This window comes from Vidua macroura, chromosome 9 (genome assembly GCF_024509145.1).
Source record: "Vidua macroura isolate BioBank_ID:100142 chromosome 9, ASM2450914v1, whole genome shotgun sequence".
NCBI classification, from domain to species: Eukaryota; Metazoa; Chordata; class Aves; order Passeriformes; family Viduidae; genus Vidua; species Vidua macroura.
This window is the reverse complement of record NC_071579.1, coordinates 28,694,251-28,813,084: the sequence shown is the minus strand read 5'-3', so window position 1 is coordinate 28,813,084 and position 118,834 is coordinate 28,694,251. Positions and strand designations below refer to the sequence as shown.

General features: G+C 47.0%; 4 protein-coding genes across 8 annotated transcripts in view; 2 read left to right on the top strand and 2 right to left on the bottom strand.

Moving 5' to 3' along the window:
- Nucleotides 1-257: 257 nt before the first annotated feature.
- On the bottom strand, nt 258-19,486 carry C8A (complement C8 alpha chain). 3 transcript variants are annotated; one of them, XM_053985760.1, is made up of 12 exons: nt 19,288-19,486; nt 17,142-17,238; nt 16,063-16,207; nt 14,832-14,976; nt 13,074-13,263; nt 11,629-11,829; nt 10,099-10,339; nt 5,645-5,773; nt 4,849-5,006; nt 2,616-2,838; nt 599-759; nt 258-408 (listed from the first exon to the last, which is right to left on the bottom strand). In XM_053985760.1, the coding sequence occupies exons 1-11, from the start codon at nt 19,398-19,400 to the stop codon at nt 608-610; spliced, it is 1,794 nt and encodes a 597-aa protein (XP_053841735.1). In that variant the 5' UTR covers nt 19,401-19,486; the 3' UTR covers nt 258-408; nt 599-607. The 3 variants fall into 3 exon arrangements, with proteins under 3 accessions (XP_053841735.1, XP_053841734.1, XP_053841736.1); XM_053985759.1 differs by having other exon boundaries at nt 258-759; XM_053985761.1 differs by lacking the exon at nt 19,288-19,486 and adding an exon at nt 16,446-16,585 and having other exon boundaries at nt 258-759; nt 17,142-17,231.
- A 7,098-nt stretch (nt 19,487-26,584) lies between these two features.
- Nucleotides 26,585-51,016, top strand: FYB2 (FYN binding protein 2). Of its 3 annotated transcripts, none has more exons than XM_053985758.1 (20): nt 26,585-26,659; nt 30,397-31,111; nt 32,035-32,229; nt 33,281-33,314; nt 36,424-36,512; nt 37,363-37,391; nt 38,534-38,565; nt 39,363-39,447; nt 39,749-39,902; nt 41,751-41,871; nt 41,973-42,013; nt 42,304-42,373; nt 44,203-44,286; nt 45,535-45,563; nt 46,333-46,393; nt 46,923-47,015; nt 48,651-48,735; nt 50,118-50,274; nt 50,383-50,416; nt 50,845-51,016. In XM_053985758.1, exons 1-20 carry the CDS (start codon nt 26,651-26,653, stop codon nt 50,852-50,854), a joined length of 2,127 nt encoding a protein of 708 aa, XP_053841733.1. In that variant the 5' UTR covers nt 26,585-26,650; the 3' UTR covers nt 50,855-51,016. The 3 variants fall into 3 exon arrangements, with proteins under 3 accessions (XP_053841733.1, XP_053841732.1, XP_053841731.1); XM_053985757.1 differs by having other exon boundaries at nt 41,970-42,013; nt 46,336-46,393; XM_053985756.1 differs by having other exon boundaries at nt 41,970-42,013.
- A 5,702-nt stretch (nt 51,017-56,718) lies between these two features.
- PRKAA2 (protein kinase AMP-activated catalytic subunit alpha 2) lies at nt 56,719-70,387 on the bottom strand (the record flags this gene model as incomplete). Its single annotated transcript, XM_053985763.1, has 8 exons — nt 56,719-59,222; nt 59,458-59,584; nt 61,272-61,776; nt 62,725-62,949; nt 65,376-65,463; nt 66,306-66,450; nt 68,141-68,234; nt 70,233-70,387. Coding segments are annotated over 8 exons (1,578 nt in total), but the record flags the coding sequence as incomplete, so codon positions are not given.
- A 31,582-nt stretch (nt 70,388-101,969) lies between these two features.
- The window catches only part of PLPP3 (phospholipid phosphatase 3), a 44,556-nt gene continuing 27,691 nt past the window's right edge, over nt 101,970-118,834 (top strand). The window contains exon 1 of the mRNA XM_053985764.1: nt 101,970-102,717. Coding sequence (XP_053841739.1) covers nt 102,579-102,717 — 139 coding nt within the window. The 5' untranslated portion in view covers nt 101,970-102,578. The remainder of the gene's footprint in view (nt 102,718-118,834) is intronic.

The following is a 118,834-nucleotide window of genomic DNA, read 5'->3' as shown; positions in this document are numbered from 1 at the left end:
TTTATTTAAAATTCCTCATCGGCTTGGGCTTACATTCTGCAAAGGATGCCTCGGCATCTTTAGGCTGAAGCCTTCTCCGTGCAGAGCAGCATATGGCTTTGCTGCAAAGGCAGCCCTGGCCAATATGCTGGACTCACAAATCTGACAGTGCCAACTTACAAAAGTTTCGTGGTACATATGTCAATACCAACTGCATAGATCGTGAGCTCTTCCTCTGCTTCCCAAAGGAAAATATATAAATGCCCTGAGAGTCAAGCTCAGTTGTGTAAACACTCGCAGTGAATTTATTTCATGACACGCTGTAGCCCCGTGGTCACCCAGCAGCTCCACCTCCTTTTGGGTGTGGATTTTGTGCCACCTCCTGTGCTGCTGCAGCCGTGCTGGGCACCGATGGGGCTCCCATCACATCTGGTGGGGCAAAACCATGGGAGCACTTGGTCAGGTTTGACACAGTGAATCCAGCACATGTAGCACATGTAGGTTTGACACAATGAGTCCAGCACATCACCGGTCAATTATTCCTCCCAGCGGTAATTCCATCGCACGCCTGGAGTATTTACAGCCCAGCCCAGGTTCCAAACCACCCCGTCCCAGGCACCTTGTGCTTTCAGCAGGCTCTGCTCTGGAGGTCTCTCCCAGCACAGGGCTGCCCGCCGTGCTGCGGGGCAGGGTTGGAGCACTGCCGGCTGCGCCGCGCCGTCCCCGCCTGGCACGGGGACCAGCCCGACCAGCAGCTCCAGCGCCCGTCCGTCTCACCACCTGGGCACACGCAGAAAAGAAAGGGAAACACAAACAAAAAAAAGGGATTTCAGGTCTGCTTGAAACTTCTGTGGCACTTGGAAGCCAAGGCAGAAAATCAGCATCACCCCAAACACCAACAGCTGTTTCTTGCCCATCTCATCTGAAACCCTCTGCCTTGGTTTTCCTTTCCCAAAGCGCAGCTCACACCTCTCTCTGCAGCAACTTGCTTGCCTCTGACCAAGGCAGAGGGACAGAAGTTCCCTAAGGCTGTGGGGATGTTGTGAAAAGTCCTTTTGGAGATGGGTCATTTCAAAGCTTTTTCATTACAGTACAGACTGAGTTGTCAGGAGCGGTCGATACTATGGATTACGGCGGTGCTCCTGAATGATGGGAATGCTTGATGGCTGTCATTTACTGTCGTTTTTTATTTACTCATCTGGCCTTCATGCCTGGCTTGGGCACTTTATTAATCTAGACAGTGCAAATGGATGTGTGTGCTCTTACTTAGTGCTGGCTGGGAAGCTGCATTTTCCATCTGCTGGGACATTGTGTTTAAAAAAAAAAAAAAAACATTAGTTTGGTCTTAAATGAGTTTTGCAAGTGAAAACTTGAAAATAAAAATTGCCGATGAGTTTAGAAGTGTGCCTGTCCCCACTGTTGCTAAAATCAAGGAGCACAGGGCTGGCTGGTCCAGTGCTCTGCTTTGGTCCTGGCAGGTCCTGGGCTTCCCAAGCAAATTCCTGAGACTTGGAGACAATTTAAAGAACCTGAGCTTTTTAAAGAAACCCACTTCATAGTCACTGAAGCAAAGCTTTGGCATTCAGCCTCACAAACCATCTCCCCAGCTCTGCTCCAACTCCTTGTCTCATCACAGCTTTGATTTCCTGCTGGTGAGACCCCAGTGACGAGCCCACAGTTGAAGGCCTGGAGCTCTGCCTGGTGGAACTGCTCTGAAGATGGATTTTTCTGCCAGCTTCATGTGCTGAGATTTAGATATTTTTTTTTTCCTTTTTAGTCATCATGAATCAGGACAAAAATATCCAGAGAGAACTGCAAATTTTTTTTGGAAATTAAAGAGCCTGTTCCGACCCTGGCTTTTTTTGCTACCCACTTAACTTTTTAGGATAGTATAGAAAGTGACAAAGAAAACATAAATATAAGCCTGTCACTTTGGAAAAACATATTTTTTCACCCCAAAATAGACACTCTAGTCAAAATGCATCCCAGGAGGGGGTGGGAAATCTGGCAGTGTAGCAATTTTTTACTAAAACAGCTTTTTTGGTGGCACGTTGTGTGAGCAGTTGCTTCACCTGAGCCTTTCCCCTTCCCTCCCCTCCCTGCCTGCTGAGGTTTGTGCTCTCCCCCATGGAGCAGCCATCCGTAGTGGGATGCCACAAGCCCTCCAGAGGATTTCCTGGATTTAATCCAGCAGTTACACAGCCTCATTTCCACTACTCTATTTATAGAATAGTAAATTATAGAATGGTTTGGGTTGGAAGGGAACATCTCATTCCAACCCCTCTGCCATGGGCAGGGACACCTTCCACTATCCCAGGCTGCTCCAAGCCCTGTCCAGCCTCACCTTGGACACTGCCTGGGATGGGACAACCTGTGCCAAGGCCTCGTCACTCACACAGGGAAGATTTTCTTCTTCATATCTAACCTAACCCTGCTCTTTTTCAATTTAAAGCCATTCCCCCATCTCCTGAGCTGCTCATCTCAGTCCCGTGCGGGGCTGCTCGGCATAAGGCAGCCACAAAATACAGAAGGGATTGATGCGTGGATGCCAGGAGCTGTCGGTTTAGCCGCGTGGAGGGGGAAATCCATCCCCTTTGGTGCCTTTCCCCCCACCCTGCTGCAGGCTGGGCTCTCACCTGGGCGCTCAGTGTGCTGGCAGGCGGGTCCTCTGTAGCCAGGGCGGCACTGGCAGGAGCAGGTGTCACCCACCAGCACGGGCTCCCCGTTGTTGAGGCACGGCCCACAGCGGCAGGGGCTGAATTCCAGCAGGAACTCATCCAGAGCCCTCTTCAGGTGCTGCCCTTTGCTCTCCACGCGGCCGAGGTTGCTCCTGCGGAGGATTTCGTGGATGGGCTGCAGCTGCGGGGGATGGAGATGGATGGCATGGAAACAATTTCAGCTGGGCATCGACTGGGATGCTGTGACAGTGCTGGATGCATTCAGGACTTGGGGAAAAACTCATTTGTCTTCCTCGACAGCTGCATGTACATCATGCAAATGTGTTGCTGCCCCAGTGAGGAGCCACCGTTCCAAAACCTTCCTCATCTTGGAGGTTTGTGTGGGATTGGCTTTTCTGGACATGCTTTGGGGTTTTAGTAGGGATTCAAATGATAAATTAAAACACCCCAGTAAGCCCATTTTTTTGACTGATTTCTTAGTGCTGTCACAATCCCTGAGATTCTTGCATGCTCTTTGCCTTTTTGAAGAAAATGTTTTGGTAAGAGCTTTGGACAGAGGGTATCATCAAAATTTATTGCCACCCTATCCCTTGCAGTGGCCAGATTGTGAAATATCCAGTAAATGCTGAGAATGAGGAATTTTGCCTATATATCTTTTGCCCTTTGATGTAGTGAAATAATACCGTCATCCACAGCTTTGGGAATGTAACTCGCTCATCATATTTTCCAGCAGCACAATCCAGTTCCCATATACCAGTCAGCAAAAACAGTCCAGTTTGGGCAGCACTTATAACTTGCCCAACTGAATATTAATATTCAATGAGTACTAAAGCTAAAAACTTGGGACTGTGTGAGGACACTTATTTACATTTGTCCATCGATGCACCCGTGCAAACGTTCCCTGTCTAGGCCAGGAAATTGTTCCAGGGAAGAGCTGGGTGTCAGCTCACAGTGCAAGGCAGTGTGAGAGTGATTTCTGGGGAGGATCAGGATCAGCTGAGCTTTGGGAAGAGCTCTTAGGCAAATTTGCACAAGCCTGTTTGACAAACCGAGGGGACTGCAGATAAGAGCTGCTGAAGTGGCCCCTCTGGTTGCAGGGTCACTGCTCAGCTCTGGAGCAGAGAGGTCAGTGCATGGTTTACTGGAAAATAGAGAGGTCAGAGAGGTTTACTGGAAAACTGCAAGAAATCCTGCCCAGAATTAATGGGAACTTGTGCAAAAAGGTGAATAACCTGCAGCTGGAACTGAAAGCTCTTCAGTGTTATCAGATCTTTCTGCCACCAGCTGCTGCCCAGGAAGGCTTGCACAGTCCTTCTTGCCCTGCCAATAATACAGATAATTCCCAAATCCATTTTCCCTTCTCCCACTCTCTGTCAGAGCTTTCAGACCTGCTTTCAAATGAAGACAAGAGGGATAGAAATGGCAGCATGTCCCTGCCACAACAGAGATCCTTCCCTCCCACTCCACAGCTTCTGCTGGAGCAGACTGGTGATCCTGCCACTTTGGGGTCCCTGTGGTCCTGCTGCCCACAGCTGCGGAGTTGTGGCCACCCCCTCATGCCTCTGCCAGTTCTACCCTGGATTATTTGTTTGTAGGATTGCCCTTATCTGTCCCTTTCCATCCCCTCTGCTTGCACTCATCTCCTCCCACCCCAGAAGCCCTATAAGATGCTTCAGTGATCTTCCCATTTTATGGAGCATCCAGTGAAACAAAAGGGACACTAGAGCCTGGCTGATTTTTATGGCCACAGGCCTTCTTTTTGGAGTGTGGAGAAATACAAGACCCACCTGACAAAGTAGCCAGGAGCTCCCTGCTCAGAGAACTCCTGGAGGGGGGCTGTCTTTGCAGAGCTTTTGCTGGGTAACAAAACACCTTCCCCAGCTCCCCGTGAGTCCCCTGCTTATACTAGGGATGAATACAACTGCAATTCATTGTGAAGCTGTTGGGGAACACATCAGAAACTTAACCTGGCACTAATCCAGCATTAAGCTCCTTGTCTGTCTCCCTGTGGATGCAGTCAGTGGGAGATGTACTCCCCATTGTGAAATGAATAAGAGGTTACCAGATCAGTGGCCCATTACATTTAATCTTGTTCTGTGATGGGATCACAATAAAAATACGAAATGATCTGCTCGACTACACTTTCATTCCTTAGAGCAGCAGAGTTTCTTCAACTGCAGAAAAGCCTTACCTGGAAATCAATAACAGCAGGATTATATTTTAATGACCTGCCCCAGTGACGATACATTTTGCCATCCCAACTCTTCAGGAGCCCTCCGCTGTAACTGGTATCTCCCCCTCTAATCCGGGGAATAATATCTTCCACAACTGCACTGTGGCTCTCAGCATCTGCAGAGTTGAATTGCACACGTGTTATTCAGCTGCTGTTTCCACACAGGCTCCAGAAGCTGCTCAAGGGAGGTGAGATCAATCGTGCAGGGGGCTATCAGGGGGCTGCCTCCCGGGATCGATGTGAGCTCAGTGCTCCCTGCTTGTGGGGTGAGCCCTGCCACCTCATCACAAGGTGACAAGTTGAGCATCCCAAATCCTCTAAGCTGAGAAGAGCTGAAGAGCCTGCACTCCTCCAGCCTTGGTTTCTGGGTAGGACATGGGCAAGAGATCACACTGTCTATAGCTCATTATGAAATGTATAAATCTGGGGGCTCCTACCTTCTTTGAGTACTTCTTAGAGTCAATTTTGACTTTTTTTAGTTGCCAGTCTGTCACTGCTGTGGACTGCAGCCTCCAAGCCACCCCACGGCCTCTGTTTCTAATCCAGATACTGCTACATTAATTCCTGCTCTTTTAAGAGGGATCAGTATTCCTGGAGATGTGGACCCAAAGTTTCTGTGCTCCCACCTTGTCTGGGGGACAGCACCAGAGCTCCCTTCCTCACACCTTGTGCGACCCTACACAAACCTCTGTGCCCAAGTGACCAAAACAAGTGACCCAAGGAGCCTCAGGAGACCCCTGCCCTGCTGCTGTACCAGTATTCAGGAGTCCTTTCTGTTTGCAGTCAGAGTGTGTCAGAGTTACACCCAGATCCAGGTTCTCCTTGCTGGCTGTAATGCCAAGGGACAGGCCAACACAGGCACTTATCTCCTCGATGCTGATGGCTGCAAACCAGAAAGTAGACAGGTAAATTCAGTGACTCGTGGTGTTCGTTTTCCTACTTCTCTTTTCTGTCATTGAAGAAAAGATTCAGTTACATTCATGGCTTGTATTTTGAAGTCAAAAGCTATTCTGGGCAGAGGACAGTGGAAAACCCCAATATTTTATTGGGGTATATTGGGCCTATCATATAATAGGTGTAAAAATTGTTTCCTTAGAAAATATTAGAAGACAGTAAAAATCTTAAGGCTTCAGGCACAAATGTCCCTGTTTGATCTATATATTTAACAACAAACTTTGTTTTTTTTTTCACAGACTAACTCATAGCTACAGTAAAGCCAGGAAGAGCAGCTGAAATCAATAGAGCCTCACTGATTTTCCTAAATTCAGGATCTGACCCACCCATTAATGGCTTGAGCATCACCTTAAGGAGTAGCTTAGAAAAGGTGTGTGTGCTGAGAGCTGCCAGAGCTTTCCTGCCTGCTGCTGCCAGCACCACCACATAGATCATGAAAATATGTAACTGGAGAGCCATGAAGCGACTGCAGAGGGGAGAAGGGAGCTAATGAGGTGCTTTCCCCAAGGTAAGCAATGTGCATATTTCATACAGCCTGGCTTTATGTAAGCACTTCAGTGTACTGCAAATATGAGGCCGTCCTCTTCAGTAGTTAAAAAGCCCATTGATTTCAGTAAATGCGGGTATTGTAAGTAATAGGTAACTTTTATATTGCTCTTTTTTTTGTCAAGAGGACCTTAAAGTGTTTTCCGAAGAAGCCTGGTGATGCATAGCATGGTTTTGAAAGGAGGCACAGAGGTCAGTGGGGTTTGTGTGTTGGGGTTTAATGGTCTGAAGTTTAAACCTCTGTCCAAATCCCACCCTGGAGCACTGTCTGCTGAACAGCCTCACCTCAGCACTGGAGAGCAGGGCCTTGCTTGTGTTTAAAATATTGCTCAAACACTCATGGCTCTGGTTTTGTGGAGTTATGGAATGGCCTGGGTTAAAAGGGACCTTTAAGGGCCATCTGGTCCAGCCCCTCTCCCTCATGGGCAGGGACATCTTCAACTACACAAGTTTGTTCAGAGCCCAGCCCAACCTGGCCTTGAATGTGTCCAGGGATGGGACATCCACCACTTCTCCAGGCAGCTTGTGCCAGTGTTTCACCAACCTCATTGTAAAATATGTCTTCTTTAATCTACATTGACCCTCTTTTAGTGGAAAACCATCACCCCTTGTCCTGTCACAAGAGGCCCTGATTAAAACCTGTCTTTCTAATGTCTTTTAAGCACTGGAAGGTTGCCATGAGGTTTCACTGAAGACTTTTCTTGTCCAGGCTGAACAACCTAAATTCACTCAGCCTTTTCTCATAGGAGAGGTTCTCCACTGCTCTAATCTAAGCTTTGTGGCCTCCTCTGGACCTACCCCACCAGTTCCACGTCTTTCCTGTGCTGGGGACCCCGGAGCTGGATGCAACACTGCACGTGGGGCCTCACCAGAGGGGCAGAATGCCCTTCCATCACCTGCACGTGGCCTTGTTGGACCTCATGATGTTCCCAAGGGCCCAGAGCTTGTCTAGATCCCCCTGGGATGTCACCTGCAAACTTGCTCCCTTCTGCACAGGAGAGGCTCTCTGGAGCCAGCTGGGGCACAGATCTGCTTCTTGGCCTGGTGGATCCATACCCTGCTTAGGTACTCAGCATCCCTGAGAAAGGGGCTGCAGGTCCTGGCTTCAAAGTGGTGAGAGCTGAAACACGCTCCAGACTTGAGTTGGGAACTGCATCCCACTGCAAAACTGGGCCCTTGAGAAAGATTAAACGTGTAGCACTCAATTACTTGTACTAAACTGTTCAACAGTTGTAAACACAGTGGGTAAAGCTCACTCACCCAAAGCAACATGAGTGATTGCTTATCTTGGTGCTGGAGTGCCATAAAATTAAACTTGAGGAACACCCTGATTAATTGATTTGCCATGGTTCCCGTTGAGTAATTACGTTCAGCGAGGGGCTGTCGATACCATTCGCTATTGGTCGCGGCAAGATCGGGTCTTGATAAATGAAAAGTGGTTATCACTGCAAAAGGGTGGCCTCAGTAAATATTAGTGCTCGAGGGGGGGAGCCCTGATAGGTTTGTTTTTTTTTTTTTGTTTTATATGATATAATTTGCGATAGTTAAATGTGCTTGAGTGATAAGATTTACTGCTGCATTTTGAATTAATCAGAATATATGAAGACTCTTTCTAATTTACTCCGTGCATAATGTTCCTCCCATAAATGTTCTTGTAATGTGTGAACACATTATACTGTTTTCTGCTAAATAATAGAACCATAACAATCTATTTTAAAAACAAGTAATGAAAAATATTGATGGCAGAGCAACGAGGGACCTCGCTCTGACATATGTATTTATTTCACTCATGACCACATCCATATAAGCCCTCGCAGCCTGAAAGCTGGGAATGGGTCTGGCAGCAAAACTGCAGCCCTAAGCTCTGCAGTGAGCTGTGGATATCTAAACACAGGAGGTGGTTTCATTTTCAAAATTCAGGTTTCCTAAATGCTCAAATGCCAGATGCTCAGTGACCACCTAAGCTGTGTCTCATTTAAGGAGGGCTCAGCCAAGGGATCTTTTTCCTGAGTTTGTGCGTTAGTCACTGATCTAAAAATAAATTAATATTCTCTGTTCCAGAGCATTTAGCCAACAGCCTCGTGGGCTGTGTGGGCCCTCAGGGTGCAGTGGCTGACCTGAAGCAGTGCCATGCTCAGCCCCGTGGGGACTCAGTGATGCATCTGCAGAGCTTCAGACTCATCTTAGGAAGCTCTAATTTTAAGACTTGAGCACTTATATCCTGATCCTAACCATTCCTCAGGGAAGGAGGATAATCCTCTTGCAAACACAGCCTCCAAGCATGGCTGTGATCAACATTAGAGAAATCAGGGTTTTTTTTTTTTTAACTAAATGCTTTCAGACAGTGGCATATCAGACACTGCAGGTGGGTCCTTCTGGGTCAGCACTGTGTGACACAGAGCACTGCTGGCTTTGTGAGGGTGGACTTTCTGGCCGAGCCTGGATTAGATGAAAATTACAGAATGGTGCTGCATTAGAATGAAAATTGCATCTCTACTGGGGTGCATTTTTGTCTTTTGCTGGACTTCAGTATCCTTCTCTCCTAAGATAAGGCATCTCGTAGCAGTAAATCTTCTTATATACACAGCAAGCACAAGATAAAGCAAAATAATAGCCTCCCTCCACATGCTCTTGATTAATTCTTCCTCTGAAATTGGCAGTCTGCTTCCTGAAGACTTGCTTGCCAAGACCTTGTTCACTTCTATATCACTCACCCTTCAAAGTGAAGGAGGAATTTGAAGAGACATCATGTTTCCAAACATTAGAGGTTCAGGAACTTGCTGAAAATTCTCTCAATCAGTAATTTCTCGTGGAAAAATTGACATGGTTAATGTGCAGTATGGAGTGCATAGTTATCCTAATGCTGATGGGACCAAACCATTTCAGACCAGGCACAGAATCTGAGGCAGAACCATGAAAATTATTGAAATTACTGAAATTACAGCAATTTGCACCTGTTGTCTGAGATCTCAATTTCCTTCTTCATCAGTGTCTGGCCTGGAGTTACCAAGGCAGTGGTACCCTCAGCACAGCAGAGTGATGGCCCTTAGGGGAAATGGGATGTATTGCATTGTTGACACCTTTACAAAAGTTGACAACCTGGTTATTGAGCCATATTACTGTTCTGTATCCCATGTTTTTGATTAGGAAAAATGTTACATTTTTGACTTGCTAGCAATGGCAATTCTCACGTTCTCGGCCTTTGCAGTGGGTGTTTTATCTAAATGAGATTTAGAGGTAGGGCCTTCCAGCCTCATACACTCCAATTTGTTGAGAACTGGAGCTAACAGGGGTCTGTTAGTCTCCAGATGTGACAGTAAGCAGAGTGAAGTGGCAGAGGTATTGCTGAGTGCAGTGCAGTGTTTCCATTTACAGAAAATTGTGGCCCTCGCTGCGAACGGGCTGAAATGTGAGAGGGCTGATTTGCTGAGCTCTGGGTGGAGCTCAGCCTTCAAGCATTCATGGTGAACAAAGATGACAAGAAATAGGAGAAGATTAGCAAGTGACACTGAAGAAATGGAGAAAATGCTCAGGTTCCTTCCTTAATGACCAAACCCTCACCCAGGTACTTCTGAAATCAGAGCAGGAAGCACATTTGGTGACACTCAAGCTAATCCCAAGCCACGTGGCCAGTAGTGCCACCAGGTTAGAAATACCAGTTTTAGAGCAGAAAGCTTAGAACAGAGGATATATTTTGATTTTTCTGACCTTTTCTTCGCATTTCCTCCTTATTGATGACAAGGATGTACTCAAAGACACCCCCCATGGTGCCGGACGTCATGAAGTGGGTGCCGTAGTCGTTGATGAATTTGGCATACATGCCATAGTTGTAGGTGTCTGGGAGGTCCTGCAGGGAGAGCAGCACATCTTCATCCAAAACAATGTTGTCCCTTCTCATCTTGAAGCGGGCTGTCTGCACCTTGGTCACAGCTCTAATGAATCCAACCTCCTGCAGGTAAAGGAAAGAGGAGCTGCAGTCAACATTAATTTAAAGAAATGAATTTCTAGTCTTTAGGCTTGCAGGGGAAAGCCTGAGTCTCTGACTCTCAGTGCATTTATGGAAACACGCCTGATTTTAAATGAAATAACGGTAATTCTTTTTTTAAAATCTCTTTCTGATGTGCTGTGGAGGTGGAGGGCCTTGGGGGGTTGGATACTATGGGGGCTTTATTGATGTGTGAATATGATCAGAGTTGGGCTCCACATAATTCCCCTCCATTCTCCATTTCTGCAATTTCTTTTTCCAGTTTCCTTTCCATATTGTTTACCTCCTTTTTGCTTTTTTCACAAACTCAGTGAGTGGCAAAGCACAAGGGTCAAGCCCAGATGAGCAGAGGGAGATTCCCTGGCCAGGAGGATGCTGATGGAGGTAGAATTTCCTGGATATGCCACCAGGTGCAAGGCTCCATCTCTGTATTTGCCATTGCTTTGGACAAGTATCCGCTGCAACATGAGCAGCCCTTTAAATGATTCCTCCAATAACTGATCATCATTTAGCTGCAAACATCATGTGAGTCTGGACAAGGGCACAGTAAATACTATAATGGTACTCATTTCAAACAGCTTTTAAGGGCATTTTAACTCGGAGAACCATCAAAGTAATTCTTCTTTATTGTTTTCTGTCAGCAGCCTGGAGAGAAGTGGGGATGGGGCACGGTAAATGTGGGAAACACCAGCACTCATGTTATTAGATTGGAAAGAGGTCATCACTGCCAGTCCATGATGCAAACCCTCTGTGAGAAGTACACCCTATTATCAGGTGCTATTTTTTCAGCGTGGTATTTTAACCTCCTGTAAAAAGTAGCCCATTTCCCCGTCACGAGGCAGCTCGTATTAATTTGAGCAAGATATATTTGCTACTAGAGATCGTTCCTTGAGGATAATTGTTTTGATCAGCATCTTGATATTCCTTCCTCCCTCATCGTCACTTTCAAGCATTTTTTATTTATGTGCTAAATGTAGCCATGAAACAGGATGGGGTGAGATGACATGTGCCGTGGCACTCCGTAATTCAATTTTATTCCTACTCCCTGTTTGCTAAAACATACCAAGAACTGCAAACAGGATTCCTAATGATCATACATTTGCAATTACATGAACAAATTAAGGTACAATTACCCTGTGTTAAAAAATGCAATTGAGAGGATAAACTGACATAAGTTACAGCCAGACCATGCGATGCACAGATGATGCGACTGGAGCAGATGCATCGCTGATTTGGCTGGGTCTTTTTTTTACCTTTGCATCATACTGTGTGAAATTCTTCAGGGATCCTTTGCCACCTGATAAAGTGAGGCCCAGGTTTAACATGAGAGTTGCACCTCCAGGCCCAATTCCAATGGTGAAGCCCGTTGTTTTGGATTTATCACTTTTAAGGGCGTCAAGCAGGTCCTTTGAATCGTCGTAAAACTCAAAAGAAAATCCAGAATCAGCATGAGCCTAAAATGAAAGGAGCAGACATTAATTTTTCAGGTGCTTCCCTTCCTTTTTAATCTCTTTTTCTTGAAGGAATACCACTGTTAAAGCCCATGATGCTCCTGACAGCACCAGCGCTGACTTCAGTGAATGTGGAATAAGGAATTAATTCCCGAGCTTTATCATTTGGAAATATGTGATAAATGTGGATAAAGCCAAGCATTTTGCTTCTCCCATCTCCAAGCAGGGGAAAGGTTTGTGTTTAGCCACTCAAAGCCAGAGCTGGTAATGGTACCTATTAAGACAGCCTGACACTTCCCATTATAAAACCCTCCTTCCAGTTCCTTACAGCCCTGCCAAATCCTAATGATCTGGACTGATTTTTTTTTTTTTTTTTCTCACCAGCCTGCTTCTGGATGAATTTATTTAGGAAAAGAAAAATTCAACATCTATTTACAATGGCAAGGCTAGAAAACAAACATTGTTTTGCCTGTGTTTTAGAGAAGTGACCTTTTCCTTGACAGCTCTACTTTGCTGGCACGTGGAATCGAGCAGCTCTGCTGAGTCTGAGCTGTGTCATTTGCCAGCTCTGTAAAAAGCCAGCCCCAGTGTTCAAACTGGGGACTAAGGGATTCTGCCTGCTGGGAGGGCATGAAAGCTACTTGCATTGAGCAGTATTTCCCAGGAATAATGTGTTTTCATTCATTCATGTCAGAAAACACGTTAAATGTTTAACACTGTTGCCAAGGCACCCACTTAGGATGTGGGAGACCCAAATTGAATCCTTGCTCTGCTTGGATCAGTGTCCAGCATCAGACGTGACTTTATGGACTATAGGTGTTGTGATCCCTGGTGATGGGTTTCAGGATCTCTGTCTCGCTCAGAATTCAGATTTATGCCCCCTGTAGCCATGCCATAAGACTTAAAATGCTTTCAAAGATTGAACCAGCAGCACTGTTACCATTTTACACATGGCCAGCTCCATCCCTAGAGAGGGCAAAAGGCCTGTGCAAGCTCTACAGCTCATTAATAGCAGAATTTAGAGAAAACACCTCTCTCTTGGCTCTGCCTGGGCCAGAGGAAGCAGTGGGGATGCCTGGGTGATGCAGCACGTGCGTTCCTTGACGCGCCTTAAACCAGCATTTACAACATCGAGTGCCTGTTGAGGTACTCTTAACTACAGAGAGAATGCACCTGATATCTCTGTGGGAAGTTTGTCTTTTTTTGCTGGGGAATTGCTGCCAAATTCGGCCTCCTGCAGCACTCACCAGGAACTGGTACACGTGGAAGTTGTAAGGCTTGCGGAAATACTTCTCGTCGTCCCCGTAGTGCAGGCGCTCGCAGGCGGCGTCGTACCGCAGCTCCCGCCACTCCCCGTTGTACACGTACTCACAGAGCCCCCCAAAAAACCCGGGGTCGTAAATGTTCTGCCGCCCTTCCTGTGTCAGGATGTTGTATCTTGGAGAGAGGTAGCATTCAGGAGTTTATCCATCACTCCCGTTTCAATTCCTCGGTCTCTGTCACAGGCTCTCCTGATGCTACGGGTTATCTATCCTCAGGCCTCCTGAGGAACTGGAATAGAACTTAAAGCTGGGTTGGGTTTGTTATCTCCCTGCTGTCTGCTTCCCAAAGCTACCAGGAGGCAAACAGCCATTTTGTTTCCAAGGCATTAGTTTGGGCTCGCATGCAAGAAATGGAAGAAATCAGTGAAGTTGCCCAGCCCCTCCCAGCAAGTACAGCTATGAAAGTCCCAAAGTCCTGGAATTCCTCCAGGTTCCTCTTGAGCCCAATGCATCTCATTGTCACAAAGTGCTTCCTGGCATTCTCTGCAATTATTTTCTGTCTTAATTTAATCTCTTTCTTTTTAATAATGGTCCCGTTTCTCAGGGTAGTTAACACCCTCCCTAGACATGAAGCCTGTGCTTTGCCAAGTCTGTCACTTATTATTTCCTTATTCCTCCTTCTTCCTGCTCTCCAGCCCTCACAGCTGCTGCCCTCTGAAATCCCTCCTATTACTTAGTATTCCATGTAATTCCGTGGCCCAAAATGAAAGCTTTATTCAAACTAGACAGCAGCACCGCTCTTCTCAACAGGGAACCATCTTTAGGACTAAGATAGCAAATGCCGTTGCTTTTGTGTGTTCTGCAGGAGAAACACTTCAGAGAGCAGAATTAAACAGGGTTCTCAGTGGAAATTAATGCATGCCTTGTAAAACTTTTGATAGACCCTCCCAGGCCCTGGGCCAGGGAGACATTTATCTCATGGACTCCAGAGAGTGTTGGATTGAGCTGATGGGAAAGTTGCACAATGGCTGGCTCCATTTTCATCCTGTAGCCCACGTTCATAAAATCCTAGACTGGTTTGGGCTGGGAGGGACCTTAAAGATCATCTCATTCCAATCCCTCTGCCACAGACGGGCCAGTATTCTCCAAGGGAAACTGAGCAGTAGGTTGGTTAAAATACAAGGTTTTCAACAGGAGTGTCACAGTGACAATTTGCCTTTCAGTTTCATTTTATTCCAGATTTCTCTTTTGCCTGTATTACCCAATCAAACTTTGAAACTGAGCAGGGAAACACTCTTCATGGATAGGAGTATTTACATATACTCGTGTGGAGCTCAGGCTCTCTGCCTAGAATCTGTGCTCTGAAGTCCTAAATCCTGGAGTTAAATCTCCTTAAGGATGAATGCCAGCAGGGTGCTGCATCTCCCAAGTCTGCTGTTTGCTTTAGTCTCTTACTTTTAACAACTGGACAAAGCAGTGAGATAACCGGGATCTAGTTTTTCAGGAGTATAAAAAGGGTGTCACAAGTACTGTGGTCAGGTAATAGATCTGAGGCAGAATTTGAACTAAAAGGTGAAATGAGACCTCATTGCTACCCATGGTCACATGGGACAGCACCTCCCCTTTGGGTTTTGTACAGCGCCCTATCAATTCATGGATCACTGCTATTACTAAGGAAGAGCAATATAAGAAACATAATCCTGTTTTGATTGCGAGAGGAGCAGCTATTGATTAATTACTCACCCTTGGACTATTTTTTCCACCCCTGGGATTGGGAACAGATGTTCACAAGGGCTTTCAATATCTTCATCCTCACAATTATCCTCATCAGACCCATCTCTGCAGTCTCTGTCTCCGTTGCACACGAGATGCCGTTGAATGCAGCGCCCTAAAGTGCACAGATGCAGGCGGTGGCTTATCCACCCTCCAGAAATCCTGGCTGGCAGCTTGCATTGACTGTGCTGCTTTTCACCCACATCTCAAGGCCACAAGAAGTCATGCTGCGTGTTAAGCACGGCGTTATTCCATGAGGAATTGGCTTTTCCAAGCTTCTGGGACCTAAACACAGCACAGAGTCCAAGCTGGCCCCTCCCATGGGCTTCTATCAGGTGGGAATCAAGGAGAGATCACCTCGCTGCCCTGACTTTATTTTCTAAAATCACACTCTTGGAAAGTTGTGTAGGAATAGCTTCACCCTTTGGCTTAAGGAATTAAACTCCATCTTATTCAAGTACAAGGTTTCCTCTTCCCATCGCAGGAGGCATTTAGGGAGTTTATTGCAATAATTAATTGCAAGAATGGATATTTGCAGGAAAGGCAATGTGGAAGGACTTTTGCTTCTGGGAGCGTGGAGAAAGCCTTGAGGAGGGAAGTGGCACTGGTTAATTTACCCCAGTGAAGTGATGATAACCTGCTCCAGCTGATGAGCTGGTCATGGAGCTGGCCTGTGGCTCCAAATTTCAACAGAATTTTCATTAAATGCTCAGGAAGGAAGTTTGAGCCACTTGTGTAGAAACAAAAAATCTGTCAAGGCTAGTCAAAGTTTCAGAGAACAGCAGTTTTATATCCTAATCCTCAGAGCTGGAGGTGGCTAAAAATAACTAAATCACCCCAACAGATTGCTGGTTGGATTGATGATTGAACTCTGTCTCTAGCAGGGGAGAACGTGGTGAGTTGTGGAGCGTTGTGCCCACAGAGGGGAGTGTGAGCACACAGCACAGCAGTTAGAGCAGAATATTCCTACTCTCTTTGTTCCACTGAAAAAATCACATTCTCCATGTCACACAGCCTTCTTTTCTACCCAAATCTGAGTGCAGCATGGATGGATTTCTGTAAAAGTGAGGGGGGAAACACTGAAGAGGGGAAATTCCCTGCTTTCTCTTGTACTGGTTCACCCTCCTGCTGCCCGGGGCAGGGGACTGATACCCCCAGGACCAAAACCTCTCTGGCAGGGGTTTGTGCCTGGGTCACTCACCTGTTTCCTCGCACTGGAAGTCCTGCCCACACCCTGGTGGCCCTGAGCACGTTGTCTCAGCTCGACAGGCTTGCTCATCCCAGAGGTGCCCCGCGCAGCGTTGCCCTCCAAACTCTGCTGGCTGCACCAGCCGCCGGTACCGGTGCTGCACAGAGACACAGCCACGTGTGTCCCCCACAGACACCCCCTCCACAGGCCAGAAAGCAATCAAAACTATCATTTTAATAGGTATTCCTATTTTTATGTGTGTGTGTGTGGCTTGAAGACTTTGTGCACGATAGGAGAGTCAGCAGAGAGTTGGGAGCGCAGATTTGCCTGGAGTTCATACATGTGAACTTAGAGGGGGCTGGAATGGCTGTTAAAAGAATATCTCTATTTTATACCTTGGAAAAATATGGCATTTTTCCAGCTGTGTGTGCTTTGTCCTGTGGTGCACCAGGCTCAGATGGACACAGACACTAATTACAACACTGATCCTGCAACGTTTCTGATGGATTATTAATGAGAATTGCTGCTCTTTAAGCTAGGAAGGAGGAAAAAAAAGAAAGGGAGAAAAGCCATATTATTTACTGATAATATACTGTCTATATGCACAGGAACAAAAAAGGCAGGGATAAGATAAACTCAGTAGAAAGCAGAATTATGTCAGGTATGTGAAAATAAATTCTCAAACTATGAAGACATACGTGAAATGATATAAAAATATGAGAGCAGGAGCTGATGTATGAAGGCTGCTTCTAATTTCTTTTCACTGGACTATTTCCATTAAGAATCAGGGTATACTTAATTAAATCAGAGACAGAAAAGGAAGAAAGTCTCAGGCAACTATTCTGGCCTGATTCTTCCACCATTTGCCTTGATTTTGCTTTTCCTGTTTTGCTGCCTCCAATGAATTTATTCCCCAGTTTACACCAGGGTAAATAAGAGCCTCTCTGGCAGAGGAGCATTTCCATCATATTTGGATGAGTTTACTGGATGCTTCAGAATGATGAATATGTATAATATATATAATTAATGTGTGTACATCCTCATCACAGACACATCTGAAGAGAAATGAATACATTACAGTGGATCCTTACTTTTTTCTCTTGGCAAGGGAAGCAATCAGTCCATCCTGACCACTGGCTCAGCTGACAGTCAACAGGAGCTGGAGAATTAACATCTCTGCTGCTCCTTCTAGGGAGGGGAAGAAAGAGTGGTCTAAGGTCTTTGAAGCTGTGTTTTGAGAGGGGCTGAAGGCTGAAAGGGGGAAAATTATCTCTGTGTGTGTGTTTTTCCACCAGGAAGCTGGTTTGTAGGAAATGGGAAGCATCCCAAGATGTCCCATCCAAGTATTCACCATGAGAATTGAGCAGGGCCTGCAGGTGCAGCACCTGGGGATTTTGTCTTGGCATTCCTGCTCTCCCAAGATATCTTTGCCCTTTCCAATAGGTAGATTGCAATTAAAGAAAAAAAAAAAATATGACCATCATCCTGAGTAAACAGAAGCAGTATCGTGAAGAGACAGGTTTTAGAGAAAAGCTAATTTTTTGCCTTTCTTTTCAGAAGCACATCACAATCTCCAGGAACAGGGATGTTTATCGCTACTGAGCCTGTTTTGATGTCACTTTCTTTACACCGTGTGAGCTCATGGTCAGGATTTTTCCTGGCCAGTGTGAAATCAGATCCTGGTTTCCATGGGCTTTGTGGAGGGCTGGGATTGGCTGCACCAACAGTGCTGAGAGAACAAGGTACGAAGGATCTCGACTAAGAATTTGTTGGTTGAGTATTTCTAAAGCAAAATACACAAGTTATGAGGAGAAGGAAATAATTATAGGAATATTATGAAAGGAGAAAAGGGCAAAGGTATGGTATTGTAGTAGCTCTTGGGTCAGACTCTGCACATACTCTGAATATCACTACACACCAGCTAGAAAATACTTCTCCTGCTTCCCAGCCCAGTCACTACAATCTCTAGTTCTGTCTCTACTCCTAAAACCTTCATTTGTACGAGCCATTTCTTTGTCTTGAGGAGCAATCTGTGGCATGCAAATACAACCCTGCGTTTGCCACAGCCTTCAATGCATTCTGAGGGTTTATTGCAAGTCAGAACATTATTATTTTTATTATTATTTTGGTGATTAACTAATGAGCAGTCTGTTTTATTTTACAAGACTGCAGTCCAAAGAGAAATACTGATAATTAGCAGAGGTACGTAGCTCATGGGGGATTCATCAGAGGCTGGGGAAGAGAGATTTACTGAACGAGAGCCACAGCAGCTCAGTAAGGGAGCCTGTGGGTGCAGATCCCTGTGTGAGGTGAAAACCCAGGAGCCTGCAGGTGAGCCCAGAGCTGGAGGACGTGCAGGCACTGATGCCTTTTTGCTCTGACAGGAGGATTTGTGGGCTGCATCCTTCAGCACTTCGCAAAGTACTTAATTGGCTCACCTTCGATTGGATTTCACATTTACCTCTTCATTATTCTGCCTTGTTTGATAAGTTCATCAAACATCAAAAATCTTGTCTTTGTTCATTTTCAAAAGGGATTATCAGAATAAGCCTTCATAATTAAGTGTATCACTACCACAGTTTTTTTCCGTTCTGCCTTCTCCTTGTCTCCATGTTCCAATTATCACTGATACCTTTTTTTGATCCTCCTAAATCATATTTGCCTTTACAACAAGCTTGAAATTAATAGCTGTAGAAAAAAACCCTCCACCCATTTCCCTATCATGACACTATAGCTTTAGAAGAAATGTAACTTGTTTATTCCTTTCCTTCAAAGCCCAAGTGACACTTGGATAGGTTAAGAATATTGTTCATGGGGGAAAAAAACTGAGGTATGAAGATCTGGCTTGGACTGAAAACTGGGTTATTCACATGCACTTGTTAGCTTCGTGTTGTCGAGTGTAAAATAATTAGAATGCAAAAGAATATGAAAAATATTAACTCATAAATCATCCTTTATAGAGAATTCATTTCAAGTACCCAAACCCAGCCTGTTCATTTCAGTAAGGAAGTTTAAGGAGGCTTAATAGTCATCTGTAAAAGGAAAACTGTTGTGCAAACAGTTCCTTTAAGAAGGAATTATGATGCCTGGCTTGGTCTTTGGACAGCTGCCAATTTTTAATTTATTTTTTTTTTCCTAGTATCTTTGTGCACATGCCTCAAGTCAGGACAAAACTGATGGGCTGATTGACGTGCTGGTAATTCCTGTCTGGAAATCTGGGGAAGGGAACAGACTTACCCGTGGGAAGGCAGTGCCTGGAGCTCCCTGCACGCTGTGGCCTGGGCTGGTGTTAAAGCCAGTGGGCACATGGACAGGATCAAGGGACAGAGCTGAGCCAGCCTCCACCACATTGCTCTGCCATAGGTAAACTTTTGCTATAGATCAGCTGCAAACCAAAGCTTTTTAAGTTTTCAGGACTGCTGGAAGGAGCATGGAGCCCACCAGGCTCTGAAATGCTGTAGTAAATCATTGACAGCAGCACCGATCCAATCACAAAGAATCAGGACACATCCCAGAGGCCTTTGCCCTTTTGGAAACAAATTCCCAGTTTTCTGGCAAGGAAATATATTAAACTGTGCAACTGTTTCTACATTAAAGTCAATCAAGTCCTATTGCAGCAGTGTGTTTCTTACCCAGCCTGTGTCCTCCTTTTAATTTGAAGGAGGAGGAAACTCGTGTTATTTCCCACAGTGACTTCACTGTAATTTTGATGTGTCTGGTTGTTGACCAGGGACAAGCTTCCCAGTACAGCAAATTGAAGATTAGCACAAAATTGTGTTATGGGGAATGTGTACCTTCCAGATACATGAAGGAAATGTCAGTTCAGCTCCCTCCCCTTGCCAACCCCATGAGGCAGTTTCCCACCTCTAAAGCTGATGTGAGTTATCACCTGGCTTTTGGATGGCCCTACACAGCCAAGACAACATGGAAATTGAATTCCTTGTTTTCTAAAGTGCTTTGGCAGGGGGGAAAACGTCCCCTACATCTGAAATTGTTGTGGCCATACCTTGTGCAAACCCATCTGCTCGTGGTGGCTCTAATGCTTTTAGCTGGGTGGAATCTTAGTGGATGTGCACAAGTGTAGGAAAGCAATACCACAGAGAGCACCACAGGTTATTTACTTTTAAGATAATAGTCACAAGATGACAATATTTGGTTCTGTCATGTTAGAAGAAAATAAAAATGGCCATGGGAAAGACACTTGGTCACAGCCCAAGTTGCCTCATAGCTGTTTCTTCAAGCTTTCACAGCCTCCAAAATGCCCCTAAGGGCCCTGGGCAGGCACCAAAATGCACGAGGAATCTGTATCTTTATTAGGTATCAGTCAGAAAAAAGGAGATCTATGAGGACTTGTGTGTTCAAACAAGTGCCTGTTTCTCCCTGCTTTTTCTTCTGCATAAGCAGCCTGAGATGCTTTGTGTACAAATGAAGTGTTCCCAGCAGACAACTGGAAGTTTGAATCTCAATAAATTCAAGGGAATGTTTAATTATCGTAGGAAAGTCTGGTCTTGAGCTATTATAGCTGTTAAACAGACAGTGAATTGTCCTGTGTCCACAAAAGGCTGGGCTGGAAGTGTCATTTTGTGTATTTCCCAAATCAATTGCAAAGCTCATTTCAATAGCTGGTATTGTAAATTATCAAAATGAAAGGACCTCTTAGCAAGTTATTTTCATGTAATTAAAGTTCAGAGTGACCCTGGGGCTTGTCTTTGCTAAACACTAAGAAATGTAGCACAGGGGTAAACTCTGTATTGAAATGCAATGAGCAGTGCCCTTCTGTGACCTTGGGGAGCACGTTAATGCAATCCTTTACCTACTAATGCACTGCAGATGAGCTCAGAAAGTCCTTCTCCTCTCTTTGCCTGTGCAAGAAGAACTCCAATAAGGGGTTTAATATTTTTTTAATATACTATTAAACCTAAATTGCTTTCGCCTGGGAGAAGAAGTAGGGAAATGTAACTGGCCTGAGGCGATCCCCCTCGTCACCTCCCCGTTACACATCACAGCCTCTCTGCAGGTAGCTGCTAAGACAGGAAGACATAAAAAGGTTCTGGCCATGCTTATAGAGGTCTGGTGGGGATGCACCCCACTGGTTTCCATCCAAACCTGGGCTGTCCTGTGATACAAATGGCTGTTTTGCACAGCCAAGTGCCTCCTCAGCATCTAAGCAAGGCTGCCGACGCATTCTATCTTCTTTTTTTTTCTGATAGCAGCATCAGAAACACCCCCTGTATATAATGGAAGTTATTTGTGGCACATCTCCCAGGTAAAAGGCTGGGCTGGTTTGTGCAATCAGGCACAACACCAATTTCTCACTGATAGGTGAGGTCGTCTGGGGGAGAGATTTAAGCAGCCAGCAAGGCGCTCCGCGTTAGAGGTGAAATTAAAGAACCTTTCTCAGAGGTGTCATGTTCCAAGAGTGTGTATTTATAAAAGCTGTGGTTCCATTTAAAACACTTTGAATTGAACATGTCTGAAATGTTTGTGTTGGGTCCTTCACTCCAAACCTGAATTAGGTCTCTGGACCTCTGGCTTGCAGTGCTGGCCGTGCTGTCCATGGTGGTGGAGTCACCATCAGGAGGATGAGCCATGGAGTCTTCAGGAGCATGGAGAAAGGGCTGTGAGCAGGCTGGGGTAGGCACTGAGCTCACATCCTCACTTTGTGGCTGTTCCCACCACAGAGCTCTTTCCCTGACACTGAAGAACCCTTTAATTAAAAGACACACAGTTCCTCACTCACAACTCTAAAATCAGGGCAGATTAACTCAGTGTAAACAAACTCCGTGATAGCAACACAGGATTTTGTTCCACTTCAAAAAGCTCTCCCCTTCAAATGTGTTTGGCCCAACAGAAGGAGTTAATTTCTGCCTGAAGAGTGCATTGATCTTTGAGGTATCACCTGAGCAGCCCATGGGTAATGTGGCTGGCTGCAAAAGCCTAACCCCAGGGTGAAGTTGTAATGGATATAACCTAATGTTTTTGTCATCCAGCAATTTGCATTTGTTCCTTCTTCTTATCTGGATTTTTATTTTTAGTATATTCATATAGCTTTTGCTGCAGGGGATACAGTTATGTTTAAAAATTGATCCTTTTTTATGCCAATATTCTATTTATATTTTTCATAGTACATTATTCACGCAATGCTTTAAATCTGAATTGTGTTCCTACTTGAAGACCGTGAACATCTAAAGGCAGAGAGAGGCCTGTTCTTTTTTTATTCTATTTGTGCCATCCTGCCCACAAAGTTTGATGTGACTGTCACCTGCCACGTGCTGTTTGCTCTCTCGTGGTTCACCAGGGAAAAGGGCAGAGCAGACAGCCTTTTATTCAGGGCTGGAGGAGAATTTTTGAACAATATAGAGATTGTTGCAACGTGCAGAGGTTATTTAGAGCTATGGCAAGATCAAGAAGCTGTGCCTTGCAGTTGGAGCTCTGCCCTTGGAAAGTTTGCTGTTTCACACGTGCTTCTGCAGCACACATGGGCTTCTCTCAGCTCATCCTCTCTTTCTCTGCACAGCAGCTCAGTAAAAGAACTTCTGTTTTGCCAAGGAAGCCAAGCTGGCTACCGAGGTCTTCGTCTCTGAACTTCAAAAATCAGAATCCCAGCACAGATGCCATCCAGAGAAGGATTTAGATTCAGAGATGGCTTTACATTGCAGAGCAAGTAGGAGACCTCAGTAGGAGCAGGAAGAAGGACAAGATGTCTGGTATAGTTCACCCTGCAGAGCAGATGCTGTGATGTTCCTGCAGTTTGGAAGGCTGCATGACAGCAGGAAAGGGCTGCTGCAGGCTGTGCCTGACCCTGCTCATCACTGCTGTCAGGGAGGGGACAGCAAACACTGCTGTCCACCACACTTCTCCTCTGTGCACCACTTCTGCTCCTCATTACATCTGCTTTCCATCCCCAGCTTAACTTCTCCGTGCAACACTGAGCTCGTCTCTCAGTCACCGAGACTGGCTGTGGAGAGGTGTGGAAAAGGTCCAGCCAAGGGCCAGCAGATGGCCACAGCCCCAGTGCTGGACCTGCCAGTCCTCCTGCGGTGCCGCTGAACCCAGAACTGCTCTGATGAGGGATCTTCCACCAGAGTAAACACTTGGCTTTGAGCACACAAGGGATGGTGTGGGCTATATTGCTAAAAAGAGGTGTGCACTTAAGTGTGGGGTCAGACTGCAGAGACAGCCGTGTGGCTTGGGCAGAGAAAACACCTGACGCTTTGCAAGGCTGTGAAATTAATTTTCTTGGGTCCTACAGTGCTTTGATGGGGCTGATGTTCAAACTTTTGATGGAGCTGTGTGGGTCCCTCTGTGGGGTCCTAAAGCCACAGCAAGTGTTGGCTTTTGGAATGGAAGGAACGATAATACTGAGTTTTCCTAAATCCCTCGTTCCTGCCAGCAGTGAAAGACAGAGCGAGCAGCTCGGTGGTGGAAGAAGTGATCCTATTTCCCCCTCTGCTGGAAATCCACGATATGACCTCCTGGCAGGAAAATGATGATATTCCAGCCATCCTCGTCCCTGCCCATGGCAGGGGGTGGGAATTAGATGATCTTTAGCGTCTCTCCCAACCCAAACCATTCTAGAATTCTATGAAATGTGCAGGGAGCCAGGCTGGGGGGAGTGTCCTGGCCCTCCTGGGGACAGAGTAAGGCATTAAACCCGAGCCAAATCCTTCCCTGCCCTGCTTTCCATTTCCCCCCATTTTTGGGGGTTTTGAGGTTTTTTGGGTTTTTTGGGGTTTTTTTTTTGTTTGTTTTTTTGGGGTGTTTTTTTTTTTTTTTTCCAGAGATATGGTCCCTACTGCCTTTTCCCAGTGTTTATGTGGGGCCAGTTTCTGTGACAAAGGAAAACAACTTGTCAGACCATCCCCAGTCTAAAATATCTTGACACTGGGCTAATGTTATCACCAATTATGCCATGGGAAATACCTACGTTTTGTTATATTCCAAAAAAGACTGGATTGCCCCAAAATTTGCCTCATCTTCACCAGTCATGCTGCCCTACCTTTCTAAAAAGCTGAAATATTAAGAATAATATTAAGAATAAAGCATATTCCCAAGATCTGCTGTTGTTCTTGGCTTCTAGTAGCACCTCTGTAAAATCCAAAAGGGATAAAAAAAGTTGAAAAAAAAAATTCCCAAATCTCTGTAGCAGACTCATATACAAACTCCACCACTAAGTAGCTGAAAAGAATAATTCAGGGAAAATAATTCAGCTGGATGCTGTGCTTGCAGCCCTCAGACTGATTCAACTACATAATGTACTAAATGCTTCACTGCAGGGAAAAAAAAAAAAACACCCAAGAAATGAAATTTAAACCTTTTAAACAGGCCGGAATGGTTTGTTCTGGGGAGGCTGTGCGTGGGCAGGGAGTGTTTGGGGCTGCTGCTCTCAGCAGTGCTGTTTGGGTTTATTCCCATTGGGTTTATTCCCATTCCCCAGCCTGGGAATTCCCTTCCTGAGTCGGTGCCTCTGAGATGCAGCCCCAGAGCAAACCCCAAGCTGCTGCCCGAAGGAGGGGGCCACTCTGTTTTGCTGGGACATGAACAAAAGATTTGGATTCCACTTGTGCAGTGTGTGATGTTCACACCACCATGGCTGCCCCGTGCTCCCTGTGCAGTTGTTGCAGCCCACTGTGGTTTATGGCAGCCCTGATGGGGCTAGTGGGGTCCCAAGGGGCTAGCACTCACAAAATGCATGTTTTAAAGAAACTTTTGGCATTTTACTTTAAATTTTAGAGCGCACATAGAGGAATCTACCCTGTCCTTTTCCTCAGGACTGCAGCTCTGAAGTCAGAACCTCCTGATTCTCCAACAGTGCTTTAATTCATGGTCTGTGTTCACACCACTGGGCGGGTCATAAATCCTCCCCAGCTACCTGTACACAAAGCTGGCATTGATTCCCATCATGCTGTGACTCCAGCACTGGCTTGGGAGACTTCCCTGCCAGCTTGCAGCTCAGCAGGATCCCCCTTTCTTCTCCAAGACCTCCACGAGGCAGCAGGGCTTTTCATGTGGTGAGGAACCAGACTCATGCTTCGAGTCATGTCCCTGACAAACAAGCCTTTTTCTTTTCCTCAGTTTCTCTTCCAGTTATTTTTCAGCTCCCCTCACATTTGGCTCTGGAAAGCAGGGTCAGTTCCTGAAGGCATTAGGGATGCTCAGGGCTAGGATTTGCTCAATGCCCATGTGCAGAGGGGGCTAGGACAGACGGGAATGGCTTCAAACTCAAAGAGGGCAGGTTTATTAGGGCAGCTATTAGGAAAGAGAAATATTCCCTGTAAAGTGGTGAGGCTCTGGCACAGGCTGCCCACAGAAGCTGTGGCTGCCCCATCCCTGGAAGTGTCCAAGGCCAGGCTGGACAAGGTTTGGAGCAACCTGGGATAGTGGAAGGTGTCCCTGCCCGTGGCAGGGGGTTGGAATTGGATGATTTTTAAGGTCTCTTTATGGTTTTTTCCCCAGGCATGTTATTGGGAATGATCTATAGGAGAGGGGCTGAGTCTTGGTGTGTGGGATTAGGGTCAGCTCGTGAGTACTGCTCAGGCTGCCTGTGGCTTCCTGCCCTCCCAAACCCCATCAACAGCCACCTCTGAATGCCACAGCTCCGTGCAGCAGCTGTCCCTGCTCCAAGGAAAACACCAAGCACTCCTGCAGAGAGAGATGAAATAATATTTGACCAGTTACAGAGGGGAAAAGGAAGTCCCGGGGCTCTCAGCTCTCTTCTTGCCGAGCTAACCAGCCTTGCTTTTCCTGGGAGACATGCTCTGTAAAAACACAGGCTCGGTGTTTGGACAGATACTTTCAGTCTGTTCTCCAGGGCAGAAATACCCAGTGATAGGAGAAGTCGTGTTTGCCCTGATTTAACCAGGCTGTCCTGAGGACCCTGAGGAACATCTCTCCATGGAGAGGAGCTGCTTCACCAGGGAGTGTGTGTGAGCTGCAGCAAGTATGTCTGTCTTTGCTGGGCTCTGCTGTCCAGAGATGAAGGAAACCTTTGGTTCCTCTGGGGGAATGTCTGGTTTAATCACTCCGAGGTCTCTGGGGAAGAGCAGGGTGCAGAAGGGTGGGTGTCACCTATGGGGAGACCTGAAATTTGGGGTGAGAATTACTGCTGGACATCATGGGGTTCCTCATCTCTGCTCAGTTTTGCTTGCCCCAGGTGTGAGAAGGGACCTGAGAACATGCTGTGGGGGTTGGAACTGGCCAATCTTTACAGTCCCTTCTTACCAAACCACTCAAAGATCTTACAAACTTCCACAGACACGGACATCACACGGACACAGACGGTGCTGTGAGGGCACCCATGCTGAGAGCAAGTGCCATTCTTTCCCTCAAAAAGCAAACCAAACCTGAGCTCTCCCTTTCCCATCCCTTTCCCATCCCAAGCCTGCCGCGGTGCTGACATTTGTGGCTCAGGTCAGGGAGTGCTGGGCAGGCTCAGCCCTGCCCAGGTGAGGCTCTCCCCGCCCCGGGGGCAGAGCCAGGCTCAGCTCAGGTGTGTTTAGGGCTGGCTCCGCCTCACCTGGCCGCAGGACTGCACGGGGGCAGGCAGGGCACACGGAACATGCCGGGCTGAAGCGCTGGAGCTGGCGTGGAGCAGCGAGGGATGGACCTGGTAACTGCTGGGGCTCTGTCTCTTCTGCAGCTGGCCCGGGGGAAGGATTTCTGCTCGCTTTTCTGCTGTTGATCCATAGCTTGGGGCTGTTCTCTCCATGGAGTGCTGGGAGCAATTTATCCTGGCAGTGAGGTGCGCGCTCATCGCCGCTCCCGCTCCGTGTGCAGAACACACAAATACTGCTTTGCTGCCCCAAGCAGGGGCTCCCAGCGCCTGCTTTCCTCCCCTTTCACTCTGACACGAGCTGCAGTTGTGCCTCTTAATGTAACAAAAAGCCGAGGTGGGGTTTATTGACTTATTTTGGGAGAAGCCAGAGGGTTAATGAGTCGATGATATCTGCAGTGCCTGCCCTGGGGTGCCTGGGCTTGGCTCCAGCAGTCCCAGCCAGGGCAGAGGGCAGCACAGATTAAACATTTACCCACCACAGCTCCCTTGGGAATCAAGATAAAGGATGGAGTAAACCAGAAAAATTCCAGGAGGGGAACAGGCAGTGCTTCCTCTCGGCTGTCCAGCGTGCCACGTCTTGAATGAGGTTTATTTTCCTGTGTTGATTCATTTTAGAAAAGCAACTTCAGGAAACTAATGAGAATTAGTTCAATTTAATTAATTAATTGAGAAGAGAAGGCTTTGGGGAAGAGCTTATTGCATTTCAGTACCTGAAGGGGCTGCAGGGGAGCTGGAAAGAGACTTCTGACAAAGCCCTGGAATGACAGGATAAGGGAGATGGCTTCAAACTGAAAGAGAGCAGGGTTAGATCAGCTATTAGGAAGAAATTCTTCCTTGTGAGGATAGGGAGGCCCTGGCACAGGTTGCCCCATCCCTGTATGAGTCCAAGGCCAGATTGGATGGGGCCTGGAGCAACCTGGTCAGTGTTGAGTGTGCTCATGGCAAGGGGTTGGAACAAATAGATCTTTAAAGTCCATTGCAATCCAAACCATTCTAGGATTCTGTAATTCAGATTCCTTTTGTTTAGTCCAAAGTATCAGCCTAAACCTCCTGCTGGTGCTCCTTCTAAAAGGTGCCCTTATCATAGGTCTAAGCTGAGCTTTATTCTGCTTCCTAGACTGATCTCGATGTTAGAAGAGCACTTTATTTTTAGGGAGAAAATATGGAAAGTTTCACTGCCCCCTGACTCTGTAATGCTTCTGTCCCCTGACTCCTTAATGCTCACAGCTTTCCGGCCAGTGGGAGTTTGTTTCCTTTTTTCTCTCTCTTCCCCTCTCATCTTGCGTGGGCTTTTGCCAAATGTAGTATTATTCACAGTCGATTATTTGGCCAGATGTAGCTGTAATACACGTTGTGAGCTTTTGGCAAGCCCTTAAATTTATGAGTTTATTCTCCCTGCTTGTCAGCTGGTCTGATTTTCAGGGGACCTGAGCCCTCCCTGGGCTCCTGGGACACTGGGACTCCACGTGTGTCCTGCCTGTGACACTGTGTTTAGCCTGAGCACCTCCCTGGGCCAGCTGAAGGTGCATGGATCAAACAGGAGAGCTGCTTGGATGGGTTTGTGGTTTGAAACAGTCCCAGCTCTGATGGAGAATCATCCCTGCAGAGACTGGGAGAACTCGCTGCACCTTGGAGGGTCTGGCTAAGCTCGGCCCTGTGCAAGGAAACAGCATTTGCAGGAGCTTTTTTGGGGAGGGATGGATTGCCCAGCTGGGTGTGGGTGTGCAAGAGGTGGCAATTTAACCCCATCCACCCCAGCAGTTCTCTCTATTTGGCTGGGGGCTGTACTTGTCCCTGCTTCCCATGAGCATCCCATCAGGCTGCACTCTGGGGGAACCATATCCGAGTGAGGGGCACTGAGAGTGCATTGAGCACAGGTAATCTCCCTCTTAATTAGGCAAATCAGCTGAAGCTGCCGTTTCAGGGCAAGATGAATAACAATTTGAAGGAGGGAAAGGAAAGCTCATATCCATCCCACTTTAATTAAACTTAGTGCCAAGCTCGTGACTGTCACAGCCCATTTCTGTCACAGCCAGCGCCAGGGAGAGGCCTGACCAAGAACCCCGTGTCTGCCTTGCCTGGGGCACTCTGAGACAAGCAGGTACTTTTTCCTTTCGCTTTTCTTTGTCTCTGAGGGCACTGATGAGGAATTGTTTGCTCCAGTAAAGAAAATCAGCGCGGGGAGGTAAACAGCTCTGAACTCTTCAACCACTGCTGCAGCTCGTGCAACAGCTCCCTGCAATTGCATTGGGGCACCTCACTGCTTTATTTCCTGTCTGGCATCGCTGGAGGGATCTGGGTGCATGTGGGATTTTTTTAACATTTTTTTTCCCCCCAAAACCTGATTCATCCTCCGTGTGCCTCTGGAAGCTCCCGTTCCCATGGCTCGCCCCTAGATTAGCCTGTCTGGGCAGCTCACACAGCATCAGGCTGCTGACCACTAATATGAAATATAATTGGAGCAATTCAAACCTCTCCCCCAAGGGCTGGTTCTTTACATCATGTACTACCCTGTGAAAGTAATAAAGTCAGTGAAAGGGGTTATTCAAGAGAAATTGTCAGTGTTTAATAAATCGTGCAATTAAATGCAATAAAACCTCAGTATGCTATTCATCTGTTCTGTCTTAACACTTAAGGCTGGAGCTTTTTTCAGAATAACGAAGTTCTGTCCTAGATAATTTTTTCCAATTTCCTCATTAGACAGGTTCTCGTGAAGCCTTGCGCTGAACTAAGCTGCCAGAGCAGAGCACCTAATGTAATCATGGCATATAAAAAGTTATAGAGCAGTTCAAGGACTTAAGTAGCTCATAAATTTTTCTTCATATTTTCTCCCTAGTTCAGTTCAGGGCTGAATTTAAGCCACGGCACTGCAGGCAAAAATCGTGGTCCCTTTTCTCCAGCGTGGGATGCAGGGGAGTGAGGGGCTGAAACAAAATGTTCTTTAGGTGCCCTTTTAAACTGCACTGTCACTGATTTGCTCCTTTTCTTCAAGAACCTGGGGTCTGGTAACTGTGTGGGAGAGGAACTGAGTGTGACAGCCAGTATCCATCACCTGCACTGGGAGATGCTCTCCGAGTGCCGCGTGTTTGGGTTATGTGTGCTCTGCTTCCTGGAGTGGCATGAAAGGCAAGGGGAGAAGCATCCAAAGAGCCCTGGGTGACTTAAGGGACCCTAAGCTGAACCAGCACCCTGGAGGAAGAGATTTTTGTCCCAGAGGTCATTAGGAGTGCAGCACCAAGGAGGTTATTTAGTGCTTCTCTTCTCATGGTGGAGTTTTCTCAAGGAGGGTGGGGATGGACTGGGCATCTCTGGAGCAGCACTGGCCTCTCCCCTGTTTGGTGCTTGTGTACTGAAAATAAAGTGCAGCTTTCATACCCAGCAGGTGTATAAACAGCATTGCAGCACCTCTGCCAGGAAAGCTTTAACATTCAACTCAGTGTTTGCCAGATCCTCCCGAGAGAAATTCTACATCACTGGGTGACACTGGGGAGAAGGAGGCATTTCCCCTGGCCACACTGCTCCTGCTTGGTTTCCATGCTGTGCTCCTGCATTTTCCCACCGTTTTCAGCTCTTTTGTCTTCACCAGAAGTGATTTGTGAGCCTTTGGAGGATCCTTTGAAAGAGCAAATTCTCCTCTGCTGCTTTTAAATTTTCACCAGGATCGGCATATCCTTGGTGACCAAGGTTGAGTGTGCAGCCTGTTTCTCTCTGAAAAGAGCATGATTGTTTAAATTGCCTGTTGCCACCTCTGTAAGCAGCTGTTCTGTGCTCTCCTCTCTCCCCTCACCCAGGAAGGTGTGACTGATTTCAAAGCCCTCCGAGCAAAATTTCAGAATGACTCCAACTTGGCCAACAAACCGGGGCAGAAACCTCCCACGGAGATCGCCCCCAAGCCTGGCTCTGCAGGGAACACCAGCTCCAGCCCTCTGCCCCGGACTAAGAGAGAGGTCAAAGTGTCCAAACCTGCCCACCCCAGCTCCCAGCCCCCTGTGCTCACCCAGCACAACCCCTTGGCACTGCCTCAGGGCTACAGGGAGCGGACGGGGCGCAACAAAGAGCACACGAGCAGCGCCTCGGAGAAAGGGCTGAGTTCTCCCAAGAGCAGCTCAGAAAAGCCTCTGCTCTCCTGTGGCACTGACCAGCAAGGATCCAGCCAAGCAACTCCAGAGGACCCTCAGCTCTCGGATTCTTTCCAGCATGTCCTACAGATCTGGGAAGAGACTTTATCCCGCAAGGAGAAAACAAGTCCAAGACTCCCAGCCCAGCGGGCAGCCAACTCAGCTCCTGCTGCATCAGGCAGTGCCAGGATGCCACCCTCTGGAAGCTGCCCTGTGCTGGACTGGCGTGCCCAGAGGAAGGATGCTCTGCATGGCAGAGGGATAGCTCTTCCTCAGGCTCCCAGAGGAGACAGGAGCTCTGATGGAGCACGTGCTGAGGCTGTGGTGGCATCTGCGTTCTGCCAGTCGGGTTATCGTGCACCAAGAGAGCCACCTCAGCACCAGAAAGGTATGGAAAGGTGTATTCTTAACCCTGAATATAGAAATATATGAGTGTATAGGTGATCTGGAAGTGCAGGATACAGCAGCAGGAGAGAAAAGCTCCTGGGGGTTGGGACCTTCAAACAAGAGGCCAAGCTGGCCCATTGGAATGTTCTGTTCTTGCTCTGGAGGTTACAAAGGGGTCTCAAACTGCTGCTCCACTTGGATAAAAGGAATATCCAATAAATTATTTTAAAAATTCACTCTAAGAAATTGCCCACATTTTGAGAGTAGGATGAAAACAGAGCACAGGAAACTATCTTAGTTTTGGTGTGCTTTGGCCGTTTGCAATCCCAAGGTAAATGTGACTTCACACAGATGTGAAAGGCTGGTCTGCAAAGACAGTTTAATTCTAATTAAAAGAGCTTAAACCTGAATTCCCACCCCCCGCCTCTGCACCCTCCCAGCTTTGCAGAAGGTCATATTTAAGATCTGAGAAGATATTTCTTAGAGAAACTGCTGCTGGGAAACTCAGAGGCTGTGAAACTCCCCTTGCTGACGTGACTGGGTGACGGGGCACTGAAAACCTTAAATCTCTGTTTACCCTGGAAAGCCACCTCACCTGGCCTGAGCACTGCAAACAGCCACGGCCCTAAATCCTGGTGGATTAAACTGTTACCAGCGCAGAAAATTGGGCTGGTGTTTTATAATCCAGAGGAAGGGAGCTGTCGAGAGCTGAGACCCCAGCGTGGTTCACGTGGTAAAAATCTGTAAAAATGGGCATTTCCATTTGTTCTGCCATTCTGGTAGCACCTGCTGTGTGATGGGGACACTGAAACTGGGAGGAGGCAGAGCTGGTTAGAAATGTCAGTGCAACAACTAATGATCCTACGTGGATTTTTGCTTAAATCAGGGCTAATTGCTGCCTGTCCTTGTGCTTCTCTGGAGCAGAACTGGAACCTCCCTTCTGCCAGCCTGGAGCAGGAAAATGGTCTTACAGCCCTGGGAGCAAGTGGCCAAGGATTAAACCTCTCCCTTCAGCTGAGTCCCTGGGTCCTGCCCCTGGGAAGCCTCCAAGACCCCCAAAGGTTGATCTCAGTGCTTTCCAAAGCACCATGCCTTTGGTCCACAGAGGAAATGAAACAAGTAAGAGATATTTAGTCTTTTTCCCCCAGATCTGTTCTATAGAAAAGGAATTAAAATGAGCAGTTTATTGACAGCTGTAAGGCCGCGATTTCCAGAACACTGAAATCAGACATTGTTACTTGTTTATAACTTCTTCCTCAAACATTAATAAGAGCTCAGCAGTTTCAGTGGGGCCGATTTTTGCTCTTAATCTGGAAAAGGGATCTGGTTTTCCAGGCTGGACGCCATCCCATGCTCAGAAACCCGCTTCCCTCTGTGCTGAGAGCAGTTTACAGCTGGCTGTAAAGCAGCAGCAGCTGCCTGTGAGCTGAGCTGATCTTTATCACTCCTCTTCAATGGGAAATGCCTCCACTCTGGAGCACACAACTGTGGGAAGGCACAATAAAATTGTTAGAAAATAGTCTGCTAATCCCCCCCACTTCTGTTTTAACTACAACAGAGGGCAATGTCGTTAAGTGTTCCGACATCAAGAAATGCAAAAGTTCAGTTTCCCATAATAAAACCCTATTGATGTTGCATAATAGAATATTCTGGACCACTTATTAAGCTGCTAAGTGGTGTTTCTTTATAGATACAGCCTTAATTACAGCCAGATCTTTAGGCACAACTTTTTATGGATTCAAAGGGAGCTGCTTTTGTAAGAAGGGCTCTGCTAAAGTCTCTTTGGCTTTACAGTGCCAGTTCTTATTGGTGTGCCCTGGCTTTGATAAGAACAAGAGGGAAAGAGGGTTTTTCACTGAAACTCTTTTCTAGCCTACTTGCCTTTTCTAAATATACTGATCTGGTGGGGGGAGCTAGTTACATTTCTATGCCATCATCTCCATGCCCTCCCAGTATTATCTGTCTCTAGAAAGCCTGAGGTTGTTGCCAGGAAATGTGAAATAATAATGACAAACTAACAGAGCCACGTCCCCAGTTTGTGCTGGCAGTCCTGTGTCACACCTGCCTTTGTGTGCAGCGAGGAAGGGCTGTCCCTGTCACACCCCCCATGTGCTCTGGGGGGGGCGTGGGCTTGCCTTCCAACACTAATCCTCTGTGTCTTTGTGTGCAGCTGCTGGAGAAGAGGATTACCTGACCCCTGAAAGGTGAGCCTGGGGAGAGGCAGGGCGTGGCTCACAGGTGATGGTGATGCCTTGTGAAGGCTGACCTAGAACAGAGGCTGGATGGAGTTACAGAATAAAGCAGGGATTTATTCAAAGGATCTCCTCCATGGATCCACCTTGGGCAGCACAAGAGCCCAGCCAGGGCTGCACCCAAGATGAACCAAAATGGTCCCAAAATGCACAACCATTCACAGGGTCTCTCACTTTGATCAGTTCTGCTCCATTTGCACCTTGGAGTTCATTGTCCCATTCCAGCTTTAGCCCAGGCACTCCCATCCTGCTTGTTTTTCTCTCTCCAGCCCACGCTGTTTGTGCTCTTGGGCCTGAGATTTGGATCATTTGTCCTTGGTCCCCAGCTGGAGCAGGAATTGTTTTGTCTCCCTGCTCTGTGAAGAGAGCTCACCATCCCATAATATGAAGCTTAGACATACGCATTAAAGCAGCACAGAATCTGAAAAGTATAAAAGCTAAAACCTGAGGCATTGGTGGGAACATCCCCATCCCATTTCCCCTTCAGCCTGGAGGGAATGGCCCACTCCTGGAGGCAGCAGCTTGCTCCAGGGGCTGTTCAAGGAACTGGAAGCGTGCAAGGCCAGCTTGGATGGGATCCTGAGCAGGGTGGTCTAGTGGAAAGTGTCCCTGCTTGTGGGAGAGGGAGGGTTTGGAACTGGATCATCTTTAAGGTTCCTTCCAACCCAGCCCATTCTAGGATTCTGTGACTGTGTGATGAACCTACATGGCAAGCTCAAAGCTGGCTGGGAGCACCCTTTCCTAATGGAGAAAACTTCACCCCTCTTCTCTCATGTGGGCTCTTAAAGCCTCATGGAGAATCATATCCATGTGTCTTTAGGTCTGGTTTAGCTGGTGGGAAGCAGAACTCCCAAAAAAGCCATTGCTTTTGTTGCACAGTCATCACCCCCCCACACCTCCCTGTGTGTTTTCTGCTTCCTGTGTGCTGTGTACTCAAGTTTTGTGTTTTTAGAAAAGAAATGCTTTTGAAAACTGTTGCTGAAACAAAGCCCTGGCATAACCAGGTGTTGGGGGTTTCTTTGCCAGCAGCAAAGGAATTTGTATTCCTTCACTGTTCTGTGATCCTGTGTTTGTGCAGCCACTGCCCTCCCTTACCATCCCAGCCCTTCAGCTGCCTCCACTTGCTGAAGTGAGGTTTTTATTGGGTGGTGGTCCAAAATCACTTGAGTTTGTCTGAAACAGCTCAAAAATCTTGCAGACACAACTCTTCTGTATGCAGGGAGATCCTGATTTTTCTGGTCTCTGACTTGTCATGAGTGGTTGTGCAGCAGCCTGGGTTTTGTACAACAAGAACAGCAAAAGCGGGGGAAAATATTCATACACATGTTTTGTTGTAGTTGTGAAAAGGGGAAATGGAACAGCTGAACCAAAGCAAAGAGAGGGGAATTCTTAAAATACTTTCTGTGCCCAAACAGCTCCTCCAGCTATCGACAGCAAGTTGTTCTTGACATCATGAGGTGCTCCTGCCAGCGTGGGCTGGTGTTAACTTTTAACCTGTACTTGTCAGAAGAGAACTGGTCAAAAAATAACCTCCTCCAAAGCTGTTCTGCACTGCAAGAAGCTCTTCTAGCAATGTAATGCAGCAGGGTTAGCTGTCTTGCTCCAACACTTGTGATATGGTCTTTACAGTAGGTCACTTGTTAAATATTAACTGTGTGATAACAGGGGAAATTAATTCAATAACTCTGGCATAAAAGCAAAATACCAGCAGTTTGAGGACAGGAATTCCCCTCCTCAAAGCCTCACCTGGAATGAAATCTGGTCTCAGAGACCCTGACATTGTTTCTTGTGCTGACTGTTCCTGAGCTGAGTGGGGATGAACACGCTGTGGGACAGCAAGGCAGTGTCCCAGTGCTGGGGGGCTGCAGGGGACACCGGGGGGCTGGGGCAGCCCCTGCCATCAGCACAGCCTTCTGCTTGACTTCAGGGGTTGTTTCCTTCTCTGATTTCACTGCTGTCAGAGTGCACCTTGAGTTTCTTGTTCCTCGTGTTCTGGTTTGCCCTTAGTCCTTTCTCTGCTGAAGCTGAGTTGTGACAGCGGAGTGATTCCAGGAAAAACAGACCCTCCCTGAGGTTTTTTACAGCTAGAAGAAAGAAATTCTTACTAGAATTCTTCCTGGTGCTCTTTCCCTGCCTTACCCTGTCCCCCACGTGTGTTGCAAGCTGTGTCTTGTGCGTTTGCTGCTTCCTGGTACATTCCTAAAATGCCAAAAACCCCACCTCTGTGGGCGGAGGGGAAGGACCGCTGGATTCGCCTGGGTCATTCAGGAATGCTGGTTTTTTCCCCTCTGCATCTTCTCCCAAATGACACTAACGTGACTTTCTGGAGGAGGGAAGGAAAAAGGAGGATGGGGAGATGGGAACTGGACTGGGGAGCCCAGCACTTGAGGCTGTGTGGTGCTGGAGCTGTGGTGCTTTCCCTCCTCCTGTGGCTGGCACGTGCCACTCGCGGTGTTGGCATGGAGTGGGTGGCTTGATAAGCTCAGGAGCAGGACCTTTAAAAGTCCCCTCTGCTATCTCTGCTTCCTCTTTTGTTCCCTCCCATGAGAAGCCAAGTGCCAAAGAGTACAAATGGGAATTGTTATCAATTTCAAAGTACCTGAGTAGGCTTGAAAAATGCTGCGCTTGTCAATTTCCTTGTTTCATGATGGTTTTTTTTGGGGTTTTTTTGGTGTTTTTTTTTTTCTGTGGGTTTTTTTGTTTGTTTTTTTTTTTTTTTTTTTTTTTTTTTGGTATTTGGTTTTTTTCCCCTGTTTCTACTTGAGGGATTGCTGTAGGCAGGAGGCTCTAACCCTGGTAGAGGGTGTGCTTTGAGCCCTGTAAATGCAGCCTGGCCTCCCAAAGGACAAGCAGTGGGAGCGTGGAGTCAGGGGGAAGGTTCAGCTGAGCCCTGCATCTGCCACAGGTCTCCTCTCCCCCTGAGGAATTCCTGATTTCACCTTGCTTTTTTGTAGGCTCACTATCAAAGTGCTTGATTTCCTTGTCCTTAAGATGATTTTTTTTTTCATACTACTGAAAGGAGAAAAAAAAAAAATCTTTTCTCTCTTTTTCATCTTCTCAGTGCTCAACTTGAAGAGCAGAATAATTATGAAGAAACCCCGATGTACCTGAATCAGTCTGGGGACACCACAACCTTGTGTGTCATTGAAGGTACTTTGAAAGGCAGCACTGTGAGGTGAATTACATGCTAGCTGGGAAAAAAAAAGCCTTTAAAATAGGAAATAATACAGTTTCTTGTTGAGAAAAGCAGCTGCACAGTGGTCTGGGAGAACAAGTTTGAGTGTCCTGTCCCCCTGTGCAGTGGGGCAATGGGAAAACAAGTTAAAATTCTGGGGGTAAAATGATGTTTATAGTAAAACTCAGTGGGGAATATCATGAGACATGGCCCATGTAGAGGAGAATAAAAAGAAGATAGTGAGGCAAACCTCAGTGTCTTCTCGGGAACAGAAGGGCACAGACTACGAGACTTTTCCAGGTCCATCAATATTTTTTCCCAGTATAATTTTCTCTATCAAAGTTGCCACTGCTCTGCTTTTACATTTTCCACACTCTCACAATGCCTCTTTTGGGGAGGTTACTTCTGCCATGTGCACGGGTTTTGTCTCCCAGTGGGAAAGGAGCCAAGCAAGTCCCTTGTGGGGGACTGCCACAGCCCCCTGGGATTTCACAGATCCCTGAAAACTGTGGCCAGTCAGGCTTGGTGCTGCAGCCCTCTGCATGCAAACCAATGCTCAAAGAGCAGAGCATAGTGAAAAAAATATATATTTTTTATATATATATATATATATATAATTATATATATTATATATTTATTTTTTAATATATATATATATATATATATAAACTATAATACAATATATTATATATATATAATAGCAGGACATGGTGAATGTGTGCCTGGATGCTGAACACCCCAACTGTAGCTGACTTTTGCACCTAAAAGTGCAGTGACTTTAACATGGACTAAAAATTAATATCTATTCATAAATATCTTTCCTAGGACCTAAGGTAGAGCCTGAAAAACACAGGGTAAGTGTCTTGAAAACTTCTAATATCTGTATTTCTTACCTGCCAAGAACTTCTCTCTGTGCTGTCTGCGAAGACTCTCAGAAAATAAATAGGAAATAGCAGAGGGGATACAAAGACTAATGAGATTCCCAAATATACCAGTGGGAAGAGTCAGTTCCCTTGATTTCCACTGCAGAAATGTAAGGAAGTGATAACACCAGCTGGATTGATGGACCAAGTGTTAAGCACCAACATCAAGAATACGAATTTTTGGAGGAAAAAAATCCACTGGAATGTACTGGAATTTCCTGCCAAGGGTGAGCTGGTGCTGGTAATCCCTCTGCGAAGATGTAAAAGCAAAGTTGAGCCAGGCTGCTTGGCTTGGCAGCACACTTGGAGTTGTGGCTCAGAAGGAAGGACAAGTGTGGTGGGCACAGCTGTAGGGGCCCTCATCCCCTGCTGCAGGGATCTCTCTGCTGCAGATCACTCTTCTCACTTCCCCCTGGCTGCAGAGGGTGGCAGTTTCCCTTGGCAGGGGGAATATCCTGCAGGGGAGGCAAAATCCTGAATGCACGGGGCAGGAACTGCTGAAGCTGTTCCTAGATAAGCCCTGCTTGGCTGAGCTCAGCTGAGAGCTCGTGCCAGGAGATGTCCATGTCCTGGCCATCAGCTCTGGCCCTGCTGAAACTCTTTGTAAAATGTCAAACTCCAGTTTCAAGTCCTGGCTTGCAAAGCCATCACACTGCCTGGGAAGCAGCACAGCTTTCCAAATGTATTTATCTCTGTGTGATTTGCAGAGAGGTTCTCTGGCTTGGCTGGAGTCTCATTTTATGGCAGGCTGGGAAATCTTTATTTAAATTTAAAAAACTTCCTCTTCCTCTGCAAGCTCTCCTTTCTGTAACAGCTTCCATGCTGACCAGTACCTTCACTGGTCCAACCCTAGCACTGTTTTATTATCCCTCTATAGTTTGTGAATATGTGTATTCCCTGTCCTGCAAAGGAGATGAAATATCCTTGTCTGATGACTATTCCAAACATAAAATACTTCTGGGCTTTCGAAAGAAATATTTCTTTAAATGCTGGTTGACAGTTGAGGCCTTGTATGAAAGCTTGACTGCTGAGAAAAGCACAGTGGCTGAAGGCTTTCCTCTTCTTTATTCTAGAAACAGAAGATTTTTCCCTTTGCCAAATCCAGGTAATTTCCTTTCCTCTCTCTCAAACTTCTTCTAGCCCCACAACGGATTCGGGTTAGGAATTGAATATTGTAACACTCAGTAAATAGAAAGAAATTTCATATATTTCATGACCAAGACAGCAGAGATGATGCTTTTCTTTGCCAGCACTCATGGATTCTAAGATTGTTTCATATCAGGAGGGGTGATTGTAAAAAAATTGCACTGTCTATTCCTACTGAAACCTGAAGAGTGTAAACAGGGAGAGTTATGAGGCTCTCAAACTGGGGCACCTGGTTCTAGGTCCAAGGCAAGGCAATGTCCATTCTGAATTTCACCCTACAAAGGTCACACTTCGAGCTCCTTGTGGTGTGTATTCATGGTCACTGTCTGAAGGCTGGGTTTTTGGTGGTGACTGAAGAGTTATGTGATAAAAAGGGGTCACTTTTATGGGAAATGTTGTGATGCTGGGATAAAAAAGGTATCAAGTCCTGCATCCTGTTGCTGTTTGTTCTTCCCTAAATCTCAATACAGTGTGGTGGGAGGCACATCGTGTGATCCAGGTGCCACCACAAATGGATCTATTTTGTCCTTTCCAGCTATGAGGAAACAATCGTATTAATTTGTCTCTCTTCCAAGAATTATTTGCATTATCCCTTTAGATTTGGATTTGCCCTTACTTTACTGGTGGTCATTTGGGCATCTCCCTCATTCAGAGGGAAAATGAGCTATGTATTTGGGCACTGTCACAAGGCAAAGTGTTTGTGACTTTGCTGAAGTGTCTGTGTGCTGAGTTCTCTCTCATTTCTGAACATTTCAGCCCAGAAAGAGGTCTGATAGAGGATGAAAAAGAGGGAGAACCAAGTGATGAAAGAGCAAAACTGGAGGAGAACAAAATGTTCGAGGTATTGTATCCTTGAGGTTAATTTTGATAATTGTTATAGGATGTCTCTTCTCCTTCTGTCCTCCCTCTGTTTGGGAAACAGTTGAAACCTGAGCCCTTAATCCCAGGGGGTTTCCACCTTTTCTTTTGCTTGTTCATCACTCAACTGCTTCAGCCTGAAAGGTTGATGGGGAAGGGTGTGAAGCTGTTTTAAGTCCACAGATAATTGCTATTCTTATGGATGCATAGTTGTGTAATAGAAATCTATATTAGAAAGCTGTTTTCTACGGACTGCATTGACCAAACACAGTGTTTGATCCCAGACAGGTAGAAATGAGTACATGTCTCCCACCAGCCATGCCAAGGCAGATGGCAGAGGTGGGCTGAAGGTTCTGCAAGGGAAGCAGGATGTGACCAGTCCCCAAAATGCAACGTATCCAACCCCACCAGGGCTGGCAAAAGACAGAGCAGAGCACTGTGAGTATCTCGTTGCACCATTGAGTGTTTCCCCAATCCCCAGCCCCATCTGCTGCCCAAATGTCTCTTCCATATGGGAAAGAACGTTAAATTTGGATGCAACTCTTGAACCAATTTAGTTAAACCAGGGCAAAAGGTTGCATGAGCGTTTGTATTCTGGTCTGGATCATTTATTTTGGCTGTGCAAACAGCTTCCTAGGTTGGTTAACCATCTGCATAACTCCGGCCAAGGTGTTTGTTTTTCTAGCAGATTGCCCTTATCCGTGAGAGCTGAAATCCATCTCCTCTGCTCCTCATAATTTATGGAGTCTCAGGAAAGGGGCTGGCCAAGGCTTGGGGTGGAAATGCAAGTGGGCAGGATGAGAGCCTGAAGTCTCCCTCTGTGCCTGGCTGAGATGGGTGCTGGCTCCATCTCCTCGTGGTGCCAGGCTGACTTTGGGCTCCTTCTGCCAGGATGGTCTGAGGCAGCGACCAGAGCTGCTGAAAGGCACCTCAGCTGCACAGTTAAACCAAATCACATCCCCTCTGTAAGCACAACTTCAGCTATAAATGTTCACTGGTCCTATTCTGCAAAGGCTCTGCAAGCCACTGGTGTGATATGGCAGCATTTCAAAGATGAAAGAGAGAAAAGTAGCTCTGTTGGGCTCTGTGGACAGAGCAGAGTGTGAAGGAGAAAGTGTAAATTGACTGTGACTGTGGTTATTTTTATTGGTGTGGTTCTCAGGTATTTCTCTTTTTTTTTTTTTTTTTTTTTTTTTTTTTATTATTTTAAATCACCTCATAATAATTTTCTGGTTTGGTTGGTGTCTGTTTCTGTAAAAGATCTTGCTGGTTTGCTTGACCTTTGAACAGCTGGAGGTAATTTCTGTTGGGATTTTTTTTTCCCAAAGTACTCCTGGTGAGCCTCCTGCTTCAACAGAGAGGCTGATTTGGAGAATTGTTTGGTCCACCCCTGCCTGCTTTTCTAATTTGCTGATTGTGGATGTTTTGTAGAAGTTTTGGTCTCTAGCTGGACCATATTGAGGTGGTGCCTGTGTGCAGCAAGATCTACTGCATGAATCAGAATGGTTTGGGTTGGAGGGAGCTGAAAGATCCTCTCATTGCACCCCCTGCCATGGCAGGGACACCTTCCACTGCCCCAGGGCGCTCCAAGCCCTGCCCAGCCTGGCCTTGCCCACTCCCCACGTTCATTTACAAACACTATCTGCTTTTATTTGTGTGGCTGCATTTCTGCGTCGCTCCACCTCTCTTAAGTTAAGGTTTTAGCATGGCCACTTAGGAGTTCTCCAGTAATAATCTGTTTCTAACCTCATGAGGTGCAACTCCCAGGCTTGATTCCAGCCCCCAGTGAAATCCATCTCAGGGATGCTCATCCTCCTTGGGTCCTTTCCAAGATGTTGATTTACAGGTGTATTCCAATGGACTGGTTCATTATTTGGATCTTAACATTTCCACCAACCATGCCAAGCTTTCTCTCCAATCACTTCTCTGGAGATCCAAGAATAATCTCTTGGATGCTTTTAGGTGAGGAAGATTTGGGTCAGAGCTGCCACAACTGAAAAAATCGACAGCCATTTTAAGTTTTTTAAACATAAAATATTTTTATGACTTTTAAAGTGAAAAACTTTGAAAATTGTTCACTTTTGTTTCTTGCAGTGTCTCAGAGCAGAGAATTTCCTGGACTCCTGGAAAGGAAAATATATCTGTAGGCTCTTATTTGTTGTGTTACCCTCAACAGTTGTTCTTTCTCTGAGAGATTCCTCAGAAAAGCCCCTAAAGCAAAGGTTTATTTCATTTATTTATAATTTATTTCATTTATTTTTTTTTAATTTATAATCTCATTTCCAGGGCACAGCATGGGTGTTGGTGCTCCAAAGCCAGAAGGAACAGCCTTGGGCCAAAACCCTGGGCAGTCTCTGCAGGCACCAGAGGACATCTATGACGACGTTGAGGAGCTGCAGGACAGACTGTGAGTGTGGACCTGGGCTCTTGCAGTGCCTGTGCCTAGGAAATGTCATTTTAAATCCCTCCTGCTGCAAACCCCCATGTCACACTTGTGTCTTCCAGCAGCCACGGCTCAGACGCCTCAAGTTCCTTCACTTCAGACAGCAGTAAGTGGGGAAGCTCAAACAGAAGCTGCTTTTAATTTGGGCTGGTCCCTGGGAGATGCTGGGAATGGTTTTGCTTCACTTTCAGCATCTACAGTGTCTCCTTCTGGCTGGGTTGCTCTGAATTCCCATTAAAACCAGTGGGGAGTAGTATATATGTCTAGCATGGAATTCATTTGAGCAGCCCTGAAGCCTCTTTAAGAGTAAAATGTAAAAGGTCTGGGTGCAATTTGTCCAGCAAACCTCACCTTATTGCTACTGAACTTGTCTTAATGGCAGGCCTTGGTTTTAAGTTTCAGGAAACAGCTACGAGGAAACATATGAAGATGTTGAGATTGGGGGTGATAACCCAGCAAAACCGGAGTAAGTTGCAATTTCTTAGCTTGTATTTTGAAATTCTGGCCATTCAGCCTTGATCTCACATGCCAGGTACTGGCTGGAAACCTTTCTTTTTCCCTCTGACTCAACTGCAGAAAAGTTGTTGTGTGGGTGGGTTTCTTCCCTTCTTCCTCCCTCTTTCCTCTTTGGATCACAAAAGGGAGCAAAAAGTCATTACCAAAATTAAATCCCAAAGCAGTGAGGGGGATTTTTCTTCCTCTAACACCCTCCATCATTTCCAAGTACTGCTCTCCCAGACCTATTCCTGCATCAAGCACACAGGACAGCCTCACTTGCCCTCTCTTGTTTAAAAGTGTTGCTCAGGAATTGGCACCTTCTTTGTGTGTGCCAAAAGAGGGGATGCTCAAGGGACAAACTGTCCCCATAAATCAGGACAAAATGCTCACATTTGAGATCACAGAAGGCTGGAGAAGAACCCCATGTACTGTAAACTAACTTGCAACCTGCTTGTTTTTTATGTAGACTCTCAAGATATTTGCTTCCACGGGGTGTGTTATAAAACCAATGAGTTTTGCAGCCTCGGGTTTTTGTGTTGCCTGAGCTTCCCAAATGGATTAGGAGGTGTAAGGTGAAGTTCAGTTTTGTGTGGTTCCCTACCCTCGTGCAGTAAAAAGTTGCCTTTGTAAGGAATAGAGACAGCCTTTGGGAAAGGCAGTGTGGCACAGGATTGCTTGGAGTGCATCTGGTGGCTCTCTCCTGAGGAGCAGTGTGGGAGGAATTATAAGGTGTTGCTGTAAACTGCTTTTCCCTTACGGATGGGAGGCTTGCACTGGCCTGCATCTGGATCCCAGTCCAGCTTCCACGTGGATGTACAGCCCGTGTGTGACAGAGAGGGAGGGAAAAGGGGATAGCTGAAGCCCCTGGAGGTGACAGGATGGTTATTCAAAGAAGGAAGTGTCATTTCTCTGCAAATTGTCCCTGGGAGTTGCGGGGTGGGGGTGCAGCAGCTCCTCCATCCAGAGGGAAGTGTTCCCAGATGGATCATGCACATCCCCACCCCTGGGAAGCACATCCGTGCCTCTTCTTCGCCCCTCTGCACGTGGGTGCAGAAATTAAAACCCTCCTGCTGATTCACAAAGGGAGCAGTGCACCTTGCTGGGGCTGCAAAGGAATTTCAAGACCGTTTGGGACCAAATTCACGGGTTTCAGAGGTCAGGGTCTTAATCCCCAAACCTGCCTTTCTGTGATCTCTCTATTGATCCCACCTGCAGGATTAAGTGTGCTGAGACACATAAAGGGTTTTTAATGGCCCTTGTGCAGGGGTAATGACACCCAGGGGAGGACCTGGCTTGCTTGCAGATACTTTACAAGAAAATTGCTGTGTAGATTTGCAACCCTTTGTAAACTTCAGAGAGAAGTGTGTGCCACGGACTGTCCTCCTCAAGGACAGGCACAATAGGAATGTGTGATGGAGGGTGGCTCAGAAAGTGTCCCTGATGTCCCCTTTAATGGTCACTGCAATGCTTCTGGGTGATGCTGCCCTTTCCTCAGGAATTTTCACTCCAGAGAAACCTGGATCACCCTCTAGTTGCTGGGCCAGAGGAGAACAACTTCAATTAACACAGGAAAAAAAAGCAAAGATAGGAGCTTGGTCTTAATAATTAAGCACCTTTTGCTCTGCTGGTGCTTATCCCAATGAGTCTACCATCCATATGATGCTGTTAACACTTAAATTCTTCTTCTGAGCTGAGGTCCAGGGCCTGCTGCCCTCCCTTTCCCTGCCTCGGGGTCTCTGGGGCTGCTTCTGCACCTTGTGTCTCTTTTAATTTAAAACCTGTTTCTCTTTTGGACAGAACAGGAAAACAAAAGACATTTGGAAACCTGTTTAAGATAGAAAAGTTGAAGCTGAACAATTTCAGGCTCAAGAACAACCTAAGGTAAGAAAATGATGGTGATCTCACCCCTTCCCCCTTCAAACCTGAGCATTTCTCCTGGCAATTTTTTGAGAGCAGGAGGTCTAGGAGTAAGGAATACAGCTCTTTTTTTTTTTGGAAACTTAGGCCAAAAATGCTTCTATCAACTCAGTAGGAGCTACCATGGCAGATGTGGCCAGTGGTCCATCTGTGCAGCTTCTCCAGAATTTCTGGCATCAGGAATCTCCTGGAGCTGGTCCTATAGCAGTTTCCAGGCTTTCATAGATTTTCTGCTGCCTTTGGTACCTTTCTGATACCTCAGCATGACACAAGGGAGTGTAAAATGGTGATACCTGCTGCCTTGACCTGTGAGCCAGGATTAGGGACAGCCTTGTTGATGGGGGTTTTATTCCAAGTTCCATTCGGAGCCAAGCTGGCAAGAGCATCTGCTGAAGAAGTTTGACAGTGAGTTTTCATTCTAACAGGGTGGGGAATATTGTATAACTTCCTACAGTGCCTTTTTGGGTATTCTAATATGCAAAGCTGTCCATAAGCTTCCAGGGAAATTGCCTTTTCCTCAGGTGTGCAGAACCTGCAGAACCTGTCCTCCACTGCTGCCAGCGAGTGCCTCACCCTGTACACGGTGCCTGAACTCCAGGAAATCCCTGCCTTTTCTTATTTCTTTGGGAGTTCCAGGTTAAACCTTTCCTCTTTCCTCTTTTTGTAGGAAGGTTTGTTTTCTTTACAAATCTTTTCGCACAAGACACCCTGTAGCAGCTCCTTCAAATATAAATATCATTAAAGGGAAAGACCCAGCTGGTTTTGTGCCATTCTCCTGTCTCAAAGAACCCTAAAAGCTCCTGAAATCATCTTAGATATCTACAGACATTGCCACCTTTGAATTCCTGGACAACCCCTGATGTTGGTAGACTGGCAGGAAGGAATTACTACTGACTAAAAATTCCAACTATCCAGCAACCCCCTTGCTGTTGAGAAGGGCAGCAGGAGTTTGGACTGTTCTTTGGCTGCAGTGTAGATCCTTCCTGCTTGATGAACACATGGCTCTTATTTGCTGTCAGGGTGGAAATGCTTATTTAGCAAGGGATTTAATTTTGGGAAATGCTGTTGGTACCATGCTGTATGGTACCCATACACCTCGGCCTGTCTCTGTCACTTCAACAGCATCATTAACAGCTTTTTGGGGCTCCTCGTGGATTTTTGGGCATTGCTGATGTGCAGATCTGTTTCTAAAAGCCTTTTTTCTCTCCACAGACTGGTTTCCGTTTCAGTACCAAATTTAGGTAAGCACATACCTGTACCTGACTCCTGGGGATCTGTGTGTGTTTGAAGATCCAAATGTTCTGTACAATCACCTTGGTGCACTGTGCCTTTCTGAAAATCATGTATTGTGGCAGCAGTAGCTTTGAAGACTTGATAGAGATTTGTGTTTCATTTGAGGGGTGGGGGTTTTGCTCATATTTTGGGTGGTTTTGCTTTAAAGAAGGAGCATTTCCCTTGCAGATCTGGATATATCCAGGAAGGTAATGTGTGAAACAGCCCATGCAGAACCACTGCTGGCAGTGGTATGTGGGCCCATGGCACTCTAGCTTTACAAAACCCTTTACAAAGGGTTTTACTCTTTGTAAAACTCTTTATTCCTGCCTGCTGGAGGGTCAAGTTCACCCTTTACATAAATGGGGTGGATACAACCTCAACCTTGAGGAGATGCTGGAGTGAACACACCCAAGTCCTTGTGTTGAGAACGCTGCCTGAGCTGGCTGCAGTGCAAAGCTGAGGCTTTGCTACTGCTCCTGCTCCACCCATGGAGCTGGATGGCCAAACCCATGCAGAAAACTGCCCATAAATACAACTAACCAACCCCAAGCATCATTCCTTGTGCTGGACCTTTGCTGAGTGTTTGGGAGCTCCAAGGCTCCGTTTGCATTTCCTTGGCCCCTTTGGGTTGAGCGACAAGCAGCAGCCCCAGTTTCCTTTGCAATAGATTTTTTGGAGTACCAGGCTCAGAGTGGCATCTCCTAATCATTTTCTGTCCTGCACTTTGGCTGACAGCAGCTGTCTCCCAGGAGGACAACGTGTATGATGATGTCGAGGCGGGGCAGAAAGAGACCAGGTGAGGAGGGTGCTCTATCCCAGGGTTGTCCTTAACCCAAGATTTTCCTCCTGGCACAAACCTGTGCCTGGTACTGTAACCTACTGAGGGTCGTGATCTGGTTGGGATTCAGTCCTCTGGAGACAGTCCAGGTGCCCTCCCTGTGTGTGTTTGATTTGGCAGGGTATTTCCTCGCTGTTACCCAGTTAGCGCCAGAGACGTGAAAAGGAGAGAGCAGCTCCCTGAAACACATGAAACACATGAAAAATCAGATCTTTTTCCTAAGGAAGGAAAACTCCGTCTCCCAGACCAGATTATCAGCCCCGTCCTGGCAGGCTCTCTTTTAATAGGAACAGCATGTCCTGGTGTCTTGCTGCCAGATGACTGCGGTGGCTGCGCGTGCTGGTGTAAATCACAGCAAGTGTTTGCATTTCAGTGCAGGGTGTGGGGGGAGATGGAGAAAAATCCCAGCTCTGTAGGTACATGGGTCTGGGGAGGGGACACAATCTGCTGGGAAAAACCTGAATTCCTGTCTGTCTGTTCCTCTCAGAGGGAAGGATGACAAGTACAAGGCCCAGATGCCAAAACTTCGGGTGGCGAAAGAGTACAAGGACAAAAGGAAAAGCATCGACGACGTGGAAAGGTCTTGATTTCCATTCTGTGGTCCCATTTTGTCTGACTTTGTACACATCCCTGAATGATTTCAGGAACAGGATGTCCCTGATTGCACGGACATTGGTTGATAGTCCTTTCCCTTTGAAGGCAGATTTCAGGAGTCTTTGCAGAAAATATCTCAAGGGTGAAACAAAGCCTTGGATCTGAACTGAGCATAAGGGGAGGATACCCAAAGGTCTTATCCTGAAGTCTTGTCATGACTTTCCACTGAGCTGAGCCAAAAGTTGTTACTTCCTATATATTTGGCTCCTTTTTGCTATTTTAGTAGATTTAGATTAGATTTTTGGAAGGAATTCCTCCCTGTGAGGGTGGTGAGGCCCTGGCTCAGGTTGTCCAGAGAAGCTGTGGCTGCCCCTGGATCTCTGGAAGTGTCCAAGACTGGGCTGGCCAGGGCTTGGAGCAACCTGGGATAATGAAAGATGTCCCTGCCCATGGCAGGGGGGTAAAACCATTCTATTATTCTAAGATTCTATGATTTTGGCAAGAGCCTTGTATTTTAAAGTATTGATTATTTGGGCTGATTGCATTGACTCTTGCTGTGCCATTTGTGCATAAAAGCAATTTTTTTTGTTATTGGTGCTGCAAAAATTCACATGGAAGTGGGAGATTTCTTTTCCCTTTTAGATCACAAAAATGTGCATCACAATGACCTTTTTCATGACCTAATACCTGGGACTTTGAATGTAAATCAGAGACCCATTTTTCAGGTTCTTACCACAGAGTTCCTGCATGGGGCTGCTCAAACACCACTGGTTGTGCTGTGCAAAGCCTCAGGTATAACTTTACAGACCATCAGGGAGTCCATGCAATTTCAACTTTCCCTTAGAGATCACAGGTCCTGCCCGAGGAGGAATCTCTTCACAGCTTAGAAGTCCCTAATTTCAACTCTTGTTTCCCTTCCACTTTAATTTTAAGTGCATCAAAATCAGCCAAGGACAAATAATTTATTACAAATGGATGGGGGATTTTTTTTTTTTTTGTTGTTTGGTGTTTGTTTCCTGCTACAGTTGTAATTTCACATATCAGAAAAAGTGGCATCCCCATGTGCAGGGAATGCCCCACTCCCTTTAAGTGGGTTATAAGAACTTGTTTTCCACTTTACAGTGCCATATAAATGTCTGCTTGGGGGACTTTCTCCTCCATGTGCTAAAAAACCCAAAGAGAATCTGGAGACCTGTGTCAAACCCCACTTCCTTAAGTGACTCAGGATGAGAGTTATCTGGGGACCCTTTATTTCTGAGCATAAATAAAACCAGAAGGAGACAAACTGCTGGGGGGAAAGTCAATTGTTGACTTCCCTAAAAATGGGGCTGATTCGAAACACTCAATAGAGAGTTTATTTGTTCCCACGCTGCTTACAGACCAAAGGAAAAAAATTATCCCAGAGATACAAAATGGCTCAAGTTGTGCCTCACTAAATTTGAGTTGTCTATTCACCCTTTTCTGAGAAATAGGGATGTGAACTTTGTGTGCTTTGCTATTCCAAGAGTTCCTTGCAGACAAGGCTGGAATTAGGCTCTGGGCTGCAATTTCAGGTTGCCAGGGGTTATTTAAATGCAGTTCAGAAATACATATGTGTGTGTGTGTCTCTCTCTTGTTGCAGAAATATCTTCAAATTCAAGAAGAGTGGTGAAGAAAAGAGCAAGAAGATAGACAAAGAAGAGCAGCTCTTTAGAGAGACATTTATGGTGCGTGTTTATGGTACTTTCTAGCTGTGTCAGGGGAGGAAAGCAGCTCTGTGGCTTGTTTAAACCACTCATCTTGTTGGTCCTCAGCTATGCTGGGAAAGTTTTCCCCTGACTTGTTGCCTTCTCGCCTAATCTGGGGTTTCCAGAGGAGAAAAGCAGCTCCGTGGTTTGCTTAAAAGACACCTGGTGGTGTCTTGGTCCTCAGCTTGGGAAAGTTGTCCTGATGCCTTAGGATTTAGCTTTTATATTTTTTCAAATCCTGTATTGCATTAGTGTATAACTCTAAACTCCATATAAAGCATCAGTTAACAGTCTTCACATTTTGATCAGACAAAACAATTCATCTAGGCCTAATATTCAAGGGCAGCTTACTGCCTCAGGCCTGAAAAGTATAGAAAAAAGAGAATTGAGGGGGAGCAAACTGGTGCCAAGTTATCTCCTCACACAGGGCACCGATTTGTCAGATTATACACTTTTCTGACCCAGAGATGGGGCAACTGAGAGGTGTTTTAAAAACTTTTATTCCATTTTCAGTCTCATGAGAAGGGTGAGACAATACTCATGTCATAATTCATGCCATCACAATCAGATGCCAACTATTTCCTAATGACAATATACTTTGTTTCTTGGCTTATCAGCTTTAGCCACGCCATGCTGTAGATGCCTTAAAGCCAATAATCTAAAATTACCCCTCATGGCTCTTACTACAGTGCATCTTTGATAGTTCTATTTCTCCAAAGTATCCAGTCTTATTTGCAATGCCATCCTTTGAAACTTGTTTCTAGTTCCATTTCTCTCTCAGCAGTGTCTGCCCTATGCCATGGCATTTCTAAGTCAGCATTTCTTATTTCAAGGTTTGCATACAGATGCACACTATGTGAGCCTTCTGTCAGGATTTGAGAATTTTCTACAAATCCATTTTCCCACAATTACCTGTAGCTGTAATTGGAGGATTAATTGATATGTAAATGGAGCAAACTTATAATTGCCTGAAAAACTCATGACTGCTGTCCATCTTGGGCGTAGCCTCTGGGAGGCTGTGACTGCCCAACATGTACCTGTTGAAGGCCTTCAATAAATACCCACTTTTATTCTCTTAAATTTGTCTAGCCTCTGTTTTAGGTAGCCACTTCAAGTCATCAGTCCTACTCCCCTAATCTGGATCTTCATCAGAGGCGTTGCTGAGATTTTTCTCCCTCCTCCCCAAAGCCTCACAACCCAACCTGAAACCTTTCCTTCCCTCCCTCCCCAGCGCCCTTACAGGGGTTGCAAACAGAGATACAGAATAACTCCTGCTCGCTCCCTGTCCTGCAGTAGGACAAGGAGATCCACCTGCTCAGATACAGATACAGAATAACTCCTGCTCGCTCCCTGTCCTGCAGTACGACAAGGAGATCCGCGTGCTCGCCACGGCCACCGCCGCGCGCTCGGTGCGCAGCCAGCGCCGCGCCGACCTCCCGCTCACAGCTGGGGAACAGCTGGATGTCATCGACGCCGTGCAGGGCCACGCCGTCATCTGCCGCAACGCCCAGGGCAGATGTGAGTCTGCAGCCCAACGAATCACCTCCCAAACCACGGCACGTCCTTCGTGCTCAGCCACGTTGGCCCAGGTTTTGCTAATTCCCTTCCTTTTCCCTCCTCCCTCAGATGGGTACGTTCTGGTGGAGCACTTGAACTTCAGGTAATCTCGGATTTTTATTTATTACGATGCATATTCTCCTCTCTTTCCTGTGTGGGGATAGCTGGAGAAATGTACTTAAAACTTCTGAAGGCAGGGGGAGTTAATGTAAACAGCCAGTATTAAATATTAAATAAGTATTTCCAGTTTTGCTCTGCTGCTGGACAAGTTTCCAGCCCAACTGCAGCTAAAAAAAGCCCTGTCCAGTCATGACTTGTGTAAATTGGAGATTCCTGACTTGCCTTCAGATATGCCATATTAATCCACATCTGCTGCAAACATGGGCGCTCGTGCCTTGCCTTGCCAAAACACACCCTTAAATTCCCTGCTGCAGCATTTCCTTGCATGCTCATGCATAATTCATACAAATGAGCCTCCTCTTACCCAGGTGGCCCTTGCTGGGAAAATTCCTTTTTTTTTCTTTGAGACAGACAGTACTAACTGCCCTGAGAGCTGCTCTCCCCTGGAGCATCCCTGAAGGTCTCTTGTGCTTCCTGCATCCGTGACAGCCCATGTTGGTCAGCTGTGGGGTGATGATGGGAATGTAAATAAAGCTGGGGTTTTTTACACTGTTGAATGTGCAAGAGATGTTTCCTTCTTTTTTTTTTTTTCTTTTTTTTTTTTTCCTGCCATTAGAGCATGTCTTGACTGATTATTTGTTATTTTCAGTATTTCTCACTTTTTGGAGTATTTTGTTGGTCAGCTCTGAAATAGCTATTATATTTCTACATTTTAAGAAAAAGAATAGTGCACTTTAGTTGCTCAATCTCATTTCTGTAAGAACTGCAAGTTTCCCCAAAAGATTTGCTCTTTAAAAAGCAAACCGTATAAACTGGAACTGGTTTTGGTCTTAAAAGTGTTGAGAGAAGTAGTATGTATCACCACTCTTGCTGTGTTAAATATATAAAATAGTGGAAAAGTTGACTCATTTCTTTGCAAAAATAATATGAAAAAAAGAGCAAATAAAGCATTCAGTCAAAAATTACTTTATTTTTTTGAAGCTAACTTAGGCATCCCAGATATGTAAAAGCTGACTCCTGGCTCCCAAGGACTCGCAGCAACAGGGAATTACCCAACAGTTGCCCCTGTGTTCAGGCTGCTCTCTCTCCACCGTGGGCCTGGAGGATGATTACTTATTTTCAGAAAAATGCTCCTAAATGTAGGAAGAGAAATATAAATTGCTAATGGCTACTCCTCCATGTATTCAGTAGATACCTTTTCAAAAGTGAAAAAAATGTGGATAAAGTTTTTACATGGCTTTGAAAGAAAATAAACCCTTTAAATCTGACTGTAGTGTATGGCTTTTACCCCTTCCTGGCACATTTTAGGAGCCCATATCAGTTTGCTCATAAATATCCTAAAAATGTAAGATGTTTTAATTAGAAATTATTAAATGTTCCAGGCTTAAGAAAAATAAAAGCGCTGTTTGCCACAGGGCCATTTCAAAGCTGGCATAGGAGACATCAGTAAAAAAAAACAGAGCAAATATTTAACATTTACTTTTAAGTCTATACAGGCATTCTTATTTATTTTACCATGTGGTTACTATTAAGTGCATTGGCCTGCATCCATCCTTGCAGCAAAAAAAAAAAAAAAAATAAAGCACTCCCCTGTAAGCATGCGCAGCTTTGCAGCCCTGCCAGCCCAAATATTTGGATTTTTCTGGTGGAGAGGGAGAGTTTGGGGAGCTGGAGTGCGTGTTTGGCTTTGGCACAGGCTGGGACGTGCTCTGTGCCCTTCACCTCTACCCCTTTGCAGGGAATTGGCCCCAGGGAAGTGCTGGAGATGGTTTCTCCACAGGGTTTTTTTGGTTTTTTTTTTCCGCCATGGTGATATTTAGGATTAAAGCCTTGAAGAAAATACCCCCTTCCTCCATTCCTTCCTCATCCTCGTCCCCGCCAGCGCTCGTTCACAACTCATGAAGTCAATTCATCACCCCCTCTGTAAGCACTAGGGGCAAATCCTGTATTAGCCACATGTGCAAGCTCTTTTTTGCCTCCCAAGGAAGTTATTTACCAAGTTTCTCTTATTTTAAAGGAAGGGTTTTTTAGGAATCTCCCCCTGTATCCTGTGACAGACGTGACGCGGCCCCGATCCCGGTGCCTGTGGGGTTGTGCTCCGAATCCCTGGGAAACACAAACTTCTGCACTGCCAGAGGCAGCTGATTTAATGCAAGGATGCCTTGCAATACTCTTAGAAATGTTTTTTGTTCCTCATGGACACATCCCAGTGCATGCAAAGAAGAAAAGAGCTTGCTATGGGCTGATTCCAGATAATACAAAAAATGCTTTAGATAAAGCAACTTCTATTTCCTCAGTTAAACCACAGGTTGGCTATATTTAGGTCAAGAGATTGGTCAGGAAATTAAACTCATCCTTTTTTTTTCTTTCCTCTTTTATAGTCTTATTGGTACATCCTAACCACATCAAAACTTACAATAATTCTCATGTGAGTGTTAAGCCCTGTTCCTCCATGTTTCTCCTCAAAAGGGAAATAATCACGACAACAGCTGTGAGTTGATGAGCCTGAGGGAGAACTGAAATTGTGTAAAAAGGGGATAGGATAGGGACAAATCTGGGGCACTCCCTGCAGCTGTGTGCTTGAACTGGAGTCACATCCTCCTGCATCAGAGGCACAGAGGAAACAGGTGCCCACTTTTGTCCCCAACACTTTTTCTGCAGTGAAAGGTTATTTTTGCATGATGTCTTTAAAATGCTTCTCCCTCTTTACTCCTTGCTGTAAGGAGCGAAGATCTGAGTCAGCACATGTAAATACATGGGCCTGGCTCCTGGCATGGCTTTTGGGTTGGGGAAGTTGTTTAAATTACTCATGTGGAAATTTTAACTACACCCTCTGCCCCTTTGCCCCCCACCAAGCCCTGAGGGCATCTGTGGTCCCACAGCTGGGATGTGCAAGGATCTCCAGAGGGAAATTCCACCAGCCAACCCCAGCCTGCAGAAAGGGACTGTGCAGTAAGGAAATCCAAAGGATTTGTTGCTTTTATCTCTTTTCATCTCTGAGTTTATTAAAGTGCAAATGTCAACCATGGAGACAGCTATCACATGCAGTGCAGTACACCAAGAAACACTTTCCACACCATAAATGGAAGGAAAAAGGCTTCGTTGTGATTATCTGATGCACAAAGAACAAAACTGAACCAGGGCTCTGTGCCCTTCCATAACAGAAAGTACTACAGCCATGGAATTGGGAAACAAAACCCTCTCCAGGCCCTCAGACAGAAAATATCGAGAAGGATGGAGTGTTTATAGAGCTCAAGGGTTTTTTTTCTGAGCTTCATGTTAATGATATGTTTGGAAGGATGCTTCTACTCAGAACTTTTTAAAGTTCAGTATCTTTGTCTTAAAATTATATATACATGATATTATAAATCATAAATACTCCTTAGAGTATGAATTTAAGAATTGCAGTGGACAAGTCCAGTTTACCTCTCTCATAGAGCTGAGGTTTGTCTGCCCAAAGATGCTGGGCCAAGGACACCACAGAAATCCCGGGATTCAGTTTTGCTTTGTGCTCTAAAAGAAAAAAACAAAACAAATGCATTGAGGTACAAACCACGTGAATATAACATGATACAGAACACATGAACATGCTTTCAGCAACAAGAATAAATATTACCATGGCTACAGGTTCTACTTCACAGCTTTGTGAGATGAGGATAAATAAACTATTTCCAAACTTGAAAACAAAAAAATCAGAGATGAGTCTTACAAATAAACTTTGATTTTTAAATTAAGGCAGCTTCAGCAGGAACTTCCAAGGCTTTTGTTAAAAACAGACTTTTTCTAACACCAAAAGTGTACTCGTGCTTGCAGGCAGAGCTCTGATTCACAGTCTAGTTCTCCTAATTTTGACGATTAAAATGAGCAAAGATCTGTGCATCGAATACCAGGTGCGCTCTCTGCAAAAGTCAGTGTTCCATCAGTAGGTGTCATGTGGGAACTCTGAAACCCAGTTCACCTCTCAGGCATGGGACTGAGGTACCTCTGGCTGAATCATTAACTCCATGGCCGGGAGGCAGACTGGGAATTCAGAATTACAAGAAGCTGTTGCGTTTTTTTTTAATAAGCGAATGATGAAAAAGGGATATGTAAGGGGAGGGCTAAGGAAGCCAAAGGAAAGCACTAAATGAAAAGCCCATACCAAAGTAAGACCTTAAGAAAGGTGACTCTAGTAAGGTCCATCATATACCTGGAACAAAACCAGATCCTAAAACTTTCCAGGAAAGAAACAGCAGGAGCTCGAGCGGGGGTTGGCTTGGCTCATCCAGATGTGCAATTCTTCTTCCCTCTCTCCTCTCAGCTAATAAAAGGGTGAAGCCAAATAATTGCACAACAAATGGTACTTCAAGTATTTAGAAACACGGCCTGCATGTCTCAGAGGGGGGATCCTGCACGAGCTGGGGAAATTGTGCACCTCGTGAAACAAAGCTGCCACTTCCAGCAGTCCCGACGCGCAGCGAAGGCACGAGTTCATGTCCTGCACACAGCCCCCTCTTCCTCCTACAGGGCTGCACGCTGACAGTAAAGAGCAGTGAAATGAAAAGGAGTAGACAGAAGGGTCATTTTGTTCAAACCTCATCTATTCCAACACGAATGCCACTATAATCACACACAGAAACGTATACACAGCACGCACTAACCAGCTGGTTCACGTTTTTACAACACTGCCCATATATTCCCCTGTGCTTGTACACACCTCGTGAAATGCTAAACTGGACACACAGCTGAAGATGCATTTCTGACACGTTGAAGGGAAAAAAAAAATATACCCTGCTGCCTTTACCTACTCAGCTCCAGCTCCTGAAAATAAACCTGCCCCAAACTCCATCAGCACCGGGGCTTTGGCCAGCAGGGGTGGAAGGGTAGGATTCTCACAGCTCCTGATGCCACTTCCCCTCCCATCCCTGGCCAAGGCCATGCTGAGCCTGATGGGGTGAGCTAAGCTACTCATGGGCTTTACCTAAAAGAGGGTGTAAAAATAGCATTCCCTTTGTCCAGGTCCTCTCAGAGGCTGGGATTAGTGAGGGTGGCAGTGTCCAGGGCACACACCTGCCCTGCTGGAAGAATAAAACTGAGAGGTCAGTGACAGGGATGCCACCTACATTTTATATATATGCTTGTATGCATATATAATATTTACATATATATAGTTTCCAACAAGAACAGCACAAGGTATTTCTGAATTAACTTATCCAGGAGCTGGAGGTTTCTGTTGGAGCCTATCTGAACTCTTCATCCTTTGCATTTTGTCTCTCGCCCCCTTGGGCTGAAGCGAAATTTGGGTGAGCTTGTGGCTTGCAAAGCACAGCTGTTCAGTGGCTTCTGAAGAATTGCACTTGGAGTAATTCAAGTTTCTGTAGTTCAAATATCGTCTACCCTGCTTTTCCCGACGCTTGTGCACGTACCAGCATAACTCAAAAAGAGCTGACCACAGTGTAACAGTGTGGAAGTTAAACTCTTCCTCTGGAAAATTTAACTGGAGGTCAGCAGCTCCTCTGCAGCTGGGAAATAGAACACAGCCTATTTGAAGGTAAAATAAATAATAAAAAGAAGTGAAAGTCCTCAGAGTGTTCCAAAGTGCAGCACGGACTTGGGCGAGGCTGTGATGGACCGTTCAGTCCGATGTGGTCACTGAGGGTGTGCTTCCACCAGTCCTGCTCCCTCCACTGCCTCTGCTGACCCTGAGCTGGGAAGTGCTTCATCTCTTTGTGTCTCTCCATATGGAAAGCTGAGTAACTGACTGCCCTCCAGGCAGGACTGGTTTTGCAGATCCACACAGCAGTTAATGTTTGCACGGGTCGGAGAAGATGCCAAGTGCCACAAGGGGCTTATTCTACAACCTAGAAATCCCACCCGCCTCCAGGAAGCAAATATTTCCTCCCAAGGGCATTTGCTGCTGCTTAATACTATTAGTTCTGCTGGGTAGGAAATCCCAGAGGACAAAAGTCAATTTGAAAAAAAGACATCAGTACCTCTACCTGCTCCTGAGCCCCAGACTGTAACACACCAGCCCCTTATCAAGGGGGCTACAGGTGCTGCCAGGACTTGGCAAGATGCTCAGCTAGGAGTGAAGATTTGAGAAGCCTTTAACATTTGAAATACATTTCACTCATTGCTGCTTCCTGGATGGAAATTAATGCCTGGCCCTGCAGCTGCTCCTACTCCTTTGCAAAGGGGTTTATCCCCATCACCCCAAACCATTCAGGGCTCTTTGCTCATCTCAGCCTTGATCCAAAAGCTGCTGAAGGGCTGGGTGCTCCTCAGCTTTGACTCTGGGGGGTGGGGTTTGTTTGGGTTTTTTTTTTTTGCATGCAGGAGTTTGGATTCTCCATCCAAACTCACACCACAGCACTGGAGACACGAATCACCTGGCAGCCACCAGGCACAGCACCAAAGCCATCCTCACCCCAGAGTATTTATTTAATAACCATAATGTAATAAAAGGCTCATTACAAAACCTAGGAGCACTACAAATATTTCCAGTATCTCTTAACAGTCCAACCACTGCTGTGTTGGATTTAGTGTTCAAGAGCTTAACAGCAAAACTGATTTTTCTTTTCTTTCTTTTTTTTTTTTTTTTTGAATCTTTCTACTTTGTGCGGCTTCTGGAAAAATTGCAGCTGTAAAGTCACGTTAGTGAGGATCCAAGCACAATCTGTAACAAAAGTAAGGCAATTTTGTGGTTCTTTTTTTAAAAAAGGGACTTCAAACTGAATAGGTCCATTTAACTGCCAGTAGATGGCAAAAATATCCCATGTTTGTCTTGATTACCTTAAATGATTAGTAAAAAAGGCTTAATTTGTTGTTCTCTTCCTTGCTTCTCATACAAACTTGCAGAAAGTATAAATTAAAGTGCAACTGTACAAAAAAAAAACCCTAGGAAAAAACCTCAAGGGGTCATAAGAAGATATCAAAAAGACAGATTACATTTTTTTCAAGTTGAATGACTGCATACCTGGGACTAGCAAAAGTTCTTTGCTTTGTTTCTTAAAACAGTACAAAAAAAAAAAAAAAAAAAAAAAAAAACAACCAAAAAAACCCAAACAGAACAAAACCAAACCCCCCATCCAACGATTTTTTGGCAAAGCTTTCATAAAGCTTTTGTTCCTTGATTAGACTATTACTTCATAATCAAGTAAATGGAATTAAATACCATGTCAAAGCCAAGCAGATGCCAACGCTGCCTATTAGATTAATCCCGTGTAACAAAAAATAATAACTCTTTTAAACAAAGAAGTCACACATGCATTAGGGTTTACCCTTGGGTAACAAGAATTTAACCTTAAAAATCCCCGCAGTTCATCTTAAAAAATAAAATCCCATCCTTCTGATAGCCAGTAGCAAAGGAACAGTAAAATTCCGTGTTGGGATATCCCTGCCTGGTCAGCGGAGCAGCGAAGGTCACAGTCCAGTGGGCAGCAGCAGGATGGGAGAGCCCTTGGGCAGGGGCAGTGAGTGTCCAGCAGCAGGGAAGGCAGACTTGGCAGTGATTTTGGGGAGGTGACAACAGCCAGAGATTCCTAGGGGAAAGGTGAGAGGTGAGTGCTCCGGAGCTGTGCGCTGCTGATGGCTCCTGCCCATCAGGGATGATCCCAACCCTCGGGGGAAGCGCCGGGTTCTCAGGTGGGTGATCCAGATCCTGTCCCCTGCTCACCTGAACCCTGCTTGGGATTCAGCCCCTGGAGCCCCTGGCGAGGCAGGGGAGGGGGAGCAGGCTGGAGGGAGGTGAGAAAAAGGCAATCTGCCTTCAGCTCCGAGCGTGGCGAGCAGGTCAGTGCTGTCCGGAGCCCTTGGGCAAAATAAAGCACCTTAGGGACACTCCTCTGCAAAGAGTGGACAGGGACAAAGACTGCACCTTAGGGACACTCCTCTGCAAAGAGTGGACAGGGACAAAGACTGCACCTTAGGGACACTCCTCTGCAAAGACTGGCCTCCCCACCACGGCAGGTTTGTACCAGGACCCTTGCACATCCCACCTTCCCTGCCCATCTTCAGCAGGGGGAAAAAGAGAGGGGAGGGAGGTCATATTGCACTAGTGCAGAAGCATCTAAGCAGCTGCTGCTTTGGGGAGAAAACTGTTAGAGAGGCTGGCACCTGGGTGTGAACACTGCAAAGCTGCTTCATCACCCTCCACTCCATCTCACAGAGCTCCCGGTCAACCCCTCTGCCCTGGCTCAGCCCAGCATCAGGGAAACATCAAACTCCCTGCAGGAAGCGTGGCTATGCCTTCATTACCTCAGGATGAACCAGGGGCGAGGTGTTTTCCAAAAACTCAGTGAGAACGTTTGTTACTTTACAGCCTTAACATTTCCCATGGGGTTCACATGGAAAGAAAAAAAAAAAAAAGGCTATTGGATACATTTCACCAGGCACCAGGAGAGGTATGAAGTTAATTTCCTTGGTGCCTTGCTAGAAGGGAGCATGTTTTGGGTCTGGACTTGGCTCTGTGGGGGCAGTGAGGGGAGGAGGAGGAAGAACAAGGAAGCAAGAGAAAGGAGGGGGAGGACGAGTCAGCGCAGATCCTCACAGTGCGCAGAGGGGCCGGCGCCATCAGCGGGCCAGGGCCATGATGAGGCTGGCACACATCTCGAAGAAGTCCATGGTGTGGCTGCCCAGGCGAGGGGGCACCGAGGGGATGCTGCCCACGAAGGAGCCGCTCAGGGAGCCCATCAGAGACTGGCACTCGGAGGCCGCGGCCGCGTCGATGCTCAGGCGCGGCCGGTGCAAGCCTGCGGCCGAGCAGGAGCGCTGGGGCGTGGAGGAGCCAGACCTCTGCTCCATCACCTCGTCTTGAAAAGCCAAAAACCAAACAAAAAAAAAAAAAAAAAAAAGGAAGAAGAGAGAAAAAGTGGGATTAGTTTGGCAGCTGCAATGCAGGTATGGTAATGAAATGGGAACAGCAGCAGAGGTGGATGGCTTGAAAGGGCTTTTGCTGAAAAGACACACGTGTAAGTGCTAAAATGCAGAGGATGGTTCTTAAACTTCCAGGCTGGCCCTTCTACGTGTTCTCCATGCCCTACTCACCATCGATGCTTTTGAAGTCCAGCAGATAGCTGCGGTTGTCCACCTGGTAGAGCTGCAGGCTCATCTTCACGTAGTTGCCGGTCACGGGGTTCTTGCGGCGCACCCGCAGGTGGTAGGCGTTCACCACCTGCAAGGGGAAAGCTGCCCTCAGCAGGGAGACTCCAGGCAGCAACAGGAACACTTCGTTCCTTATTTTTTCTAAATATGAGCAAGACATCTTCCGGGAAAAACAGTTTCTCAAAAGGACAACCCCCATAAAATGAAGCAAATGGCTTCGTTTCCTCCTATCTTTAAATATTCTTCTTAAGGCTGTGATTCACCAGCTGCTGGCTGAGGAAGCTGCAGTGACCCATCTGCCAGGCACAAAGATGATGTTTGCTCCTCCCTCAGCAGCAGCCATGGCCACAAGGACCAAAAAGTCCACTCGTGGGCCCACATACATGGACAAGCTGGGCAGAGCAGCCTCTCCCATCAGCACAGCTAAACCCAGTGCTTGTGGATCAGCCTCAAGCTGAGTATTTCCCCTCGCTGCTTCCCACCTCACAATCTGCTGCATCGCATTTACAATGAGATCTTTTCTCTGTGCCATATTTATGAAGCAACTGCGTGGATGGGAGAGTTAATTCTGATGAAGAGTCACATCTGAAGTTATTCTTAGGGTGGGAAAGGCTATTGTGAAACCTCCTCGTATGAAATAAGCTCCACTGCCTACACAGAGATGTTGGGCTGAGTTGGTTTTTTGAGGCTGTAGCAGAATTACAGCAGGTTTGTTCACTCCCTGTAAAACCATGCAGCTAAAAAATGTCTGGCTGGTGTGGGCAAATGCACCTGGCCACGGTCCATCTCCTGCCTGGTGCAGGGAAATGGGGTTTCTGGAAGCTACTTGATTTTAAAGATGTAATATTATCAAAAATAAGGAGGAGTTAGGAGGTTTTAAAGAAGCAGCACAGTGAAATTCACACAGTACAATGCTTGGGACCTGGAGGGAGGAGGAGAGCTCCTCTGGTGATGAAGATCTGGGCTGAAATTCCTTACCTTGCTCCCAATGCTCACATGATGCTGCTGCCAAAGACCACGAGGCAGGAGAGCTCACCTCAGGGACTGCACAGAACTGGGGGAATGAGGCACAGCAGCAGAGCTCCAGGGCTAACTTAGGGATTTATTACTCCAACTTTGAAAAGGACTGTGACTAAATGTTGCACAGCCCTGGAGAAATACCTGCAGTGAGTACTGTCAGCTAAAACATCTGGGTTTAAATCAAGAAGCTGAGCTAAACTGAGGAAGCAATAAGTGTCTGAAAACACATCTGGTTTGTGAGGACTGCTGCATCTCCATCAAGGAAAAGGCCACCATGTCAATGATACAAATTCTGCACCCAAGACCCCCTGCCCCTCATCTGTTCATCCTTTAGGACAATTCGTACTGTAACATTTCTGTCCTGTCAGGACCAGGCAGAAATAATGAGAGCTCCTCTGCTCAGGAGCACTCAAGATGACCTCGCAAGGAATTAGCCACTAAAATTAGAAATGTGAACAGCTCCTCTTATCCCTGCAGCTAAACAAGGCAGAATCATCTTTCCAGCTGAAGTCTTGGAGCACTCAGAAAGAAACCCCTTATTTCACGCCGTAAATAAGCACCACAGATAAGCACAGCTCGCACCTTAATTCAGTGAGTTTGCCTTCAGAAGGAATAACAGGGATGATTGCAAGGTGGGGGCATTTATCTGGAAGGTGAGGCTGTGACCACACTTCCAAACCTCCCTGAGTTTACGGGATAAAGAATGCTGGAAACCCCCCCACCCCAGCACTCCCTACCTTCCACTCGAAGTCCAGCTGCTTCATGGCCCGGTACACCTCGGCCATGATGTCATAGGGTTTGCTCTGGCTGCGGATCCCCAGGTGCCACTTGGCCTTTTTGACAGTCAGGGGCTTTGGCTTGGTGGTGTTGAGGGCGTCCAGGGGACAGCGGGCCTTGGGGCTGTCGGCGACGAGCGGCGGCATCCGCTCGGGGTGCGGCTTCACGCCCGGAGGGATGTGCAGGGCGCTGTCGTCCATGAAGGAGCCGGTGGGGGGGCTGGAGGCCAGGTAGAACTCGCTGGCCTGGTTCATGATGCGGCGGTTGTCGATGACCAGGTGGTAGGCCACAGCCAGCTGGTCCTGGGGGTCGCCGCTGTACAGGCTGTTCATCACCTCCGACTCCGTGCACTCGAACTTCTCGCACACCTCCCGCACCGCCTCGTCGTCGATGACCGTGGCGTCGTAGGAAGGGTCCTCCGGGAACAGGTAACTGGGCAGCTCCTCCTTGAACCACTCGTGTTCCCTGGGGAAGGCAGAGGGGAGCCTCGCTGTGAGAGGGGAGATGGGGGAAAGCACCAGCAGCCAAGGGTAAAGCCCAGCTGATGAACGGGGAGCAAAACCCAGCCCGGCACAGGGGACAGCAATGGCACTCTGCATGCCGGGCTTTGAAGTGTAGACCTCAGCACTTCCAAGGTTCTCACACTCTGGGATTCCCGCGGGCCTGATGGAGATACAGAGCACCAAACCTACCCAATTCCCACGCCCAATACCCAATTCTCACCAATTTACAACGAGGTGAATGATAATTAAGTGCCTAAAACTCACACAGTGCCTTGTCTACAGATTCTATGTACTGACAGTGATCTCACCTCATGTGCTGCCTCTCTAACATGTAATTAAATCCTCTCATCCTAAGGAATTAAGAAATAAAAAAAGGAAGTTTGCATGGGTTTGCTTGAAGGGTAAAATTAAGGCCATCCACTGAAAATGCATTAAAAACCTGAGAATTCCTAGAAGCCCTAGTAACATTTATGTTCATGCTTAGCACACAGCTAGATGTAATAATGTAATACATCCAATATTTACATCTTAAGTTAGTAACTCTTGGGTTTCTCCTCCTTTTCTTTTGGACATACAGTAAGTACAATGATTACCCCCTTTATTTGGTACCCATAGGGATGTGGTCTTGAAATATAGTAATGAAAAATGGCTGTTGGATATTATGTTCTTGGGATTATTGCATGCTCTAGCAATGGTTTTGCTACGTGCTGTTAAGAGATTTTAAAGGCTAGTTTATAATGCAATAAAATAGAATTTTAAATATTTGTATATAAAAAAAAATATATATATATATAAAATCCTCATCCTGTGCATCATCACCCACTTCCAGACAGCACAGAAGGGCTGCAGGGCTGCTCCTTGAATCACCTGGGACAAAAACCATCTGGATTAGCTGACTACTCCAGCCCACCTGATATCCTTGATGGTGGCTCTCTTGAGGGGGTCCACCTGCAGCATGTGCATGAGGAGCGTGGCCACGGAGCGGTTGAGGTATTCAGGGATGTAAAACACTCCCCCACGGATCTTCTTGAACAGGGTGGGGACGTGCTCGTCGTCAAAAGGCAGAGTGCCACAGAGGAGGGCGTAGAGGATGACACCACAGCTCCAGATGTCCACCTCTGGGCCAGCATAGAGCCTGCACGAGGACAAGGGCAGGAGAAAGCTGTCACCACCACCCTCTCCTCAGTCAGGGTGCAGGTGAGGGCACCCTCTGCCAGCTCCAGCAGGGACAGAGCTGCAGCCCACACCAGGGCTGCTCACGTGGCTCCCCCCAAACCAAATCTGCCTCAGCCAAAACTGCTCAGGGAAGTGGATGGCAGGGCTGGCACTGCCTGCCCACGCTCCCGTGTACAACCCTGCCGCCACCAAACTCTCCAAAAAGCCAAACCTCACATTTCCAAGAGCCCTGCCAGGCTGTTTGCTCCTTTGCCCTGAGGGCTCAGCCAGAAATTTCTGTTCGTTGAACGAGGCAGCTCAAACAGCAACAGATAATTCTATCTCTGAGTGTTTATTTTTGGTGTGCTCCCACTTCCGACAAGATGCCAAATGTGCTCTCTGCCATCACCAACTCAGGACACCCCAAACACACAGTTTTGCTGCCCCTGCTCATCTCTTTTTGCTACATCTGATGCCCCCCCAGAGCTTTTGGGAGGCAACACTTGCCCTTGGGCTGTGAGGCCCAACCGAAATACAGAAGGTGAAATTCAACTACGGAAGTCTCTTCATGAAACCTGCACTCCCTCCTCCTGAAAAGCATCACTGCAGACATATCAGTGTAGAAATCCTGCTGGTCATGCATGTGACCATTCTCTGAACACCCCCAAAACACTTGGTCTGCTTGTCCAAGGTTGGGACTTTCCCTGCTGAGGCCAGGGACAGCAGCAAAGCCATTTTGGAAAGGCAGAGGCTCAGCTGGATGCCCCCTCAGCCCTGCCTCCATGCCCAGCTCCCACAGATCAGAAGCCTGATTCTTTTGCTGCTAAGAGCACTGCCTGAACAGTTTTTTGGACCTTTAAGCCCAAATGAGATGCACTTTTATGGCTCTGAAACCTGAGCTGTCATGCTCTACTGCTTTTGTGCTCTAGCAGGGAAGGCAGCAGGAGCTCCCCCCTGCCCCACACACCCACCAGCAGGGCAGGGAGGGTGGATTGTGCCTGTCCCCCTCAAATGCAGCTCTGAGGAGAGGCCAGCTTGGCACATTGAGCAGGGCCATGAAACTCAGGCAGCCCTGAGCCTGTAAGTGGGAATAATGAGGGAGGGATGCAGCTGCAGCCAGCCAAAAAGTGCAACATATGGGCTTGGTTTTGGTTTTCCTTCTAACTTTTGTTGTTACTAAGCTGCATTGCCTGCACCCTTGGAACATTCAAGGACTAAATCCTCCTTGCTGATCTGCCATGTGCCTTGTCTCCTATACAAATTGAAAAACGTGTGTCTGGCCTTCATTGAAATGGAAATACTCTTATTATTTTTTTGGAATCCCAGTAGTTTCTGGCTTTTTCCCCTTCTTGACAATGAGATTTACTTGGTTTCATTTCACAGACAGAGCTGTAGTCACAACAGGGTTTTTGGATGCTAGTCTAATTCCTGGGATGCTCTGCCAACATTTGCTCTGGTGTAAACAGGGATAAAATAATCAAAATCACAGCAAACACATTCCAAACAAAATGTTCTATTTAAAAGCTACAGATATAGGCAAAAATACATAGGATTAGGAAAAGTAAAGCTCATGGCAAAGGGAGATTAAAAAAAAAACAGGCAGATAATGAGATGGGCAGTTTGAAGGACCATTCAGAGAACTGAAAATTTGAAAAGCTGTATTTGCAATCTTTGCTAAGGTATTACTGAGAGAACTAGGGAAAAATGTACATTCTATGTATTTTCTGTTCCTGACAGCAAAATATAGGAGGCAACACTTCTGTATCAACATGTGAAAGTCCAATTCAACCTTCTGGGGTGTGCCCAACACTCCACGTGCTGTACAGATGCTTGCTGAGAGATGCAACCACAGAGGAGGTTTGTCAATTCAATGAATCAGTTCAAAACAAAGCTCTGAAGGTTGAACCTACTGCCATAGCCAAAACCCCAAGCTTAAGGAACCAGAAGACAAGTATTTTCTTTACCAGTGTTGGGAAGGGATTAAAGATCTTCCCTGCTTCTTTTGTTAGTGAATGGTTTTCCTCATTAACACTGTGTTTTATATTACAGGTGGGCAGGAGAGGAGGGGGTGGCCTGGAAAAGCCTTTCCACCTGGAACCTCAGTATTTGCATCCAAAGAGTCATTTTCACCCTCTTTAATTAGCAATATAAACAGTCAACATCTGGTATTAATAATTCCTCCAAAGTAAACACCTGTAGCAAAACATGGTTTGTTATTACAGCTACTGAGCAGGAAAATAACCAAGAAAACCTTCAGATCTTTGCCAACAGATTCACCCAAACACAAAATCCACTTTGGAAGGATTCAGCTACTTTTACTAGATGTGCAAAGCTGTTTCCAATACCAAGAACAAATGTAAACTCCATGTGCTCACATAGACTCTGATGAGAAATGGAATGTCTTACCTTCCAGAGATGACTTCAGGGGCTGCATAATTTGGGGAACCACAGCTGGTACGTAGAAATTCACCATCTGACATCATGTTGGACAGTCCTAAAAATAAAAGAAATGCTTATTATACACTGATGTTTGATCTGAAGGTCCAGACATGCTGGACCCCGTGTCACAAAGAAAGGCAGGGAAGTGGAGTGTTTGAAAGGGAACTGTTGATATAATTTAGATAGACTTCTCTGAACTGATTTGAAAATTATTACTTTTGTTCTTTTGTTATTATTGTTGTTGTTTATTTTTGTTGGGTTGGTTTTTTTTTTTTTTCACATCCAACAAAGAAACAGTCACTCCAGGCTAATTTTGCTCCTCTAAGTTGCAAATCCCAGAGCACAGAGGGGAAGAAACATAATTCCTCCCAGAGCACTTACTTCATATGGCAACTGGGTGGGGCTGTGAAATGAGTAAATCTTCAGAAGGATTTACATTGCTAGAAAGGACTCACCAGGACAGAGTTGGTAGCCTGGGTATTTTAATGGATTTCAATCCCTAATGCCACTTAGAGACTCCTGTTACTGCTGGTTGTAAAATGAACTGAGGCCAAGAGCACACGGCCAAACAGAGGGAGAACATGCACGAAAATAAACGCACACAGCCAGCTCACCCTGAATTAGCTGCACAGAGCCTGCCTCAAACACAAATGAGGTAAATTTCACATGGGGTGATTACACTAAAACACGGCAGAGATTTACAAATCACGCTGCTCCATTCTCAGTGCCACTCCAGGGGCAGCCTGCAGCGGGCAATCCCTGCTGCTGCAGGAAGGGCAGTGTTTCCAAGTGTGGCATTCCCAGGCGCTGGTGGTCGGGGCAGCAGGCTCTGGGTTTTGCAGGGCTGCTCCGCGGCCGCGCTGGCTGCGCCTCTGGAACGCTGCTGGGGTCACATACCGAAATCGGCTATCTTTGCATTCATGTGTGCATCCAGCAGCACGTTCTCTGGCTTCAGGTCCCTGTGCACCACCATGTGCCTGTGGCAGTAATCCACTGCAGAGAGGATCTGCTGGAAAAGGCGTCGAGCTTCTGCCTCCTCCACCTGTGGGAACAGCAGAGGGAACAGCAGTGGAGCTTGGTGTGTGTGGCAGGCACATTCTTCTCTCGCTCGGGATTTTTTCATAGAGCAGCACAGAGAGAAAGAAAGAGAAAACAATTTCTATTTCTGCTCCTTGTTTTTCCCATGTGGAATGTGTTTGGAGAATTGTTTACCTGGGGTGATTGCTTGGTTGGATTCTGGTGAGGATTGTTTGAGCCTGGTGGCCAATCCAACCCACCTGTGGCTGGACTCTCAGAGAGGGTCACCAGTGGTGAGTTAGTTAGAAAAAGGTATGTAGCTTTAGTATCTCCTTTAAATAGTATATTAATGTATTATAGTATAGTTACAATAAAGAAATCATTCAGCCTTCTGAACTGGAGTCAGAAATCAGCATTTCTTCCCACCTGGTTCACCTTCATTTACAATAGCTGTGCACTCAGGCAGGGGAAGGTTTGACTTAGCAAGGAGCCAAAAAGCTTCCAGAGTGCAGAGGGAAAACCCCAGCTTGCTGGCGAGCAGAAGCTGCAAATAAAGCAGATTTCTCACCCTTGCATTTTACAATGTGCCAGTGTTTGAAAATGATACAGCCCAGAGATGAAAGGTGAGACCTCAGTTCAGCTGAGATGTCAACAGGAATTTAAAGGTGGCACCTATCAGAAAATGGGCCTGCTGTCCCAATGGGACTGGTACAGATCCAGCCTGGACAAAACACCACAGAGGATGCTGCTGGGAGCAATTCCTCATGGACTTCCCCTGGAAGCAACAGGTGAAGCTGGAATATCATGGTGATTTTAATTACCCGTATAGCTAATAAAGTTGTATGAGCTACTATATTTTCAATTTTTATTTTTACTGATGAATTCCAAAAAACTCCCTTCATGAAAAACTGAGTTTATGAATGCAGAAGTTCAGAAAAGATCCAAATCAGCCGCTGAAAAGATCTAGGTGGGCAAAATGTGTGAGAAATCAGAACTGCACATAGAAAAGAAAACTGAGTCAGCTCCATTGACCACTACACTAATCTAACCCAATCTGCAGTAAATGTATTGATTTTGTAGCACAGAGAGGGAACATGGGATGGGCTGATCCTTCACCTGAACCCTTATTCTGGATGCCCACTTTGGCCCATTTTTACCTCCTTGCCCTGCAACTGCTCCACAAGGCAGCGATTTTCCTTGTAACCAAAACCTCACATTTCACAGCTGATTTATACCCAGTGGGACTGCTGGCATCTGAAAATGTTGCTCAGATAAGCCACATCCTTGAAAAGTCTTCAAAGAACCTGACATGGAACCAAGAGGGGGGTCTGGGAGAGGTGAATGACTGGACTGGAGACCACACCAAGTGGTCTTCCCCTCCCATGCCATAAATTTCCTGCTGATCCATGGGGGTTTTGACAGGCAACCCATAGCTAAAAATCACAAAAACAAGCCCGTTTTCCAAATATTTGCCCTAAGCAACACGTTACCTTGCATATTTTGGTTTGAGGATCAAAAATACACCAGAGAACGCTGCGAAAAATCACACACAAGTTTTGTGCGAGCCAGTACAAGACACCCCAGATGGGATTGCTGTGAAGCAACTTCTATTTTGGGCCTTAACCTTAACTGTGCTCCCTTGAGCAGTCATTTTGCTCCTGATCACCTTCCTCTTCCCACACAAGTGTCGGGGCTGACTCGGGACTGGCACTTACACGTCCGTGCTTACAGATGTAATCAAACAATTCACCCCCAGACACGTATTCCATCACCATGAAGAAATCTGTTGGTGTGCTGATGACCTGGTACCTTCAAAAACACAAGCAGATTTAAAAAAAATAGTAATTAGGAACAGGGAAAGGCTTTTGAACAGATTATTAATTCCACATCAACACTTCAGATAAGAATTTGTTCGGATCTTGCATTTGCAACTGCTTCCCACTTCTGAAAAGCTGTCTCTTGTTTCCAGTATAATCTTTCACTTGTCTGTGAAAGGACCTCTTTTCCAGACCTATGATCTTCCTTCAGCCCTTTAAATAATCCTCTGAAATATCTGCCAGGCAATCTTACCACTTAGGACTGCCCTGACTTTCAAATTTCCATTTTGGGTAAGATCTGCAACAACAGCTTCAGCAATGAAGTCCTGGTTAGCTGGGGGCAAGGAGAGGATCCATCTGGTCTCCCTGATATCAAGAAAAAGGAAGATAAAGAGCTCCAGGCACTAGAGAGAACTTCCTCTAGACAAGTACAGAAACAAAAAGGAGTTATTTTTCAATATCCAATCCAATATCCTAAAGTTATTTTTCAAATATCCAATCTCTCTAGAATGGGGGAAAATCCTTCTAGAATGGGGGGAAAAACCCAGAGCATCACCTTCAACTTGCAGATTGATTCTCCATTTTCCTTCAAAATGATCCCTGAGTGCTGCAAGGACATTTCAGTGTCCCAGCTGGAACAAACTGCCAGTGATCAGCTGAGGTCAATGCAGCCCCAGGAATTCACAGCAGCACCAGCTGGGACCTCCCTCTCTTTTATTTCAGATTCATTGTTTTGTTGCTGTTGTTTCTGTTTTGTTGTTTTTTTTTTTTTCCAAATGAATTTTTTTCCAGATGAATTTTATTACTTTTTACAGGACTGTAATTTGAAACAAAGGGATTTCAGCAATTTTCAGAGGCTGGCAAGGGAATGTGGGATACTCCCATAAAGATCAATAGCATCAACCTCATTTTTCTGAAGAGCTTTGGACCCAGACATCTAAGCTACTGTTAATTGCCCCAGTATTTCTTTTATATACATTTAAAAACTTATTGAAAGAGGTTTGTGTGCCCCAGTCTCCTCACATCTTTACCACTGTATTTCATGAATGCAACATGTATCACAGGACACAGATATGGTCAAACTGGATTTAATTTTTATTGCTTTGACAAATGTGTGAACGGGATTTGACTTGCAGGATGCTGGGCACACAGCTGAGGAGTCTTGCTGGCGCTTTTTTCATGAAATAATACCAATCTGTTCTCCAATAAATCCATGGAACTGTGAAGTTACTCTAAAGTCAACAGTTGCTGCATGGTTAGTTATTTAACTGTAGAGAGAATTTGTTTTCCCTTGCCTCTAAGTCCCAGGTATTTGCTATATCTCATGCCAGTTTTAAGGCTGACCTAAATGTCAACTTACCCTTGCAGTTACCATTCAACAGCTTTCTTTTATAGGAATGCCAAAGATATTATCGAGTGCCTCATTAATGTGGGCTGGCTGCACAAGCTGGGGATTGAGCAGGAATCCCAGAGGCTGCAGTGCAGGTGCTGATTTACGACCCCAACTCAGGTTCATCAAAGTGGAGACTTTCAAAACTTATGTCTGAATAATAAATTTTGAAAATAAATTTAAAAAAAAATGTTCTTTTAAGCTTTGGATAATCAGTCCATTAAAACATAAATCCTATTGACTGGAGGCCAAGGTTTCACTCTCAGAGCCTGACCATGCTGCAATTCATGGAATCATAGAATGGTTTGGGTTGGAAGGGACATTAAAGACCATCCAATTCCAACCCCTGCCATGGGCAGGGACACCTTCCACTGTCCCAGGTTGTTTAAAGTCCCATCCAAACCTCGCCTTGAACACTTCCAAGGAGGAGAAAGCACAGCTTCTCTGGAAAACCTGTGCCAGTGGATCACCTAACGCACAAAAACTTGACCAAACACAATTTTTAGTGCTCTGTTCCATCTCCTGAAACCCAGCTGGCTGTGTGTGAGAGGTCTTTGTGCACAGAGGAGCAGCTGCACACGTGGCAGGGAGGGTACTCACAGTTTGATAATGTGAGGGTGCCGGAAGAGTTTCAGGTTTTGAATTTCTCGTTTGATCTTCCCCACCACATCCAGGCTGCGGATTTTCTGCCTGTTCAGTATTTTCACTGCCACTTTGTGCCCTGTCAGCTGGTGTTCACCAACTATTAGAGAGAGAGAGAGAGCATTGCAAAGTCACTAAACAGTGCAGCAGGGTTCACACAAGCAGCTTAGGGCACTATAAGCAAAAAGCCACTTCTGAAGGGAAAAAAAATCAGCAGATGAGGGTGTGAAGTATTTTAAAGTTTTTGTCTCTTCACTGATTTCCCAGTGGAGTCATAGAAGGCAGAAGAGAGGGGACTTATCTGCCAAAAACACTCCATTAAACAGAAGAGTGAGTTGCTGGAGGAGGTCATATCCCAAGCTAATTTGCAAGGATTTATAGCATGTAAAAGCTAGATTAATCAGAAACAGATATATTTAAATGGCAGTGGAGAATCTCCACCATAACACACTAGTAGACAAAATCCCTCATAAACCCAGTCTTGAAACTAGACCATCACACTTCTTTTTTTAAAAAATGGTATGGGGATTTTCCTTGCCCAAAATAGGACTGCAGGATTTGCATTACTAAAATGAATTTCTATTTATACTTCCCCCAGCATGCTTCTTGCTTTGATGACAAGCTGCAGGAATACTGCTGGACTGCAGGAGCAAACTCTGCTCTACGGAAAGATGCAAACTTCAGTATGGGTTTTTTAAAAAATGCACTTGGTGCATTGAGATGCTGATGTTTATCTCCTGTGTTCAGAGAAATATCATATCCATAAATTGGGAGGAGCAGCCCCACTGTCACTGGGGGAATTGTAATTAGTGATGTGAAACAAATTCAGCGTGGGATCCATTTGTTATCAATAAACAAACCACACAAAATATAGAAAAGCTCCCAGGAAGCAAGATTTATATTGAAATTGAGAGCAGAAAGAGCTTTAAAATGTGGTGTTTATACCCAAAAATTAGCTGCCTCTCCTCAGTATTTTCCAACATAATATTCAACAGAGTGACACACGGATGGTTTCCTAAAGCCTGCACAGAAAAACCTGCTTACAGTAAATATTTGTGCTCTCTAATTACCAACATCACCCTTCCAGTGCAAGGAGTTAATTATTGCCAGCAAACCTTGTTATTACATTATTAGAGCCTGTAATTTTGGCAGTCCTAATGAGCTGATCAGAAGCACCCAGGGTAAGCAGGAGGTGTGAGAAGGGCAGGGCAGCAGCACTCAGGGCACACCAGGTCACTATTATTAGCCACCAGATAAGACCTGCCAGAGATTCTTTCCTCAATAAGAGCATCCTAAAAATAAAACACTTTACTGCCCTTGAAAATTAAAGCACCACTTTGCATGTCCATTTTATTCCTCGTAATACTTAAAACTACTAGATGACGGAATGAAAATAAACTCAGCTTTGCAGCAGAGATGCAATTTAGGGATTAGCTGAGGGCTGGAGGAGGCAGATAATTCCTCTGGTGCAGTGCAAGGAGAGTGCTGTAAATAGTCCAGGGAGGCATTTTCCCTGGTGAATCCTTGGGGAGAGGAGAGCAGGGCAGTGCTGCGCGGAGGTAAAGCAAAGTTTTTTCACTGAACTAGGAGGAAAACCCTGATTCCTACCACCCTTTGTTTCAGGAGAGCTGAAAGGCTTTCTGGCCTTGCCTCAGCATATGCTTTGAAAATTTTTTATTATACACTAGGGAAAAAAAAAATGGCCATGCCCAGAATGAATAATTATTGTTTTCAATACTATTGCCAAATAGTTCATCCCCTTTCCCATCCGTGACAAACAATGTGTAACTCTGCGAAGGTTTGCTAGCACAAACACATTAATAATTAAAAATAAACAGCCTATTTTGTAATCCATCTTTTGCTTACAGTAAGCATTAGATACAGAGATATTATTGTTTCTGTCTCCAGTGACTTGTTAAGCCTCCTTGAACTCGGTGAGAGAGAGAGAGACAAAGAGGGAACACAATTTCCTACGTGGTGGGAGACTTTTAAGGCTTTGAGGGCTCTCTGTAGCTGCAGGAATTTAGACATGGGCAGCAAGCACAACCCTCCCTCTGCTCACAGAGTCACTGTCCTTGAAGCCCAGGACCACCCCAAAAGTGAGGGGCAGGTCCCAGGTCTCCCACAGGCATGGAAGAAGATCCTCACCCCAAGGGTGGGCAGTGGTGGCCTTGGCTGGTGGTGAGGACACCTCCTTCCCTCTCACTGCCACCCCAGATTCAAAAAGTGGAAAGGAGACTCTTGACATTTACTTATTTTTATAAAAGGAAAAAAAAAAAAAAAAGAGGAATAGTGATTATAACAGCATGAGCACAGATAATAATTAAAACCCCTTGACAGCATGGGTTTTTACAGCACTTTTCTTAATCCTACCAGCTCAGGCAGCACAAGCAGTTAACATTTTTGCAAATGCTTCAGGGCGATATAGAAGCTTGTGGAGGGGTGAGGAAACTCCTTCCCTATCAGCTCTGCTGGCCCTTATCTCAGCCCAAAGTTAAAAATGAAATCCATCCAAAGCATATATTTAGCAATGCTGTATAAATTCTGCCCTGGTGCCACTTGCTTGTGTGTTGTCTCAGCCTCTCCCTGTCCTTCCTCTGCTCAGTCTCCTTTGGTTTATCTTCCCTCTGACACCAAGTTTGTCTTTCAGCAGCAATGCCACAGTGCCTGGGAAAAATGGGATCTGATCCCGACTGGAGCCCATGGAGGTGACACAAACACAACCCAAGCAGTGCCAGCCCTCGAGGGACAACAAATCTGTCACTTCTGTGGCAAACAAGCCAGGCAAAGGAGCCACCAAGGCCCCCAGGGGTGCCGTGGGTGGCACCACACACAGAAAATATCTGGGTTATTCTGCTGGGTGAAGCTCCCCAGGCTGCACCCAATGTGAACCTTGCTGTGGTCACAGGAGAGCTTTTGGGGACCCTCAGGGTGGGACATGCACAAACACGATTTGTCTCATCTGTTCTTGCCAACCCCCAGGGAAGGAGATGCCAACTCCTTCCTCCAAGGTTTTGCTAAATTCCCGAATCCAAGATCTTCTCCACAGTTCTATTTCTGCAAATTATTCTGATTTTCTGCAAATTAGAATTCTTTCCCCTGCAATTTTCTGCAATTTATCTTTGGCCTGGAGGACAGGGAAAATAGCTATATTAGGTAAAAATGCTGTGTGGTAACTTCAAGTCCTGACATGACACCTCCTGTCCATCCACCACATCAGCTCCTGCCACCTTCCTCTCTTCTAACAGATGCTGTGTCCTCATCCCCACTTCCAGATGGAATTTAAGTATTAGCACCAAAATCCTGCCCTCATCTGCCAACCTCACTGCTCCCCTCCGTGCCTTGTGTGGACTTTCTGTAAATGAGATCAAGAAACTGAGTGGGCTTAAAACAAAACAGTTTCTTGCAGGGTTCAGCCAGTTTTTAGGAGGATCAGTTCCCTGATTACCCAGGCAGTCAGGAACTTCTTCTGTCATGTCTCTGATGGCTCAAAATGACTACTCAGCTTCAGCCATGAGTTCAAGCTCTGGTTTGTACCCCATGTCACTAAATCCTCCCTTTCATTGCCATTTCTTATTTCCCTAATAACAATAATCCTGAACAACTGTAAATTATGATTTCTTAACTTTGACAAGTAAGGCAGCAAAAAAGCCAAAACCAAAACCTTGTGCAAGGCAGAATTTGAAGAAAACACATCAGCAAGAAGAAATGTCATTGATGGCACCTGACTTCTCCCTGAAAAAGCAATTATTATACCCAACACACAATGCTCGAATCAATCAACAAAAACCTCTACTTTGCTCATGTGAATACAAATTTTTCTAAAGCTCATTCTATTAAAATGCTGTAATATTATATAAATGGGAGACTCCATTTCTTCATTTCAGTTTCCAGTCTCAAGCACAAACTCCACCTGTCAGTTGTAGGCAAAATATTAAGGGGAAAAAAACATATAACATACTACTCACCTATAAAGGATTTTGAGCTAGGAAATCTCTTTCATGTCATTTGAAATATTTCTTTGGGAAAACGTCCGTTTTTACCACACTCGGGTCATATGTGGGGTAGGGGGTATTTGTGCTAGTTAAGGAAAAAAAAGGCTATTGTTGGCAGGTTTAAATTGGCCTGCAAGGAAAAAACGTGCCTTTGGAGCAGTTTTGAGGTCTGTTAGTACACACAAGTGATTTAAATGGTCCTCACTGTTAGAAGTATTTATTCTGATAATTCTTCAGACAGTAAATTTGTGGTTTGGGATTAAACACAGCAATATATATTTTAGGGACGTGATTAATGGCCACAGGTGGACTTAGCTGCAGTGGTTGTGGTGGTTTCTTTCATCTGCTGTCCATTTGGGTTTATTTTAAAACTCCAGGAACTGAGGGCAGGCACAGCACCCCTTTGCCCAGCCACATCCCAGTGGGGTGAGGGGACACTGAGTGGGACAGCTGCTCCCCCAGCTCGACCTAAACCCATTTCCTACTGGGAAGCACAGCTTAGACACTGAATTTTGTTGGTTTTCTGATATTTTTTTTTTAGTATCTTGTTTAAAAAATGAAATTTGCACGTAATGGCAGAATCCACAGGGAAAAAAAGAAATACAAATATTTGCAAACCTCACAGCCAGGTAAAGCAAAGCCTTCAGGATGTGAGCTGGCTGCTCTGGCATGACTGGCCAAGGAATCCCTGTGTGGAGCCCCAGCCTGACACAATCCTCTCATCCTGCAATCCTGGAAGGGTTTGGGATGGAAGAGACCTTAAAGTTCATCTCTCTGCCACCTCCCTCTGCCACGGGCAGGGACACTTCCCACGATCCCAGGTTGCTCCAAGCCCCGTCCAACCTGGCCTTGGACACTTCCAGAGATGGGGCAGCTACAGCTTCTCTGGGCAACCTGTGCCAGGGCCCCATCACCCGCACAGGGAACAATTTCTCCCCAGAATTCCATCTAACCCTGCCCTCTGTCAGCACGAAGCCATTCCCCCTCGCCCCACCAGAAGTCCCTCTCAGCTCTGCTGCAGCCCCTCTGGGCACTGGAAGGTGCTCTCAGGTCGCTCTGGAGCCTTCCCTTGCCCAGGTGAAGGCGCAGCTGGCTCATCCCTGCCCGCCCGACCCCTCCTTGCCCGCGGGGCGATGCTCGGCTCCGCGGGGCGATGCTCGGCGGGGCGGCGGCACGAAGCGCCTCCGCTCCCGGCTCCAGGAGCACCCCGGAGCACCTGCGGCCCCGCGGGAATCACGGCAGCGAGCGGCGCGTTGCCGGCACGGAGGGGCGGGATGCCGGTGCGCGCTCCCCATCACCTCCCTCCGAGCGCGGGAGCAAAGTTTTGGGGGGTGCTGCTCGCAGCACGGGCTCCGGGGGCTGTGACAGCCCGGGGCACCGAGGGGCGAGCAGCTGCATCTCCCACCAGCCGCCCGCCACCGCCGCATCCCCGCCCGTGCGCTCCGCCAGCCGCTGCCCCCGGGGATGCCGCCGAGGGAAGGAAGAGGAGCCGAGAGGAGGGAGCGGAGCCGAGGGAAGGGAGGCGATGCCGGCGCGGAGGCCGCGGGAGCGGGAGGAGGGAGGCGGCGGCGAGGGGCGCGCCCGGCCCGGCCCGGCCCCGCCCGCGGCCGCGGTACTCAGCTCTTGACTTTGCCGAAGGTGCCGACCCCCAGCGTGTCCCCCAGCACGTAGTGGCCGATCTTCACCCGCCCATCGTGCTTCTGCTTCTCGGCCATGTTCGCCCCCCGCCGCCGGACCACAATGCACAGGGCCGGCCCGGCGGGGCGGGGAGCGCAGCGAGCGGAGCGGGCCCGGCCGCCGAGGGGCGGGGAGCGCCCGCCGCGCCAGGTGCGACCGGCGGGGAGGGGACAGCGCCCGCCGCGGGGGCACCTGCCGGGCACACCCCCTGGGGGCGGCACCTGCCGCGGTGACGCCCTCCGCGGGTGACACTGCTCGGGGCTGCGCGCTCTGTTGCCGCGCACCTGCCGGGGGTGACATGGCATCCTTTTAGAGAGGCGTCTGCCAGGGGTGACACCCTCCGCGGGTGACACTGTTTGGGGGGTACATTCTCTATTGCCATCCACCTGCCGGGGGTGACATGGCATCCTTTTAAAGAGGCGTCTGCCGGGGGTGACACCCTCCCCGGGTGACACTGTTTGGGGGGTACATTCTCTATTGCCATCCACCTGCCGGAGGTGACATGGCATCCTTTTAGAGAGGCATCTGCCGGGGGTGACATCCTTTTAGAGAGGCATCTGCTATGGGTGACGCCCTCCACGGGTGACACTGTTTGGGGGGTACATTCTTTATTGCCGTACACCTGCCGGGGGTGACATGGCATCCTTTTAGAAAGGCATCTGCCGGGGGTGACACCCTCCCCGGGTGGCACTGTTCAGAGGGTACATTCTCTATTGCCATGCACTTGCCGGGGGTGACATCCTTTTAGAGAGGCACCTGCCGGGGTGTGACGCTCCTCCGGTGACACTGTTCAGGGGGTAAACGCTCTATGACACGAAACTGCCTGTGGGTGACACCCTCACCGAGTGACACTGTTCGGGGGTGCATTCTCTATTGCCACCCACCTGCTGGAGGTGACAGCCTTTTAGAGAGGCACCTGCTGGGGCGTGGCACTCCTCCGGTGACACTGCTCAGGGGATACACGGTCTATGACACACAACTGCCTGGGGGTGACACCCTCCCCAAGTGACACTGTACTCGGGGTACATTCTCTTTTGCCATGCACCTGCCTGGGGTGACACCCCTTCGGAGCAGCATCTGCCACAAGGGACATCATCCTCCGGTGGCACTGTCCTGCGTGTGCACCTTCAATTGCCATGCACCTGCCTGGGGGTGACAGCCTGGGGGTGGCACTGTCCCCCGTGTGCACCCTCAATTGCCATGCACCTGCCTGGGGGTGACAGCCTGGGGGTGGCACTGTCCCCCGTGTGCACCTTCAATTGTCATGCACCTGCCTCGGGGTGACAGCCTGGGGGTGGCACTGTCCCCCGTGTGCACCTTCAATTGCCATGCACCTGCCTGGGGATGACAGCCTGGGGGTGGCACTGTCCTCCGTGTGCACCCTCAATTGCCATGCACCTGCCTGGGGGTGACAGCCTTCTTTGGCGGCACTGTGCTCGGGGAACACCCTCCCTGCGTGCAGTGACACCCTCCTTGGGGTGGTGCCACCCTTCGGCTCCTCCCTCCTTGGGGGTACGCCTGCCTGATGTGGGACATGGCCCTCAGAGCACACCCTCCTTGTGGTGTGCCTGGCTTGGTGTGGCACACGTCAGAGAGGTGCTGGTGACACTCTCCTTGGAGTGACAGCCACCCGAGGGTCACAGAGTCCTCGAGGTGCACCCTTCTCTGCTGTGAGGGATGCCACACCTGCCCAGGGGTGCGCCCATCAGAGGGTGGCACTGTCCTTGGGGTATGTCCTGCTTTTGATGCTGCTTCCTTGGGTGGATCCCTCCTTTTGGTGACACGGTTCACCAGCCAGGGGAGCTGCTTTTGGCCCCAAGGGCACATCCCCACAGGAGGGATGCTGCAGGCATCCAAATGCAGCAAATGCAGGGCTCCAAATGCACCTTCTGAGGCTCAGCTGTGCTTTGGGCTGGGAGACAAGGTGCACTTAAGGGACAATTTCAGCCAGAATTCCAGAATATTTAATAGTGAAAGCAGGATGGTCTCCCTCCTGTGTAGAACATAAACTTTGTCTGGACCACATGAATTGTTTACGTTAAAAAAAAAAAAAAAAAAAAAAAAAAAAATAAAAAATAAAAAAAAAATAAAAAATAAAAAAAATAAAAAATGGATGCTCCTGCCAAAAAAGCAGCATGATTGAACACCAAAATCAGCACCTAGCGTATCTGGAAAGTGGTCCACCACTTTTCTCTGCCACATTTTAATAGTGTTAATTTGTAGCTCTTTGTTTCTCATTCAGCTGCGCGAAGTAGCAGAAGGCAGTCACAAATGCAATCTGCGCTCCAAGGTAATAAAGAGCTGTTTGGGAAGCTGGAACAGTGTGTGTAAACACAGGGTCCCCGATAAAATAATGACCAGCCTATGCAACTGTGCTATCATAAATAATACAACGGCAACTTAATTCAAGAACTCCAATAACATAAATAACTGAAATAACAAGCTGGGGGTAGAACAGGAAGGTTGCTGTAACACAAAACCGTTTGTAGGATAATGAAACCATCTCTGCTCAGCCAGAACAACTGATGTACGTGAAGGCATAAGAGAAACAGGGTTTACAAACAGTAAACTCTGGATAAGATACACTGCTACAATCTCCTGGAATGCCTGAGAAAGCTCTGCCTTCTTCTGGCAGCTGCAAAGTTGTCAGCCCATGCAAGTCTCTACTCTGCAAGCTCTGGGCAGCTCTGCTCTGTCTTTGGGGTTTGTTTGATCTCCCCTTCCAGTCCTGGCAAGCCCTGGCTCTGCCTGAGTGAAACACCACACAAAGAGGTGTGAACTCGAGTGGTGTTTGTTTAATGGTTAAACTAATATGTTTAACAAGAGCTGCTGCATGGAGATGCACTGTTCTGCTGTCCTGCTTGTTTCCTGAAAGCTGAAAAAGAGATTTTTCACTAAATCTCAGAGCAAGCTGATGCCATGAGTGTTTCCACTGCCTCTTGACACACAGAAGCTGCTTATTAGAAACATCAGATTAATGTTAATCAGGTTTTTAACTTACAGGATATATATTTTGGGGGCTTAAGGTTTGCAGGAGACTCACAGAAAGGCCTTTGCTTGGCAGCAAGGATGTCCCCAGGTGGGTCAGTGGCTTCCACCCTCTCCACTGTTGGTGAGAGCTGAGAGCAGAGCCTGGGATGCTCCTGGAAAGCAGTGCCAGGGCTCAGCCATGAGAAGGTTTACTTAATTTCCCTCTGGCTTTTGAGAATCTACATATATGTGTGTGTATCTGTATCAGGAGTTCCTCATTTGCAGACACGGGGGAAGGGAGCTGTGCTGGCAGGAGCTGAAGGGTCTCAGGAAAAGGCTGGGTGGGGCGTGTTGCTAGGAGATGGAGACTCCAGTGTCTGGCAAAGCGGCGTTTTTATTTTTGGTGCAGATCACACAAAATGGTATTTGACTGTGAAGCAGGGTAGAAATCTCTTCTCCCTGCTTACATTCATCTCTGAAGGATCTGTTTTGTGTAGTAGCGTTGCAGCTCATTTAAAACACAAATCAAATGTAGACTGCATAGTGTTCAGTCCAGCTGAACACTGGGTGGGTGGCTGGGTGTTTGCAGTCTCTGAGAATCTTTTCTTTTTCTATTTTCTTTTCCCCTGCTCATTGAGAAATCCCTTGTCTGAGCAGCAGGATATATGTCTCTCTTCAGGGGAGGGCATCCTCACATGCCTCTGGTTCCTTTGTGGCCAGTTGTCTCTTGTTTTTTCAGACGCTGCGAGTAAGCAGTTGGGTTTTCTGGGTTTGGGCTTATTAAATGCATCCTGCCAGGGCTTGTTCTCTCTTGCTTTGCTGCCTGTGCCTCTTGTTACACCCCAGTGCCAGCCAGGAGCCCCCCATCCCAGCTGGCTGCACGTCCACCCTCCTCACAGACCGGGACTGTGCCACGGCACAGGGAAAGCTGCCATGGGATACCTGGCCCTTCCGTCTCCCTGCTCTGCTGCCAGAGAGAAAATTATTACAGGAGAAATTAGGTCTGAGTGCTAACACGTGGGATTTTTTGCACCCTTTTGTGGGAGGCAGGAGTCCTGGGCAGAAACACGCATGGGTCCCTTGCAGCTCCCACAGAGTCTTTGGCTCACGCTCACATTCTGCTGGTGCTCCTCTCAGGCACCAAACTGCTTTTCACTGGATACTCAAAGGGATTTTTTTTTTTGGAAATGCAAGGCTAAGCAGCAGGATGCTGAAGAGCTGGGAGGGCACCAAGGAAAAGCTGGGTGCTGCCTGTTGCAGCACTTGGCTTCAGTCACCATCGTGAACCTTCAGAAGGGTTCGTAGCTGAACATCTCCAGTTGTGTCCAGCCTCCACCCTCAGCACCCTGCCCCTGTCACCACATTTGGGTGCTGTATTTTTCCAGTTCAACGTGACCAAAAAATGCCAGGGATGCTGTGCATCTGTTAACACAAAAGCTCAACTTCTGGGGCATGCTATCCAACCCTTGTAAGTGCCCTAAATCTCTGGATTTTCGGTAGGATTTGCATTGCCAGTCTGTTTTGGGAGGAGATAGTTAATGAGATAATGCAGCAGTGGGTAAACTGTGACATGTGAAATGGGATTTTTTGAATGTTGGAGAAACTGCATGCATCAGAGGCAGCTTATGCACATTAGATTTGTAACCAAGCAATTCCCATTTATGTTATGTAAGTGATGTAATTTATCAAACCCCACGTAGCAGGCAAGAGCAGATGTTGAACCATTTGCGCTGCAGTGTTGGAAATTAACTTTTCTAGAGGTTATTAAAATTATTGGTTATTCAAATACAATCTTGTGAGTGTAATATAATGGAACAACAAACAGCATTATTCAAAAAATGTAATTGGTGTGGAACCAGAACCTATTATGGCCTCTTGTTGGTGTTGGGTGAAAATCTGTCTGGCAGTACGTGATGCTCTGGTGGGGATGTGAGCTGAAAACTCTGTATGAGAGTGGGGAAGGAGGCTGGCATTTCTTGCATTGATAATAGAACATTTTAAGCATGCACATTATAAACACCCATTTCATGAGGAGGCTGCTGAGGAGACACTGCCTGCCTGTGCAGGCACTGGGTGCACAACACTCTAACCAGCAGCAAGAGAAAGACATTATTTCTGAGAGGATTACTCCTACATGAGAATGAGACTTCTGGAGAAGATTTTATTAAGGGCACAAATGAGTAATTGGATTCCCCAACCCATTAGAATGTAACAGTAATGAATTCCTGCTATCTTTTTATATGCCCTGTGATTAGTGTGATGGTTTGGTTGAGGGTTATTTTTAAAGCAGATAGTTGTGGTTGGGCTCTATGATCCTGGAGGTCTTTCCCAACTTTAAAAATTCTAGGATTCTCTATGCACTAATCCCTTTTGTGCAATCATACAATCAATCTTTTACGCTTTGTCCACAAATATGAAAACCAATATGGAGTGTGAGGTAAGCTATGGAAAGGTCAGGGTGTATTTTTTTATTTTCATGCTGCTTCACCCTCCTTTTCTTTACAAGTTTTGGGCAGTGTAGTTCCTACAGAAACTTTGTAGCCTCATCAGCAAATTCTGGAAGACAACTTTTAGCTGGGTGCAGGCAAAATCAGTGACTGTGGGCTACTTGTAGTAGCGTTTTTTTGGTAGTGGCTTGCCAAGTATGTTTTCTTTTAGGACATAATCTGTGAGATAATCCCAGCTCCACTGGGAAAGCACTTGCTGCTGAGGAGGAGTTTGAAGTTTATCCTCACCCTTCACTTTGCATCCATGAGCATCTATTCCAGGGACAGACTGAGGAAGAGTTTAGGTCTGTGCAGTAGATCCAGCTTTTTTTGACCTTGATATGAAATTCTGTTTAAAGATCTGTGACCTTGCAGCCTCAGTCCACTATTTCCTTGCCCCATCTGAAGCATTCTCTGTATCAAAGAGGGAGGAACAGCATGTTCTCCACGTCCACAATGGCCAGGACAAGAATAGGGCTAAAATTAAACCACACACAGATGGCATGAAATGAAGAAATACTTGAAGTGAGGCTTACTGAAGTGTCAGAATCTGTTATTTGGATGGGGCTGTGGTGTGCAGATGTTCCTGCCTGGGGTGGAGGGATGCTGTGAGCTCAGTCCCTGCACGAACCAGTGCCTGCTTCGTGTCTCAGCCAGGACCTCAGGATTTGGGTTCAGCCCCTGTGGGATGCTGGGCAAGCTGTCAAGGGTTACGTGCAGTTAAGGGTTGGAGTGTCCAAAGCAGGAGAAATGGAGCTGAGCTAAAGTCAAAAAATCCCCATCCAAACCTTCCACTTGGCTGCTGCCAAGCCCTAATCTTTAAGTGGCTTTTATTTTATTTTTGCTTTCAAGCTCCCCACCTGGGAATCTGCCAGAAGTTAGACCTCTCTTATTAACCCAAACTGCTCCACTTTTAACAGGGATGAGCTGTGAAGTCACTAAGCCCAGAACAACCCATGGGGCTGATATTCCTCTGCATCTTAGGAGCATCTTTAGTGCCTTGTGGTACCTGCAGCTCAGGACAAAGCTTTACCTGGGGGAAATCAGGAGTTCTAGTTCCCATTTCCAGTTGTGTCAACATATCACCTCCAATCACCATTTTTTAAGTAAACCCAGGTATTATATTATTTTTATTTAGCCCTCAATCTGTCTGTGTTTCAGTCCCCCATCCTCGTAACTCATTCCTCCTCCCTGCCTGTGTCTGAGAGGGCATTTTAGGCTGGAAACTCTCAGACCTGTTCTGAAAAATGTCTGTATTTATGGCAGGGCATTACACTCGGTGGCAGGCTGTGAGTATGATGGGTTGGCTGTGCCTTTGACAGATTTGTCCCCGCTGTTGTCCCTGGGCCGGGCTGTAGCACATAGTCCTGTTTGTGTGTGTGTGTTTTTAATAACCGTGCTGTTTTAACTGAAATGCCTCTCTCTCCCTGGCCCTGGCACTCGCAGGGAATCACTCTCGCCCTCTCTCATCACAGTGGCAAACTGAGAAAGGTTTCCTTTAGTCAGCTGGGGAGAGGAGGAGGATTTATGAATCGGAGAAACGCATTCCTGATGCGGAATAGGCACATTCCCCCTTCCCCCACCCCACTGCCCCCCGCTCAATAAAAGCACCATTTGTGTGGCAAATAGCCAAGGGTTTTATGAATACAGCTCTTACTTTCCCCAGCTGCTAGAAACCTTTCTCAAATATGAATTAAAATAAAAAGCCTTGCTAGACACTTTTAGCAGTCATAATTCTGCTATTTTGGGTCTGCGGTGGGGAGTTCTTGCATCAGAAATCTTGGTTGGAGAGGCTTGAGTGGCTTCTTTCAAATATTATTAAATTGAAAAAAAAAATCTGGAAGATGTATGACTTTAAATAATCTCCCACATTATAAGTAAGGATCATCAGGAACTCGATGTGATTATGTCCCTAGATTTGATGCTTCCCTCGCTGTTATGGCTGTGAAATTCTGTCTCTGATATTTTATGGAGGCTTCCCCTTCCTTCAGAAGCCATTGGGGTGAGTTCTTGAGGAATTGGTCCAGTTGAGATTAAGTATTTTTAATAAATCAACTACTGGGGAAAAAAGGTTGAGAGATTCCATGCATAAGAATGTCTTACAGGTTTTAAGAAAAGCATTTTAGGTTTCATCATGGGAACGAGTTTTGGTAGGAGATGTGGAAAACCACAGAAGCATTAGCAAGATCCTTAATTAAAAATCAAATTAAAAATCCATTTCTGACAGCAGAACATTTTCCCCATCCCCCTCACCCCCTGAATATACTTTTGAGAGAGCAGCCTGAATAACTTTGGATATCCACAATCAGTAACAGGGGCGTCACCTTCCAGGAGGAAGGGGCTCACACTGTGGCCACGGGCTCATCAGGACCTTCCCAAACATTTTGTGCATCTGTATTCCAGCCATGTGGCAGCCGGAAAGGCAGGGAAAGAAGTCTGGACAAATATAAAAACTCACTCAGATTTTGAACATGAATCAAGAAAATGTGTCCAGGGAGTGGAATCTAGCTGTGTGTAGGTTGCAGTGGCATGAAGATGGAGTGGGTGTAAGTTGCAGACATTCACTGAATGGTCTCTCATGTATTCCTAGACCTGTGCAGAGCAAGGAGAGGTGGAACTGAGAGCAAATCTTGCCTTATGAATTAGGATGGCATGGCAACTGGATGGCTCGATTTATTTGCAAGTTTATTTACAAGAGAAGTAGAGATTTTCCCCTTCTGTTGCAGCAGCCTGAAACCCAGCCAGATCAGAGATAAAATGCAGAGCCTCCTAGAGATAGAAAATCAGCCAAAAGGGCCTTTGCATTGGGATGTACAGTCAGAAATTCAGATTTTTGTTCACTGTTAGAAAACCGTGCATTCCCCTCATTACACATCAATTCTGGTAGGATCATCTTTGAGGATGAGAAGTGCCATGCCTGTAATGGTCTTCAAAGGCTTCCACAAAGCAGATTTTGGTTCCATGAGTGGCATTCCAGTGTGGCTGTGAGCTGGAGGCTCAGCCAAGGCTGCAGCAGCACTGCCTATGTAGGTCACTGAGCTCGGCACGGCCGCAGTGGGGAACATTGTGAGAGCTGTTGCACTCTTTTGGAGAGGAGCCTTAATTATCCAGCAGCCCTGATGAGAAATAATTGCCCAAGACTTTAGCACAAGTTGCCATTGTCCAAGAAGTTGCTGTCCCTCGGCTGCTCCGCAGGAATTTTGCACACCCAGGCTTTCCCTGGTGTGGATGGAGCCTGGAATTCCCGGGCTTCCATAGGGAGGTGAGACCTCTTCAACAGGCAGTGATGATCCATCAGCTAAAGCAGGGGAACACTTCAACCTGACTCTATAGAAAACCCTCTAAAATGTGTGTGCAAACACCAACTTGCAGCATTCCAAAGGGAAATCCCCCTCCAGCCCGTGTGTCCTACTACCATGGAAAAATCACAATGGATTAGGGCCAAAGGGCCAAAGTATCGTCATCAAAAGGACATTACTCTTATTTTACCAATCAGGAGATTAACCACAAACCACACATATTAAAGGGTGTGTTCCCTGTTTCCCAGGCTCCTTGAGTTAACCTCTCTCCAATGCTTTCTTTACTAACCCAGCAGCATATTGGGAAAATAAACATAAATTTAACCATCCATGCTAAAAACAAACCCAAAACCTCCTCCATGAGAAATAACAATCTTTGGTCTCTATTTTGTGTTCCTAGCTGGCACCCTAACTAGATGTGTGCAGCAGTAGTGCCACATAGTCAGGGATATCATATTTTGCTTAGGCTGTATTGTGTGTTTGTGCATCAATTTAATTTTACAGTCCTGCTATGGACGCTTTTATAAGCAGGGATATCATTTTACTTGTGTCCTATTACAAGCCTGTGCATTAGGATAATTTTCCACTTTTTTTCCCAATGCCTGCTGAATGCAGTTGGCTTTTCCCATGGACTTCAGTGTGTGTTGTGTCAGGAATTTACTGATTGATTGGAGAAATGCCATATTGTAATAATCCTGCAAATATTTTCTAACCAACTCATGTGATACCAGACATCATCCTCCAGTAGCATTTTTGGCCCATTCTCGTGGCTTGTGTAAATGAAAGCGATTTTCACAGCTGGCCTTCCCATCAGCTGCTCCTGCTGCCTCAAGATTAGATCTCCTAATCTGGTTTTATCATTTCTGTCACTCAGCCATCCTGGTTTAATCCCTCCTGCTCTGCTGAGGCCATGGAACGCTTCCAGCCTGAGGATGCCCTCTGGGATGGGAGCCTTGGGGCTGGCGTGGCCGTGGGAGCCGTGCTTGCATCCTCTGCAGAGGTCTTTGGAGACCTGCTCTCAGATGAGAATCTTCATTTTTCACAGCCCACTTGAGGAGAAATCAAAATGCTTTTGCCAAGTTTGCTGGGCCGTGAGGGAAAATCTGGAAGGTGCAGATGTAGGTGGAATCTTGTGGGCTTCCCCTGAGAGCCCTCCACCAGCACGTATTGCTGTGCAGGAATTACAGTGACAAAGCTTAATTAGTACAAAATGAGGTCTCGTTGAGTCACTCAGTGACATATCTGGACCAGGCTGGGGTGTGTAACAAGCAGGAATACAACAGAGGACTTTGGGACTTGTAAGCCTGCACATGGAGAGGGAGCTCTGCTGTGCTCCCCCACCATCTGAGTTGCACATGTGCAGTGAAGGTGCTTGGGATTTGGCTCTTATCTCTGCATGGGAGGAGTGGGAGATAAATCTGAAGGGTTTTCCAGACAAAAGGAACTCATCGAGTAGTACTGAAAGCAGAGGGCGCAGAGCCAGGCTTGGATTTGGCCTTTGCTTTGAGCAGAGTGGAAAGAAACTGTGGCCAGGGATCAGCTGGAAAACCATTTAACCCTCCTTGAGATTGAACAGCAGCTTTGCTGAGAAAGTCTGATTTGGAATACAAGCATGAGAAAAATAAAGAGGGCAATGACTGACACAGTGATTGACAGCATGTCTTGTAGGGTAACCTGCAAACTCGGCTGCTGAAGGTGATCCCATGCGTGATCGTGGGCTGTGATGAGGTAGAGCTGGAAAATACAAGAGGTTATAGTGGGAAAAAATTCTGCTTCTGATGCTTTTCACCTCTTCTGGTGTGCCTTTTCCTTGCCCTGCCAGCATCTCAAATTCTGGTTTAGGCATTAAATTAGTTAGGGCAAATAGAAGCAGAGGGATTAGCTGAACAAATTAATGCATCCTAACACTGAGGGCTTTTTTATTTGTTGAATTCCTCATTGTGTATTACATCTCAATTGTCTCGTGCTCTACGTTCACTTGACCATATTTGCTGTGAGTCTTTATTCTCAGTTTATAAAGTGTCCAGTTTGACTAGTTTCTTTAATTATTACTTTTTTTAGCTGTCCTGCTCCTTCTGAAGGTCCTTGAATGCATTCAGAAGAGGGTAACAAAGCTGGAAGGCACATCCTAGGAGGAATGGCTAAGGATGTTGGGCTTGTCTCATTTGAACTTCCTGGGACAAGGAAAGGGAGGTGGTGAGCTCTTCTCCCACTGGTGTCCAGTGACAGGACATGTGGGAATGGTTCAAAGCTACACCAGGGAAGGTTTAGGAGGAAGTATTTCTTTACCAGGAGTGTAACTGTATTGAAGAATTGTGTTCACAGTAATAAATGATAAATAAATGGTGTCTGCTGCTTTTTCTCCTTTCTAAAGTGATTGCAGCTACACAGGTGGGGAATGGTAGATGGAATTTGTGGCTAATGGCTGCTTATGCAGTTTAAGACAGGTTTGGGCTTTTGTACAGGGATGCTCTTGGATCTCCATGTGCAGTAGGAGCAATTTTTTCTCTTAAGGCAGCCCTGGTGCTTCTTGAGCCATAATGAAGAAAGCCTGTGGGGTTTTTATTGCAGAACTCATAGCTGAAAGACTGGATTCCTTGCTGCTTATCCTTCATTTGGAGTCCAAGGCTTTCCTGTTTTTATGAAGGATGAGGCTCTGTATTATCAACACAGTTTTCAGCACAATCCAAAACACAGCTCCATACTAACTCCTACGAAGAAAATTAACTCTGCCTCAGCCAAAGCCAGCACAGAATCCTGAGAAAAAATCCCACAAGAACTAACCTCATATCCCATCCTACTCCAGCTGCAAAGCAAAGGTTTTTGGTCTGCCTTCTTTGACATAAACACTGAGCAGTGTCCATTAAGACAGCTTTCCAAAACAAAACCCCCATTGAAACAGAAGGAATTGTGTATGATATTTCCAAGGGCAAAAATGAGACTCACTGCTTAGGGAAGAGTCATTTCAGTATTCAAGATATTCAAACCTGTGGGACATGTACTTATAATTACTTGATATTTCCCAGTTATTTTTAACTGATGTATCATCTGATGTAAATCTCTTTTTTATAAAATGCAGAGTAGCTCGAAGAATAGAGCGCCTCAAATCTTGATTCAGGCAGCTGTTTATCAACTTTTGGAATTCAGCAACAAACTAAGAAGAAATTAAGGATCTGTGTCAGATAAATTGGAGATGTAAACAGCTGCTGGGCTGCCTTTTGCATCCTGCAGGGAGTTTGTCTGCTTTTTATAGCAGCTCTTGTCACCTAACACAGAAGGATTTTGAGCCATAGCTTGGGATCCCTCAGCACTGTTGCACAGCAGTCAGTTAATAAAAGACATTGTTCCCTGTAATGTAACGCTATAATTGTTTCAACTGTTTTGTTCAAGTTCTTTAATCTGTCCTCATGATCATCCCCTTCTTCATTTTTAATTATCAATGCTTTACATGAAGAAATGCTGGAGCGTGAAAGATTAGATAAGGAAACACCCAGCATGCAGCAGCCCTTTGCTCAGAGGGGCTGTGATCAGGACTGTTGCACTGATTTGTTAAACCACAGCCTGTGTTTTATCAGTAGCACACACATCAAATGCACTGAGCACAACAAATAAATACAGCTTCCAACAGGAAAGAGACCCCTTTCAGCATGGTGCTTCTGCTTGCTGGCTCATGTGTGAGAACAAGAAGAGTGAGTGCTATTTTGTAAATGAGGAATGATGGAATGGGTCTGTGAGAACAAGATCAGGCTCATTTCAGATCTGGGGGTGGCTGGTTTGCTCCTGATTCACAGTGATCCCTGAGCTGTCACACAGATGGCCTCAGCCAGCACCCAAGGGAGAGGGCAGTGCTCAGGGGACCCTGTTCTAAGGGGGAGCTGACTCTGATCCAGCTGGGACACCCTTGGGATCTTCTGTGCCCTCAGGCTGGGGATTCCAACCATGGCCTGTGGAGACCACGTTTACATTCCAATATAACTGCTGAGACTGGCTCTGCCCACACCCTCTTGTTTTCCTGCCCAGGAACTGCTGTGCAGAAATGCACCTGTTTCTGACAGATTTGGCTTCATTTTATCGTAGAACAACTCCTAAACAATTTAAGCCAGGCTTTCCTATGGCCTAAACCGAAATGAAGTCTCACTACCCTTCTGTGCAGGTTCACCTGAGGTTAATCTTCAGAGTTTGCCCAGGTGCAGGTTCTGCTGCTCCTGATGCCTTGAATGATGTTGGGCAACATCTACCAGCATCTCCAGCTGCCTGGGAGGTCTGCATTACCTTAGATGGGGACTTCAAAAATTGAAGAGGAAAGACATTTTAGCAGGGCCTGTTGTGACAGGACAGGGAGTAGTGGTTTTAAATTAAAAGAGGAATGATTCAGCCTCGATATATGGAAGAAATCTTTCTGTGATGTGGGTGGTAAAACACTGGCACAGGTTCCCCAGAGAGGTGGTGGATACCCCATCCCTGGAAATGTCCAAGGCCAGGTTGGACAGGGCTTGGAGCAACCTGGGATAGTGGAAGGTGTCCCTGTTCATTGCTGGGGGGTTGGAAGTAGATGGTCTTTAGGTTCAACCTAAACTATTTTATAGTTCTACGATAGCCATGGCCCCATTTCAAATCTTCCTGTCCTGCAGAAGCAGGGGAGGAAAGGGCACATATGGGACAGTTGGAAATCTGTTGAAGAAGCAAGATAGAGTGTGCACAAATCTTTAAACAGAGGAGCCCAACACAAACATTCCTCTTGCTGGTGGGAGATGGAGCAGCCCCCTGCCTGGTGTCCTGCCCTCTGTTTGTCCATTCAGGACACTCTCCAGCTACTCCTGCTCTCCTCAGGCCAGGGGGAACTGCAGCTATTTCACAGGCAGCACTATCCACTGGCTTTTCTTAAATACACTGCAGGGCCCGGCCTGACTAAGATCAGTTGAGCAGGTATGTTCTTCCCACATTAAAGCCAATTAACTCTGGATGGGGATGAGTGAGAGCAACATTTAGTCCAGTTTTGCCTTCTCTGTGGATAGGTTCACGCTGGCTGAGGCTGAGTCTCACATCTTTCCTGGAGGCAGAGCCTCGTGTGCAAGTGAAGGCCAGGCTTACACTGAGCCATTAGAGCAGGGCAGGGCTTTGATCTCAAAATTGCACCACTTGAAATTGCAGATGAAAACAAAAAAAAATGAGTTAATAAAACAGCAGGCAAGCCTGCAAGTGAATCACTTCAGCTTCTCCAAAATGATCAGCCCTTGTGCCCCTGAATTCGGGGACAGGAGCTGTGCACGACCCCAGAGGCTCTGCAATGCTCCTGATGGCTTCGGTGCCGAAAGAGCAGGGACGTGCCAGCTTTGGGAGGGCAAGATGCCAGCAGAAGCAGAGGAAAGCAGGACAGGGGTGGGTGGGAGTGTGCCACAGCTCTTGGGGTGCAGTGGAGGAGCTGTGGAGGAGCAGCTCTGTGCAGCCTCCTGCCCTGGCCCCGAGCTGTGGAGCCGCTGCGCTCGGCACAGTGCCCAGGCAAACTGGGCTGGCTCTGCACCCCAGTGCCACTCAGCAGCTCCCAAACCAGACCTGACTTGTTCCTTGCCAGCTCCAGAGCAGCCTGAGCAGGGTGGATAGACATGCCCTGAGGATATGTCTGCATTGCAGTGCAGAGGTGAGACCTGGGCTGGTCCCTGGGAGCCGTGGGGCTGCGGAGCACCCAGAACATGGGAGGTGTGTGCTCCTGGGCTCTGGGGTGTGGAGGAGGAGGAGGGAGGTTTTTCACCTCAGTGATGCTTTTGGGAACTGAGTCTGGGTGGTGGAAAGACTTTATGGACTGGCATGTGTTGTACTCATCTGTGGGGTGGCCGTTCTGTAGAGATCACAGGGAAAAAATCATAAAACTGTGGAATCATTTAGGTTGGAAAAGCCCTTTGAGGTCACTGAGTCCAGCTACTAGACCAGAACTGCCAAGGTCACCACCAAACCATGTCCTCAAGTGCCACATCTACACATCTTTTAAATGCCTCCAGGGATGGTGACTCCATCACTGCCTCGAGTGGCCTATTCCAACACCTGATAAAAAACCTTTTGGTGAAGGAATTTTTTTCTACTATCCAATGTAAACCTCCTAACCAGCATCACTGGGAAATGGACAAATTGGTAGTGCTGAAATTGGGAAAAATACACCACCCTCTTCCTTAGAGTGCCTGGATCTTGGGGTTTGACTGAGGATCCTCAGCCCCTGCAACCTGGCAAAGGGACAAACTCCAGCCCTTCAGATGGGTGGTTCATCTCCAGGAAACCAAAACCATCCAAACAGATTTTGGATGACTCCAGAAAATATTTCCTTTTAACGGTGTCCCATCTCCTGAGTATGTGCTGCAAATGTGGTTGCTTATTCCTGAAATTCTTCTGTACTAGAGAGAAAAAAAAAAAAAAAAAAGAAAAAAAGACAAGGTAGATAAAGAAGTGGTCAGAAGAAATTTTACCAACTCAAATCATAGGTCATTTTCAGTGGGGTCTTGGGAAATAAAGTCTGGCATGAGTCAGCAGCCCCTGGAAGAGGAGTGGAGATGATTTTCCTCCTGGCAGCTCCAGGCACCTTGGGAATTTCCTCTGCTCTCAGCACTCAGCACTAGATGGCATCCAAGGTGGGAATTTGGGCTCCCAAATGCAGTCCTGGGCTCTGAAATGATAATGGTAGCTGGATTAAAAAATGAGGATCCCATCTGGATGGGGGGAACAATGGAAGGGCCGAGGAGGTGGAGTTTTCCCATCTCCTGCTGCCACCTCATTGTGGTGCAGCCCCGTCCAAGGTCTGTTCCACCACCTCAGCTGAGTGCTGGGCCACCAGGACAGGAAAATAATGTCACAGAGGGAAGAGCAAAGGCACCATCCACAAGTCAAGGTGCATTCAAGCCTGCAGGGATGCATTCAGCCATCCTCTTATTCCTCGGAATGCTGCCAGCCCTGTGGGTGCCTGGACACACAGCATGCTGCCCACCTTGCTATCTGTCTGTGTGGGGTCCCTTGGTGTCACCCAAGCTGTGCAGCCTGGGGTGACTGGAAATGCAGTTGCTCTGAGCTGGAAAACTTTTCTCAGTGAGGGAATTACCTTTGCACCATCCACTGTGTTTACTAAATAAGCCAAATTGTCCCTAGGCCATTGATGGGATTTGGGAGAAAGCAGAAGCACCATGGGAGACAACCCTTGCCTGGGAGATTTTTCCTCCTCTTCACCTTGCAGGTGTCTTCCTGCTGATGTGGGATGAGGAGGGGGAGTGCCCAGCATCTCTCCCTGTCACCCATCTGTGTTCTCCTGGGTGGGAGGTGGGATTAGCCCCCCCAGCCCTCCAGCCTGGGTAGCAAATTATTTGCTTTTATCCCCTCTCAGCTATGCCATGGCCATGAACAGGTTCCTCAGGAGAGGCAGCACCCAGGAATGGGCTCAAATGCACACAAAGGTGTGAGGAGCAGACAGGTGATGGTTACACAGCCCTGGAGGTGCAGGAGCCACGGGAGAGACACGAGGCTCCCTCCCTGCCCTGTGTGCACTCTGCAGGTGACCTTAGCAGCTTCCTGAGCACTGTGTGATTGCCAGCACCATTTCCTGTGCCCTGGCCCTGCTGAGGAGGGTGCTAAGATCCAGGACCTGGAGGTGACTTTACAGCCACCTCTCCTGAGTGTTTTTACTCTGTCTGCAGCTGAGCAAAGGGTTCTCAGGTCTGAGTATCTCCCCACTGCCCACAAACCATTCTCCCTCTGAAACACCTTTGTGCTCACACCTTTTGTTTTTCTTTTCCTTGTGTTTTCCTGGTGTGAACACAGGATCAGGCAGGGATGCAGGACAGCTTTATGGAGGTTCTGCAGGGGGTTGAAATACTTCTCTTCCCAAAAGTATATGTACCTACAAGGAATAGCTTCAACCCAAGCCCTGAGCAGGCAGAGGCACTACAGACTGCTGTTTGTGTGTCCATTCCCTGTGCCTGCAATTATGGGGAAATTGCCATCGTGTAAGCAGCAGCTGTATGAATAACTCTATTATTTGTTATTATTAGTCCTAGATGTGTGTTTTTCTTGAGATCATATCTGCACAAGAAGGCACATTAATAATAGCCCTTTGAACTGGCCAAGTTTAATTTCTATGGATCGTGAAACTTTTGAAGCAAGGTGCTGTTTATTGCTTTCTTCTGAAATCAAAGATCTTGAGCCACAGCAGAGAGAGCTCTGTGCTGTCCAGGCTGAGTTCTTGTAAGGGCAGGCGGTCATGTTGAGCTCACTCTCCTCATCTGGCATCAGCAAGAGGGTCTCGTGTTACAGCCTGGTGCCAGCCTATTTTAGGAAGCAAGATTCCCCTTTTATGCAATTATTTTTCATGTGAGTTTAACTTCTGTTCTCCTTTGCTCTTTTGCTGTTTTGGCCTGTTCTCTCTCTTGCCTTCAGGTGGGGGGTGTGATACAGAGAACAACGGCTTCTCAGCCACCAAGGTGCTCTCTGAATATGGAAAACATGAGCAAGAATGGGTCAAGAAATAGGAAAAACCATGTGGAGTGTCCATGAAAGGACATGGAGCTGCTGGAGTGAGTCCAGCCACAAAGATCATCTGAGGGCTGCAGAGCCCTGGGAGAGCCGAGGGTGTTCAGCCTAGAGATGGTTCCAAACAGACCTTAAAGCCCCTTCCAGTGCCTAAAGGGCCTCCTAGAGAGCTGGAGAGGGACCTGGGACAAGGACGTGGAAAGGACAGGGGTAATGGCTTCACACTGACAGAGGGCAGGGTTAGATGGGATATTGGGAAGAAATTCTTCCCTGTGAGGATGGTGAGGTTGTGGCACAGTTTGCCCAGAGAAGCTGGACCATCCCTGGAAGTGTTCAAGGCTTGGTTGGACAGGGCTTGGAGCAACCTGGGATGGTGGAAGGTGTCCCTGCCTGTGGCAGGGGGTGGAACAAGGTGATCTTTAAGGTCCCTTCCAACCCAAACCATTCTGTGATTCATATTTTCTCTTTGAGGGCCATTATTAGCAGCTCTTCATCCAAGTACTGTAGAAAAGAGTAAAATCAGGGCCATGTTCCTTAATGCCCATCATGACCTAGCAGTATTTTTTGGGCTGCTTGTCAGGTGCCCACAGAAGCACAGGCAGTCACAGAGCCACCCAGGCTGGCAGTCCCTGAGAAAACAAACCCAAATGAAATCAGTGCCTTCTCAGACTTGTGTGATTTGTGTTTTTGCACTTGGGTTTGTCACCCCAAAAGCATTTTGCCCCACTTTCCCAGCAGCTGGTTGCACAAAGATTTACTGAAGGCAGGAGGGTGTAAAGGCTGGAGTGTGCCTGGGAAAATGTGGGCAGGTGAGGAAGGGTAAAATGAGAAACTAAAATGCATCATTTTGAGGAGGGGGAGGTGTCTTTTTCTTTCATTTTTGAATCCCAGTGTTTCAAAATAGTCTCGTGGTTTGGAAAAAGGAGGATTTTGACATTCAGTGTTTGATGTTGGCAATTCTGATAAAGGAGATAAAGGGTCTGTGGTGGAGCACAGGAGTTATTTTGTGGGCTGTTGGGCAATGACTGTCAGTGGACCTGTGTCTTTGTGTGTTTAAAGTGTAGTCCCTGACATTTACTGCCAATTTTAAATGGATTTACTCTTTGCTCTTTCATAATCCCCAACTCAGAGCAAATTTGCAGATTTTGAAGATCAGAAGAGACCATTAATGCCCTAGTCTGAGTCTCTGGATAGCTGAAGCCACCTAATTTCATCTCCTCCTGTACTGAGCCAGATACTTTGTGTTCAGCTGCACCACAAAGCAAGACATGAAGGCAGAAAGATCAGCCACTAACCCAACACTCAAAAATGTCTTCCAAGGTTTGATGATTGTTACTATTTATAAATAAAGTGGGCAATGTACTTCTTATTTTCCTTAGTCCACCTTTGGGTAGAAGGATAATTTATGTCCAAAAATTCATGTAAAAGCAGGTATTTATTCATCCCCTTCAAAATAAAGGAAGAGATAACCTGGATATATATCCCAGGGAAGCTGCTTGGCTTCACAGGGAAAATAGCCTCCTTCTAGTGGTTTGGTGCTGTGGTCTGCAAGGCAACTTTGTGTGCATCTGTAAAGTCATTTGAGCTGCAGTAAGGTCAATATCATAACTTGAACAGGATTTTTTTCTTCTTTACAGACACTTCTTCAGCCTTTGGAAATCCAGTTCTGAAGCAAAATTAAACTGGCAGAGAAAACTGAAGCAAGAAGGGAAGTTTGTGTACTTAGAGAGAAAATGAAAATGTGTATGACAAGTGTGACAAGGCTTCACTACTAAAAGGCTGTGTTGCAAGATAATTTACTGGGGAAAGAATTGCAGCTAGAAGGGGAGTGTGAAACAACTGGTTCATGCTGAGTCAGTAATTTGAGTGCTGTAGTTTTGTAATTCACTACTAACCCAAACTGTGGATCCTAATACTCCTGAGTTTTTGGGCCTGGCTCTTATCACAGAAGCAAACAGCCTCTGTGAAAGGATTCAGAATACAAATGGGGGAGCAAATCCTTTTCAGAGCTATAAAACCCTCTTGGTCTTTTAAGGAGCCTGAGCGTTTCTGGCAAGACTTTCAAAGAAAACAGTGTCGAGGTCCTCTCGATGAATAGCAACATTAATATATTAGGTGTGTATTATGTAAATCCATGCTTCAGTGGAGCACTAGATAAGATAAATGGGAGCAAAGAGCAGGCTTTGAAGGCTGCTGGTGAGATTTTGTGGATGTGCTGTGCCACTTGAAGGCTTGGTGCAGAACTCAGAGCCCACTGAAGTCCTGCCCTCCAGTCCTGCTCAAGTGGCTGCTGCCATGGAACCATTAAATTTTGTCAGCACGTGGCACAACCTTGCTCAGCCACAGCTCTGAAGGGCTGTGCCTGAAAAACCTCTTTTCTCCCTGTTTTGTTGCAGAGGCAGTGAAGTTTCTCCATGGCAGAACTGGGCTGTGCATCTCCCTTATATCCCCCTGGCACTGCATGGCACAGAGGGATGAGCAGGGTTACAGCAAACCCAGTCTGTGTGCTGGAGCAAATATTTGGGTAGGGTCCAGCCTGGCCCTGGCAAACACATTGAAATTCTTGAGGCTGGTGGACAATGACTTATCAAGATAGAGAGGCTTGGGAGCAGATAAGCCCAGGGACTTTTGCATTGTATACAAATACCTGGCCTGGGCCTCGCTGCTCACATGAGGAGTGATGCTGGAGCTCTGCCCCGGTGAAACTCTATTTTTTGTTCTATAATTGTGCAAGACAGGAAGGACAGAGGGTCCCCACATGTGGGGCCACGCGCTTCAGTTTTTTCTTGTGCTGCTTCATCTCTTGATGAGCCTCAATCTTTCTCCTTTTTTTTTTTTTTTTTTTTGCTTGTGATGTCTTTCAAAATCCTCTCCCTGCTTCCCCAGTTACACACCCAGATCCCTTCAGTACTATCCCATCAGAGTCTAGATTCACTTTGGGAAGGCACAACCTCATGTTCAGCATCCCTTTTCCTGATGCCCCATGGTGGCCACCACACACCTGCCCCACCAGCACCCGTGTTCATCATCAAGCCTTCACGCTTTGAAGGTGATGCCAAAAGCCGTGGGGTGGCCCATAAAAATGGCTTGGTCTAGACGTGGAAAAAGATATTAATTTTTCTTTCACTTTTCACTTGCATGCGGAGCATTTTCAACCAGGTCATTGAGACGGTTTGCGACCAGAAATAAATCCAAGCCGAAAAAATGTCGGCGGACCTGTTTACTTTATAAACCACAGATGTTTGTATCCTGCAACAAATACCTGGGAAGTGCCTGGACCAGACATTACAAACGTGTTAACTACCCCGAGTTAACCAGTAATCAATTCGGGGCGAAAAACCCCGAGCTGGACCTCTCCTCTGAGACTGCTCTTTATAACGGGGCTTTCATTTAGGCCCCGGCCTAGCAGCGTAATTAAACCATGGCACATTCTTGACTTTCAAACAAACTCCTGGGAGCTGGCCAGCCCTGAGCACAGACCCGGATTTCACCAGGCTGGAAACCAGGGTGATGTTCCACGTCTTTCACGAGCTGTTGTTGACGGTGGAAACGCCTGCCCACGGTGGAAATGGGGAATTCCACAGACAGCCCTTCAAGGCTACGCTAATAAACACGTGAAGGGATTTGGGGGAAATATACGAAAATGCTGGTCTGGTGAAATGCTTTTTTCAATGCCACCACTTTTCAGGGGCAAGGTGTATTATTGAGGCCTGATTTTTTTTTTTTTATAATTAGCGTGCATCAGTAGTAATTCAGACTGCTGATTTTTGATTTTTGCAGTCCGAGTTTGCTCGTTCCTCTGTCAATACCGGGCCACGATCTGCAGAGGTGCTTTGCTGGAGCTGGAGTTTGGCATTCCCAAGCGAATGCTGAGGAATGGCAGTAGATGGTGCTGTTATTCTCTTTTTTGAGGACAGGGATGGCAGACACGACTGTGACTGTACTGTAACAAGGTGTTACCAGTCCCCAGTGTCCCCAAATTATGTATCAGGCTCCTTCAAATAATGGGATTTGGTCTTTAGAAAATCTTAAATCGAATAACGTCCTTTATTACAGCTTCTGTGTTTTGATCTTTCAGATGAGATTTTGAGCTCACATTTTCATGCTGTTTGTTGTGATCATGTAATTTGAAATTTATTTCCTTTTTTTTTTTTCATTTTTGTAATAATGTGAATTGAAATCCTCCAATCATGTCAAGAGCCATCAAGATTTAGGGGAACTAAATTAAATTAGGGAGAAACATCAGGGTTGTGAAACTTGGCAGGAATACAGATGTTGGTTTCAAAACAGACTGGACTTCAAGTTGTTGGCAAATTGAATGTTGCTGACCCTGAGTGATTTGTGATGCCAGGAACGGGTCCCTGACCACAGAATTTCCCAGCCCTCGGGTCACTGAGGCACGTGCCTGAGGGCTGACCCTCCTGGCCTGCATCAGCCTGGATCCCCAACTTCCTGGACAGCACCAAATGCTGCATCAGGATGACATTTATCAGCTAATTCTTTTTAATGACCTGAAGGTTTATGAGGCTTGATCCTTCCCAGCTGCACTGGGGAGGGCAGAACTGGGCCCCCTTTGGATTTCACTTTTATTTGCCTTTCTCTACAATGACAGGTCTAACTCCAGCCTTTGTAAAAATTTAACAGGGCAATGTTGACTGTGCAGGTTGGACAACCTGGCGCCGGGGATGGTGTCCAGCATGGGGACACAGGCAGGGGACACAGCAGGTGTCCTGCCCTCAACCTCCTCCTGCCATGAGTTGGGCAGGTCAATGCCCCCACTCGCAGCCCCTCTGAGGGTGTTTTCCCCAGCAGCAGCAGCTGGTGATGCTAAAAATACTCCTGAACAGGGTAGTGGTGGTTGAGCTTTGGACTTTTCAGAAATTTACTGGTATTTCGGCCTCGTGACCCCAGTTCAGGCCACCTGATGTGCAGCACGTAACTGTGCTCCAATTTCCCCCTTCGGAGGGGAACAATCTCAGATAACGGATAACAATCAGCTCCCTTTCTTATTTTAGGCTTGCTGTAGCCATGGTCATTAGCAGCTCCCAGAAATACAATAGGCAGGGCCTGGTCCTCCCACACTGCGTGTCCCCTCTCCAGAAGAGCTGCTGCCAAAATCCTCCCTGTGACAGAAAAGCAAAGTGGGCTCCCAGGGAAGAGCTGGCCGTCGGTCTGGAGTGGAAGGGGTGGCATGGCACTGGGCAGTGCATCAAAATGAGCATCCCACCGGGCACACTTAGGGCATCAACTGCTCTGCAACAGCATCTGTGTTTGCAGAACATCAGGAGGAGCAGAAGAGTTGCAACCTGGAGAAGAGAAGGCTCCAGGGAGATGTTAGAACGCCTTTCCAGTACCTAAAGGGGATCCAAAAGAAGTGGAAAGGGACTTTGGACAAGGACATGGAGTGATAGAAGGGGGAATGGCTTTGAAATGACAGAGGGCAGGGTTACATTAGGTATGAGGAAGAAATTCTTCCCTGTGAGGGTGGGGAGGCCCTGGCACAGGCTGCCCAGAGAAGCCATGGCTGCTCCATCCCTGGAAATGCTGAAGGCTGGGTTAGATGGGGCTTGGAGCAACCTGGGATGGTGGAAGTTGTCCCTGCCCATGGGGAATGAGATGATCTTTATGGTTCCTTCTAACTCAAACCATTCCAGGGCTCTGGGACACTCTGCACTTGTAAGTGGAGCAGCCAGGAGTGCCAGGGCCACGTCCTGCCCGGCCAAGGAGCAGCTCCAGGAGCACAGGGACGGTGCTGGCCAAGGGCAGTGCTGCTGCCCAGCTGCCTCTGCACCCCAGAGCCAGTGCTGGATGCTGCACTGATGGAACACGTTGTAGGGACACCTTAAAGCTGTGCTGAGCCAAGGGGAGCAGGATGGGGTAAGCAGGAGCATAAGGGCAGGCTACAGGTTCACTCCCTGCTCCAACAAATAGTTCTTTTATGTTAAATAATGTGTGGGATGAACTACTTCCATGAGCCTCAGAGCAGAATCTGGAGCCTTCTCCTTTCCCCTCTCTGTCCCCACACCAACCCTGTGCATCTGGTGGAAACACAAGCTCTCACAACCTCTCAAGCAAGAGGTCTGGGCTCCTCTTGCCCCAAACCAGACCTCACTGTCCCACTTGAGCACCCTCTTCTATGGAGAAGAAAAAAAAAAAGGAAATACAAGAGCCTTTTCCTGTTGTTTTTTAGTTTGGCTTAGGATGTTTTTTTTTTTGGCAGATACCCTTTGGCCAGGATTATGTTGACTGGTCATGATGAGTGAGTAAGGTACAAACCTCCTCTCAGTTTTTAAGTTCTTGACATGTCATGAGCAGATTTCCACATAGTCTTGTCCCACTGATACAAAGATAAAAGGGAAGCAACAAGTTCATGCCCCTTTGCCTATTCCAGGAGTAGCCTTAAAGACATGATTCTCTTAAAATGACAAGACTGAATGAATAAAACTCAATTTATCTTTTCAAATTGTTGGGTTATGAAATAAGTCTGGGAAAGGTCAAGTGGTACAACAATTCTTGATCTTCCCAGAAATTATATCAGTGTATTCCTTGTTTACCAGAGGTTTGGTTCAGCTGGGGTGGGAAGGTGGTGAAAATCAGTCCTTCTTCAAAAATGCAGAGAAAAATTCACTAATAATACAAACTCAGCTCATTCAAATAATTTATATAAAGGGAAACCTCAGTCCATAGTGAGAATTTCAAGTCTGACTGAAAGGAAAAGCTGAGGTCTTGAAGGCTACTGTTGCATGGCATATTTGATAATTCCATTTATGAATAAACAATTATTACCAATGAATCTCTTGCATATTATTGACAAAGGCATAGAAGCTGCTTTTTTGGCATTTCTGACTTACCCATTGTCAGATGTGAACTGGGCAATTGTGGTGGCTGCTGCTGCCTTAAGAAGTTGTCCAAGATTCAGATTTGTGTGTCCTGGCTTGCATCAATTAACAGCACAATCTTTTTGTTATGAAAATGCAAACATAAGTAGCCTGAGGGGTCCTGTAAATGCAAATATAAAACCATAATTTCATTTTCCCTGAAAGTATAAGAAAGTCTTTTTTTTTTTTTTTTTTTTTTGCTGTTACAATGATAAGTCTCAATTTTTGTTTGGGTTTATTTATTTTTTTTTCTCCTTACTTTGAACACAAAATGGAATTTAACCCAGGGAATCAGCAAATTTGGGGAGGATGAAGCCAGCTGCTGGAGTCTGTGGGCTCCTCTAGGCAGGGCCAGGCTCTGAAGGGTGATGGGAAGGTGGATGCTTGACCCCACCGTGGATGTGAGCTGGGCTGGGCAGTGTGCCCACAGCTGGGGGAGAATTCCCACGTGAAGATTCTTTCCACTTGCTCCAGGCACCCAAGGAGCCTAAATTAGGCACCCACACTTCTGCCACGCTCAGGGGAAAGACAGAGAGACCTTGAGATGTGTCCTTCAAAGCCAGCTTGTTTCCCTGGGTGGGTGATTGGCACCATTTTGGGCCAAAAGTGATGCTTTTGTATTCAGTGCCATGGGGTGATGATAACGGGCAAAAGAGTCCCCTCAACAGCAAGGTGGGAGGTGGCACCTGGTTTCACGTCACTGAGGCATCACTGAGGCTTAATGAAAAAACTGGGGGAACGTCCAAGTTCTGTTTTCCCCTTTCTTTTTATACCACACATATAAAAGTAAAATTTGAAAACAGCCACTTCACTTTCTTCCTCCCTCCCAGGCTGGCCTCAGTATGCCCGTGTATGTGTCTAAACAGATTCCTGACAACCTGCCCTTGCCCAGGCTTGGGCTGTAGTCTGCAGCTCCGGGAGGAGCAGCAGGGAAGGGTGGCCTTGCTGGGGACTCTCCCTGCCCGGGAAACGCCAGGGATGCAGCAGGATATGTGCCAGCACACAGGTGAGAGGCTGAGGTCAAACGCACGACCCAAAACGAAGAGGAGAAATAGTTAAAACACCATCCTGAGCAGTTCCCGGGGGTAGCAGCTCTCTCCCCACCTCCTGCACCCCTGCTCAGAGCACAGCATTGCCCTCCTGCCAGCTCGGGTTCCTGGGAAACCTCTCCTTTACTTCCTTGATGGTTTTTAATTAGCCCAAACGAGCGATTAACCAACACAACAATCCCTCACCCAACTCTCTCGTTACGCTCATTTGATGAAGGTGGTGGTGCTGCTGCGGGAGGGCAAAGCTGCCACGGTTCGGCGGTGGCACCTGGCAGGGTGGCACAGCCAAAATTCAGCCCAGGGTCGCCCGGCTGGGGTCTGCCAGGGTCTGTGGGTACCCCACACATCATGTCCCCTCCCCTGCGTCAGCACACGGAACAGAGCTGGAGGGCAGGGAGAAAAAAACATGAGAAAAATGTTTATAAAGTTATTTGTTGTTAGTTTTCTGCCCCTTGCACCGTTCCCAGCTTTCGGGAGTCCTCCAGCCTTGGATCGGCTGGTTGTTTTCCTTTCCCCCCTGCACTCCTGTACGAACGAACGCTAGAGGCTCCCTCATTCGAGAGAAAACTTAGCTCCTAACTTTTTTTTTTTTTTTTTTTAACTTCCCTGAGGAAAAAATGTGGAGTTAATTATGTATGTAAAATGTCAGATGCAGGAAAGGGGCTGTGCTTACTTGGATATCCCATCCGAGGCGAAGTGACTGATTTTTTTTTTTTCCCCTCTTCTTCTTCTTCTTTTTTTTTTTTTTTTTTTTTTTTTTTTTTTTCCTGAGGGGTGGAAAGCGCCTCGCGAAATAAAAGTGCAGAACCGAGCCGGTGGCTCCCAGAGCGGCCGGGGCGGGCGCGGCGGGAGCCCCCAGCGCAGCGCAGCGCAGCGGAGCCCAGCGCGGAGCCCACCTGCCCCCGGGGCAGCATCGCCCCGCACCTTCTCCCGGACTGAGACCTTCAAACATATATATACACACATATATATAGAAATATATATATATATATATATATATACACGTTGTTGTTTTTTTTTTTGTTGTTTTGTTTTTTGTTTTTTTTTTTTTTTTAATACTTGCCCCCGGCTTTTCCTCCAGGACTTTTCCACCGCCTTTGGGACAACCCGCAAACTTCTCACTCGCTGCCCCTTCACTGCTTTCCTGGTGATTGGGGTTTTTTTTGGGGGGGGCTTGTTTTGGTTTTTGTTTTGCTACTTTGATTTTTTTTTTTTTTTCCCCTCCTCTCTCCTTGGGAAGACCCGCCTGCCTCTCTCGCCTCCCCGTGCCCCACCGGAGAGGCCGGGAGCGGCTCCGGCGGCGCGGGCAGCACCTCCCCGGCGCACGGCGTGCGAGCCCGGCGGCGGCGCGGCTCGGCTCGGCTCGGCTCGGCTCCGAGCGGCTCCCTGCGGCCCGGCACGGCCCGGCTCGGCTCGGCACGGCTCGTCCCGGGCGCTCGCCCCCGATAATGCAGAGCTACAAGTACGACAAGGCGATCCCGCCGGAGAGCAAGAATGGGGGCAGCCCGGCGCTCAACAACAACCCGGCCAAGAGCAGCAGCAAGAAAGCCCTGCTCATCTGCCTCGACTGCCTCTGCCTCGTCATGGGTGAGCACCGCGGGCTCCGCGCCCCCTCTCCCGGCTCCCGCACCCCCATCGCTCCCCGGGAAAAACTTTTGGGAAAGTTCGGCGGCGGGCGGGCAGAGCTCGGCCGTGCCCCGGCCGCGCCGCTTCCCAAACAAAAGCGGAGCGGGGCCGCCGGGAGAGCCGGGCCGGGCGGCGAGCGGGGCAGCCGGGGAGCGGCCGCGCCGGGCTGGGGAGCGCGGGGGGCGGCCGGGGGTCCCCGCGGGGAGAGCCGGGCACGGCAGCCCCGCACCCCCACGCACTCATTCCGGGTGGTTTGCTGTGATCTGCGGCTCGCTGCCCCCGCTGCCGGCGCTGGGGGAGCGGCCCGGGCGGTGCGCAGGGGGCACTGTGGGCTCGGGGATGCGCCCCGGGGCTGCCCCCGGCACGGGCCCCGCGCCCGGCGCTGGCTCGGCGGCACCTCGGCGGCGCCGGGGCCAGCTCCAGGTGGAGGCAGCGCTCTACGGTCAGCCCGGCTCGTGTTTTGGTTAATAATGGAAAACAGCAACTCCTGCCGCTCTGGTTGCCGCGTCGCTCCTGCTGGCGGCTTTACCAGAGCTCCTCTCTTTCTCCCGTCTCGCTAAACTCATTCCTTTAAAACTTCGGAGCGCTCTCGCAGCCCCTGGCAGAGGTTTTGGGTTTGCCTGCCCGCTCGTTTTTTGGGGATGCGATGGCTTTTGGAGATGCTGTGGCATGGAAGGGAGCTGTCAGCAGCGCGTCTCAAAAAAAACTTTTTGCATTCCAAAACATCAACTCTTCCATTGTGGCTGCGATGCTGAATATTTAATTGACAGATACAGGCAGGGGAAATCAACTGGCTTCCAACAAAGAGATTAATAACACAACAGCACGTGAGTTTAATACTCCAGACACCACAGTCTTTAAAACAATTGTTTCTGCTTAGAGCCCATTTTTTAAAGACTGTCAGTTTGATTTAATTTTTATGCAGTTTATTGATCATCTGGTGTATATTAGGGGGCACTAATACATTAGGAGGGGAGGCATGGTTTTCTCTTTATATTCCCACAAGAACAGGGGCCAGTGCAGAAAGCTTCATCTTCTCGGATCTGGAAAAAATAAAAATACTTGATATCCCATATATGCAACTAATATAAGTAGGAACATAACTAGCTGGACTTACCTCACTTATTTAAGCAGAAAGTTGAATTCCTAGTAAAACAGCTCCTAGGAGTCAGAACTTTTAAACTTTTATTTACCCAAGTTTTCTTAACTTGAGGCGTTCCTGGCATGAGTAGGTGCTATTTGAATGGGGAAAGGGTTTTTTGCTCCCCCTTCTCTGGGCTAAGGGTCCTAAATGAAAAAGCAGTTGGTTGACATGTGTTATTCTACTTGTGCTAGTTTGGGTAAACAGGACTTATCAAGCATCACTGGAAAGTATTGTTGGCAGGGAATCATGTGATACAGCAAAACTGTGATTGTTGCTTTGTTTCAGGTTGCTACAGGTGGAAATCGGGAAGTAAACACCAGAGTTGGCTTGTTTAGGGGTTTTTGTTGGGGTTCTTCGTTGTTGTTTTGTTGTTGGGTGTTTGTAGGGTGAGGAGCATTTAAATGCAAGAGCATGAATGCAACAGAAAGTTTAGATCGGACTGATCACTGGCAGATGAAGAGCATGGGTGGGACATGGTGAGAGAGGTGATTATGGGATGGAGAGCCCATGATGTGTGTTTGGGGATGGATAGCTCACGATGTGTGTTTGGGGATGGGCTTTGCAAATACACCAGGACCAGGAGTGTCGGACCTGCCAGTGGATGACTGGGCATGAGTTGCTGTCAAAGCTGCCCCACTCATGGGAGGCTTGGCTTGCTCTTGCCTCTGCCTTTTGCTAGGGAAGACTATGACCTTATAGTTTGCAAGTACTTGATTCCCATTTTCTTGTAAAAATAATCCCCAAAAACCACTTGGAAAGTGGAAAAAAGGTGCCTTAGCCAAATCCCTCCTGTAAGAGCAATGTGGACAAGTACAAGTTGATGGATATTTACATATAGAGTGGGGGGGGGAAAAAAGTCCTATATAAGATAACAAGGAGCAGAATTGAGTGAAATGACTTCTTCTGAGGTGCAGGGATCTTCTGCTGGTGCATGTGGGCACATGGCCACGGCCTCCACTGCAGTCAAACTGAGTTACGCCTCTTGAGCAGCTGCCCAAAGACATTCAGAGAAGCAGGGAAACAGAAGGCTTTTTCTCATTTGAGGACCACTTGAGGAAATATTAAAACTGGCCATTTGATTTGCAGAGCCCTCTGATGCTGCACTGGCTCCTGCTGCAGGTAATGCCATAATCTGGCCTTGAATTGGTTTTCTCTGAAGGGAAAATGAAAAGAGTGATCTATGGCTGGAATGTTTCTCAGAAATGACACACACACTGTGTGAGGCTGTAGATGTGTACAAACCCTTTGTTTACACACAAATTTAAACAAATTACCCAGAAGACAATTACCATAAACATCTAAGAAAGTCTGAAGTAGTAAAGCTGAGCTATCAGGAGCTTCCTTCAGCTTTAATTTGGTGAGAGTAGTTAGAAGGATCCACTTTTGTCTTTCATCCTTAAGCAGTACAATGGTTATCTTGATAGCAAGTGCATAAGAGGAAGATTTGTATCTTTTTTTTCTTGGGGAGCAGGTCACAGAGCCAGTGGATGAAGATCCGCTGCACCAAACCCTCCATTTTTCCTGCATTTCCAACTTGAGTTGAGTTGGCAAGGAGCTGGATGTTACTGAATGACCAGCCCACTCCTCTAATGAGTGCACTTGGCACTCATAAATCCCTGGGCTCTTGCATGAACAAGAGGTTTGATCACCGACACTGTGAACTTCCCAGAAATTCCATGCCCGTGCTTAACTCAGTAAAAAAAGGCAGAAAAGAACTGAGTGTGCATTTATTAAAGCAGGTCATGCAAGGGGGGAAAATAACTTTCTCCATCTGCTTCCTCCTCTTGGGAGGGCTCTGTTTAGAGGATTGGAAGATGCTTCCTGAAATTGTTAAGGCCACAGGCGAGCTTGGTGGTGTGGAAGAGTCCCCGCTGTCCTGTCCCTGTCTCCTGATCGCTGTAAAACATCTGAAAATGTGATGGAGGGGGTCTGGGCAGGTCTGAAGTTCCCCCTGCTGAGCTGGTTGGTGTCTTTACTTTGTAGACCAGTGGGGAACTCTCTGAGCAGCAAAACAAGTGGTGTGATGGGTAGACCTTCATCTGATCATCCTCAGCCCATCCCTCTGCCAGGAGTTTACTGCACCTCCTACCTGGAGCTTGAAGCTGTTATTTTGGGGGGACTGGGGTGACCCTGGCTGGGCCAGATCTCCGGGGAAGCTTTCTCTGGTGCTGTGGGGTTTTGTCCTGCAACAGCCACCAAACCTCCTCCTGATGCAGGAGGTGTGGCCAGGTGGAGAAAAGCCTCCTGCCCTGACCCTGGAGGTGGGATGTTTTGGAGCCTGGCCCCACAGATGTAGCATCTAGGGTTAAATTTACTCCTCTCAGACCTGCTGTTTTCCCTTGGCAGGGACTCCTGGTGTTCAGCAAGCTCTGAGCAGCCACCTGTGCTCTGCTGACGGGTGCTAAGTCAAGCGTTTAATCTCGGAAGAGGGGAAGGCTGTGTCAGCAAGGGTGATAGGGCAGATGAGGGTCTTCAGTAGCTTGTATTTGTGCAGCTTGTGCAGGTAAAACAGCTTCCAAAAAGTCCTGCTTGTGCCATAAAATAGAAGGATTTCATCTGGCTTACCTGCTTCTGAAGCTTGTGGAAATTGGGTTTATGGGAGCATATGTTTCAGGCTGGTGGGATGTAAACTGCACATAATTTACTGCCCTTCTTCTTTTCTGCCTCTAATTTAATTTTCTCTCTTCTGTCAATCCCAGTTAATCTGTGCAGCACAAGTTTTACTGCCTTGGGAAGGTTTTTTGAAGCAACAGATGGATAGACCTCTTACAACCTTATTATCTCTGCAGCTTTCTCACAAATTTGGCATCTCCTGTAGCGAGCTTGATGCTAAAATGAACTTTGAAAGTAAATATTTATGTTAGCTGGACCTTGACATGTTTATGTAAGTGGGTATATAATCTTATAATTTGGGCTAACAGTTTAGATTACTCTTGACTTCCCTCTTCTGTGTAGAAAGTTGTGTAGTCCTCCAGCTCTCAGAAGCAAAAAGGATTTGAGCTCTGCCAGGGGCCCTGTCGCCTCATCACGAAAATTGGTGCAAACAGGCCTGGGATTGTCATTTAATGTAAGGAGTGGGAGGAATTGGAGATGAGGGGTGAGGTTAGAGTTATTTGGATGGTGTAAAGCTGGATGTGTTGAGTTAAGCAACTTTACTTTGTTTGGGTTGGGGCTGTTGTTTTTATTTTTAGGACTGCCCCGTTGCGCAGCACTCACTTGTCGCGTGGGTGACATCTTTCTGTGCACCTGAAGAAGATCTTGAGCCAACCACTTCTTGTTTCCAGCAAGGGACAGCAAGACCTGACTGTGCCAAACCAGCTGGGCAGTCCCAACACCTCGGTGTTGCCTTCTCCACGCTGTGTCTCCTCCGTGTCGGGGAGGACCGAGCCCACACCACACGGGAGAAGCTGTGTGGGTGGAGAGTCGTCATCGTGTTTTGAGCATCCCTAGGTGGGGTTTGGTCGTTCGTGTTTATGTATCTCTCCATAACCTGTAGGATCTCCTGGTGGCAGCGAGCTCCTGGCCATGGATGGCTGCTCTGGAGGTGCTCTGGCAAAGGCAGGTTGGCAGAAGTGGCGCCTTGGCATGAGGTTGCTGTGCAGTTGGACTCTGCCATAACTTGGGAGTAAAGGAGCTCTTTTTTTGAGCCTGGAAAAGCTTCTTGTTGAACCAGCAGTCAGCACCTAAAGTGTGATACCCATCTGTTGTGACTCCCTTCAAAGACCAAAGGAGCCAAAGATGACAGGAAGTAAAGGCGAGAGAAATATTTTGGAGGTGTTTGAAATCCACTTTTTCTGCATTTGCTTTGTGAAAACAAACAAACAAACAAACAAACAAAAAAAAAGACAACCGACCTATCAAAAAGAGATTATTAGTGACAATTATACTTGAGGTGTTAATTGCAGAACAAGGAAATGCTGTACCTATGGCAGACCGAGTCCTCAGGGGTATAAATCTGTTGGCTTTCCTGAGTTGGTGGAACTTGGCCAGCCTGAAGATGTGTCTCCAGGAAAAGCAGAATTGCATGCAACTGCTTCATGGCCAGGAGTGCTTTGAATCCTGTGTACCTGCTGCTGAGACAGGCAGGAGATGGGAATCACAATTACAGCAGATGACATTTTTTTAATTGTCTGTTTGTAGTGAGCACAGAAAATAATATAAACATCACTCCCAGATCAAACGGATTATTTTTATACCCTTTAAATCTCAATTTAATATGCATGCCTTTCCTAGGCCGCTTTGGTCTGACTCTGTTTGTCTGGATACAGGCTGGTGGTGTCTCTCCAGATGCGTGTGCTCCGTGTACCACCCAAGAATGGTTTGCATACCACAGCTGGGGAACCTCTGGCAAACCAGGGCCCCTGTTCAGCATGTGAGATAGGCAGGGTGTTTGTGTGGCCCCATCTCTGCCTGAAATGCCTTCAAAGAGGGGGAGGCAAAGCCCCAGCTCTGCTCTGGCGGAGCAGGCTCCATCCTCCCCGTTCCTTTCATACAATGCTCCCACTTCATCCATAGTAATCCAGAAGGGACCGTTGTGGTCTCCGGGCCTGCCTGTGCCTGGAACAAGGGCCTGCCTGTTGAAGGCAGCGTGGGGAAAGGCAGCAGCCTTCAAACCCTCCTATCCCAGTGTTCACACAGCCAGAGCTGGGAACAGCAGCTTCCCTGGCATCCCAAAGGGCTGTGTCCCAGCAGGGAAGGAAGCAGGGAAACCCCCTCCCAGGATGTGGCTTTCCCCCCGCCAGTTGGGGTTTTGTATGAGTGCTGTCATACACACATATATTTTTTTTTTTTTTTTACACACTTCTTCCTTTTTGTTCTGTCTTAGGGCCTTGTTCAGCTCTTCCGATCGGTCAGGTTTCATATTTCAAACAAACAAACAAAAAGGCTCAGAAATGAGAATGATAAAACCTCAATGAAAGAGGTGAATTAAAGTAATCCAGCGCTTATCCTGTAATTATAAAAGTCTGAAGTCAGTTTTCTGAACGCTCTTCTGTGCTCCCCCCCCTTGCCAGCATGTCTGGAGGCCCAGCCTGTGGCCAACCTTCCATCTGCCTTTCCAGATACCTCAGCTGGGTGGGTTTTGCCAAAAGCTGGGAGGAGAGTGCCCTGGTGTCACATCTCTTCATGGATCAGTGGCCCCCTTTCCCAGAAGGGCACTTACATCCCTTTCAAAACCACCCCATCTCCGTTTCACTCTCTCCCATGACATCCACCTTGGAGGGACGCTACCTGCTCCACAGTTTTAGAGCAGGTGGAAAGTTCCTTTGTGTGGATCAGGTGTCTGTGGCCAGGGATGTGTTGGAGAAACTGTTGGGAAATTGGAGAATCCCTTCTTGCTTCTTAGCTGCACACAAGGGCTCAGTTGCAACAGTGGGATTGTGATCAGCAGAAGCTGCTCCTCCAGTTTGACCTGAGGAAGCAGAATGCCACGAAAACCAGGGAATTTGAAGTGTCTTCATTTGGATTTTGATGCAAACAGTTTGAAAGCAAGCCTTAAGCATAAGTTTGTTACCAAGAGAATGCATGAATGAGTTTGAAAATTAGCTTTGTCGGGGCAGGTTTGGAAGTACCAGAAATTCCAATGGAACTCCATCCTTGGGAGTCAGTCACGTAAGTGGGCTTGTTTTTCACATGTGTTGGATGTTTTGGAGACAGAGGGTTGAAAACAGACTCTGCATCAAGTCAAGTTACAAGCAGAACATGTAATTTAACTCCAGAGCTTGTGATGCTCTGAAAATGCCTGTGCTCTTTGAGCTGTGTGTTCCTGTTCCAGCCCTGGAACAGGATTGCATCCATGCACGACCTTGTCTTCTCTGAGCACATGGTGCCCTCTTTCAGGGCCAGGCTGGGGCTGCCAGCCAGAGCCCAGATGGAGCTGCAGCTGGTCTGACAGTGCTGGTGACACGGAGTCAATGGAGACTGCTCAGAATCCTCTACTACTTTCCAATAGTTTTGCATCCCTTGCCCAGAAAGATGTGAAGGTGTGTCGGTCATGGCACTGAGGAGCTTGGGAGGGGCCTCCGGGTTTTCTGATAAAACACACCAGTGGGCATAGCCTGTGATGCTTGGAAAACACAGCAAATTGAGGCTGGAGCAGTTGGCATTGCTGGATTCACCCACACCTTGCCCTGAACACCAAAGGTGGCTGTGGGACTGAGCTGTCCTTCACTGCTTCGGGAGCTTGCAGATGTCAGACTGCACCTCTTGGAGCCTCATCATCTTTTCTGGCTGCTGGAGCTGAGAACAGCATGGTTCTTCCTTCCATGGGTTTAAAGAGAAGAAGTGAAAGTTACTGGTGAGATGTTTTGGGCAGTCATCCCTCCTAAAATAAATGATACTCCTTCAGAGAGCTTCTGCCTCCCAGCAGTGTCAGTATGGTGCTGCACAAAAGAAGAAATTAGGTACTTTCACCTGTAAAATCATAAGAGATTACTGCCATTTTTGGCCAGCCAGCAGTGCTCCCGTGTCTGACCATGCAGGCACTGCATGCAGATATTAATTACATTTCTGTTAATTGAGCATTAATATGAAGCTGAGACCTCATCACATCCTCCAAGTGGCAGCCACTGAATTTGAAAGCCAATGTGCCAAATGGGGTCTGGGCTTCCTGTCTCCTTGACACTCAGCAGGTTATTTATGACTTTTTTTGGGGGGGTGGTGTGATGGGCTTCCCTTTAAGCCTGGAGGGAGCAGCCAGCCCAGCCCTGGTTATCGTTCCCAGCCAGCTGACGGCGAGGTCTTTGCTCTGGTCTTTGTAGCAGCACAGCAGCCGTGGCAACCAGTCCCACATCCCAAGCATTTTGAGGGCTTCCAAGGCTTTTCTGCAAGGCCCACCACCCTTTAAAGTGCTAGTTTCCAAAGGGAAAGTCTCAAACAGCGTGGTGAAATGCTGATAAGCAGGTCTGGTCAGTAACCACTGGGTGCATTTGTGTTCTGAGTGATGCTCAGGGAGTTATTTTGGATGGCTGGCGAGCCGATGGCAGGCAGCAAAGCTCCTTTGAAGTCGATAGCTGTGAATCAGTTTGGTGTTAGCAGGTTTCTGGAGCGGCTCTTTGATCACTGATCAGATGGCCCTTGCTTTTTGGGGAGCTGCTTCTCCCTGAAAATTCAAGTGCTGGGCCGAGGATCCCTGTGCCAGGCTGTGCTGCCCTTGGTCCTGCCCGGGCACGTCACGGGAGGTTTGTGCCTCTGGGAGTTTCTAATCTGGGGAGACAGGGAGCAGAAGGAGCAGCATCACCTCGGCGCGTGGGCAGGCGCTGGAGCCCGGCGAGGGCACACTTTGAAGGCAGTGTTTGCAGTACAGAGGCACCCAGGTGCCCAGTGGGGCTTTCAGAGCTGCTGAGGCACCTCTGATTCCTTCCTGAACTCCCCGTTGGAGCTGCAAACTTCAGTGCTTCTGCCAGTCCTGCCAGGCCTCCCAAAGTGTCTTGAAATCAGATCCTCGGGGACTGGAGGAGTCCGTGACTGCCAGGACTTGGGCTGAAGTGTGTCCCTGGGACATGTGTGCACCTGTCCTGGAGCTTCCCACCCGAATTCCTGTGAAAACTTACCCAGGTGCCTCTGTTCTGGTGCTTCCATGTTTTGCAGAAAGGGGAAACAACCTTGGATTCACCCACTGCAGCAGGAGCTGGCTTGTCGTTTCCCAGAATAAGAGCTGGAGTTTTTCAGGTTAAGGATGTGGAGGAAAAGCTGCACTAAGGCATCTGCCAGTTGATAACACATTACAAAAATGGATGATTCTCAAAGGGAAGGGCTTGGAGGGGCTTTTATCCTCCTCATACTTGCCAGGCTGAGAGAAAGTTCCCTTTGCTGCCTGACCACAAGAGGCTGTGCTTTTTGTAGAGGACCCAGAGGGATTTTTTTTGCCTTTTTTTTTTTTTTTCTTACTAACTTTCATAAAAATTTGCACCATCAGTTACTATCCCCTCAAATAATCCCATTTTTTTTCCCACATAATCTGAGCCAAATATTTTTTCATCCAGCCCTCCTGGTTTCTTGACCATCCCTGCAGCTTTAGCATGCAGCTGTCATTCTGCTGCAGCTCCCACAAAGCGGCTGAAAACCAAGGTAACAGCAACATTTTGAGTGAAGGGGATGAAATGTGGGATAGGTTCAGCGTATTTCTTTGTCATTGTTGGAGTCCTATTCAGTCTGGAACTGAATAGGAGGCTGATTAGCATGTGGAAGCATTTCTAAAGCATTGGGCTGTGAGGGTTGGGTAGTTTGGGTTTTTTTTTTTTTCCTTAAAGGAGAAGTTTTGTGGCATTTCTTTTTCTGACTGAGCTGGTATGAATCTTTGTCAAATGCAAAACCCATGGAAAAGCCAGATAGCATTTTGGAGAAAGCCTGTTTTAATAAATCACCATGGGCACAAAGAAGTTTTCCTGTGTGTAAAACTCTCAGAGCCACTGCAGAATCTAGGCATGCAGCATGTTTGAAATTGCCAGACAAGTGGGATAGTGTTTGGGATACATCAGGAGTGTGGATATAACAACAGGTACTTTGCTTTTGCTCTTGCTGAAGTTTTCTGCCACAAGTGGGTATTGGGTCCAGAGCCTGAAAATCCACCTGCTTAAATCTCAGGGTTTTGCTTTCACAGGGAAAGATGCAACACTGGGGTTAATTAAAGCTGCCTGCAAGTGAAAAACTTCTTCCCCCGTGAAATTGCTTTAATTCCTGGGCCTGAGGCTGGTTTTGGAGAAGAGGATTTTCCCTTTAGTGTCAGGGTGAGGTATCAGGCTGATATTCTCATTAACACTCCCTTGCTGAAAGACCTGCTGCATTTTCTCTGAGGGGTGAAATTACCACCTTGGTGCTGTTTGTGGGTCTCAGCTGGGTCGGTGCTAGAGCAGAGGTCCTGCCCTGGGAGCACCACATCCCTGCCTTTTGTGGGAATGCAGGATTTTGGGGCGTTTGCAAGTCCCAAGGGACATAGGAGACCCCGGCTGCCTGTCAGGGGCTGTGTGGATGTAGCAGAGTTGTGCCCTGAGCTTGCAGACAGAGTGGGCAGTGCAAGAAAATGCGTTTTATTTCTGTGTACAGTGAGACTTGTGGTCTGTCTTGAAGGCCTCAGAGAGTGATGGCCTTGGGGTTGCATGGAAAGCTCACAGCAGTACTTGGAGTCAGACCCTCTTGGTGATGTGTGCATGGTCCAGACCCCATGCCTGGGTTTCTTTGATGCCTTGTCTGGTTTGGTTTCCTTTCAGTTGTGCAAGTTTAAGAAAGACAAAATGGTCAGCTCACTGCTGTGCCTTAATGTCACACAATGGAAAGGTCTGGGTGGGAAGGGACCTTAAAACTCACCTTGTTCCAACCCCCTGCCATGGGCAGGGACACCTTCCACTATCCCAGGTTGCTCCAAGCCCTGTCCAACCTGGCCTTGGACACTTCCAGGGATGGGGCAGCCACAGCTTCCCTGGGCAACCTGAGCCAGGGCCTCACCACCCTCTGAGTAATGCCAGCTATTGAAGGCTGATTAAAGCTATTGTTTAATTAAGGAGAACTCAGCTCCTCTGTTCACCATCCATGATTAAAGGATCTTTTGAAGTAATTCTGCAATACTTTCTTGTTCCCTGCCTTTCTCTCCTTCATCGTGGAGAAAGTTCCTCGTGCTGAGGGTGCCCGGCTCGGCGGGCTGAGCGCTGGGACCGCAAACCTGCTGGCAGAGCTGGCTGCTGCCAAAGGCATCCCAACATTAAAAAGCCCTGCAGAGGGGTGGAAGGGAGTTCAATCTCAGGATACGCTGATTTGGAAAGGGAATCCAAACAAAGAGGCTTTTCAGCCGAGGCTGAGGCTTGGCTTCTCTCAAGGGCAGTTTGGGCTTGGGGAAGCATCCGGGAGGCGGCGAGCGGAGCAGGAGTACATGAGCTGGATGCCGCGTGGTGTAAGGTTTCCCAGCACAGCCTGGTTTTGTGTTACAGGCTGGGGAGCTGGCTCTAAGCTCTCCTCTCCTTTCTTTTCCTTTTTTTTTTTTGTTTCACCCCCCTTTCTTTTATTTCTGTTGGAAACAAAGGAGAGGTTTAGGTTTTTTGTTGTTGTTGTTGTTTTTTCTTTTAATAAAGGTTCCCATCCCCTGCAGGTTTGGCGGTGCCTCTCGCTGTTGATGCTGGAGGGGGACCCTTTGGTGACTGTGACCTGGAGAAACCCTTTGCAGGGTCCCACGCAGGCCTCACAGGGATGTTTTATTTTGCTCAGAAAGCTCAGCCCTCTCACTGAGGGCACTCTGTTAGGAGCTGGCGTTCCTGAGGGGACAGGCACCTCGTAAAGAAGTTCTGGCTCAGATAAGAAGTGAAATGAGGTGGATGCTGGGGCACCTTCTTTGCAGCAGGAGGGATGCAAAGTGGAGGGGGTGTCTGCCAGGTCCCTGTTCCCATGGCAGCCCTGTCCCTCACTGTGACACCTCTGGTGCCACCACGTTCCCGTGAGGTGCCAGGAAGAGCTGAGCGGGGAGGAGGTGCTACCAACCATCCCAACCAACCAGTTGGGGTTTTTTATAGGCACCAGATGGTTTTAATAGAGGAAAGCTGAACTTCTTATGACCCTTCCCCACAGACGTTGTTTGTTGTTTTGTAATTGTGGCCGGGACAAAACCCTGTTCCAGAACCTGCAGTGAATCGAGATCTTGGTGCCTTCTTCTCCATCCCACCATAAACCCCCCACTGTCCCCATGCTCCTCTGCCTGCCCTGACTCCAAATGATCTGGGGGAAGCTGCTGGGCATGGAAAACTTGAGGCTTTCCACTGATCCCTGGCTAAAGAGATTAGCAAGAGTACAAGCTGGAAGAAACCGAAACATCTAAAAGCAAAGCACAAGGAAGCAATAAAATGTCAGGCCATGTTTTCCCTGCTGGTTGATTAAAAATTCTCCTGATAAGCAGGAAAGCTTTCATGGCTGGACAAGACCTGTATCATGTCAAACGCAGTGAAAGGTTTATTAGAGAAGGATAAAGCGGTGCGAGCATTGGGTTATACTTGCAGCCCTCCTGGAGTTGTTATCCCCCAGGGCTGAGGAGCAGTGTTTTTTGGAAAACAGAAAGTCAAGCAGAAGGAGATGAGGCCTGGGTCTCCATGCTCCCCATGGGAAAACCATCAGCAGTGGCAAAGCAGTGAGCTTGGAGACCTGTGCCCAGCCAGTGCCAAGATGCTCCGTTGGGCCCACAGTTTCCCTCTGGCCTGAGAAATCTTGGGATCAAACACAAGACAGGAATGACAAAACAGGAAAACAAAAGGCTCACTTCCATGCTGTTGTTTGTGACTTCTCAAGGTTTTAATTGCCAAGGGCTGCATGGGGAGCCAGCTGGCTGCAAAGGGATGCAGATCTCCAGTAAGACAGGCAAAGGGATGCAGATTTCAAGTAAGAGAAGAAAGGCTCTTTTTTGTTGTGGTTGTTTTTTTTTTTATTATCTTTTGTCAGAAAAACTAACAACTGTTATGTTTTCCTACAGGAGATGCAGTTTTGTGTACATTTCCCCTTCAAAAAGTAAATTATCACTTTTAGTTACCTGCTTGCTCAGCTGCCCCAGCTGCTCTTGAAGCTTCTGCTGTTACTGTTTTGCTACCTGTAGGAGTAAGAGGGTACAAGCAGCAGGAAAGACAAGTACAGAGTGCAAAGGGTGCCTCAGTGTTATACTTTTTCTCCTTGGAGCAGAAAATCTCTACTTTTTGCAAAGGGAAGACACAGTAGGTGGCTTAACTTGCAAGCCTTTGGCCCATGCTCCAAGAGATGTGCATTTCCCTGCAGATGTGGTACACAGTGTCAGCAGGATCAGGCCCACCAGTGTGTGGCCCTGGGAACAGGCTGGACAATCCCAATTTTACTGCCAAAACCTTGTTTTTATATGATAACTTGGAAAGAGGGAAAAAGAGGCCAGCTTAAAGTAATAATAATAATAAAATTAATAATAAAAACGCATGGGCTATTTGGCACGCCGGGTGTATAAATCTCGACGTTAGCTACCTGTGAATCATCCAGCAGCACGTTAATTGGTACCCCTCAGTAGATGAGGATTTGGCACCGGGTCTGCATGTAATTACAAGCCACACACAGAAGGACACAGGCAGCTAATGAACTCCTGCCAAACTCCAGCTCCGCTCCTGCGGCTTTTGAAGTCCGCTGGTCTTTCAGTGTTTTGTATGGTAAGCACTGAAAGGCATCAAATCACTCCTTTGACAGTGTTTAGAAAGGGTTGGTTTGTTGAATAACCCAGTCCCTCCAAAGTCCCAAATCTGAGAACTGGAGCATCTATAGGCTCCTTTCTCAACAGAGCAGTAAATAGGCTGGAAATAGAGGACGCCCCTGAGGAGCTCCTGCCTTGCTGACAGGAGCCAGAGGGCTCTGGTTGCCACGATGGGCTGGAAGAAAAGAAACTATTTCCACTTAAAAAATACTTCAAAACAATCCCACCAATGGGATGCTTTTTTTTTCCCCCAAGCCTCGTTTCAAACTGAGGCTGTGCACAGCATCTCTCATGGGTTTGCAGTTGCACTGGTGTTCTGAGTGAGGTGGTAAAAAGGGGTTTTGGAGGGTTTCTGCCCTGTTGGGAGGGCAGGTTTTCATGGGGCTGGGTTTGGAAGGTCGTGGTGCTTTTTCGTGGATGTTTTGTTGCTGGGATGGGATTTGAGCCCGAGCCCTTCTCCTCCTCTTTTCATGTCTGAGGTGACAAAGGAAGTAGTTGTTGAGATAAAAACAATTTCCATGAAAACCTGTGATTTTCAGGCAAACATACCAGGCGGGTTTCATGGCAGTACCATGGTGAAGAGGAATAATGCAGCTTGGCACGAAGCCCTTCCAAATAAAAAAAAAAGGGGGGAGGAGAGGAAACAGAAGAGCCTTTGTCAAAATTAACTGCAATAAAGAAGAAGGGACTCCTATTCCCTTGGGCTTCTTTAACCTTCTTTCCTCAATTTATTCACACGTTCCTTGACAGCAGGGCACAGCATTGTTGCAGGAGGCTGGAAATGGAAATTGGGAGTTGTCCATTTTTTGGTTTTAAAAGGCATGGTACATGTTGTGTCCCTCGAGTCAGTGTGAATAGAGCCTTGGCCCTTGCCCGTGCCATTCGGATGTGGCCCAGTTCATCCTGTCCCTTAAAGAAACAGGGCTGTGGGATGTCACCTGGCTGCAAAATGCAGCTGTTATGGGCAGGTGCATGGGAAAGGGGCTGGGCTGACAAGGTGGCTGTGCCCACCCTGCCTGGCCCTGTGCTTGCAGAACACGACGGTGAAGTTTTCAGTGCTACTGTTGCACTGGATTTGCAGAATTTTCAGTTTCTTAGAGGGATAAAAGCACCCAGATGTCCGAGACAGTGTGCAGCAAGGAACCATGCTGCCCCCAGAAAACTCTGTTTGGCTTTTATGGTAAATTTTATGATAATTCACAGGTCTCATGCAGGGGCACATGGGCCAGGGTAGGTAAATCCTTGTGTGCAGCATGGGGTGGACACCTCTGTCACTGCAGGTGATGTCTTGCCTCCAAAATACCCCATTCCCAGCTGCTTTCCATCAAAACTTCTGTGGGCAGGGAGGTGTCAGCGTGGCCAAGGCAGCAGATGCCATACCTTCCCTTCCCCTGCAAAGTCTCCTTTCCCTGTAATACAAAGCTATTTTAATTAGGAGCATGGTTTTTATTTATTTTTTTAACATTACCAGCACAATTTCAGATATATCATGTATTGCTATACATTAGGATGTCACTCTGTGCAGTCAAAATACAGAGGAGCAAGAAAAATGGTAATATTACACTTTTTTAACCCATTGATAAATAGGCAAAGCCTTTCAGAGCTCTGCTCTGGGGACCACCAAGATCAACCCCCATCACTTTAAGGGCCTTTGGATCACTTCCACCCACGTCTCTCTGCCTTTCAGCACTCTGGGCCGTGCTTTATGTCCTGGAAACTCTACCAAATCGCGACTACCGAGGGGGAAAAGCTTCATTTCCAGTTAATCAAGGGAGTTGTGTAATACCATTTTCTCCTGGGGAACTTCCAGAAAAAAGAAAGGAGGAGAGGAAGGGGGGGGCAGAAAGGGGAGCATTACATAAAGCAAGTATATTAAGAGGAAATAAATTATGAATTAAAAGTGATTAGTGAACTTTTAAGGAAGAGGTCAGAAGTGCTTTTTGGAATACAAACTTTTTAAGCTTCCAGTGCTTGTATTGGGTTACAGAGTTATAACCCAGCCTTATTTGTGCAGGTGGCTGCTGCTTCAAATCCGAAGAAGGATTTTGCATTTACAATAGGTACATTGACAGAACTGGGTCAAAAAGCTACTGGTGGCAGGCTCAGGGCTATGGCCAGGGGCTCTGCTGCCTCCTGCACAGGGGCAGCTGCTCCCAAAAACGTGCTTAATTACAGTGGCACCGCCTGGCCATGGTGCTCAGGAAGATGTTTAGGAAGTTCAGTGATGAAGTTTGATGAATTTTTATTTAAGAGACGTAATGTTGACTAGGTTAACTGGCTTTATTTTTGCTTCATATGGTTTGTGTCTTCACTGAGTTAAAAATAATACACTTTTGTTGGCTGCATTACATTGGCCACAGTTTTATATGTCTACCTGTTCTTGTTATGGTTTGGAGTGTCTGTGCAAAGAGGAGGAGCCAGGGCTTCTGTTTTGGGGTGTTTGGGGGCAAGAAGCTGAGATAAGGAATTTTTGCTTGATATTTTATGCATTAAAACAGCACCTACAGCTCACAAAATTGTCCTTTTGAGTAGAGGGTGATGAATTGGTTGGATAGGACCCTGAGCAACCTGATCTAGTGGGTGACATCCCTGTGCATGAGTTGCAACTAGGTGATTTCTAAGGTTCCTTCAACCCAATCTTTTCTATCATTCTGTGATGCTATATGAGCAGAAGAAAGTTGTGATTATATGGGGAAATATTAGTGTTCACCCAGCCAGTGGGATGACAGGGACTAAGGGGAGCAACTGCTTTGCTGAGC

Excerpts from the sequence above, each read along its gene's own strand:
- C8A (XM_053985759.1), bottom strand. The coding sequence starts at position 19,400 with ATGTGGTGGAGGCTGGCTCAGCTCTGTCCCTTGATCCTGTCCATGTGC. Across the intron at positions 13,264-14,831 it reads GTGGAAAAAATAGTCCAAGG|ATACAACATCCTGACACAGG; the intron begins GTGAGTAATTAA and ends CCTCTCTCCAAG. Across the intron at positions 11,830-13,073 it reads TCCACGTGTACCAGTTCCTG|GCTCATGCTGATTCTGGATT; the intron begins GTGAGTGCTGCA and ends CTTTCATTTTAG.
- FYB2 (XM_053985756.1), top strand. Across the intron at positions 39,903-41,750 it reads AAAAGACAGAGCAGAGCACT|GGCACAGCATGGGTGTTGGT; the intron begins GTGAGTATCTCG and ends TCTCATTTCCAG. Across the intron at positions 47,016-48,650 it reads AGCATCGACGACGTGGAAAG|AAATATCTTCAAATTCAAGA; the intron begins GTCTTGATTTCC and ends CTCTTGTTGCAG.